This window comes from Rhopalosiphum padi, chromosome 1, assembly GCF_020882245.1.
Source record: "Rhopalosiphum padi isolate XX-2018 chromosome 1, ASM2088224v1, whole genome shotgun sequence".
NCBI classification, from domain to species: domain Eukaryota; kingdom Metazoa; phylum Arthropoda; class Insecta; order Hemiptera; family Aphididae; genus Rhopalosiphum; species Rhopalosiphum padi.
The window spans coordinates 76,124,652-76,268,830 of NC_083597.1; the positions used below are offsets into that span (position 1 = coordinate 76,124,652).

At 25.4% G+C, this 144,179-nt stretch overlaps 2 protein-coding genes and 1 long non-coding RNA gene across 6 annotated transcripts; 1 reads left to right on the forward strand and 2 right to left on the reverse strand.

The window, feature by feature from the left end:
* Positions 1-704: 704 nt before the first annotated feature.
* Positions 705-118,969, reverse strand: LOC132917380 (FMRFamide receptor). Of its 2 annotated transcripts, XM_060978095.1 has the most exons (4): positions 118,549-118,969; positions 95,408-95,472; positions 21,586-22,461; positions 706-4,048 (listed from the first exon to the last, which is right to left on the reverse strand). In XM_060978095.1, exons 3-4 carry the CDS (start codon positions 22,393-22,395, stop codon positions 3,347-3,349), a joined length of 1,512 nt encoding a protein of 503 aa, XP_060834078.1. In that variant the 5' UTR covers positions 22,396-22,461; positions 95,408-95,472; positions 118,549-118,969; the 3' UTR covers positions 706-3,346. The 2 variants fall into 2 exon arrangements, with proteins under 2 accessions (XP_060834079.1, XP_060834078.1); XM_060978096.1 differs by lacking the exon at positions 95,408-95,472 and having other exon boundaries at positions 705-4,048.
* On the forward strand, positions 9,662-21,587 carry LOC132917381 (uncharacterized). 2 transcript variants are annotated; one of them, XR_009660276.1, is made up of 4 exons: positions 9,662-9,794; positions 9,915-10,001; positions 18,792-18,911; positions 21,386-21,587. It is a non-coding gene; the product is annotated as an uncharacterized LOC132917381 (long non-coding RNA). The 2 variants fall into 2 exon arrangements; XR_009660275.1 differs by having other exon boundaries at positions 9,662-10,001.
* A 14,245-nt stretch (positions 118,970-133,214) lies between the features above and the next one.
* On the reverse strand, positions 133,215-138,185 carry LOC132918299 (pancreatic triacylglycerol lipase-like). 2 transcript variants are annotated; one of them, XR_009660439.1, is made up of 7 exons: positions 137,998-138,185; positions 136,879-137,008; positions 136,633-136,772; positions 136,195-136,452; positions 135,184-135,360; positions 134,027-134,191; positions 133,215-133,450 (listed from the first exon to the last, which is right to left on the reverse strand). XR_009660439.1 is itself a non-coding variant. In XM_060979463.1 (7 exons), the coding sequence occupies exons 1-7, from the start codon at positions 138,014-138,016 to the stop codon at positions 133,348-133,350; spliced, it is 1,011 nt and encodes a 336-aa protein (XP_060835446.1). In that variant the 5' UTR covers positions 138,017-138,185; the 3' UTR covers positions 133,215-133,347. The 2 variants fall into 2 exon arrangements, 1 of the variants encoding a protein (XP_060835446.1); XM_060979463.1 differs by having other exon boundaries at positions 134,027-134,210.
* Positions 138,186-144,179: the final 5,994 nt, after the last annotated feature.

Below are 144,179 nucleotides of genomic sequence, written 5' to 3' on the forward strand. Positions count from 1 at the left end.
ATCTTGATTTTAATATGTCATTATCTAAAAATAAATTTAGCATTCACTTTCCTTACCATTTAATTAAAACTAAAATGTATATATATGTATATTAGAATCTAAGTGGAACAATGTATGTATTGATTTCTTACAATGATGTGTATGTTTTTTTTATATATCTGTAAACACTTTTTAGAGCAGCAAAAATGATTTGATTTTCAAAAATGGGACAAAATAAATGCTTAATTGTTTGTTGTGAGGAATGTATAAAAGCTTTTATATATGTATGTCTAAGTTTTGAAAATTTAATACAAAATTTCTCATAAGTATTTCATTTTGTAATCATAAAATCTAATAAATATATAAAGGACATTATTTTTTATACATTTTAAGTTAATTTTAGACTAAATTACTTATTTAAACAATAAATAATGATGTTAATTATTTTGTTATAATTTCAAAACATTATTCATTGGCATCCAATACTTTACATATTATGTTATTATGAGTCTTACTATATTTTATTTATAGATATTATGATTCTATTTTTATTGTTTTACGGTACCTTCTTGTCTACCGTTTATTTTTTTAAATATCAGCCTGCAAATATCATTAGCATAACTTAAAAATATTTTGTTTGGTAAAGATTTATAATATATATTTATATAATGCCATTTAATAAGTACAATAAAATATGTATATTTTTTTTACATAATATTGTTATAAGTTATTTTAAATTTTAAAACATGTTTATTTTATATACTTTTGATTTTACATATGTTAAAAAAAAAATGAAATAAAAATTACAGTTAAATATGGTATACTGTTTTTTTTCTGAACACAATTTTCAAAAGTAACATATTAATAATTATATATAGCGTGATATACCCGAATGGAAAAAAATCAACAATAAAATATGTATACAGTATCATTTTACATTGACTTATATGATATCGATGAATCATATTTTTTGTATTACAACGGGTTCAAGCCTTTTTTATAACATACATAAACGATATTAATACAATGATAACATCAACGGGAGTTTCATACAAGTAGGTAGATATTCACAATAAATATAGAATTAAAAACAAGTTTGCGCCGAAACCCAGAATATTTCAACCTTAACGTGTATTATTGAATCTGAAAATTCAATATACCCACCACATGTATTATACAACATTTAACATGCATATAAGATGATATAACACACAAACACACATAATAGCGTATAAATTCATATTACATTTAGTATATACACGGAATTGGTATACATATACGTATATACAAATTTATAATAATAAATGATAATATTAGGCGATCTCGCGATCGCAGACATGCGTGGGGTTTCAATTGTGTGTATATGAAAAGCTGAAACCACTTCGTCGTTGCTGGGGTACGTTTTGGTTTTGAGTTCAGGTTGCGTGCGGGAAATGATTAAAATCCGAGCGACGTTTACCTTACGTATAGGTATGCGGCAATAGTTTGTCCGCGTTTCAGTAAGACTTGTAATGCTTTCAATTATCTGACAGTCTTCGAATTTTATTTTGAAAAAAATGCGAATATATATAAGTATATGAACATTGAATTCGAATTTCAGTTGTACCGTAAAATATATGAAAACAGTGAGGTTGTTTGGGATATAAGCAAAACAAGTTATGTAATGAAAATACGATGTTGCATACTATAATATCAAAATATTGGCTATATAAAAGAAAATTAAACATTTTTTTTTTCGAGATTTTTTCTGACAGATGTCACTGTCAATGACAGATTATTTGCTTGTCTTTAGCTGTTCAATATCGATTGAATGAATATTCATTTAGGTACATACGCCGTTATATAACTGATGTGATACTATTGACATTTAATACAATTATAAAATCATATTATGTATTATACAGACGTTATGTACGTAGTTCACGAATCGTAAAGTAATATGCAAGGCTGGGCATGAATAAAAAGCCAGAGTTAATTTACTTTTAATTAGGTTATAAATGTTATAATATAACAAGTCACGTTTATGTAATGTAACTTCTAATTTATTGAATTGAAATTGTTTTCCATCATAGCCAATCAGTTAATTAATCGAGTCAAATATCAAGTTAACTGTTTCCTAATATCAAACCTAAAAGATTTTAAATTTATAGTTTTGTACAAATTATTTTTTAAATAAAAAAAAAATTAATAATCTTTAGTAATATTTACAATTATTTGTATATGTATTATATATAATATATTGTAAATATATAAATTAAATAAATGTCCATAAATAATTTCCATTGTTTCACCTAAGCCAATTAATTTTTAATCTCTCAATAAGAGAACCTTACCAGGTAACATAGTTTGACGCTTAAATAGACCTTGATGTCGCGATGTCTTATAAAATAAAACGGAACAAAAAAATAATAATAATAAAAACTTCTTTTGGTATGGTCTTTTATATCTTTCTAATGTGTTTTTATTAATGGAACTTTTAATATTATTACATATAAATACATTTATATTCGTGTTTTTAATTTCATCAAACGTACTCGTTATGATTTGTCATGGATTGTAAAATACTCAGTTAAAAAAAAAATTAAACGATTTACAACCAAGTTAAGTAGGTACTTTTTTTCTATTCGATTGGCAATTTTGGCAATTTTTACTAGTTAAAAATAAAATAATATAATTTTTAACTTTAAACATAACCTACTTTTCTAAAATATCAACTCAACTTAACAAGTTAAAAACAAAAAAAAATTGGTAACTTGCCCAGCCTCGGTAATGTGTACGGTAGGTACCGCGCGTCGTCTCTCGTGTAACTGCCAATGGCCAGCGATCATCCCGACGGTGCTGGCGTGTAATGATCTTAATGCGGCACGATTAAATAGATGACGTTCAACGAGCTACGGAGTTTTGGTGAAAAAAACACCGATCCACGTGAAATATATCAAATCACCCGTCACTTGTATCTCGTGTCATCGAGTATCGTTGCGATAGCACAACCGAGCACGTATTAAACAATATATTTTATAGTCAAATAATACGTATTTTTCCTAATTGATTTTAAAACGTATTATTTTCGCGATGATATTGGACTGTAATAACGTCCGTCCGTCCGCGTCCAACGCGAAATACTACGCTATACACATCCCAGTTCTCATCCGGTCGTTATCATCCAAATCGTCTACTTTTATGATCGTCGTCGTCGTCATCATCATCGTCATCCCGTTCATATTATTTGCATACTGCTCATCCGATATAATTATTTCAACATAATAAATCTATAAAAATAACACACACACACACACACACACACACACACAGACATTGTTGGGGAATCTACGACGTGACTACGATGAAAATCAAACGCTGTGGATGCTCAGATTTGATGCACGTTTACGGTGGTCGTGGTGGTAGTGGTCGAGTGTTCCCACATCAGACCACTGCTGGTAGGCGTCTTCAAGCAGAGTTCTCTGTCGTCAGATGTACCGTTTCCGCCGTTATCACATCCACCGACGCTGATGGACACCGTCCCGTGCTGGCGGTCCAGACGGTCGCCGTCGCGGTGATGGTTATGATGGTGGTGATGGTGGTGGTGATGGTGACGTCCTCGGTGAGACCGCCTGAAGTGGTCAGTGGACGACGAAGAACCGCCTACGCCGACGCCCAACTGTCTGCACTCGAACGCCGTCGCCCCGTTGCACGTGGCCTCGCTGTCGTCCATCGCCGCGATGACACACGCGCCGCCGCCTGGCCCTCCCCGGATGTCAGCGGCAAAGTGCCAGCCGCACATCCACACGCCCCTCGGGAAGAACAGCTTGAAGAACAGCCGCTTGAACTTCTCGCCAAATATCACGTAGATGACGAAGTTGACGGACGAGTTGATGGTCACCAGCAGATTGCTGACCTTGACCAGGTGATCGACGGTGATGCCGTAGAACGCCTCTACCACGTTCGATATGAGCGCCCACACGTTGCACAGCAGGAACACGACCACCACGCACAGCAACATGGTGGCCAGTCCGATCTCCTTCTTCTGCAGCCGTGACAGCCGCTGCCGCTCTCGGTTAGCCCTCCTCACCTGCAACACCCGCGGCGTGCGATTATTAATACTATTTGATTGGTGGGTCGCCTGACTGCGGTCGCGCACATACGACAGGAATACGGGCGATGATTGCCTACATTTTGTGGGAAGTGGAGTTCGTGTATGTAAGGGGGTCTTTCCAGAGATTTTCCAATAAAAAGTATTATATTATGCGTTCTAAGCTGAAATGTATTTTTATCTTATAGCAAAGTTCATCCAGCGATCCAGTTGAAATTAAATCAATTCCATTACGAAAAGGTAAGCTGAATTATACCCTAAACATTTGTTTATGTCTATTATCATAATATGTTGATTTCTGTTTTTTAAATTTCACATTAATTGCACATTACACAATTGTTTTGATCGATTATTGAATATGAATTTTTTACGAAATAAATTCTTAGCATTTTGAACTTTCTAATATTTTGCTCGACGAATATACCTTATTTATTTTTAATTCGTCTATCTAAATTGTTTAGATGTTTGATAAAAAGATTTAAAACCGTTGCACTCAGTATTCAATAATAACTTATTTACCATTAAAATAAAGTCGTATTTTTGTTTCATGTTTTTTGTCACACATTCGCATTTGTTGGAAGTGAGTTCTTACCTAAATGACAACACAATATGATACCTATCGAGTGTTAGATGACATAACATAAGTAGAAATATATCATAAATGGGTGTTAATTCAAATAATAGGTAATAACTGAAAAAATGTATAAACAAAAGTATTACACACTTCCAGTGTTTAATAGAAACTACAAAAAAAAAACAATTTTCATTTCATTAAATATGTTATATTATATAACATAACATAAAAATATCGTCATTCAACTTAGATTTATGTAGAGCATTGTCTTCAGCTAACATACCATTAAATAAGGCCAACAACGCTATTATTCGCGATTTTAGGAAAAGTATACGGGAAAAGAGATACTTGATGAATCGACAATGCGCAAAAACTATTTATCAGAGTGCTATCATGAAACAATGAATAAAATTCGAAGTTATGTAACCGACAAGAAAATTTGGGTTTCAATCGATGAAACAACTGATTGTGAAGTGGAGAGGAGTTTTTCCAGGTGACTATTATTATTTAACTATAATAATTTAAATAAATACAATTTTTTACATAGAGATTTTTTATTTAATAGATTCAAAAACGTATATTAGCACCAAACAGACGAAGATTTACAGTGGAATATTTGAAACAAACTTTAATTATTTAATGCAACTCTTTTTAATTTATTTTTTATATTTTATTTCATTTTTTCATTTTTTTCAATTTTTCTATATATTTATTTCATTTCTTGTCCAATAATTTCTTTATTTCAAATGCATATTTTTAAATTTTTCATGCATATTTAGCTGGTTTTTAATGCATAAGTGCATACATATTCATATATTTTTTAGTGCATAAATATCCTAACCCTAACTTATATAATATAAACCACTATTTTGATAAAGTGTTATCCTTTTAAAGATATGAGACAAACTTCATGATACGTACGATTCATCTAATATGGTACGTATAAATATAATATTTTGACGACGTATCCACAACATATCATAATATCAATATAATCAATATATTATGTTGAATTTTCACCAAAACTATCCTAAACTAACCGCGAGTGAATTTTCATTATTTTGTTTCGAGTATCACTACAACCACTATATTATTTAAAGGGAAAAAAAAAATAACTAAGTAAATAATAATATTATGTTTAGTAAAAATAATGTATATCTACTCTAACAAAATATACAGTACCTGCTGTAACATAAAAATAAAACGACTGATTCTGAGTTTATGGGAACCTTTAAAGTGGGTTTTTTATGTAGTGGAAAATTGTTTAATCTTTTAAGAGAATCATTTTGTATAAATCGACGGATTTTGAGGATAAAACATTTGAAGTTATTTGAACATACGGACACTTTACGAGTTTACGAATCATTCCGATTAAATACACTCGTACTAATATAATTATTACATTTTCACGCAAGTCACAGTAACCACATGAATACAGCACAAACTTAATTAATATGTACACATGTAAAATATTTGATTTCAACGTTATTAATACTGCTGTCACGTGTAAGTAACTACAATGTGTAAGTAAAATGTACAACATTTAAGTATAAAACAATATTTCATATTCAATACGTAATATAATTTGTATTATTGGTGTATAATATTCTATATGTATATATTAATTTGGAATTAAATTAATCTCATAATAATATAATATGCAGCTTTTATATGATTGCTTACTATGAAAAAAACAATCGTATCGATCAAATATTTGTTTTTATTTATTCGTTTATACATCATGCTGTGTTCAGAATATTATGTTATTATCTATAACCAGGGATTGGATGTTGTTATGTTGTTGTGTTTCGACTACGCTCGTTTTAGCAATGAATATTAGGCAAATATTAATATGTTGTTATTGTAAAATTGAGAAAACAATTTGCATTATATTAAAAAACCTTTTCTGGTAGTAGTCTATATGTATGTCAAGTGTTTATATGTTTTGAAATATTGATGTTTTTCAATAGTTTTTTTATAACGTTTATCTTATAAAAATAAAGCAATCAACATGTTTTAATAATAAAATATTAAGGAGAAAACCTATATACGACTATTATGTAATATATCTAATACATAATAAAAATCAATTATTTGAATGTTAATTGTATTAATACGATGTTTTAATTTTGAATTCAAAACACATCTTGAAATATGATTTTAAATTGAAGTGCGGGGTTACGACCATTTTGGTTGTTTGCTATGTATTATGTTATACGCTTTAGATTAAACTAGGTATTAAGCTACAACGATGGTAGATAATATAATAATTGAATACAATTTGCATACATTTTCTCACCCACGTTATTGTGTAGATTCGCATATGTCAGAAATCAGTGATTTAATTTTGAAAATACAAACAGGTTCTGTATGTTGTAGGTTTACGTTTTAGTAGGATCAGAACTAAAATACATCAATTTGATTTTCTAATTATCTTTATTTTTATATACATATTAGGTTGTGTTATCAATGTTTTATTTTTTATGCTCAGAATAAATCGTATAGTAACATTGTTTAAAAAGTTATCCTTATTGAGAACTATAAAGTTATAAATAAACACAATTTACCAATTTTTTTTTCATTAATCATTTAAACAGAACTTTTCAGTTTCAAGCCTTAACTTTTTTTTAATCAATACCTAATCTGTTAAGCCTCAAAATTGAATATCATAGTACCGCGTGTAAGAAGAGCTATTTAGATTTACCATTTAGTTTTCAATGAGAATTCAAAACTGAATAAAAGTCTAAGAAGATGTAGTCTCAAATTGAGTGCTTTATGCTTGTTTTTTAAGTGGGACTTAAAGTGAGACGTTAATCAAGTATTAGACCCAGCTATTTAGTATTTAGTCATATCATTTTTTGTTTAACCAAATTTTCATTTTGAGAAATATTTGTTAAATTAAAATAATCAATTTCTAAAAATAGATATATTATAAAAAAATATTTGAAAATGTCTCACTGAAAATCTCAACAGAGATGGTTAAGACTAGATTTTCTTTCTATATTCATTTTTGCTAAGAAAAAGTTCAAATTATGAGGCCTAATGCAAAACACTTATTTTGTTAGTTTTTACATTTAATAATTGTTAAAAATCATTAATTTTGTATGAAGATAATTATATAATAGTTTGATGTTAAAACTTGTTCCCATGAACAATTATATTTGTTGAGATAACGCTTTGTGTTTTTTTAATATTAATTTGTTTTACAGTAATATTTTTTACGTTCATAAAATATTCTTAAATATCATTCAAATATATAAGGTTTTTTTTTTGAATGTTGTTTCTATTGGTAGACATCGTGCGGTTTTATATTTGTTTCAGATTATTACAGTGAAAGCAACTTGGTATGATTTAGTAAGGAACTTATAAGATTCAGATAAGACGCGTAACTTTTGTCTCACATCACCAATATTGTTAACCACTTCAAAGTAACTGGCATCTAAGAAATATTTAATATTGTATAATAATACCAACTAGCATACTTATAGTAACTTATATAATTTCTGAATCGTTATAACGCGTGGTAGCCGATAAACCACACTCTGTCTGTTTTCGTTGCAGAAACAACAGAGGATTGATTATTTACCAAAACTATTATCGCCATAACAAACGCAATAATGCAATATCCCTTCTTTGTCAGCTCTAAATACATCCATTGTGTACCATAATTCACGCTTGAGAATGAATTGTTTCAACGTGCTTTGATAACTTAGAGATAGTGTAGGTAAACTATTAAGTACAGAATTCGGTATCATATGAGTAATCCGATCATGAGCTTAAGCAGAGTGCGCGCTAATAATTTGCACTGAAAACACTGTTCAATGTTCAAAAATCGATCTCATATAGTAATAATCTCTATGACTACCGCGTGACCATGATAATTATAATTGTATTATAATATAATATAATTTACGGATCATGGTTATATACGTATGGACTGATGTTGTAAAAACGGGTTTCATTAAACGGAAATCGGCGAATCCATGATGATCTTGGGTTATTTCGCGGTTCACTGTACAATAAATTAAAATCGTATTGTTTTCGTTTACGGAAAAACGTTCCGTATTAGATATCTTACACTATTGCTATGCGTTTGGTGAACCTAAACACGGATTATTTACGTTAAATTTAATCATCGGTAACTTATTTTCTAAATCACCTATACCTATACTAAATTCATAGAATAACTGCCGTTGATTATTTCAAATACAACCGGAACAAAAACCGAATTTGAAGTTATTAGACTCACGTGGTTAAGTGTACATTGGTTTTAATCTAGGTACATTAGGCTGGATGGAATTTCGTTATAATACAAACTTAGAAAACGTGGGGTTGAATATAAAATGAAAAGAATTGAATTGTTTTTAAGTATATATTTGTAATTATATACATTACATGATACGTATTTAAAAAATAAATAAATAAAACACTAAAAATTATAAAGAATCATCATTAGCTAATACGCTAGAATCGTAATAAAATCTATGCGTTTAGGTTAAGTTAGTTTTTTGTACAGATGTTCTAGCCTAAGTATAATAATTTGAGTAGACGTATCTTGACGTAGATGCGTTACAATTTCTCAGATCTCGGTGTTATGAATTCACGGGTAATATTAGAATAATTTAGAACTATTACAATACTTAATTCATACGCGTATACCTAGCAAAAATCTATGATTTGTATAATATACGTATGAGAAATTATTATGGTGTAACCGTATTATAGAATTCCATTAAAATATTATGTAATACGTGATTATTTTTGAATTAAAAACGCGACACAATGAATGTTTTACTCGGTACGACACACGAGTCACTTGTAAAATATTATTATACAATATATTGTAATAGTAGTAGGTAGGCACCATACGTGTGTGTATATATCAGCATCACGTGTCAGACATATGATTTGAGTACATTAAGACGTCATGTACTCATGTGCCAAGTGCAGCTTATTGTATACCATATACACATTTACGGTTTACAATATTTTATACGTCAGTTCTCTAAGAACACCGATCCGAGGGTGAACACTGCGTAATTTACAACCGGCGCGTGTATAATAATATTATACACTTAAAAACTTAAAATATGATTCGGATACGGGATTATAACAGCAGCAAAAGGAGCGCTTTAACAAATTATGCACATGGTAACAGAATTGAACGCGTCACTTAAATGTTGTACAATTTAACATGTCAAGCGCGCATTATTACGAAATCCTGTTGAAATACTTCATTAAATCGCTGGCATGTGAATTCGATTTCTATAGACTCGTCGGCTGGACACAAACACATCGGTTGCATTAATCCACATCAAGTTCAAAGAAATTGTTATTATTTATCATACAGCCATTCAGGTATTATAGAGTTACAATAATATAATAAGTCACACCTAATAATATGTACCGATAAACACATCGAGTTATACGTATTACATTGTAATATGTTATTACTGTATGGTATATATTTTAATAGTATCGTTTTCTTGTAAAAGCTAACAATTAGTTGATAAAATAATAGGTACTTTTTATGTTTCTGTCTTATTTTACAAAGTTTACACATCTACACATTAAACTAAAGGTTTGGTAATTTTCACGAAAATTATATTATTTGATGTAGGGTTGTTTAATATATTTATCTAGCACGGATGAAACGAAACAGTGTGATGCACATAATATTTTCAGCTACCGCAATTTGTTTGAATGGACACCGTTTGTTTCAACTACACGTAAAGTGTGATGGCAAAAACTAATTGTCCGAAATAATTCACTGGACTAGAAGAGTACGGTTTAAATGTAGGTATAATAAATAGCTAGTGGCGTTCGTATTTACTTGACATGATACAGTGGCCTTTTAAGTCTGACTTCACAGCATTAAGTCGTATTTTATTATGATCTTGTATTATGACTAACATTGTTTTTTAAAAATTTCTGTATACTTGAGTCACGTTGGACGTATTAATCTAATCAAAATATTCGGGGAAATATATGTACCAACTTTTTTGTATAATTTCTTTCAAAATAATATAATTTTACTAATTACATTAATTTTTATGTCTAGTAAAATGCTAATATAACCAATAAAGGTTTAAATATTTGATAAAACTGCCGAACCTTTAATGTTACTATTTTTTGTTGATTTTTGCTTGTATTTTAAGTATAACATTTTAATTTTGACCCTCTACATTACCAACCGAATCAAATTTTCTACCAAATATCACATAGCAATTTAAAAACATCAAACTTACATAGACACAATTATTTTTAAATGATGCATATTAATTACAATTGTACTTATTATGTTTACGATACATATAGTATTGACTTAAAAATAGTATAATTAAATAATATTATTTTCATATAATATATTATGCTTTATTAAATTTTTCTTTTCGAATAAATCACAAAATATTCTTAGAGAGAGAAGTTGTTATACTGTATCCGCTGAAAATTATTTTTCTCGTGTAATGATTAATCATTGAATCCAAATTCTACACATTCATGCAGTGTCTTATTCAATGATGAGATAAGAAAACTAATTTATAGCACTACTTTATATTTCTATTTCCTAGGTTTTATTTTATTAATTACATGTCAACTTCACGAAACTGTATACAATTATTTTTGTAATTTACAATTAGTTGTATTTTAACAGTAAAACAAAATTATGTCTAAGTTGGTACGAATAGTCAGAAGTCGTCACACACACACACACACACACACACACACACACACACACACACACACACACACACACACACACACACACATACACACATATATGTATATATTTGAATTGGGACTCTATAGTGTATAGAGAATTGTATGGTTACACAACATTAGAAAATTGACAAAAATGCTTTCAGATATAGTAAAAAATAATGTTTATTTTAGAGCACGAAAATATAGTTTTTTAACGTCTAAATTGCGGTTGAATCAGTCCTCTGTGGCGCCTAAAACGACGCTTTACCATAATATTTTCATTTTTATAATCTGGAAAATGGTTTTAACTTAATAAGATTATAATTGAATATGATGGTGATAAAATACAGAATTATAAATTTATGCATTTGGTAAAACTGATGATGAAATTATCGTTTGAATCATAATAGTAAAGGTGTGCATTGATTATGTTCATAGTATTTTTAGTTTGAATTGAATTCGGTTCATTAAATATTTATTTTAGAATTTTAAGAGACTGTGGAGTTAAATATAAAATAAAAGGGAGCTGAATTTCTTTCAATCATATTTAACACAATAAAATAAAGCAGAAATATCATATTATATAAAAAATATTTTTTGAATCTATAATTAGGTAGAAGAAAAATCCATCATAATTTTAGAATTCATAGTTTATTTTAACAAAATTTTAGTATAAATTGAGCAGTGTTAGTAAAATTATTACAACGTAGGTAATACATTGGAAAACTTTATTAAATAACTTTTGCGAGAGTTATGTTTATATATATTATGTATAATAATATAATAATAATAATAATAATAATGTTCGTATTTAATTAATTAATTTTATTTTCTAAACATATTATAATTATACGAGCTTTAGTCTAATATATATTTATTTTTATGAAATTATTAAAGTTTATACAAATGTAATTAAAAAAATGTACAATTGAATCGAAAGCTTTAGTTTGTTGAAAAAATATCCACATATATTTCGTATAATAATAATACAATTTATCTATATCTTACATGTATTTACTAGATCATACATAATATGTAATATATTACGATCCGTTTAAGACGTTTAAGTGTTTATACTTATTAATTCAATATGTTTTAAATGTATTAAAATTGTATATAATTTAATTTAAATTTTACACAGATATAATATTTAAAGTTATGATGACCGGAGTTATGGAATAGTATTTTCCCGAGAAACTATAAGCCCCTTTACTCCACTTATCAACACTTTTAAGTATACATATAATTGACTGATCGTTCACAATTTGATTTTTATGTATCAATATTCAATATACTTACAAAAATTATTTTAATTTGAAATCTGATATCAGTGAAATCATGAGTTTATATTGTAATTTATCAATCATAAAAATAAAACTTTAAAAGTGATTTAAATAAACAATTAAAGCTGACTCTTAGAAATAATGAGAATAGACTCTCAATTGGATTACCTAGTGTGTACACTTATTAATTTTGTTAAATCGGGGTAATAGTTGTTTTTTTTTATTAAAGAGTAAATTATATTACATAAAATGTTCATATACATATATATTTAAGTAATATTTATACTCAATGCTTAAGCTATCTGAGAATTTAAATTAAGACCCGTAATAGATGTTCATTTTCCTTTGATGCATAACAATTATGGTAATATAGTTTTTTAATGTCATTCAAATGCAAATGCATTCGACTAACATAAAGTGCATTTTTTTGCAATATTTTATTATGTAAACAATCCTTTTGTACTGTACTCAATGATATTGATTGTAGGAGGTGAATATTTTTTATTATTCCCGGAAACTTATCAGAAATCGAATTGATATTTCTTGTCAAACCACTCAAACCGCAACGATTGATCTGTCTGGATTACTAGAGAAATAGTTGTAAAACGAATAAAATGTATACGAATACATTATTTTCAAAATCAATGAAAAAAAAAAAAATAATAAAATAGAATTGCTATCCTTAGATAAAATGAAGGACATCACGGATTTCACTAGGTAATGGGAAACGACAAACATATTATTCGGTCTGAAATCATAAATATTTTCTATATTTTCACATTTTATATTATTTAAATGCACGTACATCATGCTATTAAACATATACATCACAGCTGCTTTTTTTATCAATACACAATTTCTGATTTATGAATGTATGTCTTTATTACGAATTCTTGAAAAATTCGATTTTATTGAATATAATAATATATTAACAGTAAATGTTATATTTATAAACATAATTACACAATAAAAAATGTGCTTGACAATATTACTAGAAATGGAATGTATCTACTGGTACAGTGGTATCCAGAATTGTGGTTGACTCAGTTACCTAAATTATTGATTATAACTGTAAAAATAATAATCTTATTTAGTTACACGTAAATTATAATATAAGTATTTTTTATGTATGTAACTCGATATTATGTAGTTACATTTTTCTCGATTAAGGTAGTTTTATGTATGTAAAATTGCCTATTAAAAACGCCGTCAAACGTAGGATAAAAAATGATGTAAGAAAAGAACGGTTTTTTTTTTATCCATTTGTCTTTTTGTTTTCAATGTATTCAAAGACATGTACCCGAAAAATGTTTTTATAGATAATATAAATTTGGTTTATTTTTTCTTCAATGAAAAAAGGGTACTACTATAACCGTTTGTCCGGAAAGTCAGTATTGCAAACTAAAATTTGAAACTGGGTAACCTACGTGTCATTTATTTTAAAATAATCGCTAAGACCATAAAACTTTAAACCTTAGAAGGTATTTATAATATTAAATAAATCCAATAGACCAATATAATTCTAATTAAATTAAATTTTAATTAAAATTAATCTGGGTATCATGATAATATGAAACGACACCAGTATTTAAAAAAAATATTTATCGGTGAATTAAGCAAAACAAATTGTTATAATTAAATTGTATACAAATCTGTGTATTATGAAAACTGGTTGAAGAATAAGAAAACAATTCCAATAACATAAAAATAAACCCAGAAAAGTTATGTACATATAATATATTTAAGAAAACAGACCAAAAAAAAAAAACAAAAACATTTATAACTATAAATAATTATTTATTTTTTCTAAATGTTCATTTCAACATTTCAATTTGAACATAATGCTAGGAAGCTCACGAAATATTTAAAATTAGTAAGTAAATATAAAAGGAACCTTTGAAACCTAATTAAAAAATATTGTTTTTATTTTAAATGGCAATACATGTATCTGATTTAAAAATGGATAAAAAAAAAATAATAAATAAAATTGTAAAGATCATCAACTAATTATATCAACCACTGTATAGGCAACGTGGAAAATTAAGATTTTAAACCATTTGTGATGTTATTCTGTATTATTTCGGAGTTAGAGTTTAGTATTATTAAAAATGTTAAGTTTCATTTTAATTAAAAAAAATTATTGAATCCATTAGAATCTAATATTAAAATATTAAATTTTCTATTATTTATAAATAATAAACATTACGATACGAATAAATAGTTTTATAAAAAATGTATTGTTGCAGTAATAATTATTGTTTTTTTGTTAGATAAATTCAATTATACTAAACGAAAATATCAAATATTATATTTTGTATATTGGGACAAATATATTATAATACATATATTTTTGTTTACTGTAATCGTGTTAACAATAATTTTGTATTAAAAAAGATTTCCATTAAATAAAAAAATTTAGATACCTAATATTTATTTTGAAAAATGCGAAGTATTAGAGTTCCAAAAAAAAAAAAGAAAAATTGAATTAAAATATTTATTTTACTGAGTACATTGAAAAGCATTTTATTCAATTATTAATGTTTATTCACGATTATTAATACTATTCATATATAGATTTTCATGAATATAAGTGGATATTTTTATGAAAAAAATAAGAAAATAATTTATACTAAAATATTAGAAGTATTTAAGGATCGATTATATCTGTATTGTAATTAAATATTTAATATATTTTATAACTACGATAAATTGCATTACAACAATGATTCAAGTACGCTATTTTTAAACGAATAATTCATAATTCTTTATAGTTTCATATATACATTTATCTTTATTTTCACAGATAATAATATGATCTTATGTACTTCGGGTAGTGTAAATAATTCATCTTTAAATGATCTGCAAGCGCAGAATCCAAAATTAATATCTACAATAATTTATTGAATAACAATTAAATTTATTGCGATAATAATAATTGTTTTGGTCTATAAATTATTTTGAATATTTTTAAATATATTATGTATATTTTAATATATAATAAATACGTATCGTAATATTATAGTAACTGAGAAATGTTAATTTGATTTAAATTAGTGATAAAATACATTTCACACAATTTAAATTTTTTTATTTGAGTTCCTAAAACGTTGATTTAAAATAACAATTTCGATGGAAAAATATTAGTTAATGAATTATTTATAGTATATATTGTTATGAATAAAAAATAGCATGCAATTTTAACATATAATAGAGTGATATGGTAAAATAATTTTTGGAGAGTGTCATAAGATCATTAATGTGCGTTAGAATAACACTTTGTACCTTAAAGTTATTCAATTACTTCCGAGCAAAATAGCTAAACTTTCGGGTTGAAATCTCAAACGAAAACTCCTTAAATAGCTCAATGGTAACGTACCCTTAGCAAATGTTATCATTTAACTTAAACACCTAAGTACTGAAATGAATTTGCTTTGAAATCTATATCATCTAAATAGCTATAAAAATTGAACGAATTCGGAATTATTACCGAACAAGTAATTGTAACTAAAATTAAGTACTCATTGTTTTAATTTTATTTAAAAATAAAAGTTGAACCAAATCCATACAAAGAATAAAGTAACAGAATCGAAAACATACAATGATTCACACTAAAATTACATATTACAATATACGACATTAAATATTTGTAACATTGAAATATGAGACAATACATGATAATATATTGGCAATATTTAAAAATACGTATTTATTTATTATTTTAAAATGAAAATAGTTTTATTAAAAACAATAGTATCTGCCAAACATATATAAAAAACCTAATATTAACTATTTGACAAACATAATATTGTTGATATTATTATTCATATATCATATAAAATATAAATATTAGAGATATCAATCTCTCTATTTGCTCAACCTTTAAAATGCATTCGGTCATTTCGTCTAAAACGATTATCTACAAGATATTATTAATATTTATTAAATATCCTAGTGCTTATATCCAAGTACATATAATAGTGAGTAAACAATAGATGTGCTTAAAAATTAAACACAATAAAATACACAAAGAAACTATAAGCATAATATTCTCTTTGTTAACTACAGTAATATTATGTACATATTATTTGATATATAGTGTGATATATTATTATACTCGTAGTGGGTGTTTCCTTCCGAGTATATTAAAGAGTTTCATTACTACCCTGTATCAGTTATATAACTTCATTGACCTTAAACTTACTATATTTCAAAATGATTCTGATATTAGCGGTTCTTTTTTATATTTCGAAGGCATTTGATAAATTACACGGACTTATTATAGTGCCTTATTGAATATTCAATATCTTGCTTTAATTATTGAATATATTTATACAAAAGCGTATTCATGGACATGTCACTATTTTTTATTTCAAACTATTTATACAAGGTTTATATTTTACCTCAGTGTCATTGGTTTTTAATTTATAAAAACTTAAATTAACACTTTGTTGCCCATAACACATTTCAAAACTTAAGTAAGTTATTTTGAATAATATAACAAAAATCATAAAAAATGTTTTGCTAAACTTTATTTAAAACCATAGAATACTCTACAATGTAAATAATTTAAAATGCATTTTATATTATTTATAGTATTCGGTTAAGTTCAGCTTTAGTTTGAATTTCTTGTGATGGAATTTCAAAAACACAAATAATAGTCATATTAATAGATTGCAAATTCTTCGTTTCTACTTTCTATAATAATTTATTCTGTTATGATCATTAACTTGATAAAAATGTATTAAAATAATTGAATTCAATAGCGTGAATTGACTTTTAAATTTAAAAATTTAGTCACGTAAATATAATTAGCATAAACCATTAATAAACGAATAGAACTGGATGGGTTTTCAGTAAGTAATATACTAACCAATATTTTATTAATTTCACTTACATCGACTTAATCAGAAACAATATAAAACTGTGTGATATTAAATTAAAAAAGCACCCAATACAATTTAATATAATAGTTTTTGTAATCGATTGAAATAACATTGGTAGAAGTGTACTCATTTTCACCAATGAGCATTAAACATATTTCAATCCACTTGTTGAAAGAGGAAGTTTATTTTTATTTTACTTAACAATAAATTATAGTATAATATTTATAATATTTTCAAATACATGGGCCGTGCTATAATCTTGATTTAATGCGACAAAAAGGCACGCGATCATATACAGATGACGTAAAATCACACAAGAGCGCTTAACCCATTGGAGAGTAACTTGTCACAGCCATACGCAGTGAATCACATGATTCATGATCCGTAACCTCAACCTCACCCATTGAACAAACTTTAGTAACATTAATAGAACTTAGTACAAAACGTATATGATAGTATTGTCCTCAAACTACCTAAAAAACCTAATCTAAAGTGTGCGCTATAATTTTTCGATTTTTAATGGTATCAGTTGGATGAGAACAGTTCTGTGAGGATCAATTTATTTTGTTCAACGCATAATTTAAAAACAAAAAAAAAAGGTGCTGGTGGTAAACCTTTTTTTTATTCAAAGTCATTGGTAGTTGCTTTTTGGTGATTGAAACGAGTACCTACGTAACGAGTTTTTATTTTATAGTTAGCAGATATGTATTTATTTTTTAGTATCACAGAATTTAAATTTTATGTACCTATGTATAAACTATAAGCATTTACAAAATGTTCAATATTCTTTAGAACCATATTGTATTCAACACAATATTTTTAATATTATTTTAATGTTTTAATAAATTTAATATATATAATTTATACACCGATTCCATGTATACCATTAATATATTTAGCTTCTTGTGTATTTAAAAAAAATATTGAGTTATATTTTGAAACATGTTTATTATCTTTTTACTATGATTATATGTATGTTTATGAAAATAACATTGTACCTACAAAGTCTACAATTCATTCAATGTTTGGTCAATTTTAAATTGCTTATACCAATTATTAAGTCAATCAACGTTTTTATGTAACGCCTAAATATACATTCAGGTAAATTTCTCAATAGTTTGAAACATATATAATTCCTAAATTTGTTGAGAAAAATAAAATAAATAGGATCAAACATTAATGTTATAGTGAAACCATTTTAAGTGGATTGCAAATACTATAGTATATTCTTTGAGATTTAAAAATGTTAATGCCGACGATTTGATTTGAAAATGTTTCAGTTAAATATTGTTGATATGACCTTGTGCTTCCTCAACAATGCATAGAGTCATCTTACATGGTCAATTTAGGATTTTCAGATATTAATCACGCGAACAAAGAATATACAAATCTTCAGGAATGTAAGTTAAATTATTTTTCAAAAAAAAAATTTCTATAAAATTATTAGTTATTTAAATAACGTAAAATATTTTAGTCATAATAAATAATCAATAAAAAATCGGGATAAATCAACAATTACTAAAATATGTATTTACGATAAAATCCGTTCTCCACTAGTCACTAATATTCATAATTTATAGTTATAAACGTGAATTTACCAATATTTTTCTACTATAATATGCGTGTATTTTTTTTATATTGATATTAAAAATACAAATAAAATAATATTAACTATATTTAATCGTTGTTAAGTCTATAAGTTATTTTTCTAATATATTTTTTTTCCGATTACTAAAATTGAAAATATCTCAAAAATATGAAATATCTCATCAATAAAATATCCAATTATTCAATGAATTTTTTACTAAATGTTTGTATCTGGTTCAAAATAATAGCATAATTTACATGGAATAATTATTGACAAATACTTTTTTTGAACTACTTGACTACGTTGTATCTTTTTTATGCTGCTGCCTTGCTGTATAAATCTATCGTTAAATTTATTTTACTATTTGTACGCTTCAGATACATACATACTAGATTTATTTAATATTCTGTGATCCTTTTTTTATATTCTATCGCATTCTAAATAATACATTTCTTCTTTTTTTTTCAGTAATTTTCCTCTCATTATTTATTGATTGATTAAAGTATTTCAGTCCCAATTATCTACAATAATAACTTTTTTATTTGATTTATAATACATATTATATTAATTAAGGGTTATAACACTTATAACGAACTATTAAATCTATTTAATTTATATAATAAACTTAATGGTTTATTCAGCAAGAACATAAGTACTATTCATAATGTTTTAATTATAAACTATAATAATAATTAATAAATGTTGTGATGTACCTATACAAAAGTTATAACAGACGCTACATTTAATTTATCCATAGTTTTATTTTGACAGTTTGAAGAAGTTCATTTTTCAATCATATATAACAAAAAAAAAAAAATAATAAAACATTTGAGTAGGTATTGATTTGATAAATAATTTATTAAATATTTTAACATCTTAATCATTCTCAATTTCATGGTATTTAAATTTTTTAATTTTTATTTTATTATTTTAATCACTATAAATACCAACTATAGGTTTTCTCATTGATGATTATTTATAGTTGACACTTATTGTTACTAGGCATGAACATTTTTAGATTAAATAAAAATAAAACCTCAACACTTTTTGAACTACAAACTGTTAAATTATTCGTAAGTTTGTCTACAAATGCGTATTAGCAACTAAAGAATCTACAAATCACACAATTTGTTACTCTTTCATAGTATAAGCAATTAAATTAAATACGTTTGACCTGAAAAAACTTGATATGTTACGTGTTTTTCCGTGTATCTTATAAGGAAAACATTGTGAAAAACAAAAAATTCAATATCTAATACAAATGTGACGCATAAAACCTATAAAAATATAATTGAACTTAATGTAACTATGTGTAAAATACCAAATAAAACACATAACATTTTTTTTTTGTGGTTTAAGCTGCTTGTTTGTTGAGTATAAAATAAATGCAAAGGTAGGTACACCTATTAATCTGTAGTTATTATTGACAAGACGTCTCGTAACTTACTTTTAAGTTGAAATACTTATCGTTTAATAGATATCTATTATAACATAACATGCAGTGAAATAACGTTAAACCAGTAGTGTACCAACTGAAAGTGAGATATGATTGATATTATAGTGGTCTGATTTGTTTTATGATATAATATTTGTCTTTAATAATAATTATCAGTATCGAATACATTATATACTGTTTAATCATTATTTTACTTATGGCTGTAAAAATCAACCACGAATAATATTTCTTTACGGACCCTTATGTATTTTACAATAAATTATATTTTTGAATATTGTTGTGTGATAATTGATAATAATTTAATGATTGGTGAAAACAAAAAATAATAATATAAGTTCCGAATTTTTTAAAAGTCTTTGTTACTCGTTGATAAAATATTTACACATAATAATTGAAGCAGAACATTTTAACGATGGTGACTTTCTTTTACTCATCATGAAAATAAAAGGAAGAAAAGGTCATTAATACTATTTTAACTTAATCAATAGTTTTGTATTTGCTTATATTGAAATAAAATTAATTAATGTTTTAAAAGCGAAATTAAATTTCGTCATCTGATAAGACCTTGCGAGAAAAAAAAAACGCCATGTCCTCAGTTACTATCCCGACTTCTTGGGGTTTTGTGATAAATGTAAGAGCATCGCTCATTTTTGTTATAACACCATTATTTAGTGCTCAATTAATGTACTTTATATTTATTTAATGTCCAATAAATGGCAGTTGCTCTCCAATACTCACTTACAAATAATACCTCAATAATTATTTATACGACTTTAATTTAGTGTACACGGAGTCCATGGAAATACCTACATAAAATATGCTTTATTTAGACGTTAGCAGCGAACACCGCTGTAATAAAATACGGAAAATCCCACGTCGCGCGGGGAAACGCAACACTAGAACTGAAAAAATTGAACCATCGGACAGCGGACAGTAATATTATTAAGCACTCGATTTTGGTACGTCACAGTGACTTCACTCGGCTCGCGCGTTAACCGGACCACGCGCGATATCGCTGCGTCGAGCTCACCTGTCGGTATATGGCGGCGTTCAGCACGGCCAGCGATCCGAACGGTATGAAGTACATGATGAGCAGGTACATCCAGTGTATGTAAATGGATATGTAGTCGCGGTCGTTGCGCAGGTCGCTAGGGTACACCTGGTACACGTACTGGTTGGAACCGGTGTGCATGCACTTCTGGACGGTCACCTCCAGGAACCGGGTGACGTTGTAGAGGACGGCGAACGCGATGGTGGCCACCACGTAGGCCCGGGCCCGGCCGTACGTGCACAGGGACCGGGCGCGGAGCGGGTGGCACACGGCCACGAACCGTTCCAGGGTGACGGTGAGCGTCAGGTAAACGGACACGGTCTGCGATATCATCGCTATGGGGTAGACGACGGGCGCGATCAGCGGGTACACCTTGAAGTAGTAGTTGAACAGGTGTCCGGTGGCCGGGTAGACCACGGGCAGCCCGAACAGCAGCATGGACGTGACGATCAGCACCGTGTCGCACCGGGCCAGGCCGATTAGCAGGTAGTTGATGGACGACTTCATCTGCGGCCGGGACAGGATCACCATCGATATGACGTTGCCCAGTATGCCGAACACGCCGATCACGTTCAGCAGCACCCCATAGGTGACGAACTCGAACAGCAGGCTGTAGTCGTCCTCGTCCGTGCCCTCGAATATGGGACAGAACACTACGGTGGTCGTCTCGTCGTGTGCGGACCAGTTGCCATCGCTGCCTCCGCCGCCGCCGCTCCAATCGGGGAAAGGCGACGACGACCGATTTCCGACCGTCCCCCCACCGTGATCGTCGGCCGACGAGGAGTTCATCGTGTCCGTGACCGCCGTCCGAGCACTTGCCGTCCGACGTTGGAACGCAGCATCGGTGTCTTACGTCTGCGGAACAACAGATAACACGATTTTAAAAATATTATTATTTTATCATCTACGTAATTGTGGTCTGCAGGGCACAAGACGTATCGTCGTATACTTCAAGGAGGATAAGGAGGGGGGTGTTTCGTTTGAAATCGGGTCTGGGTTTTGGTTTTGTCTTACCGTCTGAACAACAAAAGGAATTATCAAATCTCCATTAAATAATTAGTAAAAAAAACATATTTATAATTATTTTATATTTTATTTTCATATTTATTGTTGACGGAGAAAAAAAATGAAATAGTTCATTGATGTGTAGTAAAAAGAGGCGTTATTTCCGTTTACTGCAACCCACCCCGTGGTTGAAACTTTCAGACCATTGTTTAATTTCTTGGTATGAAACTATAAACCCGAGTCCTCAAATGCACGATGAAGAAATATGATTTATAACTTTAAATGGTAGGGTGTCGTCAAGCTCAAGGTAAAAATGATATAACAAGATTTTAAACTACATAAATGTCTCTAAAATCACTAAACCTTGTGCTCGTAAGGCAATACTTGAAAATATGGTTTTGTATTTTTGAATCATCACACTTCTAGGGCTTCAATGATGAATGAGCCAGTGAATAGGACTTCTTACAGTACATACGAGTATGCCTATTTTTTTAATATATATTATTATAAGTTCCTAGTCCTCAAAGTCTCTTGTATTATTCATGATGATGCACAATATTATTATCCAGTAACTGTGTACTTAACCTGTCCAGTTATATAATTCACTATATACACGCCTGACTGCAAGAAACTGATTTATTTTCTCGGATTTAACTGTTCCCGTCAAAAATACAAGAATGAAGAAATAATGTTTAATTTTTTTAAATTATAATCATCATGTAAAATTTCATCCAAAATGGTTCTACTATTCAGTGCTCGAATTGGGAAAGATAAATAGAAGAGCTCAATCCAACGAATTAAAAACTTAAAAACTCAAATACATAATTACTTAAATAATATTAATCAATATACACAATTTATTAAATATACTAAATAGATAACAAAAATAATAATTATTGTTTTCGTTAAAAATTGATGTAAATTGAAGCATTGCTACTATTCATCTCTTTCATCCCGCTAACATAATATTTCGTTTGATCATAAATTATGTAAATTTTAATTTATCACGTTTCACTTTTAATTTTTATAATTTTCTTTGTTTAAGATATTATTTATTTATTTAATTTTTATATTTTTTTTTGTTTAAGAAAAATTGAAATGGAACTATTATATTTTAATCTACTTTAAATCATCTGTACAAAATGTACTTAAAACATGTTTTCATAAATCTATACCCATTAAGGTTAGGTTTTAAAATAATTTATTAAATTACAATTTATTACTATTAATTAATATATTTTAAAAATTAAAAACTAAAATATATATATTAATTAGTGTTAGATTAAACAAAACTGCATCAATACAAACGTATTACATAAACTCAAACTAGACTAAATAAATTATTATTAATTTTTATTCTGTATACAGTTTTTTCCTGTTTAATTGTGTTATATTTATCGAAAATAAATATTCCTATTTTATGTTTAATTTAAAAAAAAAATGAATATTATAAAGATTATATAATAAGAATATAAGATATATAAGATATATATATATATATATAATACGATTGAATGATAAAACTATTTTATTATTAATCACAGTATTATAATATAATAGGTATTTAATCCCATAATAGAAAACAAGACTTTTACGTAAATTAAAAAATATATAAATATGTATGTAAGTGTAACTACATAGTTTATATGTCTTTTAATGCTTCATTGTTTTTTTGGACTTTTATTATACATTAAATTTTAACATATATGTTTGTTGTATACTTGTTTTATGATAAACAAAAAGTAAATTTTAACAAAATATTTTACGCTTTCTATGATGACAACAATTATTGTATACTTGTCACTATTAAAATAGTTAAAACTTTACACGTAAATATACTTAGATAGGTGGGTATACCTAATTTATATTTAAAAGAAAAAATATTTATAACTTTAATTATAAGCTTGGTTTTAAGAATTATTATTTAAATAACTAATAGTACTTACGTACTTAATAGATATTTATGTATTATACAAGTAAGTTTTCACTAGGTATAGATATATGCTTATCATATAAACTTATTAATTTTACACTGTATACCATGAAAAAAAAATGTTTTAAATAAATTATAATATTATATAATATGTATAAAAGTAAAAAGATAAAATATCTGTTAGGAAATAATTAAATTTTTTTTTTTTAGGTTTTGACTTACAATTGATTATTTCTTCAGTTCAAACATTTTTCTTTTTTATAAGAGGTAGTTATTCCATTCATAATTTGTCAGATTTATTCATTCAATGGTAGTCTTTTATAATATTGAATCCACATTTTCAACCAATGTATTTAAGTGCTTTATGACCACTTCTATCTGTTTTTGATTTATTATTGTAACGTTTAGACGATGATATTACCTACTTAAATTATATTTTTCATAAGTGTCTTGATGCTATTTTTTGCCACTCAAAATGAAATCGTTCATCTCCAAAATGTTTCTTGATGAAAACGATATGTTATATGTTACGCTTTATCGAAAATTGAATGTATTTTTCTTCTGTATAGTATTATAATATATTATATGTTATGTATATAATATATTATTATAAGATAAAAAAAAAATACCGAAAAATCTGGTTCGATATCTATACATCATAATGTGGAGGTGATTCAGAGGTGTCGACATATATTTCCTATCTTGGCGACTGATAATTTATAGCAGCCGGCTGATTCTGTCGAAAACAGAAACTAATTTTTCAAACAATAAAATGTCTAATGGTCGAGTTTTATTCGGTGTTTTACAATCCAATGTATTATTTAAGAGGCGACTAGAAGATGTACTCATTTTTGTACTTATTGGAAGTGCATTTAATAGCAAGTTAAACCAACCAAATAATACAGTCGACAAAAAGAATAAATAGAAAGTTATTAAAACAAAAACATAAATATTTCCGAGTTTATTTCGTTAATCATCCAATTCATTGGATTTTGGTGCGAAGATCCTTAATTTAATTGTTACAACATCATCCAACCAGGCTATATTGTTATGTTATAACGAAAACATGGCGAACGCATTTCCGTACACCTGTGTTTACACGTTTTCGAATAAACAAGCACGTCCTTAAGTCTAACAAGTGAAAATTAATCGTATAGATTTTAGAAATCTCTGATACCGTTCCCGTTATGTTTAACTGAAATATTGTTTAACGTACGATGGAAGTCATCAATAATAACACACTGTTGAACGGAAATATCTAACCAGAATAATTATGGATAATCATAAATCACATTAATTATATTACACTTAAAAATGTCTATTTAAAAATTACCAATATTATTACTATCAGTACGTCGTATAATATTGAAAATTAACAGTAATGTAGTATAAAAACTAAATATCATGTAAATCCTTGACGCATGTCTTTAAGGATCGTAAATGGGTTCTCCCTTTTAAAATATACAAATAAATAAATAAATATCAAATTATATCACGTATTATCTTCACAAAAAAAAATGTATTGAGAAACCATTTTTCAAGACATAAGTTTCAAATACTTCAATACTTTTATTCAAATCAATTTATTTCTATTCCTTTGTGCCCTGTGGTTATCGATTATTAAAATACCTAATGTTTTTAATTTATTAATAAATTATATTTTATGATGATTTAATTCTAATATTTATTATATAATATCCTAAGATAGTATTAAATAAAAAATGCATATCATAATTGAAATAAATTTATCAGATTTTCGTTTATAATATATTTTTATTATTATGTATACGTATTAAATGATTAATTTTAGTATATAATTCTATAAAATCCAAATATTTTATTAAAAGGATATAAAGTAGGTACCAGTATAGTATTGAAACAAATATTATATCTTATATTATAAAACGCGTGACGTTTCGCCCGAAAAACACTTGAGCGCGCTTGCTGTACTCGCCGCAGTTCCTAAAACGGAAAAAAGAATGCGCTCCGGTCGCCGTTATCGCGTCCGGTCGGTTATCAAAAATGTGTTGGACAACTATACTATTACTATTATTATTATTATTATATATTTCACTTTTATACGGATTTTATAGCGTTTTCCGAGTTTTCCAGTGTTCGCGTGATTTACGATATTTTATATTGGCGATATATTAGCCATTGGGCGTGACAAAAAAGTCGTTTAATACGTATATATAATAATATAATAAATATAAATAATGAATAAAATACACATCGAACGGATGTTTCAGATATTTACAAATATATTTTAAAGAAAATCAACGAGAATGTCTGTGTGTGTGTGTGTGTGTAATGAAATACGAATTAAACGATTACGACGCGAATTCGGTGACGGTTCGGAAACGGTTTAAGTGCTCGAGATTTGACGTCGGTTTTCAACTCAAACTGTAGTCGATAGGATTAGGCGTTAGGATAGGATAGGAATTAGGCAGGTGTACCGAGATCGAATCCCGCCCCGGCTACTTTCCCGGCGGCGCTTTGATTAACACTGCGAGTCATTTTTTGCATTTTTTTTTCCAATGTTCTTTTTATTTTTATATGATTTTGCCGGCGACGTCGGTATATTTTTTTTATTACTCGACTAATAAAAAGCAGTATTTCAACATTTATGTACTATTTTTTTTTTTTTTTTGAATATTGCGAGTTTTAAATATACGTGTTTTGGTATCAGCTTTGTTATTATGTTTTTTGTAATAGTACTTATCGACTACCACCGAGTATGTTATATTATATTATTTATAGTATATATTATATAATATGTAAACACAATATGTGTAGTGTGTACGTATGGAATATTTATTAAAGTCATATAGATCGGGTATGCACACTAATATTTAATTACAACCTGATGTGATAAATGTATTGTGGATTATTTCACTTATAATAACTCATAATGCTCACATCGTCCGCGATCCGACGCGGTCGGATTGCCTACCTGAGGGGTTTGGTAACACTTAAAGTATATTCAATTTTTGGCAAATAAAAAATTCAGATTTCATAATTTGCGCCCACATAGTCTGCCATTCGACGCAGTAAATAGGACGTAGATGGGACGTTATAACACTTCGTTCGACTTAAACTTTTTCCCCTACTAAACGACATCAGACTTTCGACGTCAGGAGGTATAACAATCCGCCGTAGGCGGATTGCCCAGCACAGATATCGATTTGCATCGAATCCTGACTGATAGCTAGACACTCGATTACCATTTTTCGTACTTATTTATTTTTTATACATTCAAAAAAAACCGGGCAAGCCTCGAGACAAACTATATATAATGTGATAGATTTCTAGACACCCGATTGGTAACACTTAAAGTATATTCAATTTTTGGCAAATAAAAATTCAGATTTCATAATTTGCGCCCACATAGTCTGCGATTCGACGCAGTAAATAGGACGTAGATGGGACGTTATAACACTTCGTTCGACCTAAACTTTTTCCCCTACTATACGACATCAGACTTTCGACGTCAGGAGGTATAACAATCCGCCGTAGGCGGATTGCCCAGCACAGATATCGATTTGCATCGAATGAGGACTGATAGCTAGACACTCTATTACCATTTTTCGTACTTATTTATTCTTTATATATATTCAAAAAAGAACCGGGCATGCGACAAGACACGGTATTACACCGGTTAACGACTGATAGCTAGACACTTAGTTACCATTTTTCAAACTTATTTAGTTGTGTATAAATCAATTTTCCCAAAAGATATGACGTTCGACATAAATTTTGTCCCCTACTATACGACATCAGACTTTCGACGTCAGGAGGTATAACAATCCGCCGTAGGCGGATTGCCCAGCACAGGTATCGATTTGCATCGACTGAGGACTGATAGCTAGACACTCTATTACCATTTTTCGTACTTATATATTTTTATACATTCAAAAAAGAACCGGGCAAGCCTCGAGTTGAACTATATATGTGACCGATTTCTAGACACCCGACTACCATTTCCAACCGAATTTCCCTTGGAACGATTTTCACTCGACCCCCTCGAAGGCGCCGGAGGCGGCTTCCACAAGCCGGGAATCGAGGCATATATATATAATAAATAATAATAATTTAATAAACAATATTATTATCGACGCCACGAACGTCTTATCAATTCCCGACAACAACCGCCTTATCATCATTCATCCCGATAGAAGACTCGCAGTACTACCAATCAGCGACAGGTCTTCCTTTTTTGAAAACTTTCCACTTTCAAGCTCTTCCATCCGTCCTAGGGTATTCACTTACAGCGAGTTTCACTCAAAGCGAGTTTCACTCACAGCGAGGCACACTCACACCGAGGCACACCCGCAGCTAGTTTATTTATAAAATAATAAAAATACTAAAGTTTGTTTGATAATTTTATACTATATTTAAACGGAAATGGGACAACTTGTTATTTTGTATGATAACATTGAAATATTATTCTTTAGTATCTACCTATCTAAATTTAGAAGATTTTAATCTAAAAAAAGTAATTTAATTACTTTTAACGACCAAAATACAGTAGTACATGTGCTTATCAAATATTTAATGGCTCAACGTTTTTGTTTTATTTAATGTGATTTTAAAGTATACGATAAGATATTCAATAAAATTAGCACTATAAGATAAATATATATATACATTTTAAATAAAATAAAACTGATATATTAAACATAATAAACATAAACTTAACTAAAAAAAAAAGCTTTATTATACATTTACAACTATAAATGTAAATAGATAATCATAATAATCACAGTAATGTTGAATGTTTGATTGGACATTTAGAATCACCTTAATGTATTTAATTATAGTTATGTAACTATTAAACTGTTTCAAACCACATTATAATGGTATTATTATAAATACTAACAGAAATATATGCATATGTATTCGAAACAAAAATAGATTTTCTATGCGTAATAACTAGAATTGCGAAATAAAAATGAATTAATATTATTACATTAATTTTTATAAAGAAATGCTCCAATACTTATTTGGAAATAAAACAAAGAAAAATAGTCATTTGTATTTAGAAGTAAATTATAAAGGTTTAATGGGCGTTCTATAGCTAGAACGATTTATGATTGCAGTTCCAAGAAATTTTCATCTTGGTTGGTTTAAGAGGAAAAACCATTTTGGTAAAAAATAAAAATAAAATGCAGAAACCACATTATATTATATAGTATAATTTCATACTGTCAGTTTTAAATTATACAAATTATTATTAATGTTAGGTGATTAATATGTAATATGTTTCAATAAATATAGAATCGTTTTCTTATATAATGATATATTATTGTATTAAAAATTCAATACAACTGTCCAGTAACCCACTCGACACTTACTGTACAGTAGAGCGATATCCACTTATTGTCTACTTTTTTATTATAAATAATTATTAATAACGATTCTGATATTAAAAAAATGACATTGATGTTATAATGTATAATAATGAAAAATGTGTTTATTATTCAAAAATCAATAAAGCGATAGATAAAAACATTTAGACTTTTTAATTCTGTTAAGTGTTTGAGAAAAATTGTTTCATTATTAATAAATTATTAAAAAAAATTAATAACTGTTAATTCCTTTTGATTATAATTTATAATCAAAAGTGAATCAAGGTTTACTGTAAATAAACAATATTCTCCGAAAATAATATTGGCGAGACGTGTATTAGAATGGTCTTTTTTTATACATTCAATGTTTTATTAAAATTGGCAAAACACGAACAATTTATTGCTCATTGAAAATATATTTTTATTTAAACTATAATGTATATAGTATTTATAGTTTAAGTAATTATTATTATACTTTGGTAAATTAATCTTTAAAATTTAAAATTTTACAAGTTCTGTACTCGAAAATTAATACCTTGATAAGAAGTAAGATGTCACTAATATGACAAATGTTATACATTTTTAGTTAACTAGTGTATCTATAATAAATTTAATCGTGAAAACATAATATAAATATATTTATTTAAAGAAAAAAATGACAACAATAATAATGCAATAGTATTCAAATAGTATACCACTAAATAATAATTATTATTATTATAATACGAAGGGGTTAATATCTCTAAAAAAATAAATGAGGTTTTCGATAGTTCTAAGCACCTTTAATACATCTCGTTGAATTCTTAATAAAAATTTTAATAAAAAAATGATTATATACTTTAAATATCATAATTTACAATAAATTAATGACACAGATTGCATTTAATCAAATATTATATATATTTAGTTTTTATAATATTATATTGTTAATTTAATATTAAAAAATAGAAAAAGAATAATTGTTTATATTCGATTTATTTTTCAAATGATATAACCACTGTTGCAATTACCACCAGACACTGAGAAGAAAAAATAGGTGGTCAACAATATAACCAACATGTCACAAAGTGTTAGGCAAACAGTCAAGAACAAAAACAACTAATTGAGTTTTGGTTTACTTAATCTGATTGCATAATAAATGATATTTATACAGCTTGAAAAATTAAAATAAACATACATATTTTAGAGTTTTTAAATTGGATAAATATAGACTAGATACAATAATAATATAAAAATGTATTATATTATATCATTTTTTAAACCAAAAAATATATTTTTTTAATTTAAATCGATTGATTTTGCTAATATTTTTTTTAAATATTGAGTAACTATAGTATTAGTTTAGTATTTACGTATATATATATAAATTATTTTAATATAAAATACAAGCTACAAATAATTCCTTTTTAATGTTGTATTTTTCTTCTATTACAGTAAATAAATTTTTAATTTAAAAAAACACATTTCAAAATACATTTTACCTTAAAAGATTTGTCAAACCATTTTTGTGATATGAATCCATATAATTATGCAATGATTTGTTCCCAACAACAGTTTTTTTTTGTTGTAAATACACAATTTTATTTTAGGTCTTAATTGTTATGTTTATAATTGGATTTTGTTTTTAATTTTTTGATTCACCGTACAACATAGGTGTGTAATTATGAAAACAAATTAATTTAATTTTACGATATTGTATTCATGAAAAAATGTAAAAAATTCTAATGGAAATATTATAATTTAGGTAACCTAAACTTTATATAATAAAATACTTAATTCAGAGATTACTTGTCTCCACATAATTACCGAATTCACAAATTCAACTGGCCTTTTAATTATTTTTGGTTGGCATTTACACTAGTTTTTGGACATTTTTTCTAATATCTCAGTAAACATTTTCAACATTTTTTTTATGTGTTTTAATAGTAATATTATAATAACACGACATAATGAAAAGGAAAATTTGCTATACTTATTATATAATTTTTGGATCTATTTTTCGATATACCATTGGTTATTTACTATGTTTGTGCTGATTTGTTTCGTATGTTTAAATAAGTTTCATCAATATTTATACTTTTATTAAGCAATAATATTTAAAATAAATTACAAAGGATAACTTTTGATTTCCAATATAATTTAATAAATTCGAAATAACATATTTACAATGTTTACTTAGCCAATATTATAAATTTCTATTCCATCACTACCTAAAAGCCTCATTCGTAATCTATCACCCCGCATACACATGCTTATTGTATAAAATCAATTCATACAAGAGTATATCCATCATTTCAAGAATTAAAATACATTTCAACGAAGTTTTGAAATGCTGACATCAATCGTTTCTGAAGACTTAGAATATGTAAAGTGACATACAAACAACGTGTATAAAATAAGAGCTTTTGTTAAAAAGTAACCGAATGTTTTCGGACGTATAATATTAGTTTTTTGAACCGAATGAATCTATAACTCATATTCAAATACTAAATATTTTGAACGTTAAGACTTTTCTAAAAAAATGTATGATATATTGGGTATTTCACTTACAATAAGTCTCAAACTTGAATGGAAATATAATTGTGTAAACACATAAAAAGCGAATTTTGCAACTCAATCATTTCAAATAATGAACGAGCTGCGTAGTTTGTTTAAATATTAATTGAATATAATCAAGTGTATTAACTATTAATATTATAACCTAATGAGTACCTAACCTTCCAATTCATAATTTATTTTTTTTATAGGTTGGAATTATAATATTACAATATCAATACTTTCAACTTTTTTAATTACCAACGTAAAACATAAAGTCAAAGATATTAGATTAAACTAGAATAATACGAGCAAAAATATTTATATTTAACCCCGTGTAATATATTTTATCTTGATCGATCTTATTTGTTGATACTACAAGTTGAATTTTTTATTACAAAATATTTATACTAAAAAAATGAGATTAATTTAAAAACCAAATGTACTGCTGATCATAAATTCAATAGCGATTGCTCTATGTTGAAAAATTTTCAAAAATTAGTTAACTACCCTATTTTGGTAAATATAATCTGAGAATTGTATAAAAAAAACTCGTCAATTATAATACTAAGTTGTAGATAATTTAATAACTTTTGTTTATAGTTATTCACAAAACATTAAATTAAATAAACAAAAATAAAAATCAATTATCAATCTTCAAGTTGTTCCCAATTTTATATCATCTGTTTGTATTAAAATTATTTATTATATTCAGTATGGTTAAATATTTTTATAGTTAAAAATAACCACACTTTAAAACAAAAATTACCAATTTTAAAACACCGAATTGCGCCAAAATATATTATAATGCTTATAACATTGAAATTATCATAGATAAGAGTTTAATTTTTCTTATACGGGAAATGTATACAGCTTAAAGCCATATAGTATCTAATATAATATCTCTATACGTCTGTATATTTTTCTATAGCACATAATTTAAACAGATAAGAGCATGTATTATATTTATTTATTAATTTATCACGTCCAAAACATACAGCAGGTGCTGTCCACTATAGTTATAGGGTTTCAGAATTACTCACGTTACAATAATTGCGTTAAGACAAGGTTGAAGGTATTATTAAAATTTTATATGATAAGGTATCTACTGAATGTTTAAAAGTTTCAATTTCAACTCATGCATAGAATACAGTCTTCCTTTTGTCCATAGAAGATTCGATGATATTTTAATAAAATATAAATAATGGAAAAAATATGTTATTAATTAACTGGATAATTAATTAAATCGATTTTAACATAATTATTCAAATAAAAATGAAATACTTTTAAATTTATTAAATTTGTGATTACACCGAAATATAATATAGTATTAGTATCCTATGTTAACAAATTAATTAAATAAATCAAAATTTATAAATTAAAATAAAATTATTAACTGAGTAGACACCGGGCTATAATAAAACACATAATGTATGATCTCATAAAGTTAGTATAGGTACCCATATACGTAGAATTGATCGTTGCTTTTTCTATCTATACATTTAATTATTATTTTTTTTATACTCTATGTAATATTGTTGAAAATAAAATCAATACCTATAAAACATACAACTACCAATTTATAATAACGCCATATCCAGTCAGATTAAAAATAATAACAGTTGTTTTATTTAAAATATATTATATAGTTTTTAATTATGTATATATAATATATGTATATATTATAAATTATAAGTAATTATGTAAGTACCAAAAACTCAGTTTTTGTGCTACTATGCGTATTATTTTATCGGAGTCAAAAAGATAAACCGTTCACCGAACATTATAAAATATTATTCAAGTTTGTTAAATCGTATTAACCGCGAAGTATATTATTATAGTTATACTTTAAATTGGGAGCTACAGTTTATCGTTAAGGTTTTCTTTTTTCCGACGTCTTTTGCACTATCAATAATTTATGCATGTACATTATGTGTCGTATCGGATCCCACGTGATGTACAATATGAATATAGTTATGAAAAACGATATTTTATACATCTGACTGTGAGTACAACTTTAGCCATGTGTTCCGTGTTCGATGTATACCTACTATATCTTGTATGAAGTCAATGGATAAAGTGTTTGCGGAATTACAAGTTAACACGTAACTATTACATCCATTATATTATGTATTCATAGATTATCGTGACGAGTAGCATTTTAAACAAAGTAAGTATTCAAAATAATATAAAAATTTAATTTAACGAATAGATAATAAGTTAAACATTTCATAGTAGGTAAATAGTTAAGTAAATAGTTAAGTAAGTCCAATTACACGACCAAACATAAACTGATATATTATATATTCGTATGGAACATCGATAAATAAAATACTACTTAAACCTTACTTATACTTAATATAGCTAATTTCAACATAAATAATATTAATAACAAGTAGGTAAAAAATATAAGAACATTTTTTCAGTAAATAGTTACTTATTTTATGAACATTTTTAGGTCATATTATACACCATTATTTTGTTGATTTTCATTTTTTTAAATAGATGAATTAAGATATTTTCAGATATTATCAAAAAATAATGAGAAGTACCTATTGCATGATTAAATTGTTCAATAAAGTAAATTGAAGTACATTTACTTACATAAAAATATATATTTTCAGTCAAATAATAAATAAAAACGAATATTTTGAGTGTTGGCTGTACTTTAACAAATTACACCCAAACTTTCTCAAAATAATGTAGTATTTTATTTAAATTGATTATTTTCGCCTTCACTTCAATAGAGAATGACTTAATATTTTGTTTAACATTTGGCATGGTGAACACATTTAACATAGCCCTGTTCTGACATAACAATACAATAATAATACATTTTATTCTTAAAATATGTATATTGATTTGATATTGGACTAAAATACGTAGTAACGTTAAAAACATTCAGATTAAGACTCGTTTAATATCAATATATATATATATTTAAATTTAAAAACTGTGTACAGTCGTATAGGTATTATTTTAATAACTATACAATACTCCAATAATTCACATTTTACCAATAAAGTGTATTATTTAAAGTTAGACAAGTTTTTACTCTTGGTTTATGTGCTGGAAGTTGAAACATCGTAGCTACATTTTTCGATAAATTCGAACTATAAGTATACATTTTTTTTTATTAAATATATATCTTCACATACCCAGTAAAAAAAAAAGTTTTTGAACTTTAAAAATAGGTGCCTGTTCTTTTAATGTTACAAATACATGAAATCAATCATCAATCAATTAGAGAATACATTAAGTTGCGTGAGTAGATACATACATATTGTTTTAAGATATATACTTAAATATTGTAAAATGTGCTCATAGAATTTTTATCTACTTACATTCCAATACTACATTTGAATTTCATTGTAAAATGGATATTTTGTATGTGCTTTAATGACGTGACGAATATATTCCAGTAAAGGAGATAATATAAAAAAAAAGATAATTGAAAAAACATGATTTATCATATAACGAATCTAGCAATATGAAGAAATATACTAGGTATTGTACAGTTGCCAGCGTAATTATCACCAGCGAAACACTAATTTGTTTTGGCGTGACGGTTTTATTTTTTCTTCTTAGTCTACGTAAATAAAATAGAATGTTTCGACGTATATATATATACTATTAAAGTCCTACGGGGGGTATCCGGGTGAAACGGAAATTAGAGTAATTTAATCTACGAGGGGGTGAAGGTTTTCGGGGCTTAATCGTCACATAAGATTTAACCCTACGTCCAAAAAACAACTCCTTTGGCACCCCCGCCCACCTGTTTTTGTCAACCCCCAGCTACGGATGTTAATCTTAATTGCAAAGAAGAATTTTGTTGTTTTACTTTTACTGTCGGTTTTGGTTGTATACACTCGGTCGCTTTCTTCCCGTTAACCGTATCCGTGGTAAGCCAACGCTTTCATTTGAACTTTTCATGCAAGTAAGGCCAAAATGATAAGTAGTAGCGGAACCCCCTGGAGCGAGAGAGCTGTGGAAAGGCTTTCTAATGACTTTTTTCCCCCTTAAAACTCCGCATAAAATAATGGTGACGTGTAATTATATACGTTCAAAGCATACTATTGGTATGGACGATTGAAAACGGTTAAATATGTAGTCATAACAATTCTTTTATTTTAATTTTTTTTTTTTTTTTTTTTTGTCACGATTATCACGTATGGAAATAATATTATATTGGAACTATATAATTGACTCGTTTTTATATATTATAGATTATAATGTATCTAAATTTCAGTAGATTTTTAATAATAAGTTACGTTATATAGTTATATTGTTAGTTATTCATTAAAAGACAATATTTCTTAAAAATATGAGTGAAGATACAAATTCTTATCTTTTCTAACATATTTTAAAATGTAATTTAAAATAAAAATTATCATAATTAGATATGATTATAAATATGAATATATATTATAATATATGCCTGAATATAAAATAATATAAATATTCACAGACCATTCTCAAAAAAAAAAAAAAAAAAAACGAATAAAACAAAAATAAAATAGTTTTGTGCAAAGACGTGCACCGCTCAACTATAAAAAAACTATTTCCAAGATGTTTATATTTTTATTTTTTTATATTGAACGATTTAAAGAGAAAAAAAATGATATGTTTATATGAATTTAAAATAACTATTTTGAACTTGTAAAACAAATACATAATATGTTTAATATTTGTATGTTTGTAATAAAAGTACGTAAAAAAAAATAAACTTATAATGTTAAGCTGCATGTTCTTGCATAATTTATTAAGTCGTTACTAAGATGATAATTTCATTGAATAAACAAAATTAAATTTCTTTATGCTATGCAAAATAATAAAAAATAAAGTTCGCTTTCATTAAAAAAAACTATTTGATTTAAATATACATTTTTAGCTTCCGCGTGTATAGATCATTTGTTTATTAACTATATGTGGAAATGAGAAAATCAATATTTTTCTATATAATTTCTAGTGTAGAAGTAAAATGTCAAGTTAAAACTCTAAAATGTGTATTATTAATAATTATTTAAAATTATAGACTACCTATAGATACTATATATTATATAATTATTCTATAAATATATTAAATTTACTCACAGCAAATTTTATTTAAGTACCTAAATATACAATAAATAGATAGAAATTCAATAACTACATAATTTTTTTTTTGTGATTCATTATAAATACTTAGTTTTTACCTTTTTATAATATTATGATGATGAATGTAATAATAATATAGTTTTTATCGATGAGGAGACAATATTAAATTATAAATATTTTAATGATTATTTGTATAGCATAATAACATTAATAAAATTAAAAGTAATATAAAAATTAATTAAATTAGTATAGTAATTATTTTTAATTGTACAAAATTTTCTATATTTATAAATTGATAAATACGAATATAGTATGTGATTATATTATTGCGATAACATAATATTTAAAGCTTTTATTAGCTACTCTATTCACCATTCACAGACTATTTTGGACTCAATAAATTATACTGACATTGCGTGCTAATTATTGTAAAAATCATTATGTACGTTACACCACAAAAACTACTTGTAATTCATATGTCTTCACCTTGATATTCAGAATTAATTTTAATTAAACATAAAAGTAGTCCTCTATTTTTTTTTCAAAAAAACATTGTGACCAAAATCAAGAATAATGTAAGTTACCATTTAACAGGACTTTACTTAACCATCAATTCTCGAGATAATTTATGTAATGATGCTAAACCTTGCGAATAATTGCATATTTTTTTATTTTAAAACAACCAAAAATGTAAGAAAATACACGATAACGTTTAAATGCGTAGTTATCTATGTAATAATAATAGGTTTTTAAACTCTAATTTTATTTATATTTCTATAAATGCAAAACAACATCGAGACATATAGTAGCTTAATTTTGAAAATTGTTAAACATTTTTAATTTTTAACAACACTCGTATTTTTGGCTAGTAATTTACTATGACACTTCTTGAATTTTATAGAATAAATAGATAAATAATATAGTAATTTAAATATACAATGTCTCGTACCTCGTCTCACACTGCGTGAAACTTCATAATTTATGTGACATTTAATTTAAAAATTAAATAATATGTATGGTACATTTTCACAAAATGATTTCTTATTGTTTAATTTGTAGAAAAGTTTATTTACAAAATAATTTTTCCTAATTCACTGTGCCCTAGAAAATAGTACATTCGTAATTTTTGTTTTAATTTAAAATGGTTTTGGTAAAAATAATTGCTTAACAATGAATAGTGTAGACTTTTTAACGTAGATAACTCTCGATGAAATGTATGCACGTTAGTTTAAATAATTTATTTTTGCTCTATAATTGTAAACCTTATTTTTATATCACACAATAAATCACTTGGTATTTTTTTTTTTTTAATTATTTACGCAAAAGGTCTACCACTTGTTTGAAAAAAAAAATAATAAACTTTTGAAAATCTCATACATTACTCCGGAAAGTAATTGATTGTGCGTAAAAACATAATACATTGTCTCTCCTATAACAATGCTGAACATGCATTTAATTCTAGAACAATTAATTCCGAAATTGTTGAACGAATCCGGTATTAATTATAATTTTCTAAGTGATTTATTAATTTGGAAGGTAATATGTTTTGAAAACAATTAAATTTAAAAAAAATGCATACTAAGATTTTAGGATTTTAGTACACGTTATTTTCCTATTAGTGGTACCTAATATTATTGTAGAAAGAATGTCCTTTTTCGTACTGTAGAATTATGCAGAATGTTTATCAAGCTAGTATCTGGAGTAAAATATTTTTCTTCCAATAAGTCTTCCTCACATAATTTAAGGACTCCGTAATAAAACTTATTGTGTACATGGGTGTATTTTGAATTTGAATATTAAATATTTTATATGAATTTCGTGTTGGCTTACAAAAAAAGAATGCAAACATAATAAGTATATTATGCATTTTTGTATTATATTATAACTTTTAAAAATGAAAAATCATTCTTCCGGTTGTATTTTTATGGGCTTGCGCAGTAGGACATATATTATACTCATATTTTGTATAGCTATATGACATTTATTAGAAAAATGTCTTTTTCTATTTATTTATTTATTATTGTGGGGCTGTAAATCGAAAATATTTTCTTTCTTCTTTTTCAATTTTGGTTTAAAAAAATCAGAATTTATTTTTTCTGATTTTTATATTGGTTTCTAAAATCGGTATTTTATTTTTATTATATACCTATATTTAGGATGTTAAAATAAACGATGTAAAATTATTATGTTTTTAAATAATTAACTGATAGTATCCCAAGTAATGTTCAATAATAATAATAATTATTATTATTCTAACAAAAAAAATGAAAGTTACTACATTTAAATTTAACTTGTCAAGTAGATAAGCACTTTAATTGTTCTACAATAGAACAATAACGCTGTACTATTTAAATGTGTCAATTTTTATAAATCAATTTTTTAAATTATTTTTATACTAGGAATATCTAATATTTTTATGTATTTATATATATAAATACATTAATAATATGATATGGTATTATACTTTTTTTGTATTAAATCAACAGCATTTTTGAATACGGAATTGTAAAATTATACAAATAATACATTAATTGTAGATTTATTTAAATTTTCAGTAGGTATGAAAATGAAATTGAATGTGATTATTTATTTTCCATAAAAAACCGTAAAATAAATATTTAATTTACTGGTTAAATATAAAGACAAATAAAACGTGTCAATAGTCAATTATTATGTAGTACCTATAGATTAAAAAAATACTTGTGTAATATAATATTATTCTAGCCTTAATTCAGATATTCAAATAGTAGAAAAAGAATAGACAATAGATACATTTATTTTTAACAACCAACTTTTATGAACTAAATAATTAATATTTGAATTTTAGGTCATTAAAAACTAATAGGTATATTTGTTCATAAATAATCTATCAAAAAATGATAGGAAAAATTATGAGTCGGATAATATGATCGAGTAAATAATAATAAAATGAATTTAGTTATTTTTGTTTATTTAAAATGTAAATTATAGTTGATAATAGTAATAATAATAATAATAATAATAATAAACATAATATCCAATAATAAATGAATCCAGACATTGTATAATATATTGTTCCGTCGTTAAATTGAATGAACAATTTTCATTGACTTAGTTCTAGAATTTATAATAGTATCTGATATCCCTTGTCAACTTTTATACAGTTGACGTCACAAGATATACCGTTTACACTTGGAACAACATCATCGTTCACTGAATATAATCAATTCCAACGTTTTTCTTTTCTTTTTCTTTTTCACTTGATGCGTAATAAACACTATATATATTATGGTATGTGATAAATAAATTTATTTTTTTTTCGGCAGAATCTATTATGGGATGTTATATTTAATAAAAAAAGGTTTGCCAAGAAATATCCCGATATGCCAAACTCCCAATCAAGTGCCATTTTAATCTGTACGGGATAATTAAACTTTTTTAATAAAATATCACTAATCTGAAGGGGGGAACGCTAAACGGCGAATAAACATCATTAATCAACCCGGGGCCGGTGACCGTTTCGCTTGATTTGCAAAACCTTTGGCGGCTATTCCATTTTTTTTTTTTATTATTATACTCAAAATAGTGCCTTATGCGTATTTGTAACATTACGTTAAGACAAACGCTCATTTTTCCTGTTGTTTTGGGTTGTGTATTCATTTCGGATAATAAAATTAGTGGTTAGTATATTTATTTTATTTTATTTTTTGAATATCTCTGTTAATCTAAATTATTGTCACCGCTAAAGTGACGATAATTTTCATCGATATACTACTTCATACTTTTCACCTAAACGCTAAAAGTAGACTATCGGATTTTTGTAACTTATCGCTTCTTCTGTTTGTATACGCTTGGTACACATCGCACGCCCGTTGCTGGACCAGACCGTCGAGATGCGTCCCGAGACGGTCATTTTGAAGGGTTTTCAATTTAACATACGACCCGGTCATGTGAAACACAAAAGAAATCAAAATACGGTAACTACGTTGGCCAAGGAGATGTCTCCGACCCCAATCTAAAACCGTCCGACGATCGGACAGTTACAAATAACGTGTATAAGTTTTATTTTCATTCCGCGGCGCCTACCATAAACCGGACGCACACGCCATACACATATATTACAGCACGATTGCTGTCGCGATGTGTACAGAGGGATTCGTCAAGCATGTTCGTCTAAATGCATTTGTATATAGTCTGGTTTTTGGGATTTTCAAGTACACTAAAATATCACATTTTCAGACACCAAAGATAATATTTCACATCACCTAATTGACTTATAAAATAATATAGTGGCTTACACGGTGATACATAATATTATATAGTAAGAAACAGATTTAATATTTAGCGTAGTAATATTACTTTAAGTACCTAATACTCAAATCATTAAATTGACTTACTCAAAATTAACTATACAATTATGATAGATTTGTATTTTTTTATATCTCATAAACCTTGGGATTTTACACTAAAACGAAAAATTTAATTGTAGCAGGGAAATATCCTTCATAAATGGGATGATAACGTTATAACATATTTTTTAAGTATGTTTATAAATTCCTAAATTCATCACACAAATAAATACATACAAGTTCAACGAGCCGAGTTAGTGAATCCCCGTGTATAATAATACGACTACGACCACGTCCGTTCTATATTAAATAACACACCGTATTGAAAGCTGTATTTGTGCTCTACGCCCGTCCCTCTCGTGCCATATAGTTTGACTGCAGCTGGATGTATTCGGTCGTTATAAAAGACTGGAAGAGGAAAAATAATAGATTGATAAAAACCACGATTTATTGTAGGTACGATTAACGATTAATACATGCAGTGTTTGGATGTGACAGCGTTAACGGCTTATAGTTTAGTACAGTGTTTATACCTATAGTTTCAACGGTGGTTAATGTGATGAAAAAAAAACACTACATTATTCAAAGTCAATTTTGCGCATCACACTGGAAATCGATAAAATCGTTAAAACAGCCGTGCGTGTTTGATGGTTAGTGTGTCAGTATAAAGCATGTATAATATGATACTGCAGGTATCCTTCAGTACGTACAGACAACACTGACTAGGAAACCAATAAATAGAAAACAAAAATTAATTGTTCGAGTTACTGACAAAATAACAGAGATTATAAAACTCCTCGATCATGAAGGAATAAGCCAAATTTGGACTTTGAAAGCAATTCTAGATTTAAACTTTATATACCTAATATTATACAACATAATTTATCAAGGTTTGTTGATTTTTATGTAAAAAATATAGCATTAAATTTTAATCGTTTGATATTATTATTTAACTTTTCACTTCCATAAATACCTAATATTATACAACATTATTTACCAAGGTTTGTTGATTTTTATGCAAAATATATAGCATTACATTTTAATCGTTTGATATTATTATTTAACTTTTCACTTTCATAAAGTTTTGTAATTCACGGTTATTTACAGAAATAACATATTATAATGATCGAAAAAGTAAAAACAAAATTAAAAACCATAATACAATGAAAATTTAAATTATTTGAATGTTAAATCCGTATTTAGAGTATAATATATAATATATCATTATAATTTAATTCTTCTAAAATTAATTTAATATTTAATATTGGTTAAATAATTTTACTAAACAGACTTTAATATTACAAACTATAGTCACTCATAACTTGTAAATAATTAATACTAATAAATGAAAAACATTTTTTTTTTTGTATAAATTAGCTAATGATTATTCATATCAATATAAGTATTATACAGAAGTAGACTTAAGAACTTTAGAAGTCCTTGAATATATAAATAATAAAAATAAAGCATGTAAGCTTTGCGTGCAATGTTGATACGTGTAATGTGGGTAAAGTTTTTAATCATAGATTAACTGCAATAATAGTGATAGGTACAACTATTTAATGAACATAATGAATGAGTCAATAGATTACGTTTTAATATTATAAAGATATTTTTCAATTATACATATAAAATGTATTTATATGTTATTGGACAATTGATATTTTTATAAAAAATGATTAAATAATGTAATTCGTTCACAATTAGATTCCTATTTACATATCACAGCAAATAAAACTTAAGTTTTTAAACATACCTAATATATTAAATATTTGTATTGACGTAATATTCTTCAAATATCACTTACCATGTGCAATTTAATACAAATTAATTTTATCTATAGTACGAATTATGGTATGTCACTTGAAACTTGAGATAAATATATTATATTAGGTATAGTAAAATAAAATCGAAATTAATTTTATTTCGTTATTTTTTTGTAAACCGTACTAAAAGATGAGTAAGCAAAATGGCATACTAAGTATGAGAATAATTATTGATAATATTAATAACCAATGTACTGTTAATGTCCACAATTATTGATGAATGCTGATAGTTACAGATAAATGTTGAAAATATATACCAAAATATTTGTATGTCTACATATATTATTTAAAATTGTGCTATTATACATAATATGTAAGTATTCGCTGGAAAATGTTGACATTTACAAAGTGTTATTGGTGAATTATGGTAACGGTAATCTAAATATTTCATAAAATTAACAATATTAATTTAAAATTATATTGTGCTGTAAAATATTAGTTTATAGTACTATATGATAAAATTGATATAATTTATTATCTTACTCAAAAACTTATGTCATACTTATGTACTATATATCAGTTATATTTATATACATTTTATACTAAAAACCATGTTATAAATCAACTTTACTATACGCCAAAAATTAAAATTTAATATGCAAAGAAAATTTAATATTTGTTTATGACTTATCTACAGAATACAGACCAATAAACTGCATTATTACAATAGTTTATTTTGAAAAAAAAATAGTGACCCCTTATGCATACCTACATAATACAATTGCATAACAAAGTGCACTGTAATTTAAAATTTTATGAAACTGTATATTTTTTGCGATAAATATATTCTCTAAAACCAAAACTTATTGATGATATGCAAAATTATTATTATATTTTTAGATAATAATTTATATTAAATACATGATAATAAATCTATCTAATATATTATTGTGATGTTTCAAAGATTGAATTATACACACAGTAGCTGAACCTCTATTTAACAAATTTTAGGTTCTTTAAAAAAAATCGTTAGTAAGGAATAATATTTTTTTCACTCATGTCTAATGTACAAAATATAAGTATGCGAATAATATATACGTAGAATGAATGTATAATTCAATAGGTTAATTAAAATACAAAAAATATATTTATACTATACTATGTAAATAATAATAATTTATTTTATTCTTTATCGGTTGAAGAACTTTCAGATATCCTGTTGAACAACTTTTGTGCCATATCGACTAAAAAAATGCTCACACTTATTTAAATAAGTCTGATTAATGAGCGTGTGTGTAGTTAATAAATATGTAACAATACAATAGTTTTTAAATTTTCTATAAAAAATGAACACAAAATTAAATATTTAAATAGAATATTTTTTCAATAAAAAGGAAGAAAAATGTTATGGTTTCATAAAATATTTTGTTATATATAGAGTTTTGTTAATTAGAAGTTTGTTAAATAAAGGTTATACTGTATTGTATTTTATTAATTGTCAATATTTGTAGAAATCATACGTATGTAAATATTAATCAAATCCGTGTTGTGTAGGTTGATATTCACCAAATAAATGACAATATTCAATAGTTGATTTTAAGTTTTAACACTATTTTATTTTTTGTATGTTGATATTTATCAGTAACTATCAGCACACACAGTACAATTTATTCTATTATTTTATTGTAATTTATTCTATAGGAAACAGAAAGATGAATTTTTATTTCAGAGTAACCTCAGAATTCATGATAGTCAGAATTGTTTTAGATTTTAGTGGATAAATAATGAAGAATCATAATCCACATTTTGTGTTATTCTTAAACAAAAATATTATAATATGCATTTCGTTATTAAAAATGTCTTCGAATTCTTATTTCTAAAACCACTCACACACAGTTCAATCTCATAACAAAATGAAAGTTAAAAAAAGTTATTTTTTTTTTACATTTTAGAGTGATGTTATTCATGAAAAATGTTGATGGATAGTTTAGCAATAGAAATGTAATTATTAATATGAGATAACACAAAAAAATTAATGTTATAAAAGTATATTTTCTAAACATTATGTATCTACACTACGAATATTCAAATAATATTAAACACATCCAATTGACTTCATAAAATTTAAAAAGGTCGATTTGCTATGAATTAAAAAAAAAAAAAAAAACAATTTTATTCTTCTGTAAATAATAATAAGAAAATTATGTTAGAGTATTGAAGCAAGATAAAATATTAATAATATAACATTTTAATATTTATTTGGTTGAATATTATTAAATTCAGTTAAATAAGAGGTCCTGAAATATACCTATTGAACTAGTATGTTATGATATTAGAAAAATAGATTTACATTTTAAAGTTTTTTTTTTCTTTTCAATATTGTAAATTTTAATATTGACTAATTATAATTGAAAACTGTCGAAAAAAGTTTGGCTAAACTTATAAGATTGATGCCAAAAATAGTTATTATTTTAACGAAGCAGCACGACCAATTTAAAATTTTAAATGCCTATGTAGTCAAATGGTAATAATTTTGTGTAATTCAAATAAAAACATAGGGATCAGCTGTAAAATATGTTTAAATTCTCTGTTCATTCTCCAGAGAACTTATCACTAATCCTTAAACACCTGTTGCTGGTGGACAAGGGTGATAAAATGCCCGACGAGGCGAAAAAAAGATTTATATGGCTCAGCAGAGGTCAGTTGTTGGAGTCGAACGTCAGTGATGCGACTACTAGACCATAATCGGAGGATTATAAAATCCATTGACAGTGTTTACGGCTGAACCAAATTACACGGTTGACTTGGTTTAATAACTTTTTTTTCATTTCCAACTTCAAAAAGTAAAAACATACCATTACAAGTTATTTTCTTCTTAAATAGTATATATAGTTTGTAAAAGATACTTTTAAAATTGTATTTAAATACAAATATCAGGTACAAAATAAATCATGGATTGCAAACGTTATAATAACGTTTAATATGTTAATCGTATGTTTTATATAAAACAAAATATAATGATTGAAATTTTTAAACATAATTGAAATGGAAAATGATAAAAAAAAAAAAAAATACCATAAAACAAAATTATTACAAAAATACATATAATTTTATTTATCAAAAGAAAATATTTTTTTTAACGAAAAATAAATCAAAACGAAATAATTTAGATCCATAAATTTATGTTAATATATTATTGTAAAATTTTTTTTTTTCATTTATATTAATTTTGTCTAAATATAATACCACAGTACTCACTTTTATTTTAGCAAATACCTTAATTATTAGATCTATTATAGTAATTATAGTGCATTGAAATTTAAATATCATTAAATTTTTAATATTATCATAATATATTAGTTATAAACTATAGTAAATATAAATTGAACATTAAGCCCTAACCCTCATAGCCACATTTATATAGTATTCCACCTATTAATCTGTAGAATTTTTGCTTAACGTTAACTGTAAAAAACCAAAATGTTTTAATTCTAAACAACGCAAAATAATTTTTTTCCGTGAACGGATGGGCCTTGATACAAATACATTCATTAAGAAAATATTTTTAAAAGCGAAAGAATTTAACGATTTGAAAGAGAACAAAAGTTAAATATATAAAATACATTTCAAATGCTTTTGAAAAAGGAGTATTTTTGAACAAATATAAATACTCGACATGTTTATTCATAAAAGATATATTTTTTTATTAATTTTACTTATTTAATTGTACGAGATTAGCAATATGTAAACATATTTATTTTGCAATTATTTATGCTACTAATGTCTTACTATTAATTTAAATTTGTAATGACACATTTAAATATCATAAAAATATGTAATAACCACTTCATTTTATACTGAAAATTAAAATAACTAAATTTATTATGTTATATTTCAATTCTGATATAATTTAATATTAATTAAATAACAAACGGTTGTTAATGAAATAAAATATACTCGTAATTTGTATATAATTTGATTTTAAAATTATTTACTGACTATTTTGACAATTAACTTTCACCGAATATAAGTACATATTTTTTTGGTAGATATTAAAGTTATTTATTTATTAATTAAATATGTGTGTTTCTATAAATACTAAAAAAAAACATTACATTTATAATTCTAAATATTTATATTTTGAATAATATATATTTATATTACGAATATAAGTGTATTTTTTATCATACTTTAACTATTAGCTTCATATTGTGCTAATGGAAATGTGTAATAAATTTAATTATAAAATTAAGAGCACAAAATATATTAACTTGATATTTGAACATATTACATATTATTTAGGTTTTGATTTGAGACCATTCGTTTCCATACCTAAGAATAATGACTGGAATAGTTTGGATAAATATTTTTACATCAAATCAGATTTAAATAAATAATAAATTCTCATAGTTATAATTATGCTATACTCTAGTTATTTAAGCAAAGTAATTTAATTTATCGTGTGCTTAAATGCAAGTATCTAAAATACAATTTAAAGATGCCAAATAAATAAAATTACATTTTAAAATACAAATATTTAACGATCTTGTAAATAATTGTGTGGTTCGTGTTGCATTATCGTTTAAAAATCGTTAAGTTCGTCAAATATTTTTTTTCCTAACTAAAAAAAAGTGTATGATTAATGTTCAGTATTGTTATTATTATTAAAATGATTAGTTATGTTTAATCTTTGGGGTTTCAACGTAACAATGTTAAAAACACAGTTCGACCAGCATATTTCAACAAACCGATTATGATTAATGTTTGTCAAAAACAGATATATTGCTTACTGACCTGAATACTAGATAGTTGTCACTAATTTTTTTTCAACAATTTTTATGCAATTAGTTTTATTTTTTTTTTAAATCTTACAAGAAGAACCAGATTTTAATAATGTTAAAATATAAATTATGCAAATTTTACTGATAAATACTTATACATACTATGGAATATAATTTACTTTTATTTTATTTTCAAACCAACAATAAAATTCATAAATCATGTAAAAATTATACCTTTAATATTTATGCCTAATATAATAATAATTTATGATTTATGTTATAAAATAGTTTCTTTTTCATAAATTATATTATACTAAACTTATCCTTTTTTCGATAATAACTATTAATAATTATTTGTAGGCACTATAACATTTATACAAAAATACGTAAATATGAAATGGATAATATTATAGTAGGTATAATGAATCATTTTTTATACCAACATATTTATAATTTTTACAGTTTTATTTAAAATAAAATACATAAAATAATATTATATCATGAGTAAATACGATTAATTTCTCATCTGATATTATTAAAAATAAAAAATTAATTTTAAATTGTAAGTAGTAACATATTAGCTATTAGAAAAGTTACAAAAAAAGAAAAAGTGTACATTAAAATATGGTTTTTATCAAATAATCACAACTTAGATCAAAGTGAATCAAAAATATTATGCTGTTGTATATTTAAACTGTCAAAAAGTTTTTAATCAAATTATAAAATAATGATAAATTTATAACTGGAACATATTTTGGCATAAATAACGTGGGTATTATTAGCCAATACAATTTTATACAAATTGGAATATCATAAATTACCATTTTACAGTAAATGTAGGTACTGCAAAAAAAAAGACATTTATCTAAATATATTGGAATTTGTAACAAACTGAATTACTTAATTATCTAGTATTAATCATTGTGTTGATTTTATTTATACCAAATACAAGACCGACCTCGGAAAAATGTACTAAGTTTATACACTTCGTTAAATAATGTAACTTCATCGATAGATCACTACGATAATAGGTAGTTTTAATTCATATAAAAATAAATACACTTTGACATTTAACTTTTGCATTTGTATGGTAATTAGTGTACCTACTAAGCTTACCATTTTATTATATTTATTTATATAAATATCAACGCCTCAAGGGCATAGTATAGTACATGTTGCGATAAAGAAAAGGCATCGGATCGGAGTACCTACAAGGAAAAAGATAGATAAATATTACATACGACAATGATGTTAAGAAATTTAATATAAAAGAGAATTATTGTCTATCGTTGTTTGCTATAGATGTATTTTTGTAAATACAACATTTGTAGTATGCTGTATTAACTGTAGATAAATCATAATTTTTGAATACATGAAATCAGAATCTAAGCAAATTCATTATAATCATTGAAAGTCAAAGTGTAAGTTGTTATCGAAGTCAAATTTAAGTTTTTTATTCAGTACCAGGTTTATTTAAGATATACATAATTTAACAAATACATAAAAATAATACTAACCATGTTTCTGACATAATTTTATTACATTTTGAGTCTACAATCTCTATATGGATATAGGTTTAAATCAGAGAGTTGTAATCATAATAAAAAAAATTTATTGTATCTAACGATATTGATAATAAATAATTTAAAACAATAAATAATATTGCTAAATTATAATAATCGATAACAAATCGAAAGGTATAATGAAAAGAAAATGTACCAAAATAGAATAAAAATAAACAGGTAGAAACCTGAACTATTGATTTTAAAGTTAATTGAACTAATTGTTGAGTAGAAAAAAGTATGCAATTCAAACGTGCATCGAAAAAATATAGAGGATATTTCAATGTAAGTAGTAAAGAAGAATAGAAATACCCCAAGTAATAAATAACGTGATGCTTATACACATAAGTAATAAGTACTAACTATATTATATGGTAAGTAATTAAATATACTATTAATATGTAAATTGTACGATAGAAGTATTCAAACAATTTAAGGTATTTTTTAAATATTCTATGGATGGATTTTAAATTAAAAATATTTGGTTTTTACTTTATTAGAAAATTAAAAAAAATAACATGAATAATTTAAATTATTTGTAAACATGAAGCAAAAGTGTTGATATCTCTGATATCTTTAAATGTCAAGGAAATGGTAGGTACTTAAATCGATTTATAATTAACACAGACAATGAAACTACAGTAGAGAAATGAAACTGTCTATATAGTTACGAGTATCACTAAACTTGTAAAAAAAGAAATTGAAAATTTTGAAATAAATATTGTGAATGATTACCGAAATTGTATGTATAAACTCGTATTTTAATACAGATAAAGACGTTTAAACTAAGACCTCCTATATAATCTAATAATTAAAAAAAAAAAAAATCTGTTGATCAATTACGGATATAGGAAGTCAATTAAAAATAATGCATAGTAAGTTATTTCATCGACCTGTAAATTTACTTATTGCATTATGTGATGACGTTTTTACTATACCATAAATGTAATTAAATGTAGTGGGTACCTATACATGGTTTTAATAACATTATTTGGTAGAGCTGACACCAAATGAATGGGGTTAAAGGTTAAAGGATTATATTAGGTCAAATGATCAAATCCCTGTTAATTACGACTGGAAGTTCGTTAAAAACGACAACAATTTTATGATCTGATTATTAATATCTCTGTATATCACAGAGAATTATGTTAAAAATTAACCAGGTGAAATATAATGTATCCATTAACGGGTCAGATTCTGTTAACATAATTATGATAATATAAATAGTGCGTTTGTGGTACATTGCGGAGATCACTGACGAGATCACACATAATTCTACGGTACGATAGCACACCACTGGATAAACGTGAGCACGTAATACCGTGGAGCCTCGTAGCAACTTAAGTATTCCATATATGAATTTGTAGTACATTCGGCTATTAGTAATGCCGTTGTTCACAGCAAAAAGACCAACCGTGCAAAAAAGAGTAAGAATAATGGTTTTGACTTTTGACATAATATTGTGAAATGTGGAGAAAAAAAACTGTTAGCGAGATTCACGTCACTGACAAAAAACTTTAAACATGTGTAGACATACACAAAAAGAATATCGGGCAATAACGTTCATCAAAATAATTTTAATCGAACCTAACTAAAACCAAGTAATAAAAACGCATAAAATATGACGTATATAGTGTTTTAATAAATATAGTGCGCGGAAACTGGACTTAACTCAGCGGTCGACAAAATACGAATGAGCCGATGTAATGAGTGACGTACCGATGATGGTCGCACTTAATATGTCTGTCTGTGGTCGACTCCGGCTGACCCGAATTGGTTCAAGTTTATGGCGTGGGCCTATAGTTTTCATCTTGTTACACTTCTGTGGTGGAAATATGTCTAGTAACTCGCTGATGTTGAATTAGATGTTAGTAAATCGGTGGGGTGTCCTAGTACTAGGTCTGTCACGGCGTGCTGTTCGTCGACTGTCTCGTTTCCCCCTTAGGAATTATTGACATTGAACATGCCTTGGTCATCCTTTATTGCTGTTCGATATTTTGTCTTACATCGGCTTGAATCTTATCTGGATGTATTAATACATTTCGATTTAGGTTCAACAGTCGTTTTCTAGAATATTCGTGAATATTCGTGAAATGTCTGGTACGTAATTCCCTTACAGCCGCTGCACGTGGTACAAATTCAATTCGATTTCTTATAAAATTCAAGCTCAATGTTTGTTGATTATTTTATTCTATCTATTCGGGTTCTTTTATGTGAAGAAGCGTTAGTATTTATATGCATTATATTAATATATACATATTTATTTGATTTGTTCATTTAAGAATATCCAAACTGCACATGTTAGTAATAAATTAACAATTAAGATAGCATTAAGCAAAACACTATTTTACTTAATAACCTAAACTTTAATTCAACGAATGTAATTGCAATTTGTAGAGATACTAAGCATAAACATGTTGCAAAAGCTAATATCTATCTAATAAAAATTTACCACGGAAATAATCATGATATAATATGTTTGCATATAGAATTTGCTTTTAATCTAATACTATACATAGTACTATTCGTATATTATCTTCAAAGTTTATCCATTTGCAACGAAATTTCCGAAGTACTCTAATCAAATAAGAAATGGGCATTAAATAAATACTGAAATAAAAATTTGATATTAGGTATTTAAAAAAACATAATTTTTAAAATTAATGCAAATTTTAGATGATATTATTATATTTTTAAAAATAAAAATAACATCAACAAATGTAATATCATAATAATTATAATTCAATTATGTGCGGGGTTCAATTAAAATTGTAATTATTTTTTTCTGTTTACAGCTTAAACATTTAAATTAATGGATTATTATGTCTTTATGAATAATGTTTGAGGTATTCCTCTAAAATTTTAAATTAGTAAAGAATATATTGTTCATTTTACTTATTTTAAGTTTGACACAGATGGTACTAGATGACAGATTAACTGCACAGAGGTATAGTTTGGAATGTAGTTTTCTCGAAGCTACCGAATAAATGCATTTTTAATGGAAACACACACAACATGTGTTAGGTACAGTATTCAATCAATCCCTTCTCAAACACAATTTAATTTTGTTCTAAATCATCTCAATTTTTTTTTCGTATATATATATACTCTACATTAAAGATCTGTCATATTTTAAATAACTCACACAGTGACTTGTAAAACATATTTTGATACAGAACCACTCACTTAATCATAATAAAAATCAGTATTGTTTACATTTGTTGATAATTTTCATCAAGTGGAGTTTTTTTTTTTAATGCATAAAGCATAATATACTGTTAATATAATATGCAGTACTAATAGAACAGTATAGTTCTTTGATTGCTATAAAACTCAATTTAACTAATGATGAAAAACAAATATAATCAGTAGTTTCATATGTTTGGTTATTACTTTTATATATTAACAGGGTCAGGAAGTTTACAATAATTTCTTGGGAAAACGTTATTTGATTAAATTATGTTAAAGAAATTTTCATTTACGGTGATAAAATGTTGTTTTATTATTTTTAAAGTAAGTCAGTTTTTTTTCACATTTTGGCATAACTGATATAACATTTTAATAGATCTTATTATAATGGTGCGTTGATGAAACATTTAGGTAAGAATATTGCCATCCAATGTAATTATCATCAAAATGGGAACAAACAGAAAACTTTGTGATAAACAATATTTTATTAATTGACTGTAGAAACAACCAGACGATGTCCATCAATCAAATTTTTTTTTCATATGTGAATTTTATTGAATTTTAATATGAATGGAAAAAATCAGGGGTCTCTGTTGCTTACAAAAAAAAGTGGCTTTTAAGGATATTTTTATTAAAATTTATTTAAACGTCATAGAAGCGTATTCTCTACTTTTTACTTATTCAGTTACCTAGTTAATGTTTGTTCATGATACCACAAATGAAAGAAGATACAACTGCTTTGAAATTCTTGCTATCGCTTTTTTTAGGTCAGTAAACTTTGTAAGTAAGTCAACGTCAACGGGTATCTTTTGGAACACTGAGTAAATAATAATTCAATCTCCTATTTTTACTTTCTTACAAAAACCTGCAATACTACTTGTTTAGGTATGTATACAAGATCAATCAATACTTCATTATTAAATATATAAGTAGATAAAATATTTACACGAAGCATTTAAAATATTCACTAATCCAATAAATGTATGTTTATGAAAGAATTTATACGAATATAAAATTTTATAATTTAATGATAAGTTTTAATTTATCTATTCGTATTTATTCTAAAATAATAAAATTAAAACTTTTTAAATCTGATTTTTAGAAACTTAATGTTTTATAATTTTAATAAATTAATATAAATTTAGAAAATATTTATCAAATAATTTTGTATCATAAATTGTATTTTACAATATGATTTGATTCTTCCGTAGATAAATAGTAATTAAATGTCGTTCAACTCATATATTTCATTTTTTTTCCTCATCGCAGTCATCAATCAAACAGTTTAAACGCACAATTCCAGTGACCATCGTTAACAAAAGCTATTGTAATATTTTTATTTTATGATTTCAAAACTATCGCATCCTGACATAATGTTTTATTTCGTTGTTCTTAAAAACACAGTGAAATAGTAGTGTTGTGGCCGCGTCCTTATACTAAACGATACAACCGTACTGGACGATAAAGTGTGTGTTTGAGAATATTATATTTAGCTATGTAGACATTTAATCATTTAATGTATTGCGTTTTGGTTCTGTGGTTGTCCAGTCATGAATCAAGCTTTCTTATACACTAGAATGTCATCAATAAGCCTATGGTTTAAGCAAAAACTCAGACTCGTTCTTTCTTTGCGCAACATCCCTCATTTATTTCTTCATTCTCCTTTGAACAAAATTTCTAGACACCTAATTCAGAGCCATCGAGTCTCAAATTTACCGAAAACACACCCGTGTTTTATGGCCTGTAAATCAACATTTTCAAACTCCATTCAACAGTTTTATACGATAACCACCTTCCTCTTCCAAAAAAAAACTACCAATGATGACGTATCTGGACATCAGATAAATTAGGGTTATTATTACTCGAAGCCATAAGTATTAATAGCAATTTTTCTTACACTTAAACTCGATTATAATAACAGCAACTACTATACATTACCCCTGACATTTTTGAATGATTCAAATCTTTTGATAATTGGTTTGAGATTTAAAATTATATTAATCTGAGAAGACATTATTTTATAAATCAAATAAGAATAATATTAAATGCACATCGGTAATAAATATATTATCTAGAAATACTCGTAAAGTCACAGGAAACAAACCAGAAACATTTAATTTGCTATATGTTATATAACATGTAAAATAAATTATATTACACTTCGTATAATATCGTATTATATTTTGGTTACAATAGCGTATAATTAAATAAATATTTAAAATACCTATTGAATATTATGATAGTACATTTTTTATTATTTTGCACGTCTTAAAAATATCACATTAAATTGATTTATCTCAAGAATATTATTGTTTTATGCACAGAGTCTAAAAATTATAGTTAAAAGTTTTATTATACTTCTAAGTTTTTAACGCTATTTTGGAAAAGTGTCCAAATAAAATAAATGTTACATCTTACATGTTTCATAAATATATAACCATCTGTAAAAAGTTTTTTGGACAAATTTGCTGACTCAACGATCAAATTCAATGAGTGACATTTTTACTGTTCATTCGCGGGGAAACCCCATATCATAAAATATTGAACATGTTTTGAACTTGTAATTTAAAAGTGAATTAAAATTCTATCTTTAATTTTATAATACTATCTAAGAGGTTCATAACAATATATAATAGCTATTGTCATCGAAAACAAACAAATGTTTTTGAAAATATAAAATTATATAAAATTAATAAAATATATTAATTTTATCATGTTATGAGTCTATTATGATCTATAATATAGATTCTATATTATATTAAGTAATGTATTTAATATATTATTTTATATAGACTTATGAATCATAACATTAAACCAATATCTCTGATGAAATTTTACTCAGATTATACCTATCATCTAGATACATCTAGATGTACCGAAATGTTATTTAACAACATTGAAGTTATATCTATCTCTTCATGTCAACAGCACAATGAGATTCGGTTACTAACAAAACACAATTTATCAACCATATTGTGTAACAACTAACAATACTCAGGAGGATGAACAGTTTACGGTTGCTGTCTTTTTTATTAGGTGTATAGGTCATGAAAATCCACCTGGTATTCTGTTAAATTAATTTTTATGACTTTTGTTTAAGCTCGTTATTTTTTATGATCTTTGTAAACAATCCCCATTTAAGTTATTGGATTCAGATTTCAGATTCAATAAATTCTAAAAATAGTGAATTTCATACTTCCTTATTATAATCAAATTTTATAGATACTATTAAGCTAAGTAAATAGTATTTTTTATTTCTTATATGGTTTTTATAAGATCGTATTTTTGTAATGAACGATTGTATCTATATAATATACATTTTATATTATATTTTAGATGTATTCAATTGACAATAATCAATTAAAAGCTTTGGTTAAATAATATATTTATAAAAACATTATTTTAAAACATTTAAATACTATCCTACTATCCTACTAATAATCATTAATTAATTAAATTATTTTTATGAAAGCTATTCTACGTGACAATATTTACATGCCATGCTTAAAATATTATTTAAGAACTAAAAAATTGTAAATTATAAATTTTATAAATTGTTGATTTGTGCTTACCATCTTATTCAAATAAACGTAATATTTTATTGATAAATACAATTTTTGGTCATTATTAAGAAAAAAAAAATAATAGTAGGTAGCTTAGAAGCTTAATATAATAATGATTATAATAGTTATTTTAACTAAACCTATATTATTATTTAGTATAATATATTGCGTTGATATTTTTAAAATAATTTTAATTAATTTCAACATAATATTTATACCATGATTCTATTTACACTTTCTGTGATATGTTGATATTGAATCATAAATTAAAAAGCAGCTAGTAATATTAAATTAACAAATATTATAAATTATAATAGGTATATACGATTTGTTTTTGTCAAAAATTAGTTTTATCTGATATTTTATTTGTATAATATAAAAAAATATTTATTATAGTAAATAAATATTGTATATAATGCATATCTACTTAAATTGTTTTTCAAACCTCTACAATAGTTTATCATTAAATACAAATATTTAACACGGCTATAAAAGTGTCATACTCAATGACCAGATTTAATCAAAACCTACTATACAATAAAATTAATTTTCCATTTTTTTTTTGTATTTATGACTATTATTATGGATACATTACTATATCAAACATTTCTCTCGGGCACGCTTTACTACGATGACCGCGATGCACGTAAAAGTTACGTTGGAACAAGGAAGGATATGTTATTATGTTACACAACTAATTAAGTATTATTATGTTAGTCAAAGACAAATTTATACACAGCTAACATGTTTAGTTATAACAGAATTGTTAAATAATCGGTGTTCCCGAGGCGGAATCTAAATAACCCAATGTTATAAAAGCGGAAATGGTACGAACTCTACAAGTTTTTGAAGGAAATTTTGGACATTGTGTATAGAGTATAGTCGTACTCTAACATCATACTGACATGAACTAAACATTAAACAATTAATTTAATCTCGTTGCATATTATACATACTGTATAATATTGCATATTTAGTATTTACATTTTTCTTATTATTTAATTGAAGTTATAAGAGTTAAATTTATTTATATATTTAATATATAATTTAACCTAACCGATGTACATTATAATTAAAATAATCAAGATTATTTTTAAAAATTTTTACAAGGCAATAAATACAATAAATTATACTGATTTTGTTTTTATATTTACTAATTTAAAAAATTGAATAATGATAGTTTTTAATTATTATAATAAACATTTTAATGTTTACCATAAGTATTGATACTGTTACGGCTTAAATTAGGCAATTTAAAAACGAATAATTTTTACAACTATAATTTGAGATAATTAACAACATTTTTATGAGCAAAATAAAAAAAACTTACAATTAACTACTTACTTGAACAATTTATTGATTAATTCAATATTAAATAATAAAATATATTTAATATATGGTAATTTATTATCTAATTTTAAAAGTGTGTTAAATTATTACTTTACTTGGGTTTCCCGTACTGATATCACTGAAAATGAAATATAAGACGTAATAGACCAAAGAGATATATTAGTCTCAAAGAAAAATAAACAAACGATAAATTAAGTTTAACATCATATAGTTTACATTATAAATATAAAAGCTAAAAAACGGAAGCATAGCATGACAAATTAAAATAACTGATCTCTATCAATCAAACGCACGAATGTGAAAACCAACATTAAAAAAAAAATTATACTGTAAACTAAGAAGGGAAGTTATTACTACACAAGCAATAAAATGACACACATATCAAACTCACTTCTACCTTATAAGCAAAGAACCCGCTCTCGGTTGTGACAAAGTATGCAAATAAAATCCTACAATAAAATACACAGTAATCAATTTCCTTATATACACCGAAAAATGTAGAATCTAAAATAATCCATCTTCTCTACGATAAGCACTCTATGACGATAATTCTTAAACAAACTACCTATATATATTAATTTTCATATAATGAGCTAAATCCAAATAATGTTAATAAGTGTAAATCGTTTAATTCAATTTAAGATGCTATAATTTTAATTAACTTTTAAGCAAGTGTAGACTAATTACCTCCAATGTTGAAACCATAAAAAGATAACAATAAATAAATAAATATAATTTGCAAGTACAGTTACAAATGTATGCATCGTTACTTATTCTCGTTGTCTATTTATATTGTTTAAATAATAAATATTACATCTAATTTATTTATTTATTGTTGTAGCTCGCGTACAATTTAATTTCCACGTTATTATAAGATCGTTGTATTAATTAATATATTTGATAATTAAGTATAAATAAACCTCTGTTTTGCAAAGTTTACAAAATAAATGTTAAATTATTAATCAATGTCAATATTATTCCTAAATATTTTATCACATTTTATGCCTTTTTAGGTTTTAATATTATGATATAATATACTATATACATTGCGTGTAGTAAAATAAAATGCGTACACATTTAACTATGTCATACTTAAATGTTATTATTTTTATAATACTATTACGAATGAAAAAATAAATATTGTATAATATATATTATAATGCGTATTGCATTATTTGTTTATTAATAATTTTTTAAAAGGCGCAGATATATAACGTTTTATAAAATATTAATTTAACTGATCTAAATCTTCAAATGTGAATAATTGCTTATTATTTCACCTAGTTTGTTACTTATATAACGCACATTATGAGCCATTTAATTAAAATATTTAGACACGCATAAGAAAGAAAAATACTGAAAAATATATAATATACTTCTAACTTACTTTATAAAGTATAATCATCATGACTAATTTTAAATACTGAGTACCTATTGTGGTTGTGGTCTTGCAACTTGGATGAAAAAATAATACAATATTTCATGACTTTGGTTTTATTTCTTTAAACATTTTTATCTGTTTTTCTTATCGTTCTAACTTTTAAGCTCCACGTAACTATACGTATTAGTACACATATATTCAGCATATACATAAAATAATTAGAAAAAAAACTGATTTAAGCCAAAATTAAAACCAAATTGGTCATGATCTATTTTCTGCCTACTGCCTAAATATTAAGACGAAATAACGATTAACGATTTATTTTTTGTAAATAAAAAATAACTGGTCGGCTATTGTTCAGATTTTTGATATTTAATATCAGTTAATTCATAATTTAGATATAATAAACTGTAATCAAACCACACGCATCATAAAAATGCATTGTATACATTTTTTTTTTTTTGGTGGGTAACACCGCGAGAATAATAATAAAAACAAAAATTCAAAAATGTACAGTTATAAAATTCTGCATCTTACACGATTAACTTGTACAAGTAATACAATTATAATATAAAAGATAATCAAATGAATACAATTTTCAGATTCTTTTTAATTATATAGTAATTTTGAAAACAATATTAGTTTAAAATTGCTTTGTATGATTTTGTTTTATTTAATTTTAAAATTACCAAACAATACACGTACCTATACAGTGTGTATATCCATAGCGATTTTATTAAAACTGTTAAAAAAAAAACAACAACAATAAATTAACGCGGTAAAAAAAATAGGTTCGTTAGCTTTTATATAACTAAATTACATTTATTGACATAAATATTATATAAGTTAAAACTTAATTATAAAAGTACACGACAAAATGAAAAAAAAAAATAATTTTCAGTAACAAATTCGATTTATGTGATATTATATTATTGCGTCTTATTATTTTATAACAGTTTGCAAATTAAATATTTTACCTAAGTGTGAATCTAAAAGCTTTTAAATGCTTTTTATCTATATTATTTTTTACTGTTGAACAAACCTACTGCTTGTAATTATATATTTCCATATACACTTCTTGCACATCTGCATGTATTTTACATATTCGTATTAAGATAATATAACTAATTATTGTCAATATGATTTTAGAGTTTATTCAAATTTATCGAGATAAGTATATTAAATCTGCATGCGCGTGTTATTTTAAATTACTGTTAAGCTAATTATATTTAAACAGAGTGAATATTAAATACTACCATATCGGAAATAAACGGCATACATTATATACGTATATGATATACACACGGTTTTCTATAATTCGATTGGCACCGTTAAGTCTTAAAATCCTCTCGCAGTGAGTTGTATGCGAGTTTTGCACTGTAGGTATTCAAATAGTGGTATGAGGTTAAAACATTGTTATTCCGTTATGTTTCTTAGAATAGAATTTACATAGGTTTAATTAAGAAATACCACGTTGCAAAATTATACTTATAACTTTACATACCCGTAATTCATATATACCGCAAGGTACCAATTTATAGTTATGCTGTTTTTGAAATATCGCAGAGAATAGGTGCTATTCATAGTATTCATACACGCATTTTATTGTGTATATATATATATATTTATATATAGTATACACATTGGCGCCATTGTCATCTGAAATACATATTACAATCTAACCTACCACCCACCCCAGTTCATTAGAGATTCATTAACTCCCTTTAAACAAACTAATTATATGCAAATTTTAGAATCTATCTTAGTATGTGATAATTTAAAGCCTGTATTTTACCAATTTTGGGTGTCTAGACTCTAAACTCACTCACTCACTTAAATTACCTATGACATTTGTCACAGTTGAACCATAAGGTCAACGCACCTAGGTATATATACACATCGCCCTAGGACGATTATTTTAACATTATCTTAAAGGTTTTTTTTTTTTTTACTTACTTGAATCACATATTAAATAGAAAAAAATATAACATGAAACATTTTATATTGAAGTAAAAATTCAAATGTACGTAATATTTTATATTTTTAAAGATTAATATTTTTTTAGCGAGCAAAGAGCGTTTACTGTTAATATAATTGCCCAGTATTGAAGACCTTATTTTAGGTAACATGAAATAAATTGTGTAATATATCTTTAATCAGAAATGACTAATATTATAATAAAATGTATCGATAACATCAATCGATGTCTCATTAAAAATTAATTATTTATCATTTAAATAACAAACAGAATAAAATATAAGTGATGTGAAGTATACTTGACTATCATTTCAAAAAAAAGGAACAATTGTATTCATTTTTTTTTTAATTTGCTATTCAAATAATATTCATACAAACTATAGATAGATCAGTATTCGATAGATCGTATATGAATTAAATATAAGAATATGTTTATAAGTAGTTTAATTTATTTGTTGTACTTACTCATTAAACATTTATCATTATCAGAATAATATTATAATTTTTGGTGAATTTTTTTACATATTATATTTTATAATATCTTGAAAAACATATTGTTTCAATATTCAATATGTTATTGTGACTTATGCGTATTTACATTATTGAAAAGTCTGTATAAAAATAATAAAAAAAACTAAACGTCAAGCTTTAGTACATTAAAACTGTTTTTCTTAACAGTACCTGTATTATTTTCTTTTTACAGTTTAAATAAACCATAGACTTTAAATTACTTTGTAAATAAAATATCCTATTAAAAAATTTACATTATTTAGTTTAAAGCACTTTTATTAATTTTGTGTAACCCATATTCATATATATTTTAGGGTACGCCATACTTTACTAATTAAATTAACTATTGTTGTTTGAATATCAGTAAACAAGTTCATAATTCATATTTTAATTTATAGTTATTTTATTATATATATTTTTTAGAAGAATAAAACTCATAAAAATGCGTATACATATAAGTTCATTAATATATTGATATATTATTTACACGATTTGTTTTTATTGGTTTTATACATAATTGATATTTAAATAAAAACAAAAATTTAAATTTTCAGTTGTTGGTTAAATTAAAGTTTCTTTATGAAATTATGATATTTTAATTCTTTGTTGATCTAATCCAACGTTTATAATTAGAGTTCTAAATTGCACTCTTTTTGAAATATTTCAATGAAATATTGAAAAATATTTTTTTCTTCTTTTAAACGTGTTTGGTTATAGTTGATTAGAAATAATATATTGATTATACATAGAAAATATTGATAGTAAATATGCAAAAATATGCACTATACATTTTTGATATTTTTTTCGTAATGATTGGGAAAAGATTTTTAGTTCACTAAGCAATAAATCAAATTGTCCAAAAAAAAAAAAAAAATACAACCACTCCCGGACCCTAGAATTTATCACTTGTATTATTAATTAGATCCTTATTGGTTATTATTATTACTATAACTTATTATACATATTTATTTTATTTCACACAATAAACCAACTTTTAAAATTTTTCACTTGCAAGTTGACGTGATTATAAAATTTAAGATATAATAATATATTTTTTTATTTTTCATAGAAATGAAATTTTAAAACCCTTCTTATAATTAATAATTTAAAAAACTCAATAAAATTAATTTATACTGTCATTTTTAATTTACTTTTTACAGTATTGATAATATAAAATATTTTATATACTAAATACGATATTATTCGTCAGAAATACATTTTATGGTCTTTAACTATTTGTTATTACGTAGGTTTAATAAATATATTAATATAAATATATTTTAGTATTTTTTATATTTTTATATCAGTTAGATGTCTTCATTTGTATAATTATGAATTGTAATTATTTTCGTAACAAATAGATTAAATAATTTTTTTTTTTATAAACCATAATTATTATATTAAAATATTATTCTGCAAGTAATATAATATGTACTGTAAACAATAATAACATTCAATAAGTAAACATTACTGAACTGTATTAAACTACTCTGTTAATATTATAGTCGTAAAAGATTAAGTATATTTTATTATTTTACAAAATAATAATATAATATTTGGTTATTTCAATATACTGCAGTAGAGATATTCATTTTAACAATATTATTATTGTTATTATTATTTTTCTTTTCTTTAGTTATTTTAGCAAACAAGAATTCAAATAAATATTTAAATTATTAACTGTTATATTTTTAATATAGTAGTGTACTATTTAGATGACGGTAAAGTATTACATTTAGTGATATTAATGTCGGAAAACAACGTCAAGTGCTTGTATAAATCTAATGAGATGTGAAATTATGAGAAAATTTACATATTTCACCACTAAAGTTATGATAAGAACAGAATCGAGTGTTATTAAAACTTCTAATTTAATGACGTAAACGATAAGAAGATTTTTTCCGGAGCAGATTCTAGAAAATAATGGAATAATAAAATGATGATCTTACTTTTATTGAATACCAAGTCATAGTATAACGTATGGACTATGGAATAAAATGTTCATTAATAAATTAGTTACTCGATTGCATACTCTACGATTATGAATGAATTAAAGAATATCGATCATTTAAATCAATTTTTAACTACATAACGTATCAAAAGTATCAAACGTATAAAACATAACTTTAAGTTGGTCACCAAAAAAAAAAAAAAAAATGTATCGCTATCAACCATATATGAGTTAGAGGTTGCGGGTTTGTCCATAATGACTTATAGTAGTGTATACTAAAGTATCGGTGGGTTGATTTTCAGTTATTTCTAGCCCACTTGGCGAAAACTCAATTAAACTATTACATCCAAAAGTTAGTTGATGGAACTTAACTATTACTATTGTATCAGCCTGAATACGTTGTCACGTTTGGAAGCCATTTATTCAAATGTGTACGTATAACGATTTTTGGTAAGCAATTTACACTACAAACATACCCCGCCAACCATCGTTCTGTGTATTCAAGATTTATGTTAATTAATTGATACGCACGTGTGACTTAAACAGCGCCAATAGTATTATACACGCATATAATATAATATGTAATACAATTGGAGCACACAATACTATTATGTTGCGTTTAGTGTATGTAGATTTAAAAATAACATTATATAATATAGTTATGGAAATATCTTTCATTTATTTTTAACTAACATTAAATTTCTTATTTTTCAAAAACTGTGAAAAAATACAAAATACAAAGGTTATTATTGTTTATTTGTATTTTTGAAAGGATTTTATTTGACACAAAAAAAGTTTAAACTACACGGGCTGTTATATTTTACGCATGTATACGTTACATTTGGTATTATAAAATTGGATTAATATCGATAAAATAAATTGGATTTATACTTAAGTGCTAATTCTGTTAACTGCGATTAAAGTGCTAGAAAAGTATTTTACAACTGAAAGAAAGTATCAAATATTTTCATTATTATTAACTTGTATAGGAATAGAAAAGTATGATTGATTGTGAAAACATATTAAACGGCGAGGAATTGTACAGTTTCTTTTGTACAGTTAACGTTTTCAATCATTTTGAAAAATGTGATTAATTTTCAACACTCCAAAGTTATGTTTTGTTAATAAGCATAATACTTATATTATGGATTATCATTTATGTATAAAAATTTATATTTCACTCTTATATATTCAACCAACTTGAAAATTAAAATTTCAGATGTTTGAAGGCCAAACTCAGCATATTTTTATGTTACCTGATTACAAAAAAATATATTAATCAATACGATTTAATTAATACAATTTAATTATCTACTCATATTTCAATATTAAAATATCGTTATCCATCATTTAAAACTAAATGTGTGTTTTTTATGGTTTTGGTACTTACTAATTTTGAGTAGTCAAATAAATCAAAAATGCATTTTTATTTTTTTAAACATACAAATGATGTATATAAGTACAATTTAAATATTAATTAATATATTATTTTAATTAAATTGTGCAACTATAAATTAAAAGGTAATAATAAATTATTGTTTCGTTTTAAATTTATTCTATTTATTATACTAAAATGCTATAGACATACCATTTCTCTAATTTAGATAAAAATAATATATTATTATATTATTTTAAAATTTGAGATTATAATTTATATGGGTTATTCCAAGCTTGATTCCCGGTAAAATTTATTTATTTATTAATTTACAACCTATTAAATACAATATATATATATAAATATTATAATATATTTATTTTATTAATACAATAATAGGTTATTAGTTAATATACCATAATACATAATTATTAATGATTTATTGCATAAACCTAGAGCTTAATATTTAGTACAATTTTATAAGGTACAATGAATGAAATCAATCAAGAACTTAAAAATGATTTAAAGATTCGCAACAGTAACAATAATTTTAGAATCTAGTTTTGAGGTGATGCATTTTGTAATGATCAATATTCCTAGTATGGAAGTGTAGTACACGTTTACGTAGTAGAGTCGCTATAACACAGAAGACCGACAACATTTTTAAATTATAATAATTATGAATACATATTTTGATGGACTGCCAATTATATAGTTAATTATGCCTAGAAAAAAACAATTTAGACTAAATGAAATAACTTTTCAAAAAATTACTGACACAGTCAAAGGACTATTGTTATGTTGCCAATATATAAGTTTTCAGACGTTACTTGCTTTAATTTTTATTCTTTTTGCACTACAGTCATTAGCTTGAATCTCTTAGTAATAATTTTTATGACATTATTTTAAAATATCTTTATTCATCGTTATTAAAATTAATAATTACTTCTTGTGTTTTAAGTAGTGCGATTACAGTGATATTAATTGAAATATATTATTATATTTGGTTGAAAATATACAAATGTTATAAATTATATTGATATACTTTCATATTACACTAGTAAACTATTAAAAAACTACAAATTTTGGTAGCTCTTTGCAAGTCATTTTTTCGTTCACAATTCTCACAATTTATGTATTTTCAAGTGTACTTTGTTATTTATATCGTTTTATTGTGTATTATTCGTATATTACTGAATTATGTTATGCAATTAATCATTGATATAAATAAAAATGTGTATTGCTAAATGATAATTAATAATACAATTAAATCAAAATTTATCTTTGTATGTATGTATTACTCATCATTAAAATTGTATAATTGTATTTTGAAGAATAAATTAGTTAATATTAATTTGTGATTCATAATTTTGTGAACATTTATTTAAATTTAATTTAATTTTGATGAATGACTAATAAAATGGTACCTAAACAATTATTGAAAATTACGCAACTAATTTTTTAGAATAATGAACAAAGTTTTATAACAATTATAACACTCTTAAAATTGTTTAGTGATGATTAGAATTTTATCTTAAAGTATCAAAATTCTCAAGTATTTTATTAATTATAAGTTTATGTGAGTAAATAATGAGATAACTAATAACTGTATGCTTAGATATTATTTGTAATAATGTATTGCACGAACAAAATAATTAAATACAAATTAATTAGTATAATTTGTTTCCCGAAATAATTTAATAATTACCGTCCTTTACCTTGAACTTAAACTAAAAAATGAGTTTAATTTTGAACTTTTAAAGGCATAAATAATTGATTTCAATTAACTATTTTTACACCTTTATCTCTTTTTATTTTAATGAAAATTCTAGAAGTTTTCAAGAAGGTGGTTTATTTTACTTTGTAACTTTTGGCAATTTTAAAAATTAAAAAAAAAATTCATGTAGTAAAAGTAGTATAAATAAGGTTTTTCCTTAATTCGAAAAGAAATTTATCATAAATGCGTGTACGTACAGTGGTATTATCAGGGGACTAACTACTTATAAAATAATTTAAAACATGATGATTGAGGACTCTTAATTTGTATGCATATAGTAGTTTTTAGTGAATGATAATTTTGTCGTAGTGCAGTATCTCATTGTCGTTTCCAAAAAATGCATACTATATAATATATAATATATAATATATATATATATATATATATATATATTATATACATATACTATCTACTATCTACATTTACCACGTTTACAGTTACTAGAAAAAGCTACTTCAAACTTAAAAATATACCACAAAAAAATTAATATAGAAAATCGATTAATAGTATAGCATTAATAATTATTAGTTGTGAAATAATTAATATTATCATTGAATGATATTTTTAAATAATTTTCAAAAGATTTCAGAAAAGTAATATCTAAATAATTTATAAATATTTTAAATACAAATATTCTGCAAATATATCAATATTACTAGGTACTTATAGTTTTTAATATAGGTAGGTAGTAGGTACATATAATTTAAATTTACAAGTTTAATTATTTCATTGATAATACATTTATAATAATAGGTTTATATAATTTTTAGTAGGTATAATTTACGTCAATAAATATTATTTTTTGGCTAATCAAGTGCTTGTTATTCAAGTATACTCCTACCCCTCTTGATATCAACTTATAAGTTATAACACTCCCTTTTTGATTGTAATAAACGAATTTGTATCGTTAAGAATAATATCACATGCAATGTAGTTGTACAAATAATAAATACTTGATACCTTTATTCTACAGTAATATAATATAATATAGTGAAATTAGTAAATTATTGGTGTAGATGAAATTTTGTATACATAAACAAGTAAAGAGTACATTCATTTTTTTCGTAAAGTTAAATTTTTTGGTGGCCTAAATTCACCAATGTCTACTTACGGGACTGGGCGCTGAGCATATGTTAAATACACCTTAATATCTTTAAAATCTCTATAAACCTCCCTCTCTCCTCAAATTAACTAATTTCTGACTACACCATTGAGTTACCTATGATATTTTTAGATATTTGTTACACATACTATTTTAAATTTAAATTGAACTTTAAAATGCATTGCAAACGCAATTGAACAAAAGTGCTTATAAATATTTTTTTATTATCTTCAAATATTTACAAACTGTATTTACAAACAAATATTTATATAAATAACTTGGTATATAACTACGTTACTAATGTTCACTTTGATATTTATTTATAACATAAATTTGAAATTGAAAAATACTAAATGTTATGAAATGAATAAATTGTTTTTATATTAATTAGACAAGTGTTAAAATTATTATTTTCTGAATAATTCTTACTTCTTCATAATCTTTATTAAAAAAAAAAAAAAAAATGCAATAGATTGGGATCATACTTTCCTTTAAGTATCTTTACTTATGCTAAGTTTTATAAGCTCTTTTAACAATTTTACATTTATGATTTAAGCTCAATTGATAATTACGAAGTCATACGTGTCTTGTCTTGCATGTCGTATTGTACTATTTTATGTATTGGTGTACTTAATTTATAGTATTTGAATTATAAAGTTTGATTGGACATATTATCTCAAGGGTGGTATTCTAAACTTATAACAAGAAATACACCCATTTGTTATTTTATGTTTTACATAAATTCACATAAACATGCTTCGCAAAATATTTTACAAGCAACTTTTTTTTTCAATCACGAAAATCTAAATTTATTTTATTTTAAATGTTATAATGGTACAAAACTACAAAATTACCACTTATCTATATTTAATACATACCTTATTTTTAATTTTTAAACAAAATATATTTAAAAATCATGGTTAATTTTATTATGTGATGCAACATTATGAACAGTTGATTTTAAATAAATTTTAGTAAATATTATTATATCAAACTATCGGTTGGCTCACCAATAAGCCTCGTGTTAAAATCGTCTCTAGATAATAGAACCACTATTCGAAAAGTTTTTCGATGTAGTTATCAAGTCAACATGATATAGTTTCTCTAGAATGATAGTGAAAGATATCGAGTTTGATTTTGAGTGTATTATAAATACATTTTCGAATCTTGGAGGAAACAGAATCATCCGGCCGACGAGGTCATAATGTACACGTATTACCCATATAATAAATCGGAATGTGTGTGTGTGAGCAGTATATAAAATAATATATCAGATATCGTGTTAAATGGTCAACTATTTCGGTCACGTACATATGCGACATAATTTTATTTTCAAGTGAACAGCGGTTATTTTATTTGCACCCCAGAGAGTAAGTTCATAATAATATTATTATTATAAGGCCGTCTGTATGTGTGCTGCGGAGAAACAGACTTGTCTCTGCGTTTGTAGCATAGGCGTTGCCTTTCAATTTACATTGTTCAAGTTCGTATATATATATATAAACTGTCATGGATAAGATAATTCAATGGACGGTAATCGATCTGTTTTGGTATGATGGAAAAATATTTATAAATCGCAGACAGTGTAGGTGTTGCTACTAATGCACACGAATCACTAATATATTTTAACACATATAAAATCGTACATTTATATCGATTATTATAATTATTATTATTATGTATATATTATCATGAAATATAACGATAAGAATACCAATACTAGTACCTATATGCTCTAGATCATTTCAATGAATTGTCTATACGATATAACAATATTCTACTAAAAGTGAAGAGCAAATTTTAATTGTTATCCGTTTAAGCTACAACTACTCGCGTTATTACCATAATAATATTTATAAATACTTATGGAATTTTTATATTTTAAAGGTATTCGTTAAAAAGGTATTATTCGCCTGATTCGATTATCAGGGGCAGCTAAAAAATGATGTCACACGTCAGTACACCAGTTAGTACACGTCACCTACCGAAATCACACATTATTAAAAAAAATTTAATTTTTAATCTAAAATTAAATAAAGTAAATTAATTAATTATCGGTAAAATATAGTAAATTAATGTTTTTTTAGACAATATATTATAATTTATGAAATAAATATGTACAATGTGCATATTATAATATATTATGTATATTTTTTACTCGATGCATACTCAACAAATCATTTTGTTTTAGTGTCTGGCGTTGTATTTTTGAACTTTTGTTACATTATTTTATATTAATTGATTATATTATTATATATAACGAAAAAACCGTATCATTTCTATGAGAATTTCAATTGTTAATAACAATTATACCTAATATTAGAATAGGTACATAAGTACATTTAAAGTAAGTGTAATTGATTCGCACCACCGTAAGAAATAGCAAAACGTAACAATAAGTTTTCGTAAACCCAGACCCAAATGCATTCTGTTTAATTAAAGGTGTATTAATTATGTTTAATGTCATCGACACGCGAAGGAATCTCACACTTATTTATATTACGTATTTTAAATATATAATTAACTGTCTCCTGTTGCTCCACATTTTTTTATCGTTGTAACTTCACTCAAAAATCCAAAAGCGCGTTACATATTGGTTTTAATTTTTATGTTAAATAGTAATATATGTATATATACAACTAATATATAATTAAATAAGCTATTATATTTTTATTTGATACGAATTAAAAAAAATTGTAAAAACTCTTTATTATTATTGTTTATTAAACTCTTTTATTTTCGTAAATATTTTATGGGGAATGGCTAAAATGTAATCAATTACTATAGTGTAGGATTTCAACGAGCATCAAAACAATATTAGGAAACTATTGAGAAGACAAATCTTATTCAAGTGTAATGGGTAGCATGACTGGGAAATTAAAACTATATATTATAGTATAATAATATTGTAACAGCGCATCATTATTTGAGTATAGTTTGAATTTAACAATATCGAAATTCACGCATGACAAATTTATAGCTAATAATGGTATTAGAAAACTCTGCTGAGTTGTACAAATGTTCAATAACACTTATCTATTTGATAATAAAACAATTGAGCCAAAAACAGACCTCTAAATTTCCGACAAAATCATCGAGTGCTGTTTGCTCAAGTTATAATTTATAAAGAAAGATGCCATCGTTTGTACGCTAACGAACATGGCGTTATGTTTTTATATACATATAACATTCACCTATTTTTGTTATACAAAATGTATATATGCAACTATATGCAAGATATAAATGAACAAAAAATTATGCGTTTTGGATTAATTTCATAGAAATACATAATTTTGATTTTCAAAAGAAGGCAAATTATTATTTTTTCTAATTATCTTATAACAATAGGTTACTTTCAGTGTTATACTAACTGTTTTATAAATAAAATAATAAAAACAAATAGATTATTTTTAGAGGATATAATTTTTCATACATATGTCTAAATGTCATTGTCTTAATAAACATTAAAAAAATAACGATTTTAAAAAGTATTTAGGCCTTTTCTCGTATACACATGTAATACTATGTATAATACATCATACTAAATTATCAAGCAGACCGGCTAAAGGATTCTGTATAATAGAATGTTTGACTTTATTGTAAAGACGTGTATAATTTATAATTTATATTTTACCATATATATAGTATAATATTTACATATACTATTTCAGCATAAATTTATTATGTGTAAAGTTGTTGTTGTAGAAGTTATTAGAACACAAACATGTAGGTGAAGGTAAAATCAAGCCAGAGTATTATTAATTATTACGATATCGTCATTTTTTTTTCTTCATAAAACTATGACAGATTATTACTTATATGCGTACTAACAATAAACTAACAGTGTCCTATCTAATAAAATTTTATTATCTAACATTATTATACAACATATATTATTTATTTTAAATAAAAATGGTAATGAATATTTTAATTCATTAGATTTAAAGTTTATGAATAATAAAAAAAACATAATGCTTAAGTTTTTAAAAAATATATTTATTTTAAATCGTTCACATATTATACTTATAGGGTCTTAATAAAGGTTTCTTAATTACCATTTTTATTTAACAATTTACAACAATTGATTAAGTATTGGTAGTGTGTCAAAATCAAAACTAATTTTAAAGGTATTATTAATTGTATATTTAAGTTAAATATAATCAAATAAGGTATGAGAACATAATTGTATTATCATTATTCATTATACGAGTCCACTCTAAAGTTTAATTAATAATTAAATAATACAATTAAATTAATAAATTTAAAATAGATTTTCGTTGACACATAACATATTTTATACGTATGTATTCATTATTTAAAACATAGTGTATGTTTATAGAACATGTGCGAGTTATAATTAATTATGTTTTATAATTACGGTTTTCGAATTTGATATTTTTCTAATACGTGATTAGAATTTTTAGCATTACTTAAAATTATAAATAACTATTTTCAAGTCGTACAAACTATAAAATTAAATTATATATTGTAAAATTATATAATATATTATTATTTAAATAATTAAATATTTAGGTGAAATAGTTTAGATGTAACCACAAAATATGCGTCTAATGATTTGTGACATGTAAATATATTTAGTATACTCTACGCACGAAATGTAATAAAAAATTACCATGTATTGAAGAAATCATAAATGCACAACTATTGTGTATACCATATATACACATATTATATTGTTAAAACGCTTTTGCGTTTAGTTAAGGAATACCAAAAACGTTAAGAATTCTAAGTGCTTTAACTTTCAGTACTTTATATAAAATGTGTTTTGTCATTTTGCGTGTCATAAATAAATTACTGCATTAATATAAATAATAAAGGGATTTGAGAAGATTAATATCTTCTTTCTGTCATAAAATTACCAATAAAAATATATGAGTATAATATAATATACAAAAGTTTTTGATAACGAAATAAAATATAATTCATTATTGTATAATAAACCATAGTACATTATATACTTTACAGAGGTACGCATAGATATATATATGTATACTAATATAGGTATGGATTTGTGTATTAATGTGAATATTACATAAAACAATAATGATCGCAAATAAAATGAGTTGTCTTTTGTACATGCACAGGCCACAGAGTAATCAAATTAAGCTTTTAAGCCAATCTCTCCGTTTTACTACGCTAGCTGAGTGTTTAAAATGTTAAAAATATATACAACAGTAAAAAAAAAAGTAGAGTAATGAGAAGAAAAAATGTATTTAATCGTGAATTTAATCTAATATTGAGGAAAGCCGTAAAAAAATTCAACTACAATAAGTTGCATTAATGTTAAACGGTTAATGCAATAATAAATAAACTACCTGAGATACTATGCTGAGATGAATACTATGATTATATATTTATAAATTTATTACGTTAAATTTAAATGATTATTTTTGCTCAATAATACGGGTAAACTCGATTGTTATTGTAGTGCATAACAATATTTTGAATACAAAGAGCATTTTTTACGTAAGCGATATCAGAGTTGTACAATATAATATTCGTATACCATAACGAGATTATTGAATTTTTGAATGAAAAGTTCATGTTTTTTGACACAAAATATCCCTCATAACATAAATAAGAGTTCAGCACAGAAATCGTGTATATACATAATGATAATTATAACTAATCAACGAATGAATGGATTTTAAGCCCTCTTCGGATTTTCATGAAAACACCATTGTTACAGTTATAAAGCTATCTCCCAAAAGTTTATGTTTTTGTTTCACCCTTGTTCTCGTATTCCAGTGGATCTGTAGGAGTATTACTAGGTACTAATTTTACAGCCATATCGATTGTTCAGTGAGGACTTTTAAGATTGTAATGACAAATAAGCGACGTTCTATATCGCATTAGTACAATACACAATACGAGTAAGACACATTTTTTTTTTTTTTTGACTTAGTATATTATAGGTATCTTTATTTTTATCTAAAACATTTAGTCGACATCTTAATATTAAAACATCAATTTTTTTTACTTGACAATCCACCCGATAATCAAATATTAGCCTTTAATAAATAGCAAAAATATATTAATATAGTGTGAATATATTATATTGTGTTGCTGGCATTTTGAACAATATTTTTATTTTATGTTTTATTTTTATAATACAACATTACATTGATAATAGAAAATAAAAGTAAATAGGGAACCCACTTAGATTTAATATACTCAAAATTATTGTGATGAATAATAAAAAATATATATTTATTGATATTATTAGAGATTAAAGTCATAATAATAATATACTTATCGGGTTTAGAACTCAAAATTATAAACTTAAACTATATTACCAACAGTTTTAATTTTACATGCCCATTTCAAGATTGTAAGCGATTAATCGCCGTTTTCAACGGACACATTACATAGGTTATTATCAATGTATTTTTGTATGTACAACATTGTGTTTTTCAAAGTTTTTGTTTAAAAGTAAATTGTTTTTTTCTTTATTACTTTATCTAAGCGTGAAAAGAAAATTGCCAATTGATCGACCATCTTGACCAACTTGGTCATTGACCATTGTGCACGGTATAATACAAGTATACCACTGTGTATCACTTACGATATTCAGCGCTGACTATGAGATAGAAAAGTATTTTGCTAACACGCGTTGGACATTGGTGTAATGGTGTGTAATTAGAGTCATGGATATCGTTTGTGAAGTTTAATGACGAAGTTCAGCGGTAGCACCAAGTTTCACCCATCAACCGTGGGATAATAATATAGGTAATATGGCAATACTTGTTACGTACCGAGACACGGGAGTACGATGGGAATACTTACACAGTTACACGTATGTCTGCAGCCTTATTAGATGACCTTTACAGATTCGTATATACCGCTAAACCGTCCCGTTTATAAGGATTTTTTTGTTTTCGAGGATTAGGTATACGTCACGGGAATAAAAGAAGTGCAATACCCTGTTTGTTGATTTTTTTTTCTTCCACGATGTGGCCTCAGTTAATACTGAATACTATTGAACGTTTTTGTAGAGTATTTTATTTCCCACCGTGCTGCGTGGAATAATAGAAACGTTATTTAGTGTTAACTGACACATACGCTGCACTTTCATTCTACAGCGATTTCTCTCTTTCTGGTTGATCTCCATTGTGTAAGTGCAACTTGTGTTGAATTTATATTTTCCAAGAATTTTATTATCAGCAGAATTGTCTAGATTTTAAAATAGATTTATCAAATTACTTTGTATTCTTTGTATTGAGGGACTAAATTGTGTACATCAACCTTTAAAACGACTTTACACGGTCCGTTAATGTCATTAGTGTTATAATATATTTACATTTTATTTTAATATAGGAAACGGTAACGGTAATATTTATAATTATACAATCATATAACATTCCGATTATGTGTTTTCAAATTTAAAATAATATACAGATTAAATTAGAATGCTAAACTCATTTAAATACAATTTGAAGTAAGAACAGTTTAAAACACAATTAATTAAAATGTAATAATTTTGCATGTTAGTTAAGTCATTGATAATATTTATAATATGTATGCCATGATTATTGTTATTTTAGTTTCTTGACAATTGTTAAATGTATTGGTAATGAAACAACGACGTGTGTATGTTTATTTTTTCTTTTTGTATTTAATATTTTTATTTATGAGTCTAACATCACTTTTTATAACAGCAAAAAACTTAACTTTTAAGAATTGTCTCTTAGCAAAATTAAAATATTCCAAGTACTCTTTCCAAGCTTTCTAAATAATCGAAGAAGATATAAATTATAATATGGCGAACAAAAATATTTTTTACAAAATCCGTTTTTAACAATTTTGATTTATTTTTTTATTGTCATCCAAAATTTAATAGCCGTAAAAAAATAAAATTGTTTTAATTATTTATAGTCATAATCATTATTTCTAGACGTCGTATAATTTTAAAAATACAATGAGTATTTTTGTGCTTTTAAAATTTTCGATTTTTATGGTTTTCTTTAATTCATGTATGATAATATTGTTTTTTTTTTCAAAGTTTAAAAGGTTTACAATTTAATATAATGTTCCTCATTTTTTTTCCTGACGGCAACTAAAAAATATTGAAAATTAATTCATAATTTTTTTTATATGCGTTTTACGTTTAAATTTTGATGAAAATTACAATAATTTCCAAATTAGACATTTACAACATTTTCAATTTTAATAGTCTGCTATTTATATCTCAGCTTGAAAATGTAAAAAAGGTTCCATTCAATTTGCTCATCCAGAAATCTTAAAATATCGAAAATAGATACGCACACAGATTTATATATACATATTATTTATTTTGTATACTATATTCAGTATATTCAATTCAAAAACTGTAGTCGACGACTGACTTGTGCGCATGGGCGTGGTATTACTAGACAACAAGCGTACACTATGGTTGACTTGATGGAGGCAACAAATGAGTGTTGTCTGACAGCCGCCCAATGATGACTGGTTGCCATCGAAAACAGTTCTTGAATAAAATATAAACATATTATTATGAAGTTAAATAATTAATAAAATTGGATATATAAACGATTATTTTAAAATATTTTAATTATTTATTTATGATCCAACGATATATTAATCATAGAAACTAGAAACTATTATTATGAATACATATAATATTTTTCCACAGACTATAATTATACGTTAAGTTATAAAAATAACGTGTAAAATATTATTATAATATTATAACTGATTTTTTGTGGAAATTTATTGATTTTATACTATATTCCTAATAGAAAAAAAAATTATAGCTATATAAATATATTTAGATAAATAACCCGAATTCACACAGAAAAAAATGAACAAACATATAATACAGTGCTATGAATAGGTGTATCTCAGTTTTCATGTTCCTCAGTTTACGGGAAATTGACATCTATAATCTCTGTGAACGAATTTTGACCGAAATGGAAAATTATTTCGCGGTGAATTTGACATAGCAATTGGTATATTGTATATTTTATAAAGTGGTTTAGACTACTTTCCAAACTTTTGTGACATATCTAAAAACAGTTTTGTCAAAATCGTTCGAATATGTTTTCAGTTATAAGCTACAGATATAAGTACATATAGCATTTTGTTTTAAATTTGAATAAATTAAATATTATTTTATTTTTAAAATCCAAAAGTAATGCAAATTGGACATTTTAACAAATGTATATACCAATTTGTTTAAAACTTGATTTCTGTTTTCAGTAGTCACCTATAATATAAAACAAAATATTATTCGATTTTAGTCATACAAAACGAAATTGATATGTGGTACCAATACACTCTATAGCAGGGGTCTCCAATTAATATTTTTGAAGGGCCACATTAAGGATCTAAAATTTTTTCACGGGCCATCAAAATTCTAAGTACATATTTACATTATTTAAAAACCTATAATATTTAACAAAAATAATAATTTACAATAATAACACATATAATGTTGTCGTAATAATGTGTTATTTATTATTTGTTTGCGGGCCAGATAAAATGTGTTCAGGGGCCGTATGCGGCCCGCGGGCCGCCATTTGGTGACCCATGCTCTATAGCAACATATAAGGCGCTAAAAACACCACCCTATTGAGTCTCAATTTATCTATTAATAAACATTTTAACGAAATGCTTTCAAATATACAAAATATGAAGCTTTATAATATTAATAAGTACATATTATTCTTTATAATACATTCGGTTCGGGTGACTCCTTCTTGGTTAATAGATTGTGATCAAATTATTGAAGCTATTTTTCTAGTGAAACTAAAAGTCTACTAAATAGATTGGTGATCCATAATATTTTTCATATTGTGACTATGATGAGTAACACATTATTTTTTTAAGCTAATTAAGTTACTTATTCGTAGCATAAAAGATAGCATTTCTAATTTGTAACAGTTTCTATCAATAATCCAAAATTCCCGTGTTATTTTTTTTGTGGATAAACATTCGATTCTGTGCAATCAATAACAATGTATTTTTGATCAAGCAAGTCTGTACATACTTGAAATATCTTATGGAAATTGGAAATTTATTATAAAAACAGATAGCTTCGGAATGCATGTCCCGTGGAATGGTTATAGCTACATCAAACGTGTAACATTTACAGCGTTCTATCTAATGCCTGGTGAGCTGGCTGGCTTTTTTTCTGTAGTTCATGTATTATTACTTATATAATATAGTATATTGACCAAAGGTACCAATACAGTATATGCACATACAGAATAAAATCAGGTCAATATGTTACATTTCTGATAAATAGACATGAAAAGCAAGGTTTGTAATGTACAGACGTACAGACATGGAGTGGCGTTAACACTCAGGAAATACAAGCTGGCATACTATTTCCGCTCAAAATCGTTTTTCGTTTGCAATGATTCGTTATTGAGTTCAAATTTAACACGTCCATCTTTTTAGTGACCATCTCAATGAATAGACACACTCTAAATCTATTATACAACAAAATAAGTTCCCCGATATTTAAATTCTGAGCGGAGTGTAGACGTATTGATTTTATATTTTTTGTATGTCATTACTCATCATCTTTTAGGGGGAAAAAATTAGATAAACAATCATTTATTAAGTAAAAATTCTTGAAATTTATTACAAGACCCCACATAAGTTATTCTAATGTTTATATGAAAAAATTAAAAAATACATAAGCGCATTTTTTATTTTTTATATGTATTTGAAGTTCAACTTCTGACAAAATTCATAATTCAACACTAAATAACGATTTTCATTATTTTGTTATAATTTCAAAATATTGTTCTTAGGCACTTAACCTTTATGTAAGTTATATTTTATACACATAATGATATTTTCAAATACAATGTTTTCGTTAAAAATTAATTCAATCTATTTTATTACTAATGGTAAAATACAAAAAACGAAAATGGTTATTAATACTAAAGCTGTTAATTTATAGAAAAGTGTATTTTTTGTAGCTTTCTAAGTAAAAAATTTAAATCGTGTAACAACCAATTCATTTATGAATCTTTTATTTTGCATTTTTGATGTTTTTAATTTTTTATGTCATCTTAAAGTAATAACTTATTACTGTATTTAGATTACTTATTTATATTTATACATTATTTAGTACAATTTTAATTCTTTCAAATTAGTGGTTCCCAACCTCTTCTATTATACGTCCACATTGGACATTTTTAAAAATCCTGTGGAAACACTGCTTTAAATAGAGTACGAATATTAATATAATAAATATTAATTGTTAAATATGATTTTTATAAATGCAACTTATTGAACTTAATATAACTGAAATTATATTGTTTAAGTATAAAGTAGATTCGTGAATATTGATCAAATACATACGATATACTTAGTATAAACGTATTGCCAAGCATAAAACCAAAGTCAAATGTCAATACGACGCAAAATAGTTCTATTCTGTCTAACTCAATGAGCCATTGATAATTTTATGTTGCGTTGAATGTGATATGTGATCACCTGGGACTTCTTTTTTCTAAACATTGGGTCTATCTTTTCAACCTAAGCTTTACATAGGTACTAAAAGTTATATTGGATTGAAAATATAACTACCTAATATTAAATTGAATTATTTTTTACTTAATATAATATCGTTTCCTACTTAATTAATAATCATAGCATATAGGTACTAGGTAGGTTATAAAAAATATTTAAAAAAATTGACATTTTTCAACTTTAAAATAATAATATTATTATGATAGAATCATTCTTTGGAACGAAATTTATTTAAATTAAATCTGTTCAGTAAACTTACTATTTAATTACTTCCGAATTTCCATAAAAAATATTGATTTTAGATATCGTTTTTTAAATGTATCAAAAATATATTGATTCAGAACCAAAATTAAAGTTATTAAAAACATCATACTAAACTACATAAAACTTTGATGTAAGTACCCATAAAAGGTATTAGCGAATAGGTATTATTAAATATATTATATCGTTAAGTATTATAATTGCTCATAAAATGTCCGCAAGCATAATATTATAACAGATTTCATGTCCACGTGTTATTATTGTTGTCTATCAAATGTCACACACGTGATTTCGGGGAGAAAAGATGACAGCTATTTTATATTATTCAAACGGTGTCATGGTAAACAGGTTATCTTGTTCACACGCATTTACACAAGAATATTAAGATCACAAAAAAACATCTATTATATTATTATATTAGCTGTTGATATAACTCAATTCCGGTATTTTCAACCCGTGGACAGTGGTTAGGTGTGAAAAAATTAAAACTTGTTTCAATGAAAATTCTTTTGAAGAGTAAATCGGAAAACCGTCAAGTCGGTAGTCTTGTTGGATTCTATAAAATTAGTTATCTGCAAGAAAATTCGATACCTTGCTAATATCTTGCAATGTCACGTTTGTCTAGTACTATTTTGTATGCAAAAAATAAAGTCAAAACATATAATTGAGTGTCAAGCTATCAGTCAATTGCGTAAGTCGATACTTGTCTGGGCGATCTGTCTATGGCGAATTGGTTATGCGGTGGTTGTTACACGTATAGTGTTGTTTTATGTATAAATAAGATTAAAGTCGAAAACCATGTTTGAGTGTCTAGCTATGGCATGATAATATCATGTATTAATGTTATCATAATTTATTATTTATAAGTTAATAAATTTACCAACGGCGTGAATAGTTTGTCGTTTGTAAAATAAAATGGATCTAAATATTTTGGAAAATTCTATTATGTGTAGTTAATAACAACAAAGTGTTAAATGAAAAGTTCTAAGACCACATGAATAATATTCTTGAATTAAAATATCATTATTAATATCTGATATAAGTTCTAAAATCGTTATTCTATGTTTAAATATATAATTCGTTCAAATTTGAATTTAAAAAAGCTATAAAAAAAATGTGATTATTTATTCTATTAGAATTTTTGGTTTCAGTATAAAATACGTAAGAAGGACGAAGGACCTTCACTAGAAAATACATTAAAATTATAACTACATACGCTAATAAATTATTCTTGTATTTATAACTAATCTTTTTTTTTCTATTGATAAAAATTCTAGAAAAACCTTTTTAACTAAGTAACCATTTTTTAATGATATTAAAAAAATAAAAAAATTAAAATGAGTTGAAATACTTTGAAATTTATACTATGTATGGAAAATTATAATAAAAACATTTTGGGAAAATGACAATTTTTAATTATTCATTCTTGAAGTACAACCAGATAAATAGATAAATTTTGTGAATATTGTTCCTCATAAAAGTAACCATTTTTTCTTTAATTATTTGTCTATTTTTCCTGACGATTTTGAAAATGACTTCTAATTTCACTAAAAAGTTCAAACTAGCTAAAATTAGTTACCAGAAACCAGAGATCATAAATACGATATTTACCGTTTCAATGACTTTATGACGGAGACAAAAAAAAAAACACACAATATACATCATTATAAAATTAATACATTTATTGTACCCCACAAATGATTAAAAAAATGTATTAACATATTTATTATTAATTTATTTATTTCGTTTATTTTAATATATTATATGCTTATAAGAATAAACCTTGATGATAATTTTATTTTATCGAATAAAAAAGTATAAAATATGGTTAAGTTTTCTTACTTTGGATTGTAGTACAACGCACATTTAATTGAATTAATATTGAACTAATATTGCGTGTGAATGTAACTGATAGAAAATAATTTATTATATATTATGAATACATTTGCTATCAATACAAAATTGATGGTATAAAATAAAATAGGGCTATGTGTTGTCACTTAAGGACAACTCTACGCTACTACCCTTCTACTAATAAAAAAAGTCGAAAGATATTCAATTGGCTTGCTGTACAATGCTTACAAAATAAGTAACTTAATAAATTGTTATTATATATTTATTTATAAGGCGGGCAAGTGTGTTCTGCTCTGTTGTATAGTAACTAGTAAGTGTCGAGTGGATAGTGTTTAAAATAATATATATACAGGATGATTCTTTTATCATTTATATACACTCATTACTTCGTTAAGTATTGACTTTTTTTTATTTTTATTTTCAAAATATTTTATATCATGATTTTCTCAAACTGTATAAAATTTGTATTTAATATTGAAACCACTCTTAACTTTTGATTTTCATATGGTAACCTATATTTAAAATATCATAAAAAAATAGGGATATTTTAATGAATTTAAACGTTAAAATCGTTATTTTTCATTTAACCGTTAGTGAGTTATAGCTGCTTAAACAATCATAATCTTAAATTTAACATATCGACTGTTACTATTTTTATATGATCAATACGCAATTCTATCTTAAATAAAAGAATATTTAACTAACTTAATACTAAAAATGTTTTATAGTTTTGTTGTTTTAGCATTTATATTATTATGAAATACTCAAGATATGCATTATAATTTGTTTGTATTTAATTTTTTTTATTTTAATAAGTATATAAAAATATGAAAAGTTCAGAATCCAAGTTATAAATAAAAATAAATTTTATAGTATAAGTTTCCAATAATAATAAATTAATAAGCCATAAATCAAAACCTATTTCATTAGATCGTTGGGTCAGATTTTAACGAACTGTGTGGTCAATATTTGATCAATATATTAGTGGCATTGATGAATGAACACATAATTAATTCAATTTGAAACGTGAAACACACTGATAATTGATAACTAAATTATTCTAAACCATGGATGCATAATGCAGTGTTACAAAACTTTCAATATAAATTCATATTTTTTTAAATAATTAATATCATGAGAACAATTTAAAAAAAATTAACGAACGCTAATTATATTTTGGGATGAATTTAACTTAGACCATTTTTTTCTTCCTTTTTTTTGTATTCAGAATTTAAGTGATGCAATAGAAATCTTTTTGTGTGCTTTTTAACTTGATGTAAACTTGATGTCTACTTGTAAATTATAAGCATTTGTTTTTTTTAATTGAATTACCACCGATATAATAAAAATTTAATTTTGTAGGATATCTTATGTTTTATCATTGCATTTTTTTGGACTGAAGCAAAAATTAATAAAATTATTCAAGCTGTAATAAATTAAAACAATTTGATATTTAAAAATCAAGAGATTTTTCACATTTTATCTTTATATCTGAATAAGTAGTCTAAATATTGAGCGTATGTAATTTGCACCAAACACAACCAAAAAAAAAAAACATATATATTATATAAACATATCATTTGCGTCACATCTAAACATTAGTTTTATTAATTTGTGCCACTTTTAAAGGTTATAATTTTTGTCACATAAAACTAAACAAAAGGCATTGTGTAATCTGTGCCATTTTTCACCTTATTAAAATTGTAATTTGCATCACTTTATGATTACTAAAAATACGTACTTAAGGTATGTCTTAATGTATATTAAATAAGAGAAATTTACAATTTTTCCATTATTTTTGGTGATGGTGACACCACTTTTCTTTGGGTGTTATAAATACTTTATCGAAGTAGTAATGATGTTTTGTAAATTTATGTAATAATTTTTATAATAATATAATTTTAATTTTTAATTATATTTTTTTTAAATTTGTTCATTAATAAATAATATGTAATATGTATTAAAGTAGGTAGATTAAAATAAAAGTAAAATATGTAGTAAAACAATATTCATAAAATATATGTAATAAAAATTGTTGTTTCCTTTTCCCACTTTGCCAATAAAATTCATTCGGTTATAAGACTTACTTTGTGCTGGTCCCAAAGCGAGTTTTATAAGCGGCGTCCACTGTATATTGTAATAATTAGTAAGAATATCATGACCTGAAGAAAGGCCAAACGTAGATAGAATCATGGGTTATCTTTAGTGTGAATAGTACACTACGTCTTTAAAGTTAAGTAAAAACAACTTTTCATAAAGTCGTAGTTTACGTTTTAGAGTTCATAATTGTTCAGAAGGGGATAATAAAATTTTAAATTCCTAGCAAAGAAAGGGGTTTTTATTCCTCGTGAAAAGTTGGGATAACTGAGATTGGTCATGATAGTTCTCTTTGCTGATTTAATTTAGTATGTGTGTAGATATCGTTAAATTATGTGATGGCACTTATGCACTTGTCTAACCGTATATTAGTTCAATGCTAAATTAATGAATTTTAATTCCATTATACTGATCGATCTGATATCACGATTAATAATTATTAATATACTTACTTAGTATCTTACAAGCATTTTTTTCCATTTTTTTTTAATACGAAAAAGTGTAGGTAATTCACAGCTAAACAAATAATAATCTATTCAAAATGTTTATATTTTTATCGTCGTATAATATATACTCCATGTCCTAATTTATTTAAATTTCGTTCATAGGATCTGAAGAATACAAGAAAAGAAAACCAAGCTTTTTTTACTTCAAAATCTTTATCGCGTAATAAGACTAATCAGTACTTTAAAATAAAAATAGGGGTTTTCTGCATGAATTGGTCCATTTACAGCGCCCTTAAGAAGATGTCTCACCCGTATTTGTTGTCACGTAGCGTAACGTAGCAAATTTACGTTCAGCCGTTCTTATTTATTAGAGCTTCGTTAGCTTTAATATTAGAGTAAATTTATTTATTATTAAACTTAAAGGTAACAAAATATTATTCAGTACTTCTGTAGTTCGTTAGAAATGTAATTTCAATATTTTAATTTTGAAGTGAGTTGTAAGCCTGTACAATTTTATAATTAATTTTAAAATACTCATAACTCATTCCAAAAATGAAATATCAAAAAAAAAAACACATTCGACAAACCACAGAATATGCTGCTACATTTAAGTTTGACAATAAATTAATACACTCTAGTATTTAAACTAATGTACCTAAATGAGAATTGCTGTACGTAATTTTGCTACGTTCCGCCCCTGTACGATGGGTACAACATATGTGGGTGAGGCGTAAAGGCGAAGTCTCAACACCCGTATTTGTTATCATCGTCTTACGTTTCGTTAGTTTTCGTTTTAATATTACTGTGAATATCAAACTTAAAGACTCGTATATATTATATAATAACTAGATAGCAAACTCTGTTATCTTTGAAGTTGGCCGCTATTAGCAGGTAGAGAAAAAAACGATAGTATGCTTTACCGATATCTATAGTGTAATATATTATATTTATGATAATAGACATCGATATATAGCTGTAATAATCGATAAAACTTATATAATCTTAAAAATATTGATTTTCACTGCCGTTTTTGCCTTTTACTACCATATGGCTTTTGGCAAACATTTTTTCTTAACAAAGTATATACGCAGTTTGTTATCTAAGTTATTATAATTATTTTTGTTTAAAGGTTAAAACATTTTTGGATAATAGATTTGAATGTTTGATAGAGGTTACAGGAGAATAACATTTCATTCTAGAATAAAAAATTAACGTAAATTGATATGAATTATTGTATGTTGGATAGAGATTTTGTATGTTATGCATTTGTAAGACGGAAACTTCAAATCTGGCTCCAAAACAAATATCTAAAATTTAATAATTTTTTTTTTTATAAAACATCGTATTATTTTCGGTATCTACATAGTAACTTAAAATTGGAATAACAGCCGAAAGAAGATCATACAAAAAGTTTAGTGTGTTTTTAGTCCATCTGCAATCTCAAAAAAAAAATACACGTAAATAATCTTTAATCTTTTGAACGGGGCTTAATTTCAATGAAAAAGTATGATAACAATCGTTACTATTATAATAATTGCACTTTAATTCGCATCTCATGCATCATTGGGTCCAGTACCCTTTGCTTGGACATTGCAGTTGGCAGGCAATTTGTTTACAAACATTATTTCAATAAAATATATTTAATCCACGTGGAAACAGCCGGGTTTGAAAATAATTTATTTTGAATCTCATTTCCTCTCTCTCACATGCACAAACACATGTCGTATTATTATATTTTCTCTCAGTGCCCTGTGTAAAATAATTCAACCAAAATTACATTATTGTTCAGAGTTAATCGATTATTAATCAAGATTGATATGCACTCAGAGGGCATATATATGTTACGTTTTTATATTGAAAACAGCACGTTATTTATCAGTTAACAATATTTAGGAAATAACTATCACTGAGAGTCTTTTATTTTACACACGGTACATTTTACAGTGCAAACTTGCACATAGAAAAACATTGAAGCAAAACAATTTTAATAATCTTCGACATTTAAAACCATAGTGTATACATTTTTATAATTATGTTCATTACCCTTATGTTTAGCTATCTTATTTTGAATGTAGATATCTATTATGAATGGAAAAAATAACAGTACAAAAACAAATAAGTGTATATATTTTATGTCTTATACTCTTATCTGACTAAAAACAGAAATTTAAAAATATCGAAAATATTTTGATTTTTGAGTGTAAGTTTAACCATAGATTATTTAATCTATGGTTTAACATACTTAAAATTTCTTCAAAAAAAGATTGTTCGTAAATAATAAAAATTCAACACACTCTGTATAACTTTTCCTAGTACTATCCGAACCTGTAAACAAAAAGTTGGTATTGCTATTTAAAAAAAAATAAGTTATACTGCGGATACACGTATCGAATGGGTTACAAATTTGAAATTTATCTGAAAATGTGTATTTAAGTGCTCTCTTTCATTCAGCGAAACCCCTATTTGAATACAAGATTATCCAACCGAAATATTTAGTGGTTATCTCTTAGCGTGAACACACTGTATAATATAACATTTGATGCCTATTTAAAAATTCATTCTATTATATTTATAATTATTTTTTTTTAATTCGATTTAAATAAATATAGTTATATACATCTGGTCAGAGGAATTCAATTAAAATGTTAAATTATGTTTACTTGAATCGTTTAAGTACTCTAAAAATAAGCTAATACTTCATGTCTCTTCAGATTAAGTCTAAATTATATATATATATATTTATATAATCTTTATAATTTACTAAGTTTATCGAATAAAATGAATATTTTATAACTCCATTATAATACTCGTACTTACATATTTTTTTTAGATTTTAAGTAACTAAGTAAATATTAAAACAAGAAGTTGTGCTCCTAAAAGATTTATTCGTAAACAAAATGGTATAATATGTACCTACATTTAATAAAATATCAATTTAAGTAAATTCATACAAATTATGTTCAAATTAAAACTTTTTAGTTTAATATTATTTACCTTTAAACTTATAAATTAAATCAGCAAAAACTTTTAGGAAAAGTAGCTTTTCTATATCATGGGTTTCAATATAATATGTCATCAGTCGTCACGGTAATGGATCTGTTAATTCGAATTCAATGGTAAGCCAATGCATACGAACAACGATCCTGTACAAAGACCGTCCATCGGCCTATAATTTTAAAGATATCTTATTAAATATATTATTTATATTGCGAGTAGTAAGCTATTTTACTATAAAAAGAACGGTAGCTTGAACTAATTGATGCAATCAAGAACATTGTATTATAAAGTTTTAACTATAATATTATATTATCGTTCTTAATACATTAGTCATATCTAACGTTCCGTTCCGTAGAACGGTATAAACAAATTATTTACTATTTTAGTGTATATTAAGATTATACAAATATTAAGCGTCTAACAAGTGTATTTAGATCAAGGTGTATAGTGTTCCTAATGCATTTAAAATGGTATAATAGTATAATACCATTATTGGAATATTACAATGTTAGATTATTTTATACATTAATAAATACTCGGTGTTAACACATCGTCAATACTTATGAGTAGATAATAGATAAAGTTTTATCTTTTATATACCTGTATGGAACTATATTGTAAGTTGAAGTGACACAGTTTCTTATTTTATAAATGAAACTGAGGAATTTTTAGCTATAACTACAATAATTGTACATAATCCACCGGTGTTCTAGTTTTTAAAGATCATGTAATAATGTAGCTATTAAATGAACGGTGCCTCGCACTGATATCATTAATATATTTCTAAGTGGAAATCATATTTTAAATACAAAATAAATAATTCACAGTTTTAGTTTATTGTAAAGAATATAAGCTATCCTCGGGCGGAAAAATTTTATTTTTAGAATTATTTCAATATAAATAATATGAATTTGAAAAAAAAACTAATTACCAATACTTATAATACATTTTTAAAATAAAAATATAAAAATAAATTCTTTACCCGATAACAGTTTATTTAATTTATCTATTTCTTCTTCTTTCTATAAAAAAAAAATAAAAAAATAAAATCAAAAATAAGTACCATAAAATTAACTAATAATTAATTGTAGAATATAAATCCGATATGTAGATGTTCTATATTATGCGTGTACAGAGACAGCTGTGGTATTCAATTAAATAGTAAATATATAAATCATTGCATTATTAATGTTTCTACAAACGTCTGGACAATTTATTAAATTTATAATAAATAAGTATATATATATTTATATTATACATATTTATGACTGATTATATAAATATATATAATATTATTAACCTTTTATTAACAAATTAAAATATTAAAACATAAAATAATAAATATATTATGTATATTAATACATTTTTACTTGCTTTTGCATTCATGAAATGGTTGAATATTTTTTTTCTGCATTTAGCTTTTATTCCCAAACAACTTTAAACATTTTTTTTTTTTTTTTGTAGGTAGTATTAACAATTTAAATAATTGATAATTGGAATTTTATGAGACAGAGTATAATATAGGTAGTTTATAGCTATTGGCTAAATTAAAAATAAATACGCCATTATTTTATATAATATCCGACATCATTTCATTGAATATTTTGAACAAAATTAAATTCTATAGAATGGACTTCAGAACTTATTCATTATATTATAAGAGTTAATGTGTATGAAAAATCGTGTACTTAGAATGCATATAAAATCACTAATTATAATTTTATGTATTCATAATATATTTTAACTTAAAAAAATAATGCATATTATTTTTAACTTTATTTTCACTTTTATTGTGAGATTTAAATAGATATACAATTGATTTTGATTTAACAATTCATCAATACATTATTTTCTCTTTTTTTCATTATGCTTAACTACAAATTTGTTTTAGATTCTGAGCGTAAGGATAAATATATTGATTTTATAATGATGTGAGTTTTTATTGGCATTTCACATGTGTTGTACATGACTTATGGTAGAAATAATGCTTTGTTTTTAATATTTGATGATGGTTTCTGTTAGAAAATAGGAACTTGGTAATTTTTGATGGCCAAAATTAACAATTCACAAATTACAAATATTCTTAAAAATTAAAAATATTAATTTAACCATAATCTACTATATTTTTAAAAATATTTTAAGTTCTTTTTTGAGTTTTTTTTTTCAATTTGTGATGTTAAATGTGGTTTTGAGCAAAAAATGTTGACGTTTTCACACAAGTTTCTAATAAATTTAAATTTCAGAAAATAAAAAAAATACCAAAATACATAGCTGTAATTTTTTTTATGAACCTACATTCAAAATTCAAATTTTTAAAAAATTCATTAAAATTATGAAAATCTGCATATTGTTTTGTAGTTAAAATTTTAATTTTATTATATTAAAAACTAAGGATTAAAGTTTAATAGAATGTTCCTCGTAAATTATTCTTGCAAAAACCTAAAAATGTTAAAAATACAAATATACATTTTTTTTAATTTAGTGATATTGGATATTCATATGAAAAATAGCAATATTTATTATTTTGTTATAATTTAAAAAATAATATTCTTAGGAACTTGAATTTTTTCGTTAATAACTATCCCATATATTATTTACTATACACAAAACAATTTTTCACAATTAATTTTCCCGAATATTTAGAATAATAATTTCAAGCTGTTACCTATTTACTATTACTTATTGATATTACTTATTACTAGGGAACGGATTTTATTGTAATAAAAAAAATCAATACATTTTGTACAAATATTATATATGTATCAATATTTCATAAAATATGGAATAAAAATCCAAAATATGTAAAGATTGAAAAAATGTATTAGTATTGAAAATTACAAAAAAATAAATATTTTATAATTATAAATATTAAATAAAAGTAATACAAATGATTTAGATATATGAAATTATGAATATTATTCCGAAACAAAGCAATGAGAAACAACATATTGTTGTAGGTTTGTAAATAAAAAATTACGACGATTTGGTCGGAGAATACTTTTGTATTGGCTAAAAGACCGTTTCACATCAACAGATGTGATAGGGGCATAATTCTTATTCACTATATCAGAAGGAGTGTATTCAATTCCCAGAGATCCTTGTTGAATTTTTCCTATTAAAATATCTTTGTCAAAAATTACATATCTTGTTGTTTTAGACGAAGCAAATGATATTAAACGTCGGCAATGAAAAAATCAAAAACTAATACAATATATACAAAATATGTACTTATTTACCAAATATGTAAAAAAAATGTAAAAATATGTAAAATTAATTTGGGTTTATTTCAATTAGAATGATTTAAATCGTACACATTTTTTATCAGATTTAAAATATCTCTTTCCAATAAAAATATGTATGTACAATAAAATCCATTCCCTACTTATTACCTATTTTTATTTATCTCTTATACTACAAACTTATTTATACTGTTATATTATGTTATCAGTAGGTATTGACTCAATTGTTCATACAATGATATATGATATAAATATATGTATATTATAGTTATTAATTATATAATAAATACTATTTTCTCAACAAAAACTAATTCAACTTAGGTACCATATTACTAATTAAAAAATAAATGTCTATTATTACAATATAAATAGAGCATAAATTACTTGTATAGTAATATAGGCTGACAGATTGTCTTCCCTCAGAATCTTTTTTCGTATGTGATGATTCATCATTGAATTACAATTTAACACATTCACTTAAGTGCTTCCTGAATGATGAGGTAGGTACACTCGCACCTACTAGACATCAGAACTGTTTCTCATACTTTTTCATTTTATAAAACACGTACATATTATGTAATTTTATTGTATCATATTTGAAACGATCCAATTCATTTTTTTTGTGGATAAATATTTTTGTTTTCTGATTGTATTTATTATGTTTTTAAATCAAGTCATATAAAATCAGATAAGTATGATTATTATATTGACTAGATACATGTACATTGTGTAAATAAAACAAAAATGTGTATGATTTGTGATCAAACATATTTGGAATATTTTTTATTTAATATGAGCAAACATTTCAATTAAATAAAAATAAAAATAAAGTAATAAAATCATTTTAGTAATTAAAAAAAAATATATATTACTATTACACGACGGTAATATCGACGTGCTGTCAGACAAACCTCGATCAAATTCAAATAAACACTGAAGTATCAATTACAAAAAAACTGTACATAATATGTGTATATTGATCAAGCAGTCCTTTATTTTATATATTATTAGTAATAAAAATTTCAACTTCTGTTAGAATAAAATAATATGACTTAGCTCAAAATAAAGTTTGTTCCGTATAAGTGTATCCGATGGGTTAAAAAATGATTATTTAAAAACTAACTTATACATTTTGTTTTTTTAGTTAAATCTAGTATAATCTACATAGATATTAGTTTTTTAATAACTCTAAGAATAAAATATTCACAAATATAAATTTCAAATATTGTTAGTAAATAATTTTCCTTTAGATATTTTGTTTATTTATTATTATTATTTTTTTTATAAGCTTATTTAAGAATATTATAATATATATGTACTTAAATGTTCAGCTGTTCAGCAGCTGTTTTTCAAATTTATGTTGGAGTATAAAAAAAAAATTAAAATGTCAAATTTACATTTAAAAATTGAACCTACCTATATATATATTTATTTTGTTATTTGTATACAGTTTATTATTTTTTTTTCATTATGAATTATGATGGTTTAATGTGTATTAAACGCTTTAAAAAAAGTATCTTATATTAATTTATAAAAATGTATTGAACTTAAACATTGTGCAAAACGGCCCTGCCTACAATAGTATCATATTCTTAACCGATATATCATGCAATGTATATTTAAAGCCTTAAAGGTATTTGTACGGAAATTATTTTAAATTAATATTTGGAACTATATTTTGTTGATAGTCCAGATGATTTAAACCATGGTATTTTTAAATAAATATAAATGTGCAAGTTACATTTCCAGAATGTATTGTTAAGTAAAATCCATCTGAACTAAAATTCATTATGAAATACACTTTTTGTTTTTATTGAAATTTATTTTTTTTGTTTTTAATACAATATATTTGACAACAATTATTATTTTCTTTAAAGTTAACCAAATTACATTGATACTTAATTTTATAGTTTTTTAAAAAAAAAAAAACTAAATACACATGGGCAATTTATTTTATTTATAATAAGCACTTAGTTATGTTAAATTAATCACATGTTCAAAATGATATATGAATGTGTCGTCATAGAAAATTAACGAGCCAATTACACTGAAATATATTCATTTGATTTTCAATTTTTTTTTTTTTGGTTCAAATATTATGTTTCAAACTTCTAAACTATTTTCTTACGATGCAGTATATAATAAACAATAAACTCTGCAGTGATGTTATCATCAAATTTGTTGAGGGTTTACTCAGCACAATTTTAATAATTTCAATTGAAAACTTTAGGGTGTTAAAAAAAGATTTCCGTGTATCATCATATGACGTTATTTACAAAATAATAATAATTTCGTGATAAAAATAGATTTAGTCTTTTAAATATTACATTGAATATACATTATATTTTATAATTATTATTATCGGTATTGCTAGTTAAATATAAAACGAATATATTCGAATAAAAACAACATATTATGCCATTATAGTGCACATATTTTTCCTGTGGAAAATAATTTATGTACCTACTTTAAATTTATTTAAATTGCATTTACAATTTGATTTTCGATAAAAATGTAATCGCTTACTATAGAAACAATAACTATTTTTTTTGCTAATTCATTGAGACTTGATAGTATACACGGTATACCCATGATTTTATAAAAAATATTTTAATAGTATACTACGTACTTATATTACAATATATATTTTTGTCTTTCTTATATGTATAGAATTCTGGAAATTTATCACGGAATAAACCTAGGTATATTGAAACGAGAAAATAATAAAAGCATATAAAAATGTATACATAGATTTTAAGGACGTACGTACGAGTAATTATTACGATATCTTTTAACAATTGTTTTTTAAATTTCTATATCAATAAATATGTAGACAATTTAACTATATTAATTTTTAAATATATTATTTAAAAAAATATTCACCGAAATATAATATCAGCATTGTATTACCATAATTTGTTTATGCGGTTATAAGTATTTTAGTGATAATATCCAATTTTAAGTGCCATAAATGTTCTGATACTCGTTAGTTGTAAAGACATTTGGTAAATATTATTACCAACGACTTCTCATCTCATCCACGTGTTATCATTTCTATCTATGCGAGTACGTAATACTTTATGAGAAAACCGTTCCCAGTTTTATAGAAGTAGGAACTACAGCCACGTTCACATTACATTAAACGAGTGTGGATAGTAACAACCAAGGTGCATTATAATTGATTAATATTAACGAGTATAGTCATAAAAGAGGTAAAATATATTCCCTTAATTTTGAGAACGGCTTTTATGAATAGTGTACAGCTAAACTAAAAAATGGTTTTTGAGATAAAAACCACCAATTTACAGTAGTACGCTGTTGTTTCTCCGCATAATTACAAGTTCAATGGTATTTAGACGAGAGTACGCTGATTAGTATTTACGATAACGTTGACCTTTTGCGTAAACCAATTTTTAAAAATGATTTTAATTTATTATTATGACAAGTAATAGTGAACTAATTAATATAGACAAATAGTATTGTGTTATAATTTCGTATTTACATATTAATAAGCTTGGTTAAAAAAAAAATAGATTTTTTACATTATACCAATAATTTCAGATAATCAGATGTCATATACCAAAATATATATTATTATTATTTATTGTGATGTTCAACCTATAACCTAACAATATAGTCCTAACTAAAAGGTTAGCATAAAATGCAGTATAACATACCTATAACCCATTATAATATCTATTCAAACAAATATACACGTTGTCACCTAAATACCAGTGGCGCATCTAGGATTTTATTTTAGGGGGGAGGGCAACATTTATCATATTATTTTGTAAACACAATATTTAATATTTGATTTTATACCTTAAATACATAATATAACTGTCAAAGAGGCTCCTAGGCACTTTGGGTCTCGCCCTTGAATCCACCACTGCTTTATACTTTATACTCGTATTATGTACTTTACATATTTTAATAGTATTTAAAATAGATTATTATGGTAAATAAATCACTTCAAAAGAATTTGTTTATTTTAGAACTGGAACATTATATTTTTCTATTATGTTATAACTTAAGTAACACTATTTTATTTATCTTAGATGTTGTTTTGTACAAATATTAAAAACAAATTGTATCAAAAAAAAAAAAAATATATATATAATTTTAATTAAAAATTCAAAGAATTAAGTAAAATTCATGTGTTTGAAAATTCCACTTAAAACTAAAAATTATTATTGATATACAACTAATTTGAGTTGTGTATGTCATCACATTTTGGGTTCAGTTAAAATATTGAATGTTTATTGAACTATGTTTAAATATTTCTAATCAATACATTTTTGACTTATAATTAAAACCTTTTAGAGTATCAGCTATAGAACGCTTTACAACGACATAAATATTCAAACTCTATTCACATTGACTCCACACTATTAGGTAGCTATATAAATGACAAAGTCTTACTAAGTATATTACTTAGTACGCATACACTCAAAACCACTCTAATTCACTATTAATCAATACTGCAATACTGTTTTGGATTATCTGCCACTTATCGCGAAAGAAAATTATAAAGCTATATCCTTAATATTTAATTCTAAATAACTATTCCCAACCAAATTGTATCTGAAATTGTTTCAATAGAATTTCCTCATTTATCGTGCAATCAATCTCGTGTATACTTTATTTCCTATTCTAACGTATATTCCCTTATGGATATATTATGAATTCTCCATTTTAATGAATTTGTAAACAAAATAAACTGAATACATCAATGATTACATTGCAATATTTATCAAAAAATCAAACAAATGACAGTCATTGTTTAGTTTAACGACAAGAATTTTGAAAATTATGTTTAAGGTACAATAATATAACTTACACAATATTACATAAATATAATACACAAACCTTTTATTAACAATTTGATGAATTCGACTTGTTAGAACTATTTATTCAGCATGATATTTGTGAAACTAAAACAAAAAAAATGAAAAGAAATAGTGATTAATAAACTTGATTACATATAATAAATAAATATCAATTATTATGATACATATTATGCAAATGTAATTAGAAACTTATCTTAATCATTTGAACATTTTGTGATAATTAAAAATTTAATGAACCATTTAATTATTTGTTTAATACAATTAATCTAGAATTGACTACTTTAAAATTCAGTATTTTAAATTAATTTTACTTAGTATTTATTCCAAAGTATTTATAATTTAATATTTGTAAACAATTACTTTTATATTATTTTTAGTCATAAACATGAATAATACATATTTGGAAATAATTTCCGCGAGCAAAATCAGCTTATCACAATATTAAGGTCAAATTATTTTCAATATTGAATAGAAATAATTTTAAAAGTATTAGATTTTTGTTATTTTCTACGGTGCACATATTTTTCATACTGGTTATTGTTATTAAAATACACCAATATTTTCTCGCTGACTAAACATTGTTTATTTTATTGGAAAATACCATTTTAAACATAAATCAAACTCATAAAGTATCAAAACATTTAAACATATTATTATATAACATTAATATTATAATTTAACTGTATTTGAACTTATTTTGTTAAAACATATTATAAGTTTATTTCAATTAAACTGTACCTAACATTTAATAATTTTATTGTAATATTTATAGTTTTAAACATTGTATAGTAAGTTATAATTGAGCAATACAGTTAATTTTTAAAATATTTATAGATTGCCTAACTTAAATTAATGTTGTTTTTATTTTATTTTCAGTTTATTTGTATACCAAAAACCATTGAATTGAAATAATTATCGTTACAGGATCCAATTTAATATGATTATACAATTATAATACAAATATTACATTAAAAAATAATAATAATAATAATGAACTAGAAAAGTCGTTTTTAACGAAAACAACCACGCTACACACGTAAATTTAAAGTTTAGTTATAAAAATCAATCTTTTTAGTTTCAGCATTAAAAATTCCAACTATAAAACTATATTAAAATATACTTAAACTTACTGTAGATTTGTTTAGTGGTTTACTTGTATTTATGTATACATATAAAAAATGGAAATGCTCAATGACAACGAAGATGAAGTATATTATTATGAATAGTCGGATTTAAGGCAATGCCCTTAAGACATATTCTTATTGATGGAGAGGGAGGAAGGAGATACGAAAAGATGACACTCAAGATTTTATTCTCCTTTGACATTTTTGACTAAACATATTTCACAGATCCCATTTACTGTCCATATATACATATTGTTACTACAATTCTACGCCTATAGTGAACACCAAAAACGTAAATCACATTTGCATTTATTTAACAAATAGGTTGATTGTGAAAAGCTGTTATTTATAACATTGACAATAAACATATAAGTCTTCACTGATTTGATACTCGAGTATTAAGTATATCGTTACATTTTCTTTACGAAAAAATTGATCAATATTATTTAGAAATAATGTAGTATAATATTATGATAATATTAAAATATACTTGTAAAGGAAATCATCCCAATTTTAAGAATTAAATTTATTATTTTAATTTAAACTTAAACAAATTGTATTTTTAGGTCTTTTATTTAAAATTAATTATTTGTAAATTATAACTATATTCATTATACTATGTAACAATGTATATTATTAACTCAAAATATAAAAATGCACTTATCAATAAATGTCAAGGAGGTCAGTTTTCGACTGATTTTAATCCATTATCAACAATTCTTGTAGTTGTAGTATAATAATGTACTGATACATATATTTCATAAATCAAATTATATATTTCGTTAATAATATTAAGTAAACTTTTATCTTTTTTTTATCCGTCCTAAATATGGTTTAACTATGGTTCACTTATTATTAATACAATAACTTCATCTGAGTCCTCTCTAAGAATATGGTAATTGATTTCGTAAGCGGACAAGAATCATACATTCATAAATTATTAACAGAATATTACAAATTCTATTGTAAACATGATAAATTTAACTACGTTTCTGCCATCTGACCACTAATCTAACCGTTATCGTGTACTCACCCGTGGAAGCAAACGTCTCCGCTCGGGTGGCGGATAACTCGGATAGTTAGAAACGAATAGGAGTACGCGCGCAGGATAATTATTATTTTAACGTTTACACTATGTATCGCGAAAGACGTACACAATATCAAGTCATGTAAACAAAATACGAATTCAGATACCTATTATTATTATAATGGTACACGAAAACTACTCGACATAACGGCCGGTTATATAGGTGTACCCTTCGCCTTAATGAAAATCTATGGAAACTTTTAAAGACAAACTCAATCTGAGAATAACGATATTTTATCGTCCGGAAACAGCTTTCAAAGTACTGTTGTATATCTTAATGTTTATTACAAACAATAAATCAGCACTCAATATTATTATCTATTATAATTTAATAGCTAAAACACGTCGAACTATTACGATATATAATAATATACATCGTGTACATTGTACCTACTACCTAGCACCAACCCACGCTGAAGCGTGCGGTAATTAAGTTTCTGAAGGATTTATTGGTTATAAGGTTAAGTTATTATATTGTTTTGTGTTATTATAATATCAAACGCTTTTTTTTTTATTTATAACTGATTTTTATCATCGAATAAATGTACGGACACGCACGTAATTCGATGACGACGTTTTAATTTTATCGTGCGGTTTAAACTGCTATTGAAAAATTGAAAACTTCAAAGTATTCACGTACCCTAACAATATATATGTATACAGCATAATGGATATTTTGAACGGCTTTCAATTCTTAAACGTTTATTCAGGGTAAAAAAAATACACTGTTTTTTCAATGCAAATTGGTTTTTATTCAGACACCTATTTGTATTGAACACACGGGGCGGGCTATCAAATCAAATGGATAAGAACTAATTGGCTTAGGGATTCTCGGCGTTGGCGGCGGCAGCGTTGGGTAATGCGATGAGAAAATAAATTTCCTCCGCTCCTTCACTTTCACGGTGGGTCGTGGAGCGGGACGAAGACGACGATGTGGCATAGATAACATTGAGTAGATCTTTTTTTTTTTATTCATTCCGCTCGTTTTGCCCGCAGTTTGTTGAACCGACGGCGGCGGCCAATGGGGGGTGCGATGGCGCTGCACAGTGCACACGCTGTAATCCTCACCGGTTCATTATTGCGTCGGTGAATTTAAATTAAAAATATATTATAGAGATTCTGGATGCGCATTACTAAGTACACTCGGTCGAAAATCCTCCACACTCTTTGCATTTATAATAATATAATTTTGATGTAGGCCCTTTGTTGACCGTTAAAGAGATTTACGCCAGTAGATTTCGGTTACGGCGCGCGCCACGGCACGTATACATAACACCAAAGCCGATAGATTTATACTATATCGATTACTTCATTAAGGCATATTTGGCGTGCTATGCGTGTTTACATCCGGTGAATGGTAAACGGATATCGGCTAACCGTTTTCAGGATGGTGCGTTTTTGTTGGTTGGAAGCTATTGCCAAATGGAAATTCGGAGAGGGTATATGCGCCATATACACAGCTAGTGGGTCGGTATAATACAACAGTGTGTACAGCTTATGGCGTTTTTCGTTTTCTTTTCTCTTTTTCGCGAATTTTGCAGGTAAAATATTATTATTATGCCAACACAAATAACGCACCACACATATTATATTTTTATAACATATACGATATACCTACTGTTAACTGTATCACAGTCGTATTCGCTTTATCGATAACAATAATCCTAATACTTTAATGTCATTGGGCACATCGTCTTATTTTTTTCAGTGTAAGAATGAAATAAAATTCTAGTCAGATTCATGGCGGGTACTTTATTTTATTAAACACGTTGTGTTAACATAATTCCATTTACTAAGTCTCATAAAAATAAATAAATAACGAAGAATAAACTATATATCTTACAAAAACATTATTATTATTAAAGATGTGAAAAAATGAAAACTTTTAATTAACACAATTGTTCAATTTAAGATTTAAATTCGTTACTTCATTTTATTTTCAGTTCATTGCTAATTAAATGATATTTGTTATAAGTTCTAAAACATTTTCTTGCTACATTTATAGCTTTTGAGTTTTATATGAAACATTAGAATTTACAAACTTAAATAGTTCACAGCTGATATTTAATCTTTATCATTATTTATTTCAATCATTTAATTGAAATATATTTTTAAATAGCATATAGAAAAGAAAATATACACACATAAATTGTTCAATATTAAGTAACATAGTATTTTTTATTTTTCATAGTTACTTATGCGTTAGCTAAAAAATATATACATGTTTTTAAAAACTTAAAACGTTTTTATTTAATCTCTCTTGTTGTTTATTTACTGCAGACGATCATAAATAATATATATTATATTGGTTTACTTATAGCACTTCAAATAATTTATACTTGAACATTTTTGGAATCAGTAAGAATTATTAACTTACTTTTGGGAAAGCAAACATGTATCAACTGCAAAGAACTGTTTGTGATTCATATTATCACATTACCTACAGATATTTGATAAGTATATAATTAATTAACCTACATGAAATCAAATAAGTTACTGTAATGACTACAGTAAAGATAAACATGGTTGATCTTATACCTTAAGACAAACAAATTAATAAATAATTATTTTTGAATGTGGAACGACATACATAGTATATTACATATTAAAAAATATACGCACCTAAATATTTTATTAACATGATATAAAAACGTAATACTCATTTAATGATTAAGTAAATGGTAAAAATAACATCATCATAAGACACCCTATAACCAACTATAGGCAATTTTTGGTCAATAACAACAAAAATATACGTTCTCAAAATATATACTAAATATAATGTTATTTAACAATGTATATTAAATTTAAAAATGAACTACGCGAGAAAAAAACGACAACGACGAATAAAATTCGATTAATTTGTCTAAAATTAACTGGTATTTAAAATATATTTCCTTGCGTATAATTTTAGTGACGAACAATGTTGTTTTTATCCAAATCAATAAGTATATGATTTCATATTATTGTTGTATTAAATGTATTAATGAGGATGACTTAAGTAATTATTTATGGCTTTATTTTACATCACATTCACAAACAAATTTAAGCGTGTATTCAATATAGTTTATAATAAGTACCTACTAATTATCAATGTAGCCTGGGGAAAAAATCATAACACCACATATTTAAATTATATTATATTTATTTTTTTTAAAACACATAATTTAAGTTAGAAGAATTGTATGCAACTTACAAAACATTGTAAAGTTTATCTTACTGGATAAAAATTTTATTTCATACAATTCATTTGTATAATATTTTAATATGATGTTATAATTATATAATATATAAGCGTGAGTGAAAAATACGCGAAATTAGGAAGAAACGCTATTCAAAACGATTTGTTCGTGCATTTACATGCGTTTATTAGAGTGATGTACTAATATTGTTAAATTATTTTGAATAAAAATATTCAACAATGTTTTATATTTTACGTTTAGACAAATGTGTATTAGGTGTAACGTATTTTAAAACATATACGTAACATATTATACATCATTAATACGTTAGAATATTTAGTTTAATTTGTTTATTTTTTAGTTAAATATTAGAACCATTGCATAATAAATAACTTAACATTTTTTATTTTTTATTAATTTTAATATTTATAGATATTTTAAAAATTTCAAACAGAAACGATAATCTTATTGTATTAACCAAATTAAATGGATATTCAAAACCACAAATATTTAAAGTTCATTTTTATGAATTAATTAATTAGAATTAAAATATAAAACTGTTTATTACAAGAATATAAATAATATAGAACTTTAAATACTATATTATGATAAAATATTTTATTATATTATATTTAATTTTGATTTATAAATTATAATTCGAGATTTCAATTTAAATTATTAGTATAGGAAGTAAAAAAATCCTATTATATTTGAAAAACATAGAAGATTATCTTGTTGCACATTATTAGAATGTATTACTGAGCTGCATGACTTTCATATAAATACAATTTAAACTAAGTTTTACTTTTTAATAGTTTTATAAATATAAGTAGGTATTTGTCTTATTTCGATTTAGTGTTTTTAAGCAAATACCATGGTTTTTTTTATTTTTTATTGAAATCTCCATAAATCTGCTTTACGTGGTTTTTCAAATGAATGTTAACAGCTAAAAATCTCGTTTCCGTTAAAACGAAAAAACAAATCATTTTGTTTCAAGTACACGCGCGTACGATGTCACGTAACTCGTGATATATATTTTGGAACCTGATGATTTAAAGGCCGTTAAAAGTAAAGATCTAGTGCGCAGTTATATTATATACCTAGTTATTATGTTTAAAATTTAAAACGACTAGCATTTGAGCTCTGGTATGTATAAAATAGGATTTAGTAATATAATGTCTGGCTAATGATAATTTATTGCTTAGTTATTTCAATGAATATAATATGTACATAAACATAATATATCTACATTTTTCGTTTGGAATTCAATACAGTCAATGACTCGATGATACGGTTCCTATATACCTACGCTTATCACAGGAAAAATGAGTGCCGATGAAATATACACACACACTTACCAAAACATTATACAATCAAAATCGTACACCGAAATATCACTTGATATTATTATTACCACCATATTTTTTTTTTGTTATATAAACAATGAATTACGATTTTAGTTTAGTTATTTATTTGAAATTCAAATATAATATTATTCGCGGGATTAACACTTTAACATTTATATTAAATTGTATACACACACTAAGTCAATAACACGCTTAAAATATTTATATAATTTTCACCTATTGCTTTTTTACCACAAACCTATTTAAATGATTATATCGCTCTACGGTAATTCATTATTAACTCAAAAAGTAATAAAAATGATAAATTATATAAATATTTACCAATATAATAATTAATAATTAAGTATATAGTATATAGTATATACTATATATTATAATATTAAGAATATTGTAAATGTGATTTTTTCAACAAAAATTATTACTAATATTATAAAATAAATAATTACTATAGAAATATAAAAAATATATAGGGAAAATAAACTTAGTAATGTAGGCTGACATTGACACTTCTCAGTACAGAGTCGCTTTTCTTAGTTAATGATTTATCATTCAATTCAAATTTAATACATATATTATAGTAGCCTATTCAATTACGATGAGGTACACTTGACACCTACAATACAGCAGAGCGGTACTTACTTGCCCACTTTGTTATGTTTGTCTCATCTGCTTTGTTTCTTTTTAATACAATTAATTATAAAATGTGTTGAGCTTATAAGAACACGATACATAATAATTACACTGACACAATTTATGAATTAACTTAATCAACCGAGTGTATACCACTTATATAGCTCATAATACAGTAACGCATGTTTATTTACTTTTGTAAAAATATGCACGGCATGAACATAATATTATTTCAATAATATTTAACTGGCCGTTCATCGTTTTCTATAAACAAAAATATAAGAAAAAATTACGAAATAAAATTTTAAAAAAACCCTGGCACATGGTTTGACAACATTATAATATAAATACAATAACTTTCTGGAAAAAACAAATATTATTTTTTTAAGTTATACTCGTATTACTGATTAAGTTTTATCGTTCGAAAACAAAAACAATATTCACATTCAAAATCAATCGTTAACGACATTTGGCGTTATGCTATTGCAGCTGAACCCACCAATTATTAAACCAATAACACAATTAAATATTACGTTTGTGTAAAATGTAAAAGCCCGGGGTGACAAACTTCGATTTTAAATTAACCGAATCAACGGAATTGCGGAAGGCGTACTGTTATTTGTCTTGGAGTTTAAGTTTTGAGATGGCCTTTTTATTTTCATCTTATTTTAAGGGATAATTTATACTCTCTATTATACGATAACTTTAATTAACAAATAAAATAACTAAAACATTCTTATTGGTACATAATACTATAATAATTATACATGATATACAATCATTTTATGTTTTTGAATAGCAATTTATTTCCAATTAACAGACGTACTACACTTGTAGTTATTTCTTTTATTCCTCGTTTTTACACTCAGAACAAATTTATACATACAATATAATTATTGTTATATTACGTAATTTAATCTTCTATCTATAAGACTTTTAATAAAATATTTCATATATAAAACATATTATTCATTATTAACAACTATGATACGTTTGTCAATAGTCAATACACTTGTAAGTAATATTTTAGAAAACCACATTGCTTAGTTTAATTAAAATGTGTACACTATATTATTATCGTATAAAGTTTTATTTTTTTTTTATTTTTTTTAAATAACTTTATACATGCATGTGCTTACAAGATAGTATTAGACCCAGGCAGAATTCATTAAGTTAAAATATTTTAAACTTTTATCGTCGTTAATGCGGTTAAATAATCAAGATAAACAATCGAGTTCTTCTTATAACCTCCATAATATATTAACTAAAGTAATAAATCAAATAATAATAATAAATTTGAAACTATTAAACAAACTTTAAATAATTTCCACGTGTGTTCAAATTTATGTTTACGGAGTAAACTATGAAAACAAAATAATAAATTTGGAAGTCGAATATTTTCTAGGAAAATAAATACGATTTCAAGTTAATGTTAAAAAATATGAATATTACCAATATTGGTTTGTAATAACCAATACATATTATTTGTAAAAAAATATCAAATCAATAATATGGTATTTAATAATTATCAACTTCATAACTTCATAAATTTCTCTTTATAATGGTTAATTACGATTTAAAAATAAATTTTTCCATAATTTATAGTGAAGAATATTTTGAAATTTTCAGTTTTAAATACTCGACATCAAGACATTGATAATAATGTCAACAATAAATACAATTTTTATTTTTATTTTTTTTTCAGCAGCTATATCGTCTATAGATATTTCAGTTTAATAACAAATAACAATAATATTGTCTCATTATTTTTTAATCCGTGGAGCGTATATGTATTACACAATGTCACAAGATTTCAGTTGGTGATTATTGTTTTATAAATACTGATTATTAAAATGAACTCTAACAAATGTAATCTATAAAATAATTTTTTTATGTTATATTTAATTGATAATAATATTATACTGTTGTTTATTATATGTTTTTATATATATTCATTTTAAATGAAACATTTCTAAATATGTGCATATTAGTATAATTAAACTATTATGCTGTAACATAAAAGATACTTAGATAAAAATACAAGCATTATATTTTTTATCCTAAAAAATACATTGCCTAATTATACCAATTTCACATGTTGTATACGAGTCGCGAAATGTGTTTTTTTTTCAGTACATCATCAATAATTGTTGTATGGAGATAGTGTGTTTAGTACAAAAATAAAAATACAATATTCTTATGTATTTAAAGAGGTATTATACAAAACAGTCCTAGATCTAGAACTGTATTTATAGATAAATTATAACTTATAACTTAATTTAAAACAAAAATTATAATTTTTGGGTAAACCATACCATTTGTTTTACCTTGATATATTTTTTATAAATTAGATAAATTATTAGATTCCCTTGATAAATTCTACTCGATGTTGATTTTTAGAAAAATATTAAAATTACTAAAATTGAAATTATTCAGAACGTTTCTGATAGAAACAGACCAATGTTATATCATACAAATCAGGCCTTAGTTTATATTTTAGTGATTATTTGTTAAATAATTCATCGATTTTTATGATATTTTGGTTTTTAATTTTAAATTTTGTATTGATTTTATTACATATATTTCATTATATATTTATAACAATTATATAGGAAAAAACATGGTCTTGATATTTTACAGGATTTTATTTTTACGAAAATATATTATCTAGGTTGAAATAAATATATGTGTTAGTAGTTTCTCTTCAAACAATTATTACAGTTTTCTATTATTCACAATAAAATAAAATAAATATAAACATATCCAATTTAAAACATAAAATTATATTTTATTATGAAAAAATTGAATTTGTTTCAAAAGAAATTGTAGAAACAATAAATGCGATTGATATTTAAAAACATATTTTTTTTTTTAAATAACAGATAATCTAATTAAACATGAAAATAACATTAAAAAATCAATAGTTTTTTTTAAAATCAAATATTGATGATTACAATTTACAAGTATTATTCACGTGCAGTAATGTTAAATGATTGATTAAATTCGTATATGTAGAATTACTTGCAATTATTACGACTGAGATGCAAACCGGTGATATAATTTGCCAATTTATTGAGTTCAATAATTTCCGTTTTAATAAAATTTTGTTTTTGATGTGACTGTTAAAATTGTATAATTTATACTTTTTGTTGAATTTCACCATATAGCGCATCGTATTGTTATTATAAAGCGTTCATTTACGTTATTGCTTATTTCCATAACAGGGTCATGTAATCACGTGTAAATTAAAATTTAAAACAAATTTTAAATCTAACTGTTGTTAGAGCTCAACTAAATTGGATATCGATTGTTTGTATAATTGTAACCATTATTATTTATTATTATTAATAATTGAATTATCTGACTAGGAGAAATTTGCACACTCGACTAAATTAGATACGGCACTAAATGAAACAGACCAAACGATTACTAGATGTTTTAAAAACAGACTAAAATAAGCGCTATTGCTCCACTATACGAATTCGATGAAAAGTAAGCACAGTGACAGAAAAAACAAAATAGGAAATATACAGACGGCTCCCTATTACGGACAGATACCACCACCAAAACATCTGTGTCCTAAGATAAGTTTTCTAAACAACTGTGAACCACTAGGTGTTTCATGTCTAGAGGCGGATACGACTAAGGCTGAGATAATATTCTCTCAGAGTTTCCAAAAAAATAAAGACATCTACTGAAAATGACCTCCCATACATTCTATGTAAGACACTAAACAAAATATAAGTAGATGGTGCAAGAATAAAAATAAACTTGGTGAAATATGGTATACACAAAACACAACCAATAAGAGAGATTATAAAATGCTGCTATAAAGAAGGGGTTTAAATAGTTCTTAACCAAAAAATAGAAGATTTAAATCTAAGTGTCATTAATCAAATTGAATTCTTGTCATAGATTCAAATTTTCCAATTAGTCAATATAGTTATGAAAGTAATAGGATAATTATTACCTATGACACTTGGTGAAATAGAACAGTTGCACTAGTGATCAATTCGTTGAGCTAAAATAATAATTGTATAGACATAAAATATTTTGAACCGAATTTTGATACTATAATAACATACATTAATCTAAGTATTATATTATAATGTAAAAAAACATATATTTTTTTTTTTTAAATAACAATTAGTGATAATTAGTGTTAGTAAGTATTTCTTCTGTGAATTTTTTTTCTGTCGCTTCATAATAAAATATTTATATTTTAACGACCTTGTTAAACAAATTAAACCGGGTTAACACGAACCATTTATTTTATAAGATAACTTATTACGAAAAATGGAATATCATTCACTAAAATAAAAGCAAAAAATGATCTTAACACTTTTATTTTTTAACAAATAGGTTTAACATTAAAAAATAACTGTTTTCCTGGGATTAATGTGTTAGATTAATTATTTAGTTTGAAAGCTGTAAAAAAAAAAATAGAATTAATTAACAAAATGTGTAACTTTTAAAATAAATTGTTTATTTATAATATTATGATTATACTGAGTTACCGAGTAAATATCATTTCGTGAATTAAATGGTTTCAAAATTATTTGTATTTTTATTTTATGTGTTTATTTTTAATTAAATTTGTCTTAAATTCTATATCGAAATATATGTAATTTTAGACATAAATAAATATATATCGTATATTATTATACTATATTAAAAGCGTCCAACCATTACTAACCAACTTGTAATATTTTTAATTTAAAAAAAATAAGTCATTATTCCATAAGATTATTATTATTTTTATTGTTGAGAAAATTAACCTATGTACAATCTAAATAACATAATAATATCTAATAAACTTATGTGATGAAATCAATGTTGAATTAAAGTTGTAACATAAACTTGGGAATATATGTTTTGGTTATTAGTCTCGTAAAAGCCCACAGTACCGCATTTTCTAAAAAGAGTTTTTAGGCATAATTCCTTTGGACTTAATTATTATACTAATTTTGGATTTTAGAGCGGTTGCGACAATATAATTTAGGTACTGATAGTTTCTTCTACAGTACGGATATAACAGTTTGTTTGGAGGGTTTATTTTCTTATATAGTATAAGTGGTATTTGTAATATAACTAAAATTTTCGGTTTAAAAAGTTTGAATTTTCACTATTTTTGGGGGATTCCCAAAATTTGGATACTATGCAGCCATAATGATCTGAGAAAAAGTTTGTAAATATTCAGTTTAGGATGAATACTAAGTCTTGAAGACTTAGATAATATACGTAGGTTGTGAAATAAGCGTTTTATATGGGTCAGCGTAGTAATCTCCTTTTGCGTATACAAGGAATCTAAGTAAGTCGCTTATCATACATTAAATATTCAGCTTTGGTGAAATTCGGAACTTTGATAACACTAAAAATTACGTAAGAGAAGGTTATCTGGCTTAAGAAGAATTGTATGTGTGTATAATATTGTGTTTCATTAACTGTAAAATGCTATTTAGTATATCATTAGAAAGTGTTCAACAGCAATAACTAGATCATTGTGTAGGTCAATATTGCCTTATCGTTCGCATAATCTACGACGAGGGTGTTATAAAGAGTTGGTTGGGCTGAGCATAATATAAATAAGAAAAGCTGAAATTGCTTCAAGACTGACAAAAGTTTAAAACCAGGTAATATGATGAGATTAGAATATGTTAGGTTATGTTTAACCTAATCCCGAATTGGGTTTAATTAATTTTGGAAGTTTCATTAGCGTAGCATTCGTGTATTTAAATATTTGGTATTTTTTCTTTTATATTGTATCATATTATAATGTATACTTATAACTGTCTGAGCTGGTTGTTTATTAATGGATTATTATAAAGGATTATTTAAGAAATTTCTTGTTACATGGTACGGGGTCATACACTAAGTATTAAGCCGTGCGGAGAAATAAAATCAAACATTTTTAACGACCAAAAATGACTATACAAGCAAAAACCAACACGACTGTCAGATTTTGGTCATTTGTTTTATTTTTTTATTTCAAATAAAAAACTTTATTTGTGTCACATTAAACTCTGATTTTTAAATTAGCTTAAAATATTTTCAGAAAAATATATCTTCCAACACTAAAATAATATGTGATATATATCTTGCCGATTATTAAAACTTAAATAAAGTATTTGAAATTAGAGGAAAACTTAACCGACATTAAGTGTTTATCTTTCAAATAAAAAATAAAATAATCGAAATCTGACTATTCACGAAGTGAAAGAGTTAGTTTTTAGTTTTATTTATTTTCTCTTGTAATAATTTAATAATTGTTATTGCCATTGTTTAGGTTGAAGGTTATTAAAAATGTTTTTCCAACTGATCACTATGCTCATATTTTATATACTGTGAAATGTATCAAGTACAGATGATCACTCATCAAATACGATTAACAGTATATATTTTATACTTTAATTATTTGTTATTTAAATTAAAAACTATATAATTACAGTACATTTAATAAAAACATTAACATTATATTTTTATACGGTAGTTATATCCATAAAATAGTATTACATACATAAACTCTATATTATTTTAATTTATTATAAACACATCAAATTGTAAACTATATAGTGAGTAGTAGGTATAATATGATTACTGATTTTTTAAGCGCATTGAAAATATATTGTTGTCTGAAAAATGTTGAATGCCACAAAAATCGTGAATACTCATACATTTCTGTACCTAAATTTAGATCCTTCATTCAGTTTTCTTAATTATTCGAATATTGAATAGTTTCGTATAAATATAATATTATGTCGAATGATAATATTAAATTAATTACGAATATAAGAAAACAATATAGTCGTTTGAATCTAGACGAATAATAATCGGCGTGAACGAAACCCAATAATGGTCATAAACTGATGTACAATTTTATCAAAAACTAAAAGACTAATGTCTAAGTAATGCAATTTACGAACAAATCAACAAAGAACGCATTAAAACATTTGACTAAACAATTATTAAACCACTGTTGGAGTTAACGAGGCTATCAAGTATCGATAATTTCGTATAGAAAATTGGAAACGATCAACAAGTCATGAGTAAATTCCGAAAATAACAAAATATTTATTAGGGTAATGATACGAGTAAAAAATTAACTGATCAGTGAGAACGCACAATTATTATCTAACAATGACCACGTGAACGGAATAAGAAAGGAATACATTTAAACTTTAGTAATTTTCTTCAAATTAGTTGAACAATAGAGAACTCCACGATTGTTGCAAAATAAATATAAAAGTTTTGAACTCTACAAATTCGGCGTATGTCGGAAGAAATTATTAATATGAATTTATTCAAATTGTAATATGTGTGTATATTTAGTTGCCAGTAGTTATATTTTCAAGGAGCAATTACCTTACGAAACAAAATACAAACTGAACATAATAGTATCGTTTTTATCGGTGACAATGACATCGTTGAACAATATAATATTATAATATACTTAATTGAGGAAAAATCTTTAAAAAGAAAAAAATCTTCAAGAAATACAATTTTATGTCTCAATTAATTGTTCACTTCTGTCTATAATAATGCTAATAGTCATCACATAATATTAAAATGCACAATGGTCAATGGACGTGTTATTAAAATATATAAGAGTACGACATATTTTAAGTAAGCAACGGTTATTTATCGATGTATACAAATATTAAATGGGTAAAAAGTGTATATTAAACTGTTGAAATCAGCGATAAATTTATTAGTTTGCCTTTCACTAATAAAATGTAGCGTCATATTTTTTTAAGTATCAAGATGTACTTTTTGACGTATAGCTTTAAATTGCTGTTTTATCGCTATAATACCTATTTGTAGTCGTATAATGTCCACAAGTTAAGTTTCACGTGCTTTTTTTTAGTCTTAAGAGATTTTATTTTATTTATTATAAAAAAAAAAAAAAAAAAATACGGCAATATTTTGTCTAGTTGTGAGCCGTGAAGATCTAGCGAGGAGATTTTCTATGCCAGAAAGATTTTTTTCTAGATCTACGTTGTTATACGAATATATATAATATATTGGTGCACCACTATAAAAACAAACTACTCAATCACAGTAAGCGTCGCGCGTCGTCTTCGTAGACAGTGCAGTGATGATATGATAATATTATGTCGTTTCTCTGCAGCGAGAGGACACTGTATTAAAAATAATAAAAGTAATAAGTCTGTCCTGGTGTGGGTAAAAGAAGAGTTTAAATAATATCGTTTTAACGACCACTATTTTGGTGACGTCGACGCCGCCCTTCGATACGGTCCTACACCCGCGAGTGGCTTATTTTTTTCGTTCATCTACTAAATGTATTTCTCGACACGAAAAAAAATAAAACACGTGACGGTGGTAGTGGGTGCAACGGAAGCTCTTCCACCGGTGTAAAGTGTAAGTCTCCGTATGTGTGTGTGTGTGTGTGTGTGTGTGTGTTTCTCTCTCTCTCTTTTTCTTTCTATGTCACTGTCTCCTCCTTTTCTCATTCTCCACCTCATCGGTTCTTCTAATATCGTTCTAACCACCACTCTCGCGTGGACGCTATTTTATGACAAACGCTCACTAGCTAGTTTTGTCGATAGCGCATGAAAGTGGCGGTGGAAATTTTACCGACGACGACGTCGTACAAGAACCATTTCCATTCATCACTTCGTCCATCACACGTCCGCGACACACTTAGCCACTTGATTATTGTCTCTGAAAATCCATGGTCGCCATCAGTATAATGTCAGATGGTTTGTTTTTTTTTTACACAGTCGTCGCGCCACTCCTATCGATTGCAGATGGGAGTTTTTTTTATATTATTTTTCATTTTTTTTTTCTTTTGACCAAACCTCTGAGCTGTTGTTGAGAATAAGTCATTTGACGACCGTGCACAAACGCCAGTATATCATTAAATATGATTTTGAGAATTAGACATCATATTATCGTGTTCAATAAGACGGCAGATATGTAATATTCGTATGTAGGTTTTAATATTATATATCAAAGGACGCGTTGTTTATCTAACCAGTGCAAGGAACTCAGAGGATATCATTACATACTTTTGCGAAAGTCAAGTGCGCGATGTACATCTATTGCGTAATTGTAATATACAACCATTTAATATATTTTGGTTCGATATAAGTATGCAATCGATATTTTTTTAAATTTTGCACAACAGTAAACGGTATTGTTACCAATGCGATCGCAATGAGAGTATTTATATTCTAAACTCGTTATGTGTGTGTTTTTTTTAATAACCGTGTAGTGCAGCTTATGTATAGTAAATATACATTTTTGAGTTATAATCGATGATTTACATTAAAATTATCATTATTATATTTTCAGAACGATGATATTATACTTTTTTTTACATTGAGACTTAACGCAACAATATCGTATATTATTATTTCTTGTTTGTATGAAATCGTTATCTGCAGATTTACAAATTACTAGGATATAATATATGTATCCATCGTCGTGGTCTCGTAACAATAGAAGCGTTACAAGTAGTACATTAGTCATAATTATTGAGGATACTTAAGTGACGTTCATCTAGAAGGGCGTATGTAATTAATTATGTTATTCATAAATGCATAAAGGTGTTTGTTATGCTGACCGCTAAACAATGATACTAGGACGTCGAGATACACCGTGAATCATTTAAATTGCACGTTTAACGTAGCATATAGTGCCATCGTTGGTTTTATCGCAATTGTTACAGGCAGTGTAAAGCAACAAAGTTCCTAACCGAATAGGTTTATTTCTGGTCAAGTGTCGAGTCAAAGTTAAACCATGTAGTCGTGCGTGGGTTGATCTGTAATGGGTGGGTGGTTGGTGGTGGGAAGGGGGAGAGGTTGGTCGTCGTGGATTTTTTGGTATGGCAAAGTCGTATTATGCGGTGTATCCTCGACCACCTATATAAGCTAGATTTAACGGAAATGAGAACAAGACAGACGAAATAAATAAATAAATAATAATAAAGAAAAACACGCTGTTTCGAAAAATCCGCCGTCACGATGTCGCACGTCTACGACTTGACTGCCCGGATCAACACGACCATACAACTTTATAGTATTTGATGTATCTTACACAATATTACACACAAATACACAATATTATGTCGCATCTGGTTTGTTTTTTCTAAAAATAATTTTGACCGTCTGCAGACGACAATGTGTATGACATGGCATAATTATTATATTGCTATTTGCTATAATAATGAACACTGACTGCTGACCAACGGACGTCCAGTGTCGATTATCGTTCCATTCGATACGCGTCATAATATTATTAATTTATAATGTTTATGACGTGCCGTGGTATTTAATAGTCTGTTGTTATTATAATATCGCGTCTTGTCAATGGACACGGTGGTCGATCCTACGCGTGGCCTGACGTGTTAAAAGTTATCCCTTGACGCCTTTGGGCCGGTTTGAGAAGAAACTCTTTTCTTCCCCCACACCAATCAACATTTTAAGCCCTTTTAATTAACCCCGAAATTCAATATAAATTATTTAGTTCATGTTTAAATTTAATCATATCATGCGGGGAGCAACCCGCTTCGAAAATAAAATCACGTTATAGTTGACATAATATCCCATAATTATTATATTAGGTACCTACTTAAATATAAATAGTATATATATATATATATACTATGTTTAAAAAAATCCGTACAATATAATACAATTTCGGTTAGTTTTGAATGTTACGCGGTATACAAATTGCAACTATTATTATTTATAATATAATTTATTAAGATTAACAACGAAAAATAAAAAAATATAAATGTATAATATATTTTGGTATTGGTGATTGTTTATTATTATTTCAAACGCATTTTGACATCACGTGTAACCTGATATTACATATTTCAAATTACTAGACTATATTGACATTTTTCAAAAAACTCGATGTGTTATATTTCAACAATTTTTTTAGATTTTGTTTTTGATGTTGGAAAAAAAATGTTCTCTAGAGAATTTATACGTATATATGAAAAATACGTATGGCGATTTCTGGCAAAATAAACTTTTGTGCGATTGCCAAAGCTATTTGTTTTCGAATTAACTATAAAATTGCAATAATAATAATAATAATAATAATAACAAAAAAAAAGCTTTTGTACAGAATGAATAATATGGTGACATTTGTTAGAAGAATAATACCTTAAATTACTTAAGCACAATTGTATATAGCACTATTCAATGGTTTTTAATTTGTGAGTATGAAAGTATAATAAATTAAATGTAAGATCGTGACCAAAAAATGTTTGTATGAAATGAATATAATTGTGATTTGATTTAGCATATTTTAATATTAATAGAACAAATTGAAACACCAAAACGGTCATCAGGTAAAAGAAATAAATACAAAATAAATGAGGAAAAATATCTTTTTTTTATGTATATATATATTATTTACTAATCAATTTTGTTAGTCAACTTATTTTACCACTTTGTATTACGGTTATCAATTTAAATTTATTTAATTGGGTTTTTAATAGCTGAATTATGGCTGAGCTTTTATATTAAAATACTACTATTACAAAGAATATTCTGTTTTTTTTTTTGTCAATAACTTTTAATTAAAATTTAATTCTTTAATCGTTTTCTTTAATCAACCGACAAATTAATAAGACAAACGTCAAAATCGAAAACATAATTATTACGAAGCAATATTATTCTGTTTAAACTGTTATTTAATTTTTTAATCTACTAAAAGTCTTATATTTTTAATTTTGACTCAATTTGTGAAAATATAACAATTAATTTTAAGGCTCAATTATTATAAATCCTAAGATAATATTAGTATTATACAATCGCTCAGGTGCACAAAATAAAACCCACCTTCTTAGTTATAAATTATTAATTTCAGAAAGGGATAATTATTTGATTGTTTTTGAAGAACACGTAATCGCTGTGGACAGCGAATTCAAGTATTTTTAAGTACCTATTAAATTACAAGCGAATTTTCTCTGATAAACTATATTATTTATTTAGTATTTAGGTCAATCAGAAGTTCAGAGGTGTATTCTATTCATTTACGGTAATATGTATTTTTTGGAGGAAAAAAAATCTTGCGACTACAGTACTACAAATCTAAACTTTATTGTTGTGTCACTTAAATAGGAAAAAGAACTTCTAAAAAAAATATTAACAAATAATTAATACTCGTACAGTAACATCATTATATCGGACTTCACAAAATATTGATAATTTTCTGTGCTATCTAATATTAGATTTAAATTGTTTGTGAAATTTAATAATTTATCTCAGCTTAATATAAATCATTAATGTAATATGTACCCACCTCAATGTCCCTCGATTATTGGTTTTTTTTTTATATAAAATATGCTATAACGGGTTGGGATACATTTTTGAAATATTAGAGTTCGTCTCCGAGCCACCCCGCTAACAATATTTTATTCCGGGTGTGAATGATACAAAAACGCTTGTGCACATTATTATACACCAACCAACGTTAAAACGTATCATCGTCGTGATACGATTGATTACTTACCAACATGTTTCATGCGATAAGACGTATATTTTACACTATACGTGTCATATCGGAATATTATGCATTTTTGTCATAAGAAATAATTAATTTATCGTCGGTGGTCATTACTAATTGTAATGGCATAATATTAATCACTAACGATTCAAATATTACGTGCGTTTAATTATGGTGACAGTTTTATGATCCTTAATTACTGCTGTTATTTCAGCGTTTTCCAATAATACGTCCGTCGATTGTCCGAATTGCTGAACGGTATTAATTAGCTAGCCGAATGAATATGAAGAATGTCCTGTCCCATTATAAAAGGCATAATAATATTATCTTATCATGATGATAGTATTATATGATTTTTATTATATCGCTGTATAAAAGCACCCTTGTGTTTTAGATTCCAGAATTATCGCCGGGACGAGAAAACTAAGAAATTTCGTAATTTGATTTGATTTTTTTTTTGTTTTTTAGCAATTAAATATAAAAAAATGTACGTCGAGAACTTTGTGATGACTCAGCAATCTGAACTTAACACTAGAATTATTCAAGTATTTGGAAATTGCAAATTTTTCATTATTTTCCGAATCTTAACAGCAAATACCATGCCACTGAAAATCGTTTATACAATGCTACCCGTTTTAAAATGTAATTCGAGGTACTTACATAATTCTGCAGACAATATAAAGGCTGACGTAGTTTAGTATAGGTACACAAACATTCTTACTAGGTACACGCCGTTTATTGTTTTTTTTTCCAACACCACATTATTTGAACGGTTACCTTGATCATCGTGGTTTTTTTCTTTTATTTCGTTGAAAGCTGCACTCAAGTACTTGTATATTTAAGAAAAATATAATACAATTTCCAATTGAAATAGATTTTGATAATACTTAAAATAATAGTAGACACAATTTTTTAATTCCACGACAATTATTATTTCAGTAAAATACAATTGATATGGTGTAATTTAAATTAGATATAGTTCGTATAAAATGTTTAGAATTCATATTATTACTGTCGATTAGTGATGATTACTTTATATACAAATTTCTTAAGAATATGTTGCATTTTATTCGTTACGAATAGCGGCTAGAGAACAAAACCTTCAACGATTTATTATGATACGTTGGTAAACTATTCATTATATTAATCACTTGATGACAGTAACAGTTACATCGTATTATTATTATTATTTAACACATTGTTGAGACGACATTAGAAGTCGACAGCATCCGTTTCAGGCGTACGCCATTGTCAAATGAGATCATAATAATTATTCAAAATAATTATTATTATGACCAACATATTAACGCCTTAAAGCATCACAGATTCGCGAGGAAAAGCAATGTTTGTTTTATCACCAAGTTGTTACCTACTGTTACAACTTTAAAAACTGGAAAATACTAAATAATTGTATTTTTGTTTGAATTACATTTTTATGTATGTAAAATATTATTTTGGCAATAAGCTATTATTATTATGCAGAATTGGGAAAAATAATTATCTATATATCATCATAATATTATATTGGTATATGTTAAGCTATTCCGTGTATACCGATAGCTCCCGGTGAAAATTAAACGGCTTTATACCTATGGCTTCGGAATATATGATAAAGAGCTTCACAATGCCCGTATAATATTATGCTATAGTATATACACTTATAATATTTACTCAAAGTATTATGTTTTATTCAGATGAATACATTCCCCTATCCTAATTCCAAATAACGAAACTGTGTGAACCGCCGAACACATTTTTTTCCTCTTTTTCATAGAAGATATTTTATTATTATACTGTTGCGATTACAATACATGGGATGGAATTCCAAATTTAAAATTAATCTTTGAAAATGTCGTGAAAAAATTTCAGAATGTTTTATGAGAATGGGTACAATGGATTATACGAACTTGACGAGTGTAGCAGAGTTATTGGATACGGTATATGATATCTGTACCTCTATATTGTAAAAAAGTTGACAAATCATTGTAAATAATAAATGGATTATTCGTATTGGATAGATGCAGTACGTAAATATTAACGATGCAATTTTTAAATAAAATGAAATAATTACTAACAATCTACATTGTTTGCGTGTATTTGTGGATTTAGGTGTATGTTCAAAAGCCATAAGACAATAGTTTATAATATGTACAATGCATTACGAGTAAAAAGTTACGAGTTGTTTTTTTTTTATTATAATAGCTTTATTGTATAATTATTTATTTTACTCGAATTCACTATAATAAAGGAATCTCGCATAAATTATAATCTGGTAATTGTGTATGAAAGAAACACATTATAATTGTTAGTGTTATAAAAATTAATCAAAATTATCTAATTTACTATTCATATTTAATATTAATACCTATGCATAAATAATAATGTATTATACTATTTTAAGTTAACATACTATTTTGTAGAAAATCATTAGTCCCTTCGTAAGTTGAATGATATTATGTTAAAACCGCGTTATAAATTAATTAATTTCAATTATATTTTATTTGAGTATTATTTGCAGGTTCAAAAATTAAATTCAATCTCAAACAAAACGATAAAAGATTTAATTTATTAATAGTGATACGACTGATACAATAAAGACTAAATGATTCAATAAATTAGAGTAAAATAAAAGGTTTTTCCGAGAAAACGTGTAGATGCAATATCTTATTAAAAGTTTTGTGCCATTTTTAAATTATATTTTTGAGGTACAATATAGAAATACGAAAATACACTACACACATAGGAACCTATTAAGTATTACAACTTAATTTTTGATAATGTACCTATATCTTAATTTAATTATTTAAAATTAAAATAATTAATTATGTAAACCTACTGACAACAACACTTTGACTCCTAAAAAATATTATTTTTATAATAAAATATTTTCTCGTGAATTTACCGTTTCTCTAAAAAGTTTTACGCAAACACCTGACTTTGTAGAAAGTTACAATGTAACAGCGTAAAATATCAAAGCTTTGTATCACAATATCTCCGTGTTTTCTATAATCGGGATTTATTTTTGTACAAAGTTTTTTTTTTTTTTTAATTGGTCTTTATTTCGCGTCGAAAACTTGCGGTCATTAGTGTTACGTGAATTAAAATATGATAATAGTGTGGTTCAGAGTTTACTCTTCACACGAATACGATACGATATTCTTCAAGCTTACGAAGTAAACGTTTATCTATAAATATTCAAGTTGAAAATAGATTCCATTATGTATATACTATGAAACCGTTACTAATATTAGCTACAGTATTTTATTATTATATTATATACTTACAAAAAAAATTCTTGCGTAACTTGATAAAAAAAAAAAACAAACAAACAAACAAACAAACGACAACTTTAGAGCGACCGTGGAAACTTGTGAATTAGTCAAACGTAAGCAAACCGTAATTGACACTTCTACATAACATCAAATTGGACCACGACGTTTTTCGATCGTTATGGAGTTCTTTTAGTTTTAATTTTTATTGTTATTATACTCCGTTTATGGTGTTCTGGAATCGTCTGTCGTTCGTTTGTCGGAGATAATCTCGTCCGGAACTCGTAAGCGGATCAGGTCCGTACGCCACGAAAAAAATAAAACAAGCGAAACGAATAGATGACAACAAGAACGACGAAAAATCAAAATCAAATATATAAAAAAAAAAAAAAAAAAACCTCGTGAACTCGAACTCGGCGAATTACAACCGCGACGTTACGCGGCGATGTACAAATGCCGTTTTCAAAAGTCGGAGACGGCGGCATTTCGGACCCGCACGCGGAACGCATGCGCTCACCCGATATTATTATTATTATTATTACTATTATCATTATCGTCGTCGTATACCACATCAGCAACCGCCAGCGCGATCGTCTGCGTTCCCCGCAACCCCTTATTTGTCGCGCCCGGAACTGGACCACCGAGTTGGACGGGGCACGACTATATTATTATCATATATAGGCTGGCTGCGGAGACAGCGAAATATTTCTCGGAAATTCGCGCGCACAAACGATCAGAATATTTCAGAAATCGCACGTACATATCGGGCTAACTTTATATCATTATAATAATATTACCCACGCGCGATTTGTATTATGCAAATTTCACTCGGATAGGACTGCGGCGGTGGTGTCCAGCACGCGCAAACGAAATCTTTCTCCGCGCTGAATATCGCTCGCGATTTATCGTAAACGATTTTGTTTTTTCAAACCCGCACTACGGTTTTTGACAACCATCGCCATCGCAGGATTCTGGTCGTATACACAATATAAACCATTATACCATGGTAGTAATATTGTCCATATTGTGGGGACACACGTCGAAACAGGTTATCCGATTATAACCATCTTCGGTTCCAAATACTCCACTAGCACCGGTAAAGTGTATAGGTACCCTATAGTATATAGTCATGAAGACCAGAATGGAATAGGTGTCCGGGTAGAAATTAAATATACGCACTCGTTCACGATAAAAATTACATAATATCATCATAACATTCGTGAAAATATAAAAATAAAATAATATAATAATATAAATATAATATAAATATTATTATAATTATGATATTGATAATAACCGTCACAATATCAAGAATTTAGCACGAATTACTTAGTACTGTTGTAAATCGTTTGTTGGAAAAATGAATTTAATATTTTGTTTTACCCACCTAAATATATTTTAATTAATTTAAAAATGGATCCAATTTGAAGCATATTTAAAACAAAGAAATACTTTTTAAGTAAAGAAAACCAATTGAAAAGGAAAATTTAATTGGTGAACAAAATAAACTTAAAATAAATTGAATGACTGACGAGTTTTGAGTTAACATTTCGTAAAAAACCGTTTTCGTAAATGTATTATTAAATTTATTAATGCATTATTTTATCATAATAATTGTTTTTTTTAATTAATATGAACTTGCTGAGTTAAATCAATATTAAATACCTATTTTGTTATAAGTATCGGATACGTGTGTTTATAACTATACTTTTAGACGGACTGTGTTATAATACACAAATGCATTAACTATACCTAAGACGTGTTTTAGAGTTTAGACACTATTAAATAAATGGAAATTGAGAAACAAATTGTTATCGCTTGTACTGAAGTCAAAAAAATTAATTTTAACATAGTTGTATTATTAATGTGAAAGTCCCTCATCGGGACCGATTCAAATGTTACCAAGCATATCATACGGGAGTAAATTCTGTAATCATTGGAAACCAATTCACCATGAGCATTATATAACTGCAAAAATATTTAAAGAGTATTTTAAATAGTTATGTCTTATTGCTTAGCATGTTTTTTGTTTCGATACCTAGTCCAAATAATCAAATTGATTCACTGTTTTTATCTTGAATTCGAATCGATGAAGTTTACTATCTGCGCTTTAACTAAGGATTACGTGTAATTTAATAAGGTTCTCTAGAGGTATTTCCATGTTATTACTAACTTGACCAATGTTTGTTATCAGCAATATTATAAACATCTGTCGTCCAATATAGTGAGAAATTTGCGACCAACATAGCGGTATTCATTGTAGTATTTGAGTATTTGAGATGTTCAAACGAGTCACACGTAGTGGATTCCGCCTGAAGTAATATAATATAGCGCTAAACTTTGTACTCAACACTCGTCTTACATACCATTATTATATGCTTCTGTTATTCATTTGTGAAGATATAATATTATTGTGTACATAGTTATGCCATTTTATGTTTTGCGGAGTGTTTCCTTTCAGTGATTGCAAATGTTTGCTATAATCTCCTTGATCTATACGAAAATTGCAGTGGCACACCGTGATTCACTCCGAATTTATTTGTACGTAAAAATTATATTTATAAAACTTTTATTTTCAATATTTGAAGATGTAAATGAGATTTGATAACTGTTATTTGTACATTTTTTTTTTTACAACCGAGTAGGTATTGAATTTATTTTACATACAATCACAGACTATATGAAAACAGATAGATTATACTCCGCGAAAACAGTGGGAAAAAAAATCCAGGTGTGATTAAATAAATGTAGCTGCGTGCATCTAAATTATTATTCAGATGATATTAATCGATATTATTGTATATATATATATATATATATATATATATATATGTACTTCCGTTTAATAAATATATTGTAAATAGTGATTAGCATGCAAAACTAGATCTATTTTGTCATGGCGATTAGTTAATGACATGTGAAACTGTGAACGACGTAACACGCAGATACCATATGACTGTACTTAAATTTATATTAAAAATTTTTTTTTAGTACGAAATTAACTTACAGTAAACTTACATTATATATTATATGCTATTAAAGTAACCTGTATATATTTGTTAGTAATGTAAACACGATGATGATATCATACTTATATCATATGAATATTTATTACATTATTTGGACACTTTCCATGTTTAAGAACAATCAATGTACTTAACATATAAAAACATAAAAATTACATATAATAGGTAATCTAGGTAAATCTATAGATAATTATAGGTAGGTTTTCTCGATAACTAAAAAAAATCAAGCTTGGACAAGTTAATTTATAACTGAGTTAAGTTATGTTGATCGGAAAATATCTTAAAATTTCAAAGCTAACGTTTAACATTTTTTTTTTTTTAATACATATAATATAGCCTATAGATAATTAAAAACAATAATAATTTACTGAGTATGTCATTTTATGGTTTATTGACGAAAATTCGAAAATATTTTATAATTTGTTCTTCCGAGAATGTACATTTAACTTATTAGTGTTTATTTTTATAAACATGAATTATTCTTAAAATATATGAAGTTCACTAGTTATTATTTACTTAAGTGTTAGAAAAAAAAACTTTTTAATATTATTTCACGAAATTTCTCGTTAAAAACATTTTAATATATAAACTATTTGAAGATTTTTTATTATAGCCAAACAAATTACATTTTGATGTAAAAAAATATCACATTTGTTTAATCATCCATTATAATTATTAATTTAATATTATATTCTAATTACCATTGAACAAAATATTAATAAGGTTTATACCTACTGTATTTTGTTTATTTTTTATGTTTTTAAATCAATAAACGTGTGTTAATTTATTATTCTGAAACAATTTTATTTACATATTTTGCTTGTCATTTAGAAATATAAGATCTTTAATTCGTAAAAAAAAAAATTAGAACATGAGTTTTTCAACTAAAACATTTATACGATTTTTTTTCTATTAAATTCTTTATTTTACATGAATTTGTTTAAATTTATTGCATTTATTACTACAGTCGTGTTTTCAAGTATTTTTAATTTTATATTATCTAAACACCATTAACTGATCGATCAGATTCGTAGACTCCTTGATAGTTATATGAATTATGTAAGTATTAAATCTCAATCCGTTTCGTATATTTTTATTTTTACTCAGTGCAATAAAAAAGTATCATTATTACACAGACGAGCTATAGTAATTCTAAGAAATATTGAAAAAGGAGGATTTTAAAATTGAGTCCTATAATTCATGATCTTTCTCTGATAACTTTTAAAATGACAAAAACCAATGAAATATTTACTCGATTAATAGTCTGGATAACTTGTTCCCAATACAAGTGTTATCGTTATTTGTATCCGTTTGGTCCAAAATTGTACTCCCTCGATTTATTTATTTATTTTTCTACCAACAATAACGAATTGACATGAAAAATAAGACGTATACGCATATCATATGTATATTATATGTATGCTATTAGGTACATAATATCCTAACATAAGTTATTTGATTGGAATAAACATTATGTAAAAGTGTAATAAAAAGTTCGCGAATATTATACTGTAATATAAGAACAGTAGAACGTGTCTTTTGGTGTTTTTTACTCCCCCGGAGTACAATTATACATTAATAGCACATGGTGTACATAGTATACAGGGTGGGCCACCTAGTTTTTAGTTTCACTGAGTTAACAAAAGACGAAAACGTTAGTGAAAACGGGATGACACGGTGTACATATTTACCACATCGTTTTGAATTTAAACGACATTACTATTATCTATATAATGTGAATGTCAGGAGTTTACTTATAAGTTACTATAAATGAATGCATTAAAAAAAAAAAGCGTCTTTATGCTATTTCAAACGATTTTTTAATAGGTAGTGCAAAACCCGCATAACCTTGAATGATCTAGTTTTTAAAACGTGTCACCTAGGCATTTGAAAGACACAAAAAACAAAATATATGTATCAACCGTAAATATTTTTGGAAAACATATATTATTGTATTATATGTTCACATAAAGAGAAATAATACTTTCATGTTCATTCGCTGAAAATTATGTTCGCTTTTATTTGTACGGTAAACGTTTTTCGATCAGAACCTACAACCGGAAAGCGATTATTTTGAATCTACTGTCATAACTTCCGTACCGATTTTTCACCCGTAAAACGCACATTTAACGTGTTTTCAATGTGATAGCCGAGTGTAACATAGATTTGATACAAAACTTCCGCAAGTTCTAGTAAAACTTTGTTCACGATTTGTTCCTCACATTGGTACCATAATAACGGGTACAATGATTAGTTGATGAAATAAAATTAAACCGAAAGTATCAAATGCAAAACCATCTTATCCTTCTTGAACATAAAAAGTAAGTAAACACTGATAACAAGGTTTCATTTTTTAAAAGAATTCATAACATTTTTGAAAACTATAAATACATACCAATTATTATTTTTCTAATTACCTATTATTTATCTAATTTACTGTAGCTTAATAAATTAATTATGAGCTGGTAATTATAAATAATAATATTTACCATTAATTATCCGATGAAAATAATTTAATTTTTTTACATGAACATTAATCACGATAAAATATAATGTGCAAACATTATTTTCAACGAAATTACTATTTTCTTTTTTCATAAATGTAAATGTTCTATAACAGCTACATTGGCCATACTTCACAACTTTCCATGGTTATACGCAAATACTTATTCGATATATGATTTTATAACTATATTTCTTGGTTGTTTTGTTTGTAGCTGCAGCGATTTTTTTAAATTCGATAAAATTAATATCGAATCATTGAAATTAATGACGGCCTATAGAATTGTTTTGTTAACCGTTGTCGAATTAATATTTATGAATTTTATTTTGAATCAGGTTTATAACACTCTCCTAAAACGAAACGATATAATTATACCGTAACTATAACACTTTCAAGCTCTGCATCAGAGTTGTTTATGTTTTCAACAATGCAATCATAGTCAGTGGATCGAGTGAGAACCATGCGAACCAACGCCGTGATTAAACGCGTTAAAAATAATACGTACTAACACAAAAAATAAAAACACTTCAGCGGAAAAACATAAGTAAATAATAACTATAAAGAAAAAAAAATGTTATAAAACGATTAAACATGGCAATATCCCGGAAAAGCTTAAACATTAAATTATTTAAATTTCATACGAAATAAAGGATTTGAATAATAAATTATAATCTGTGTAAAATGAATTGAAAACTGTTCACATATTAAACTGAGCACACGTGACGTGATTTTACCGTGTCGCTGATGAGACGAAACGTTGGAATGCGAATTCCGCGAAACTAAAAGCAGACGCGTTCATTAATAACCAATAAGACAATACGTATATGTGTATTATTAAAGGCGTACACAGTGCGTCCCATTAATGTTCCAAATAAGTGGCTTCGGAAATGTAAACAATTTAACGTTATGCGCCGTCTGCTATTTTGTGAATTTTATGAATTCCCACGCAGTACTCCACAAGCTTTTTATTTTCTTTCATATTATTATTATTATTATTCCGACGAACGAACGAACAACCGTAATATAAAATATTATCACAATGCGCTAAAGTTGCCCCATAATGCTATCACGACAGATACTCAAAAGCTTAATACGTGCGTAATGCATTATTACGCACTCTTCGCGACTTTCACCTAAGGTTATTCATCGGGCACATTATTGTAGTTAATAGTTACCAATTAATTTGTAATCTCATCAACGACAGAATCGGATCATAGTGGTTCTATTTAAAAACAATACTATATAATAATATAATAATATAATATTATAATATATAATATTTTTATTTATTTATTTTTTAAAAGTATGTAGTTGATAATAATAATTAAGTACCATATGGGAATGAAGACAATTAAATATAAAATAGGGCGGAACCGAGAAATTTTAAATGTTAAATTTAGTATTTAGGTAGGTAAACTATGAAATATTTAACTGTTAATAATGTTAATATTTAATAACTCGTCTAAACACTCATAACCAAAGTATGATAATATTATATTTTTCTAGTAAACTGGAAAAATTGCATTAACTATTATTTTTAAAAATTATGTCATTAAACAGTATCTTTTTTAAAGTGAGGATAAGATTATCTAACTCATTTTATTATTCAAAACTATAATATGTTAAATCTTTAATCGAATAAGTTGTAAAGCCCAGGTGAATAATTCACAAAGAGCGCTTATATATAATTTAAGAAAGAAACACAGTAAATAACTAATTTTTAATTTTTTAATATAGGTTAAGCCTTTAATAGTTTAATACTGTTTAAGTCTTTGATGTCATGATATAACATAAATATATATTGCGCGATAGTCGACCGATAGTCGCAATATAGTAAAGAAAATCTTACACTAATGATGAAATACTAAATACTAAATAATAACCTATTATGTTTAATTAATTTTGTTATGAGATTTTTTTTTTATATTGTATGAATAATTTATAAAAAATATAATAATTACAATTCACATACAACAGTAATAATAAATACAATAAACAAACCCAAGAGATAAATAATATTAACGTTTATTATTTTTTTTTTTTAAGTTGTTTCCAATTGTTTTGAGACACTTCAAGTAAAATTCATTAAAAATGAACGTGTACCTAATAAGTAATTCACGTTTTTACAATTTTATTGTTTTAAAAAATATTAAGGATTCATTAGATACTTTCAAACTTTGCATGTATTAACATTTAATTCAGAGGATAAATGTGCAGTTATTTAAATGCTTCTGAAGTTACTTATATGCATATATATATATATAATATATATATATATACATAACTAAATATAAACTATTTAATATAAAATTATTAATTAAATTATATTATTATTAATTTTCAATGTGTAGGTACTTGGAATGTAGCTCTTTTTTATCCATCTTAATTTGGTTCGGGTGTCATAAAGAATTAACTAAATAAATAATAAAAAGAGATATATTGACCTATTCAACAGTCACTATGGTTTGATTATTTTATAAAAAAAAAAATAATTAAGATACAAATTAAGTAACGAAATATTAATTTTCAAACATCGTTATAGCAGTAAAATAATAAAGATATTTAATGGCAATCATTCACCTTGTTTGTTTAAGTTTAATCCATATGATTATAAAATTTAAGAGTAGAGGTTAAGTACATAAAATAACACAAAAAATAATTTTAAATTTTGAACTAAAAAAAAAACAATTAAAATAAAATATATTCCTTTGTGTAAAAATATAAAAATAATAATACATGCTTCAATAAAACAAAAATAAATAATTTTAAATATTAACACCTACAAAAAACTAAATTTGATTCAATACTAGTTAATTAGTAAGTTTATTTAATTTTTTAGTATTTATTAGTTTTATGTCAATGCATTATGTACTATGCAGTACATAAAAATAAAAATAACCGTAATTATTTATAAAAAATATATTTAATAAATTTATATGATAAAATAAAATAAGTATAAAACTGAATTAAGTATATTTTTTTCTTTTAAATTAATAATAAATAAATTACAATTGCATTAATATTACTATCTATAGATTATATCATACAAATAATTATTGAGATACATTTAAGAACATTAATACTTAAATGTAATCATAAATAGTGTGGTACTAAGTATATTTCAAAAATCTACTAATTTATAATATCTGAAATCTTGAATTCAAAAGCACCAAATCACTTATACAAAAGTGAAGCTCTCGAATTGAAAACTCTTTAACTATATAAATATATATATATATATTTATAAAGAGGTACCTCAACCATTGTAACTTTTAACAAATGACTTCTTTTGAAACTTCGTATAAATACATTTAATTTACCATTAACTAAAAACTTAATTTATCAGATAGATCATTTAACATTAAGCTTGTTTTTGAGATCTGATTTGAAAAAAAATACAAAAAGGGTTCATGGGAAAATAATACTTGTATTATCATCTTACAATATTTAATTCAACAATGTTATTTTATTTACAATAAAGTTATTAAAAAAATATATATATCAATATCTTATATATAATATAAGTAAAATACATCAATGGCTTATTTAATGTTTAAAACAAGTTCAAATAATTTTAAGAATGATTCACGTTTAAAAATAATTAATGTAATAATGATTTTATAATATTGAATTATCGGCAGTACACTGATTTGTGTTTTATTTTATGTTTTAGTTATTTACAGCATTTTGTTTGATCTTATCTTAAATCTAATATATATTAAAACTTTAATAAAATAAATTATTTATATTAATCAATCATTAAACGTATTAAACAATAAAAAAAAGTATATCTAATAAATTTATAATTTTTAATAATTTTATAAATAATATTAATATTATATTTTATATTATGATAAATTTGACAAAAAAAGCTACTTTTCCTTTTTTGTCATCTCGCTTACCTTACTTTTTAAACACGAAACAACAAGATATTATAAATTATATTATATATATATATATATATGTGTGTGTGTGTGTGTGTGTGTGTGTGTGTGCGTGTGTGTGTGTGTAAATTAGTATAGTTCTTAGTATTCAATATTACTCAGATTTAAGTGTATTCATGAATTGGTTCAGAATCTTTTTATTTTGTTTTAACATAAACCTCGTTATTTGTTTGAGTAATATAAATTAATATAGAGCATACACTAATTTGTTCAGTTATAAGTTTATAAAATTAAGGCTTCTATACAATACGAGTACATTAATATTAATTTAATACATAATACATTATAAATTATATTTATTTTTATCATACTATAATATAGTAGTAAGCAATAAATGTTACGTAAATTTGAGAATTATCTTAATGTGGGTGTCGAAAATACTTAAGTCCGTATAGAAACAAATAGTTCTTCGGATTCTAGAACTTATTAAATTAGTTGCAACATGTAAGTCATAACCCGTTGTTAAAGAAAAATCACAATAGTTATATGAATGTTTCTAAAATAAATGAAGTCAGTAGTATAAGTGTACCACTGCGGTAGCCTAATGACAAATTTTTGTATTTTTTTTTCTGCCTTCGAAATCTAGTTTTATTAATATTATTTTTAGAATATTATCTTAAATTTTAAAATATATTCTCGAATTTTTTTTTTTGCAAAATTCTCATACGAATCGAGATGTGACATCGTTTTTGAGTTTATCATGCATTTTTCAAATTCAAGTCGCCGACCAAAAAAAAAGTGGTGTGACACATTGATTTGTATAAGAACTGTGCAAGATAAACGATGGTGACATTTAGTTTGTCATTTAACACACATAATTAATTAACACAGTGTTTTACATTGTAAAATAATCATAACCAAATAGCAAATACACTTTATTTTAAAAATTAATTTTTACATTCAAAGTCGTTCAATATGACCGTTCAAAGTGTTCAACGTTAGTGTATTTCATTAACATAATTTGAATAAAAAATAAATTTAAAATGTTGTTTAATGGCAAGTATTGGATTAATCATTAGTAAATTTTATCATTTAAAATTTTTTTATAAATCCTTTATTTTATTAGTATTTCATTATTTTAATTTTAATTGAAAATATTAAATAATGTTTTAATTAATTATGTTTGTTAAATGATCACAAATATATTTTTCCATCATTTATCTTGTAGCGTTCTTATATGAATCAATGTGTTACACCAATTTATTTTTAGCCGGCGACTCGAGCGGGTAAAACGTGCGATATTCCATTGTTAAATAAATTTAAAAAAAAACGATTATGTAATACAAATATTATTAAATGCAATAAAGTTATGGAAATATTAACAATAGTATTTTTACTATATTAATATGTAATCATAATTATTTATGCGTACATAGTGATACATATTACGAGTATATGAGTATATGGTGACTCATTTTATTTGTTCTCTGAATATTCTGTTGATTCTAAGTTTATTCAATAAAAATATGAATACTAAAATCATATAAGTTATTGATAGATAGCTTATAATCTATATTATATTATAACCATATGTTCAGTGAATACTAAGTATATTGTACTTAGAATATTATAATGTTGTTCCGGTTGTTCGTTGTATTATGCAATAATATAGAATCAACTAAATTTTAAAAATACAAAAAAACCTGTTTATGAATTTTTTTTGTATTTCTCGTATCTTACAATGTTGCTGAGACCAAAACTGCGATACTCGAATAGTGTGTATGTGTGGGTACGTGTTTTTGAATGCAATTATCTACATTTCGATCATGTTCTAATATCATGTTATAAATTATCCAACTTAAGTCACTATTGCTCCGATTGGCAAACACGAATCATATTCAATATTAATATTTTAACCTTAACGATAAAAATTCATCTCACGAACAATACGGTAATTATTATTAGTCGTATTCTTATTAGATACAGTTTTTGAACTCCCTTAACGATTGACCATCACTATGCTATAGCTCGTAAAAGTAAATAGCTAAAATTATATAATTCAATTTAAATTTTAATATTGTACCATTGTGCTGTATGAACAAAAGTCGTAGACCATAGAAGTTCAGGGTTCATAGTCACTTTTGTTCATTATTGAAATTACGATTATATAAATAATTTATAGTAATATTGCTTGTTCGATTAGCTTTTTTTGTTTTATTACTGTTAATTTCACTGTTCTTAAAATTAGAAATTAATATTATTTTTCTAGTCATTAAAATAAAATTACTTGATGTTAAATTAATAATAAGATAATTGTTTAATGTTAAAATGATAAAATGTTGAGTCAAAAGGGTTTATTTGGTTAACCCATTTAATCAATTATACCCAACTTAAATAACAGTTATGATTATATTATTATACTAAGTCCATACAATTATATGTATTTGCTTCTCTTAGCAGAAACAATGTATAAATGGATAATATTTGAAAAAATCATAAACTATGGTGAATATGTTAGAGATTTTGATAAACATTTTTCCAAACACCTAATATTTTTAATAATAAGTGTGATATTATAATATGTATGATAAAAATGCTAGTTTTTGGTAATTTTCATCGAATATTACATACGATTTATCTATTTCTTGTATCTTATATTGACTTTCCTAACACGCAAAATGTGCTAATTTAACAAAAGACGATTTAAATTCATTTGATTCGTAAACTATTAAATGGGTTTGTAAAATATGTTCTAAAGGTAAAAGGCAGAGCATGCATTTATATTGCAAAACTAAGGTAATTTAACACTGCTTGGTATAATAATATTGCTATAAAGTATAAATGATAGTCTTACCTCTCGCAAATTTGATATAATTTAGCATTTCAACAATTTAGACAACAAAAAATTTAGTTTAATATCTGAATATATTTCACTAACTAAATATAATTATATTTTACAATCAAAAATTACGTATCTTGAACAGAAATGCATAGTTAATGAAATTATTATAGGCAGTATTCTCGGAACTACAGATGAAAATATAATGAAAACCATTACACTTGTAGGAGATTAATTAAATATAAAAATAGATGACGTTATAATGAATGAATGTTACAGAATCAAAAATGATCTTAATTAATATAACTAAAATGGATTAGTTGTTAAACGGTTGTGGCATACTATCTTTCTAAAATCTAGAGCAGGGAAGAGAAATATTTTCAAAAAAATACTAAGGACTAAACTCAACGTGTTTGATATTTACGTAAAATTTCTATAATAAAAAATTATTTATTCAAACAAACGAGGGATTTAAAAAATAAAAATAAATAACTTGAAATATGCATAGTCCTCAAAGAGAAACATATTTATTTTATGTAATAGTGAAACGTCAAGAGTAGGTAAATAACTGTTTAAAGTGAAGATTTTGTTCAAACAAAATACGAAAACTCCTTTAAACTAACCAATTTTATTACAGCCAGTTACACTATCTCAAACACATGCTTGTGTTATAATAAAGTAAAAATGATTTGGCTACAAAATATTTAGATAAATAAATAAAAAGTTATTTAAAATGTACAGGGCATATTAATTCATTAGTAAAAATAAGTGTTTTAAGCAACTAAAATATACAATGCATTGACGGAATCTTCACTGATAAATTGCTGGGATGGAGAATTCAATATAAATCATACAAATCTTAAACATTTTCAAATTTCCTACAATGTTATTTTAAGATTAATATTAAATAAAATCTGTTTTTACCATGTTAAGAACCTGCATGAAGAATTGAATGTTTCACATGATAAAAAAGAAACTTTTCTATAAAACTGCATTATATGTGTTGTGCGCAAGCTGTCGCTTCTATGGTAAAGAATAACCAAGCAAACCCATTATGGCACAATTTTAACATCATAATAATACGAGTATTATATTCGTATACGATATACCTACCCATAAGGTCCATAAATTCTCCACCCAAACTACTTTTACATACATTGGTCCAAGTATTTTGAATAGCCTCTCTAAAGAATTACGTAATTTAGATTACAATATATTTGAAATTAATATAACTACTTGATTTATTCAACAAACTTTAGCTTATATTACTCTAATATTTTACAATATACTACATTTAAATTTCTTATGATAATATTATAATATGTTTATAATTATTTTTATTTATCTGCGCATAATATATGTTATATTTATTTAGTTTCGTGGTTTCCTGTAACACTGGTAATTTTTAAATTGTATATATAAACTCGTTTGTTAATTATAATAGTGAACACTTTATAGACTCCCACAAGAACTTGACCAGTAGGTTCATTATTGATGTATAGTACGATCGCATCGCCTAATAAGTTAATATTATACTAGCTATTAATATTATAATAATTATTATATAATATATATGATTTATTTTTACAAAAATGTATTAAACTTACCTACCATATAGATACTAATAGTAATATGAATTTATTATAAAATATACTTTGAAGAATAATTATTAAGGTGATTGACTGACTAGTGACTTTTTCCACTCAGCATCGTTTATTATATACAATTATTCATCATTAAATTAAGATATTTAACATAATATAGTGGCTAACGCAATGAAAACATATAACACTCGACACTTTTTATATAGTATAACAACCTAAACTTTTTGTTAATTGTATATTATCCCATTATTATTAATTTTTTCAATCTTTTTACACGGAATACGGTGAATTTTTGTATTAATAGGTCATAGAATATTATAAATTTGTACGGACAGTTGTTTTTTGTGTTTTTTGTGCGGTGTTGGATCGTATGTTTAATGGAAAGCACCAGTAAGAACCCATCCTGGAAAACATAAATTAGTATAGTCACGAACCGGCTGATGCTTGGGTGATCGTATTAACTCATTTTTGTTTTGTTTATCTGTACAAGATTTAATTAAAATGTACTATAACATCAAGTCCTAAACAACTTATATATTAAGATAAATAATCGTTGTAGTTTTCTATACATTTTCAAGCAAATAATTTGGAACATTCTCGAAATACTGTAATGTGTATTGAAATATTTAAAATACACTCTCCTTGAAATACTACTTAAAAATTTAGTTTGCTTAACAATAGAAATAGGTTCATTATAATATTTCAATTCTATTGAATCATTGATATGTATACTGTGTTTAAGTATATACTTAAATCTCCTCCACTCGTCAATAAGTCCTGGGAACTTCGTTTGTTATAATAATAATAATAACAATAATAAATGAATAACAATAACAACACAACACTGACTAAATTTTAATATTAATTGTATACATCATTCATTTAATAACAAATATAATTTACTTCTGTTATAAAATATAGATGTTTATTATCCATACACATGTGTATTATTTAAATATTAGAAATTAGAAAACCAATTCATTATAAAACTACAAATTTTATTTTTTCCTTTAGAGTAAGGTGGACTATCGTTGGTTAAAAAGTTGTATATTCCTTTAGTCCTAAAAAATAAACATAAATGGCAAAATAAAAATAAGTTATATAAAAAAAAAATATTAATAATCATAATTTATTAGGTTTTAACAAATAGTTGTGTTCTATTTATACGAAAATAATACTAGTTTCATACTCAAACATGATACAAATAAAAGGTACTCATGTAATTCACTTATATTCCATAGAGTAAAATACATTATTTTTTAGATTCTCAGATATAAATATAATATATAAGATAATCATATTATAACATTGCATAATATTAAAAAGTGATCAATGAAATATTGGATATTGATATATATTATATTATAATAAATTCAAATCAGTTACTTGACATAAATAGAATACTCATATTATAATCATTCTTGATCTCCAATGAAGATAACTAATCGGCTTTTAATATTGATTATTGTTGTCTAATAATTATTTATGTAAATTATAAATATTTATCAGGTGTATCAATTTTAAATATTTATTATCAGTTCATTGAGCTGATGTGCTTAAATCGAATAATATTAGAGTAGGCGTGATACTAATACTATCGCCGGATATTGCGTAGGTAGTTCGAAATCAATACTTACTCAGGGTCAAGATATTCTCCAACCAATACTTTTTTTCCCGAAAAAGTACTAAAATGTCCCAATAATGACAGCTGGTTTAAAGAGCTCGAAGTCGTCGCATAAAATCCAGACATGGTCGTTCCATGGTAAATCGACTCAGCGTAATATTTATATGCTTTTTCGTGACTACAAAAGTACCAATACTCTGACGAAAGCAAATTTTTACAAAACAATATTATACATTATTATTATTATGTTGTTTTTAATCATAGTTCAATTGAATTATTTACAAGGAAGTAGATACCATATCAACTTCATTTTATGTACACCAGATTATTTTAATCAAACCACTGTAAAATATAATAACCTTGTTTTGTTTTCCTTATGTCAAACAACATTTTAAATCCATTTTCACGACTAATTGATTGTATACCATCCTAGTAAATTGATCTAAAGATTTTTTCTCTTTATTAATATTATTTTATTGCCTCTGATTTACTTGTTAATATATCCCTCTTAATCACATCATTATCCTGATTATGATGTTTTGGACGTAAATACCTAAATCAAGCAGTGTATAGCTTTTACTTAACGATGCTACACGCATATGATATATTTTACATTCTAATCACATTCTTCTTGTAATTATTATACTTCAATAAATCCCCACCTTTCACATTTTAAGGCTTCTGTAGTAATTATTAAAAATCACTATAACTGAAAATTTTAAATATATTATAACTCGTTCAAATTGTTGCATCTTAAAACTATAGCAAAACCATGTATTATAAATAACTCAGAAACCTCGTTAAACTAAAATTTAATAAATTTATAAAATTTCTCATTGATTCATCTCACATATTTTCTATTATATTTATCTAGTTTTCAGTCAATATTTTATTTCTTTGGATCCAGTGTGTATCGGACACATATTAAAGGATATACTTTAAAGGCATTAACTTCCAGTAGTCAAACATTTTTTTATAATATTGTAATGCTACTTATTTGCTTACTCTAATTGGACATTACTTATTAGTTATTACATACCAAATATTTGTATTGTTATTATTACTATTATTACTACCAAATAAAAAATTATAAAAGTGTCCAAAGCAACAAAAATGATTTTTCTTTGACTAATAATATTAAATAAAACGACGTATGGTCGGAATACTCACTATTTTTATCACATCCCGGCTGTGTGATGGCACCATTGGCGTAAAAATCAACTGTTCCAATCGGCAACATTTGTCCGAGAGCACCACAATTCGTATGTATGACATCCACTACGGTCGCACTGTGCTTATCCAAATTGTTCCACATGTATTCAAAATGAGGTAAAGCTGGATCAAGGCCTGTTCGTCAAATTAATCCTGTGACGATCGGTTTTATAACTTATCAGTTTTCGTAACCGTAATCCGTATACCAGTACATGTTATTATTAATATTATATATTAAGTATGACAAACTATAAAGGTATTTACATTTTACATACAATATGACTCACCAATCATGCCCATTTAGTAAGTTAATAATTTATTTAAATCGTGAATTTTTAATTTAAAAATATTATTTTTAGTATCATATTTCGAGATACTTAGACTTTATAAGTTGAATATAAGTTAACTACCATAAACTGTTAATTTGTATTTCGATTAGATACATTTTCAAAAAAAAAAAAAATCTGGTTTACAGTAAAGTTTACATTTAGTAAATGCAATTTTAAATAAAACAAATAAGCGGTTTGTATCAACATAGGATTAGACCCAGCTTTGTACAAGTGCCAATAATGCACCATCGTGTACCAACTTACACTTATCTCATAAAATTAACCACTTTCAGACCAATGACTACTTTGATTAAATACATATTAATAATATAAGTATATTTATTCAAAAATGTTTTTAATTTTTTAAACAAATCAAACATTTTTTCAAGTAATCAAACTTACAATACGTATTATCAGTACAAGACACTTCTTTAATGACATATTAATTAAATAAATTTAGTAAATATTGAAAAATATAGGCTTTAAATATGCTTAAAAAGTCATAATTTAAATAAATGCATTTTAAAAAATAGGATCTGAGTGAGTATACTTGATGGGCCCCTTTGTGTATATTTTGCGAATTTTGAATTTTGTGATAAATGAGCACGGTCGGTATTTTACGAATAGTGATTTTGCTTACCTGTAGCCCTGTTCAGAGTCTTTCCCTTCGCCTTCAATAGTTTCCCCACGAGACCAGCGGCTTGACCTCCCAAGCTGAATCCAATGGCGTGTATGTACTCAAATTGGTCGTATTCGTCGAGGATCTTATCCAAAAGTTGTGTTATACATTTGGCGATAATTGGCAAGTTTCGAACAGCGACGTCGTAACATTTCAACGAAGTCGCGATAGGATGATAATCTATCGTGATTATGTTATACTCTGCCTGTGAGAAATAAGCTAAAAAAACATTTTCAGAATTTTAGATTAATCGTCGAATGCGTTTCAGTCACTACTTGTCAAAAGTTCGTACTTTTTAACTTAAAATGTCGTTAGTAGATTATAATATAATATAGTGATGCCAAAAAATGTCTTAATTTGCAATAGTATGGTGGACTTGTCCCGTGATCAAAAACTTACCGTTCCTCATTAATGTGTTAAAATCGTCGTCTCGCGATCCTTTGACTCCATGTATTAGTATTTTTAGATCAAAAGTCATTGCAAACTGGATGTTTTTGATTGAATCTTCCGAAAGCTCAACAGGATCATCTTTAGTTTTACTTTGAACATAAAATAAATAAATATATACGTGTGTGTATAATGTATGTGTGCACGAGCGAGCGCGCGCGCGTGTGTATAAAAAAAAAGATCGATAAACTTACGTACTTTGTATACAAATATAATTTAATATACTCGTTAGGACAGTTATCAGTCGCTTGAATACATATATTTTTGTCACTATTATCATTGGCTCCGCACGTGACGATAACGAACAATACAGTTAAACCTGAAACAACTGTTTATATTGTTCGTGAATTTTTGTTTTATTTGTTTATTTTAATTTGGCAAATTATTAGTACTCGATACCTATACAATCTACATAACATTAAAAATATCATGATGAAATATAGGAACTCGAAGTAATTGTTATGTTGGAAAAAAAAATTGTAACGATATAAAAATATTATAATATTGTAATTCAATATTCTTTATACCACCTCAAAAAAACAAATAAATAAATAAAACAATATTTATGCACACCTATAACCACTGTAATACTTAAATGTAATATGATTACACTATATATTATATTTAACTACCAACTGTTGATAGTTTGGAACTTTCGGTGATTTTAGCTGTAAATGGTTGGTCCTATGAAAATCTCGTGGTAATTCGAATATAAACAATGCATTTAGGTAGACTCAGTAGTTCGAAGTAGCTTTGAAGGAAGCAAGTTCATAATTGGAAAAGCAACGTAACTTTTCGTTCCAGACAGTGGCCGGTACCGAGGTTTCTAAACCAATGTTTCTCGTGAAAAAATATTAACAAAGTTAAACTAAGTTTAACATACCAGAAAAAATATTACAGATTAAATATATATATATATATATATATACCTATATATTAACTGTATTTATTATTGCGTATCAAATTATATTATTGAATTTATATAATTTATTATTTTAGGTACATGGTATATTATTACTATTATTTTTATTATTATTATTTATTATTGATAATTATTATATTATACGTCAACACATACATGAATTATACATTTATTTTTTTCATAACTACCAAATATTCGAAATTTTGTTTACTTTCGATATTTTAAACCTCTTAGCAATATTCAAACACTAAGTAATTAAAAGATTTTCATATTTTTCTTCAAATTATACCTATCGATATTCAACTACTATACAACATGTTTATGAATACTAATTATTATCAAAATATTATATCAATAAAAATTAATTTTAGGTACAATATTATTATCATGATTACCTTGTTTCAAACCTGACATAATTACTCAGCTGCTAAGAAAAAGACGTACACCAGAAAAATTTTTGTAACCAACGTTAAAGTATATTCGTAAAAATAATTATTAACCCTTTACAGAAATAAAAAAAGAACGAAACAACGTAATATTTACTTTTAGTATGACGTACAATAAATGGTAACTGATAGGTTTGGTGATGTGTATCATAATGATGCCCGACAACACGTAGTGTATGCACGTACATCTATTTAACTATTTAAATTTCACACGTGATCCAACATACAATTTTTATAATATTAAGTGGTTTAAAACAATGATTTAAGATGTAACGTATCAAGTGTACTCGCGGCAATTGTGTCGATTTATTATTGAAAATATAGAGTTTAGGAATTTTTAAAAGTAGGTATTGAAAGGCGTTATTTTCAAATATTTAGTTTTTTTTTTTTGCCATTAAACCTTAAGGATACTCCCTATGTGATGGTACAATTCAAGTGTCATTACTAAACTTTTGTAAATTGGAATTTCATTCCGTTAATAAAATATTATTTTTATTAATATATTTTTTTTCAAATGAGAATTTCTTTTCTATAGGAAATTATTAAGCAGATCAATATTCAAATAAAACGTTTCTGAATTATTAATCTTCAGTACTTTGGAGATTGGATACGAGTTCTTAATTTATAATGGTATTGTATAAATTAATATGATATATTATATATCATTTAGTTTCGTAATTACCATAATTATATCATTTTCAAATCACCTCAGTCCCCATATATTCTACACAATTATCTATTATAATAAAATTATTGGCTATTATTATTAATGTTTTAATAAATCAGGAACTACTCAATATAATTTTGGTTTAATTTAAATTTAAATCAATAATTTTAATAAATCATTTGCTTTATAATTTACAGTAAGAAAATATGGTACTTATTTAAAAATAATCAATACATTTTTATCTCCATTTAAAAAAATCAAAAAAATCTAAGGATTTGAAAATATAATCCTAAATTATCTTAAAAACTTTAAAAATGATAATTTTAATAAATTATTTATTTAATAAAAAAAATTAATGTGTGTTAAAATCTCTATAATAGTAACCTGTGGGTAGTATAATAGGATATGCCTACAATTAATGTTTAACAATGCAATTACATAATATTATATTATATTACTACATTATTATTTATTTAAAATGTACAATAGTATAAATTTTTAGTAATATATAATTTGATTATTTAGCTATTTCTAGAACAGAGTTTTAACGTATTTGTTATACATCATATCAAGTAAAAATCATTTATTAATAACATTTTATGTTGTAAGATTTTTAGAACCTTAACTTATACAATACATAGTATTTATTTATAAGATAATAATGATGAGTAAATAAAAAATTAAAAACCTCACATTTTATATTTTTTATATAGAATTTAATATAAAAATGCTCATTTCACATTTAAACTATATTCTTTTGTTTTAAAAAAAATTCTCTTATACGTACTATTTTATATTTTTTTCAAACAATATTGAAACCAATATTAATACTTGAGGTCGACCTTCGTCGAAATATGATAATTGTTTTCACTGAGAATATTATTTTTATATAATAAGTGGCTTTCCTTTTCTGATATTTACAATTCGTTCAATTCTACAATAATAAGGTATATTATTATGATTAATTTGAATCCTTACATTGCAGAATTTATTTAAATTGGTGCAAAAATTAAGAAAAAATCATATAGATATCATTACCTGACTTCGATAAAAATATAATAATAATAAATAAAAAAAATAATTGTTTTGTAATAATTTAAGTTTTGCTTATACTATAGTGAATTACTGTGATAAATAATATGAGACCAAGTAGTAATTTGCCTAACCTATACGCCGTGAAACGACAATACATGGTTCTAGTGTAATACAATATTATTTTAATACCTACAATTGGAAGACGTACATTTTGTCAGTTAAAAAATACCGATAATAATTAGTTTCTAAGTTTAAATAGTTATTTCATCAATGCAAAAATCCCATAGGATCGTCTTGTCGTTAAAATAATGTGACGGGCAAACGAGACTAACTCGTTGTATGCAACGTTGAACCCTTTTTTGTCTTAATAACAATACGATTTAATATTTGTTTGTAACTACAATATTTATATATATATTTATTTTCAAATTACAATATAATTGAAATAATGTAGGTATAACAATATCAAACAATTACACGGCGTGGAGTGCAAGACAATAACATTTCGGCTGCAATTATTGTTTTAATGATGAATATGATGAATGATTAGGACGACGCGCCATTATAATTCAATTATTACTTTTTCATGCGTCTAAGACCAACAACATTTTCACACAAATAATCATCATATGAATCTATTATAAAAATATTTGTCAATATTTAAAAAAAAAAAAAGTGAACTATGTTGTTGGTACAACTGTGTGCTTCAAAAGCATCGATATTTTAAATATTGTCATAAAAAAATTGCACGTAGAAAATAAGAAACCATATTTAAAATATATTTTTTAATTCTTAAAACCTTATCGATCCATTTTCATTAAAAAGACAAACGCGTACAATGCCACAATCTAAACCTATTCAAGATAATATTCTAAAAATGATACAATTTTTTTTTAGAAATTACGTGTTGGTATTATATTACTCTGGTATATTGGCTGCTCTGGGAAGTATTATATAACCACTATATTATTAATATAATATAACTAGTCACGGGTTTAAATGCAAATTGCATTTTTTTTTCAGAATAATCCAAAACATTCATTCCAAGCATACAATTCACTCCATATACATCAATGGTCTTAAAAATAAAAATTGTACTTTGAATTTATTTTTAAACTTAAGGTATTTTTTTATTATGTTTACAATGCATAACAATTTTATCGATATTTATCATGAGCTAAACCATTTATAAAAGAAAAAATAAAATTTGGTATTTATTTTTCTTTGATATATTATGCGTATTGCATATTTTTTTACCAATGTACTAAACCAGTTCAGTAGTTGTGCAAAAATAGACAAACGAAGTTGTTGTCACATGCAAGCATATAATGTACACAAAAATATAGTTCGTTTTAACTACAAATTTTCAAATTTTATAAATTAAAATAACAAAAATAAGTTTTTGTTTAATAATTTGTATTTAACATTATGTACAATTTTAAGAATATTTTTTAGAAATTATACAATTTTTAAAATATTATTTGTGTTGCAAGACTTATTTTTAAACAAATTTTTTTTTTTTTAGGACATTAAAATCCATGTCCTAATTATAATTTCTACATTAACCAACTCATGTTATTGAGTTACTTATAATGTAGTGATTTATTAACATGAGACTAAAATAGTAATAATAATAAATAATAATAAATTTTAAAAAAATGAGTATTATTAAATCGTAATATTACTAGGCTTAGATCATTCACACTACGTATTTAGTATTTTCTATTAATGCAATCTTAAAATGTAGACTCAAAATATTTTTTTTCGAGATCTACAATCTATAGTATTTGTATTTATGGCAAACAATATCAGATATTTATCAGGGAATTTAATATTAGGTACTTATTGATGACTAATATACCTTCTAAACTTCAATAAGTTTTTACAAATAAATAAATGTTTATCCATCACAGTGTATCATAAATTGCTTAATTTTGCTATTTTAAAATAAAGTGTCGACTTCTCAACCGGTTCAAAACTTAAAATGTTTTCTATTATTTGTCAAAAACCTTATTAATTTCAAAATCAAAATTTTCAAAGATTCTGTACATAAAATTACAATTTATGAACATATCTTGATGCAATTCAATATTTTATTTAAAACAATTATGACGAATAAATTAGCTTAAATATTTTGTCCGTTATAGTATGCCTCTAAACGAGAATCGCAAGGTATTTTATTTTAGATTTATAATTAAGTATTCACAGTTATAAATTTATAATTTATGCAATTATAATACTATTATGCAGCTAAAATATAAAAAGAATAAGCAACTTAAAAAGAAAACAAAAATGGTTTTAAAGTTTCACAAGTGAAACAAATTTTAATGTTAAAAATAAATTAACAGCATTTTTAATTATGAATTAACATGTTTAAGAAAATATTTATTTACTAGTTTATTTAAAAGTATTAAGACGTCTTGGAAGTTTTTGTATGATAATTATAAATTATTTAAAAATATTATTTTATAAAGGATTTTCTTAAAAAAAATATTAAAATTAGGTTTAATTTTATCTCACAAAACTGTTTTGACACATTTATAACAATAATTATCATTATAAATCAACAACTAAAATGTTTTACTATATAATTTCATTTCTCTACAAAATTTTTAATTTTATGTTAAGTTTGTTATATTTTATGTTTTTTTTTGAGAAATCAAATTACAGTTCTATAAAATTTTTCCCGTTTACTTAAAGGTATATAGAAAGTATATTGTTAATTAACTAGCATAACTATAATTTAATGTCATAGTATTATGAAATTACTAAACATTCAATTTTTAAAATAACGTTAAATATTGTTCAACACACCCTTAAAATTTTTTCATATACCACTAAAAAACAGAATAATATAATACTAACCCTTCAATAGATAATTTATGTAACGCATGCAGACAGTTAATTGTAATTATTTTAAAAAAGAAATGAAGAATTCAAAAACAATTATTATCAATACATTTCATTTTTATTTTATTTTAAAAATATGACATAATACACAACAAGTTTTCAATAATAAAAAAAAAAAATACTTGTTTTAAGTGTTGGCAAAATAAATTATATTACCTATACCATGTTCAAGATAAACAAGTTTATATCCTTATTCAAAAAAAAAAAATTAACCCGTTCATTGTTAACATTGTATGGCATAAGTGTCAATTGTTGTATTGACTGAAAAAACAGCACTTGTTGTTCTACTTTGATAATGGATTAGTTAGATCATTTAATTTATAATAATATTTATAGTGTAAAGATAAAGTCAATCATAGAGTATTGGGACTCTCAGCCAACATTTGTGTAGAAGCTTCTCAAAAAAATCAAAATCAAAATTAATTTTAAGCCATTTAAACAACCGGTAAACCAGCTAATTTTTTTTTTTAGAGCATACTCAAGGTCGTTTGTCTATAAGTGAATATATATTAAATTATTAATATTAATTTATACATTTATATTTTTTTTTTTACACGAGAAATTAATGCATTAAAAATTTAAAATGACCTGATTATTTCATATAGATTTCCTGGTATACGGAATTATTTTCTTGCCAATTTGGATAGTGGACGACAATGTGTTTTAATGTAATTTTGTACATTAATTATATTATTGCATGATGGGGATAATAGAGGTTCATTCATTCACCATATGGTATCTGAAAGATGCTCGTATAATAAATTCTGATCCTATCTAGTTTTACTTCTTATTTAATTGTTTTAAACTAATAAGATTTAGTCAGAGTTCAACTGTTTTATTTATTTTTTTTAATCTATTTCCCGAGAAATAGTGCCATACACTGATCTGTGGACTAATTTAGTGTTAATCTATATTTTTGTGTACCTGCATTAACTAGTGATGAACAATTTATTGTTTCACCAATAATTGATGTTATTTATTAAGTTGTCAGTTTCATAATTATGTACCTTTTGTGTTGCAAGTCGCCATTGTCTATTTGAGACGTATTGCCTCATTGGATTTAGAGATGACGTTGCTGATTTTTAAAGGCATAAAACAGTTAGTACACTACTATTAACATTGTTTATGCCACTAAGTGAATTTGAACAGATGTCAATTACTGTGTTATCTGTTATAATGGCTATTTGAAATCCTTTAAGAAGGGCTACAAATGCGACCATGTAGATGATACTATAGTACTATACGGATGTTTAATTTAAACTGCAGGATTATAAGCATGTACATGACTAAACGGTCTTGTAATATATATATATATATATATATAATTTTATCGATTCGATACCGTAATCACACGTCCAAATCTGTGGCGGGACGAAGGGAGTAGCAATAGAACGATCGCCCATGCTCTCTTTGAGCAGTGGTATTTTTACGTAATTATAATATTTTATAATTATCTATAAAATGGTTGCAATAATTCATATAAGTTTTCAATTTAAAAATCGGCTTGGCTTTTGTAGGA

Excerpts from the sequence above, each read along its gene's own strand:
- LOC132917380 (XM_060978096.1), bottom strand. The coding sequence starts at position 22,395 with ATGAACTCCTCGTCGGCCGACGATCACGGTGGGGGGACGGTCGGAAAT. Across the intron at positions 4,049-21,585 it reads ACGCCGCCATATACCGACAG|GTGAGGAGGGCTAACCGAGA; the intron begins GTGAGCTCGACG and ends CGGGTGTTGCAG.
- LOC132918299 (XM_060979463.1), bottom strand. Across the intron at positions 135,361-136,194 it reads GACTCTGAACAGGGCTACAG|GCCTTGATCCAGCTTTACCT; the intron begins GTAAGCAAAATC and ends TTTGACGAACAG. Across the intron at positions 134,211-135,183 it reads GCCGGGATGTGATAAAAATA|AGTATTGGTACTTTTGTAGT; the intron begins GTGAGTATTCCG and ends TGCTTTCGTCAG.